We start from the raw sequence: 144,179 nt of genomic DNA, 5'->3' as shown, positions 1-144,179 counted from the left end.
AGTAATTCATGAAAGAGAAAACTGAAGATTAGTAAGATAAAGTAACTTTGATTTTGAAACCTAGTTTTTGTTGGCTCTAAAACAAAAGCTTTTCACATTGTACATAATATGGTTTATGTAGAGAAGAAGGTAATGCTTCCATGCCCAACACATCTCTAATTCCAAAGACTAAAATCTGTAACTGACATTACATTTCTGGCAGAAAATGTTGTACCTGACTTCTTATGAATGCTTGCAATTAAAATGCTTGTGAGCCTGAGCTATTACACAGTATCACCTTAAGGTTAGAGATTCAATGTACATGAAAAACAGATGGATTTTATGTCTGAACTTGGATTCCATCATCAAGATATCCTTTTAGATAGATAAAAATATTCCAGTCAAATAAATTTGATTTACAAACCACTGTGGAACCAAATATTTTAAAACAGGTATATTCAACCTTTGCCTTATGTTCAGTTAATGTAAAATTCTAAATTGGAGATAGTTGGCCTAATTTTCCTGGCAACAAAGATTAATAATAGCTAATATAAGAAAAAAAAATAAAGAAAGAAAGAAAGATGTTAATTTAAGAGATGGTGTGGCAAGAACATGGAAGGAATTGGAATTGGAAGGGTTGAATATGATAAATGTGCATTGCACTCAGATATGGAAATCTCAGAAAAAAAAGAGATATGTTTCTTGTGCTGTTTTTGGCTTTTGTTCTTCTGTTTGTTTGTTTTTGGTTTATTCTATTTTATCACTATTTAGATGCCTGTTTATTTTCTAATGAGAAACAGAGTGTACTTTTAGATAGAAGGAGAACAAGGGAGGATCATGTAGGAATTGGGGGGAGAGAAATCATAATTAGGATATATTGTATGAAATAAAATTTATTTCTAATAAAAGGAAAAAAGAGAAATAAATGGTTTTAAATTAAGTGAAGAAAAAAATGGTGCATGTAAAATTATATGCATTTTCCATCAGAAAATAAAAATTGCAAATAATAAGCATAATTATCACATTAATTTATAGTATAAATGGAACACTAGCTTTTTGAAAATATATTTTATATAATAAAAATATGATAGGACATACTTTCTATCAAACTTGATTTCTCACAATTTTAAAATAAATTAAACTTATGAAAAATAAAATTTCAAGTGTGACTTTCATGATGAATAAAGCTTAATAATACTGAACAATGCTCTTCATTTTTACTCCTGTTTAATTTTGAATCTTGTTTCTTTTTCATGTGAAATGAAAAAGTTGAATGTCTAAATTACCATCTGAAAGGCTCAGAAACCATATGATTAGGGTTGTAGCATCCTTTAGCATTTCCTTTTTTAGCAGAGAATTTTGCATATGGCCTGAGGAAAAAATAGAGGACTCCTCCATCTTTTTATGTGAAAGAGAGGCAAGGCACAAAATAATTTCGGAAACTTTGGCAGAATATATTCATTATGATGTGAGGAGCTCAAATTTCTAATTGGAAGTCACTTACTGATTAGTGGTGTGAGTTTGAATATGAATTTCTTTACTTTGGGAGGTGTGGTGAATTCCTTGAACTGTCAAATGAACAGCTAAAACACATGCTTCCTCCGTTCTCTCAATAATGCATTCCCAAGACTAAAATGAAAGATCCCAGCTTCTTAAGCTCAGACTTTTTGCTTTAGAATTCCAGAGCTTTCAGCTAGCAGAGTAGTGTTTTTATGCTGCACAGATATAAGAATGAAGCCTGGGAAAGGATCCATCTGTGGAGACTGTTTAAAGATATTAAGGCCGTGAGCACATAAAAGAACCAAGCTTGTCCAGAAAAAAAAAAAAAGGCAGCAGCGATTTACACTATATGGTGCAGAATTCTGGTAGAATAATCAGCTTCTTTGTTTCTGGTATCTAATAAAGAGGAGGCGACTGAGAATTTAAGTAAATAAAGCTGAAATCAGGTGAATGCCTGACCAGAGGCAGAGGGAGATTAACAGCCCCTTTCCATTGATATTTAATTTACTGAGATACTCTTTAGTTTTAGTAACTTTCTTATGCTGTTTGACAGCTTGGCTCAGTCTACAGGGAACCAAAGCAGTTCTGAAAATAACCCTCACGTATGCCACAGCATCTCATCAAGGTTTTGCCAACATGTTTTGAGTGACGTGGGAAAAGATACAGCCCCTGGGCACGCCGTGAGCCTGAAGATAAAAACACCCTTGACTTCAAAGTTCAAGCTGTGTGCATGACTCAGCCTGTTCCTGTCACAGTTTGCCAACAAGTCAACTATTTTATCACATGCATTTCTTTGCATTTTGCTTTATGAAGATATTTAAGCTAAAAAAAAAAAAAAAAAATGGAGCCCTTTCTAAGGATAAAATCTAACATTGAAGTAGCTGCCAATACCCGAAATGTGAATGTTGAAAGAAAACATTGGTCTTTATTCCTCCCACACATGGTCTTAGGCTCAACTGCCTCCGAAGAAAATGGAAATAGCATGGTGCTGGGAGAAAAGAAAGCAGAGTCAATGGCTTCTTTCATATTTACAAAAATATTTTATATTGCCTATACCATATATTTCTCCCTTGAAAGTGATGTTGATCTACCAGAATATCTTTTATAACTCATAAGCTGATAAATTTGCTCCCACCTCAATTCAATCCTGAGACTACTCTCTCCAGGAAAATTCATTCATTGTACTCACGAAACATCAAATTTAGGAAAAGGAACCTATCAGAGCTTAGAAGGCTTGCTGTTCTCGGAGGCTGTCAAGGTGATTCCTTGCCAACTTGGACCTGCCTGCTGTGGAAGTCTCCAATCTTTGCCAAATGTTGTGCTTATTTTGTGACAAAGACGAAACACACAGTTTGTTTTAAAGGAGGCCATCCAGTTTAATTTATTCCTGTCTCAGTTCTTTGAATATTTGTCTCTGTGACTTGAAAGCATTGTAAATAAACAGGTCCTCACATGTCCCCTTGTCAAATTTAAAATTTGATGGATCACAAAGGGAGTTCATTAGTTTTTAATAAAAAAAGATTATTGTGAAACATAATATTGTGTAGATATAGTTATTGTATGGTCATCTTGATTTTTCTCCTGATCTTGCACTCACTACATTCCCATGGAATTTAGAGCAAGGCTGTTACACATGAAAACTTAGTTTTGACATATTTTGAGATTTAGACAAATCTGCTTATGTAAAAAAATACTTATAGAATGGTAAATTTGTTAGTAATAATGACAGCCTATATGTTATACACCTGCATAGGATTTGTAATTCAAAATAGTAAGTAAATTAGATATGCATTCCAATGGCTAATTATGAACTACATTTTCTAGAGGAATTTTAATCTGGCAACATGGCTGCTCTGAGAAGGGACAGATCCAAAGACCTTGTAGGTCTGTATAATCCAGATGTAATGATATATCTTTAATCACACTGACTTAGTCCACACCTTTAATCCAAGGCAATGAAAGTAAAGTTAGCTTGTAGAAGGAAGTCACCATGTTGAAATGACATCTAATTAAGGGGCAGACAAAGTGATGAATCAGAGAAAGATTTGACAGAATGAGTTAGAGATAGGCCATACCATACTCTCACGAGAACAGACAGGATACAGTGGGGTTGAGAGAGTAGAACTGAATACAGTAGAGAGACAGAGAGAATACAGAAGACAGTACATCAGAGTATAGGAGAGAGTTCAGTACAGAAGACAGTACAATAAATTTGAGTTCAGTACAGTAGAATACAATAGAAGCAGTTAAGTGCAGTTCAGTTGGATGAAGCTGAGTTCAATTGAGTTTATGTAATTGGGTACAGTTCAGTTCATTAAATTCAGAGGCAGAGCAATTCAGGAGAAGCTGAGAGGACAGATTGAATCAAATTGGTTAGCATGGAGAGAAGTTTGAGCCAGAATAGCTGAGTTGAACCAGCCGGTCAGAGTTCAGAAAGACCTAGAAAAGAGCCAATTATTCAGCAGTAAGTCACCAAGATAACAATTACATCTGGCATATAAAAGTAATTTTTACAATATCTAATAGGTTATATATATATATATATATATATATATATATATATATATATATTCATTATATAAAAACACATTTTCTTAAGTAATTAATTACATCAACAACAAATTCCTTCTTTAAACATTTGGCATATTATGGACTAGTGTTTACTAGTGTCAAAACTAAGTTTTCATGTGTAACAGCCTTGCTTTAGCAAACTAAAAGCCCCTAGTGCCTAACTTAACACAGCACAAAGATTTGGGAATTAACAAATACATTTATTGGTGTTACATCGGCTTTACTATTAAATGTAGATGTCAACAATGCTGTAGTAAAAGCAAGCTTCAGAGCTTTGATTATATATGCTTAATCTTTATACAATATAGAAAGTGCTTTGAATAATCTTAGTCATTATATATTTAGGAACAAATTCTTACTGCTAATATGTATTATACAAAGATAGTTTATGTAGGTATTTAAAGAAGCAGTCAACTATATCATTATATAATTTCTTTTGTAGATATTCACACTTTCTGGTAGAAATTTAGAAGTATTTTGTGAGATGATTAATTATTTAACCTCAGTGCATATATCGTTCAATTACAAATACAATTATATCAGGATGTACAAATACTCACAGAAAAAGTAAAAGATTTTTGTTTCCTGTTTTTTAAAACTCCCAGTGATTGGACTTATTTATAATATGAACAGTTTTAGTATCCCAAATATTTAAATCTATCAATGAGTGAATCTAGTGCCCTCTGATTGAGATATCACAGAAACACAAAAGCAGCATGTGGGACCTTTGAGTAACTGAATTGCATAGATGTATTTGCTGCATCAAAACTTCCCACTGTCACTGGAAAAAAAAACAAAAACAACAACAACAACAAAAAACTACTGTCTCTGTTTAATTCATTTGGTTCAGTTACAGTCTCAAGTTAATTGCCTGTAGCTAGTCCTCTAGGTATGGGGTGAGGTCCCTGAGATTTCTCCTAGCTAGTTTGGAATGTCAAGTATTGTAGTTAGTCATGTCTTGTTTACTTAACCATGTTGCTGAAATTTTATATGAGGTTTTCCTGTCATTTCTAGGAGACACAATCTCACAACAGCTTTCCTGGTCCTCCAGCTCTTACCAACTCTCCCCCCATCCCCTACCAAACATACACACACACAAACACACACACACACACACACACACACACACACACACTTCTGACAGGATGCCTGTGCTTTATGTGTAAGAGTTGTGTTGTAGAGTGTATAAGCTGTGCTTGGGCACACAATGTTCAGTTGCTCTCTGTATTCTGAGTGGTTGGGGCTTCCTGTAGTGGCCTCCTTCTGTTGCAGACAGAAGATGTGTTGGTGAGAATTGAGATGTATTAAGAGACCAAAGAATAAAAAGTTAGTTTTTTAAGTTATTGGTTTAAAGTATAAAGTACAAGCCTGAACAAAGGCCAGACAGGTGTAGACATGTCCAGCCACCTGCTGGGAGGAACCAGCTTTACTACATTCTTTCCTGCCCACTAGAGATACAGTTGCTAGGAAACTGACCCAGGTTGCCTCCCTCCCCTAGGACAGCCAAATAAGGAAAGCCAGACAGTTAATGTTTTTAGGGCTTTCCTACAGCCAATCAGTTTAAAATGCCACATCCCCTTTTGTGTTTCAACCAATAGACACTTGCAAGGCAAGAATTTGCCTGCTTTGGGCACCCTGGGAGGGACTGGGAACTTTAAATCACCCACCTACCCTGAACTCAGTGCTCTCTACTCTCAATTGCTATGCCAGTGAGGGTGTGAGCCCAAGCTCTAGCTTGTAGTAAAAAGATCCTCATGTGTTTTGCAGAGGATTCGGACTCCTGGTAGTTTTCTGGAGTCTCATGAATCAAGCACAACAGTATGTTTATCTGTTTTGTATTTAGAATGCAGTTAGGAATTATACTAGTTTAGCAAAGTGACACTAGCAGGCCCTACTCTAAGATCCAGGGAGTCAGAGTGCTATTGACTAGGTTTACAGTACTGAGCATAATTCAGAAAGTCTATTTGCTTTCCTTTAAAAATAATTCTTGCAGAGCTCCAAGATGGCAGCAACCAGCGGGCACCATTTCTGAAGGGCAGAAGATCTGAAACTCCAAAACTGAGGAGTGGATGGGCAACTGAAGCCAGAGCATCAACTTTGAGGCTTCCCAGGGTAGAGGGGACAGCCTGTGAGCTGGGACAGATTGGATCCAGGTCCCCTGTGGATATCTCCAAGGGTCTGAGAGTGGTGAACTATTCACCCTCTGCCCTTTCAGCTAGACCTTCCCTTGCTCCACTTGCCCCATTGGCACAGCAGGAGCAGAGAGTGCATGACCCCAGGTATGGAGTGCCTCCTTACTCTAAGAGCCAAACAGGAGACTCAAATCTGAGAGTAGAAAACTGTCTGCTCTCTGAGATTAACACATATGCCTGTGAGTGAGTTTGTTGGCCTTCTGTTCTTCCCACACACTCTTAAAACAATCCTGTACAATAACAGATCTTCTCAAGCTGTACTATATAGCAATAAAAACTGCATGGTATTGGCATAGGAGCAGAAAGGTGGATTGTTGGAACCGAATAGAAGACACAGAAATAAACCCACACACCTATGAATATTTGATTTTTGACAAAGAAGTCAAAATCATTCAACGGAAAAAAGACAGCATCTTCAAAAATTGTGCTGGTCCAACTGGATGTCCACATTCATAAAAATGAAAATAGATCCATATTTATCACCTTGCACAAAACTAAAGTCCAAGTGGATCGAAGACCTCAACATAAAACCAGACACACTAAATCGGTTAGAAGAAAAAGTGGGGAAGACCCTAGAACTCATAGGCACAGGAGACAACTTCCTGAACAGAACATCAACAGTACAGGCTCTAAGAGCAACAATCAATAAATTGGACCTCATGAAACTGAAAAGCTTCTATAAAATAAAGGACGCTGTCATCAGAACAAAACTACAACCTACAGACTGGGAAAGGATCTTCACCAACCTTATGTCTGACAGAGGATTAATATCCAGAATATATAAAGAACTCAAGAAATTAAACAGCAACAAATAAAGTTATCCAATTAAAAAAATAGAGCACAGAGCTAAAAAGAAAATTCTCAATAGAGGAATACTGAATGACAGAGAAATACTTAAAGAAATGCTCAACATCTTTAGTCATCAGGGAAATGCAAATCAAAATGACCTTACACCCATCAGAATAGCCAAGATCAAAAACTCAAGTGACAACACATGCTGCAGAAGATGTGGAGAAAGGAGAACCCTCCTCTTTTGCTGGCGGGAATGTAAAGGTGTACAACCACTTTGGAAATGAATCTGGTGCAGAAATCAATCTGGATACAAAAATTGTGGTACATTTACACAGTAGAATACTACTCAAGTATTAAAAACAAGGAAATCATGAAATTTGCAGGCAAATGTGGGAACTAGAAAAATCATCTTGAGTGAGGTAACCCAGAAGCATAAAGACACACATGGTATATACTCACTCATAAGTAGATATTAGCCATATAACATTGGATAAACATCCTAAAATCTATATTCCTAAAGAAGCTAAACAACAAAGAAGACAATAGGGAAGATGCTCAATCCTCATTCTGAAGGACTAATACAATAGACACTGGAAGCAGGAGAAGATAGGGAACAAGACAGGAACCTACCACAGACGCCCTCTGAAAGACTGTACTGATCAACACATTGAAATAGAGGCTGGCTCATAGCCAAACTTTGTGCAGAGTGCACAAAGTTTTTTGTTTTTTCAATTAAATTTTTATTTTTATATTAATTACAGTTTATTCGCTTTGTATCCCAGCTGTAGCCCTCTCCCTCATTCCCTCCCAGTCCCACCCTCCCTTCCTCATCTCCTCCCATTCCCCTCTCCAAGTACACTGATACAGGAGGTCCTTCTCCCCTCCCATCTGACCCTAGCTTATCAAGTCTCATTGTCCTCCTCTGTGGCCTGGCAAGGCTGCTCCCCTCTCAGGGGGAGGCTGTCAAAGAGCCAGCCACTGAGTTCATGTCAGAGAAAGTCCTTGTTCCCCTTACTAGGTAACCCACTTGGATGCTGAGCTGTCATGGGCTACATCTGAGCAGGGGTTCTAGGTTATCTCCCTGCATGGTCCTTGGTTGGAGAATCAGTCTCAGAAGAAACCCCTGTGCACAGATATTTTTGTTCTGTTGCTCTCCTTGTGGAGCTCCTGTTATGAAAGAAGAAGGAAATAAGAATACCTGGAGGGGACAAGAGCTCCAAAGCAGACCAACAGAGTCAAAAAAGAAACTTCGCCCTGGGGGCCCTGCAGAGATTGATATCCCAACAAGGGCAATGCATGAAGAGGTCCTAAAATCCCAGCTCATATGTAGCCCATAGACTCAGTCTCCAAGTGGGATACCTAGTCAGGGGAACAGGGGCTTTCTCTGGCATGAACTCAGTGACAGGCTCTCTGATCACCTCTCCCTAGGGGTTGCTGCCTTGTCAGGCTACAGAGGAAGACAATGCAGCCAGTCCTGATAAGACCTGATAGGCTAGGGTCAGATGGAAGGAGAGGAGGACCTCCACTATCATTGGACTTGGAGAGGGGCATAGGAGGAGATGAGGGAGAGAGGGAGGAAGGGAGTGTGGGATTGGGAGGCAGTGCGGGTGGGATACTGCTGGGATACAAAGTGAATAAATTGTAATAAATAAAAAATTATGTTAAAAAGAAATCGGCATAGTAAAAATAGAAGTAATAATGTTGCTATTCCTTGAAGAGTTAGACACCAAAAAAAAAAGGTTTTATTTACTTCTTCAAATAGGATCAGAGTCTCACTCTTCTTAAATAACATATAATCCATTATTAAAAAGACACAAAGCTCATTTATATTTTATTTACTTTTCAGTCTTAGAGTATGTAATTATAGAAAATCATTCCCAAATTGTAATATTATGGAGGATTATTGAAATTAAATTTATTGATTATTATGACATATTACTATTCGTTAAGTACAGTTTGTAAGTTTCAGAGAGATAGGAATCAATCACAATTTTCCATACTCATCCTTTTCCACGGTGATTTCTTTCTTTTTTTTTTTTTTGATGGCTATGATCCACTATTGTCATCAGAAAAAAATAAATAAAAGATATATTTTATAGGCCTAATAATATGGAAAAAATAACTGCATTAAAACTTGAAGTCAGACTTTGTGACTTCTTATAGAGTTTTTTGTTTATTTGTTTTTTGTTTTTTTCATAACAAACAACACAACATTTCAAGGCCCTAATTCAGGTATGGAAATTATTGGAGGTGCTTTCTCTCCTAAGGCTGTCCATATGTTGGGGTCGGCTTAGATCCAGTGCTGCCTAGAATTTGGGGAACTAACTAATGAGGCCTGGTATTTCTTCCTGCTGACAATTCTATATGCCATTATAAATCTTTCAAGTGAGGCAATTTTGGAAACAGATTTTGGACAATTAAACTTTAAATTTGTTACGGAAGCAGACAGGAGGAATGGTTATTACCATGACTTTCAAATGCAAAACCTTCTCTGATACTGGATGTTGTTACTTTATGTACTTATTAAATATGAGGCTTTTTGCTTTGAATGATCTCAAGCAGAAATGTAGGGGTGCATGAATTATAGTCTAAGTGGGAAGAAGACAAGAACAGATTGTCTTTAATATCAGGCAGGGGTGCTATCTTGGACTGTCTGTGAAGCCTGAGGCGCTTTGACGCTCTTTCTGGCTCACACACCTAAAAATACCACACAAACCCCTGTGCCGTTGCTACTTCAGCTACCTGCCAGCCAGAGGCAACTGATCTGTTTCCTGATTTTTATCAGTATGAGTAGCATTTTCAAAGACCTACCCACAATGCTTTTATTGAAAAAAAAAAGTAAACAATAATTTAAAAAAGAATCATTTTCCTCAATCACACAAGAAACTAAAATGAAGGCATACTCTTTACAAGGATGTAAAAAATAAAAGCATAATATTGACTATACAAATAATAACAAAACTAAAATTATTTTTTATTCTTGAAATAATCACAAACCCCTAAGTTAGTAAAAAAAACCTTATATATTTTGAGGAAATCAGTAATAATTTAGCAGACTATCCAACTAAGTCTGCAGGTTAAACATTAAAAGCATAAACTCTAAGTTCCTTTCATGTGTTTACTCACGCCATACCTAAGTTCAGATGCTCTGCACCTACATAACAAGGTAGACATAGCTGACTGTGTCTCTAACCCAGAGCTGCGAGAGGGAGCCAAGCCTATTCTGGAAGGGCACTAGCCAGTATTTGAGCTGAAATAGTGAGCTACTTGAAAGTTAACATTATAAAGTAGGGCTATAACATGCACCAGGGTTGAAAATTATTGATACCGTAACATACCTTAGGGCTGGTAAAGAAAATTATATTATCATGGGGTTATTACATTTTAAAATGGAAAACATCAAATTAACCTTTTATTCTAAAAAAAGAAATAGTACAGAGACATCTCTTATCTCCCACAGCAAGTTTTCTCCTACTTTGCCTTATTGTACATTTGTCAAAACTAATTATGCACTGTTTACAGATTGTTATCAACAACTGTATACTTAATTTGATTTTGCTGTTGCTGTTGTTGTTTTCCATTAAACATCTGTTTTCTGTTCCAGGAACCTATCTGTGACATCAAATCACATTTACTTATAATGTCCTCTTAGCTTCCTCTGAACTCACAAGTTCTCTTTTAAATGACCTTGAAACTTTTGAGGGATAGTGGGTTGGCATTTTGCAGAAAGTCCTTTAGCTTTGATTAGATTGGACTGATGTTTTGGATCTGGAAGGAAAGAACACAAAGGTTAGAGTGCATTTTCATCAAAGGGTGTTAGAGACCTCTCCAAAGTGATGTTATCAGCTCACCTTAGTAAGATGAGTAACACCTTCCCCACCTTGCTGATGGAATGCTCACTGTGTTCCTTCTGGACCACCCCCTCCATTTTTTTTTTTCATAGTATATCTTTTAGAAGAAATTGAAGACATGTTGCTCATATTGTTTCAAAGGTAACAAGCTAAGTTGCACCTTCGTGATTTTAGAATCTTTATTATGTGTTATATACTCTTCTTCTCATTTATTGATTTTTCAATAAGTTATATTTTGTATTCATATTTTGACATGTCCCAGTATGATATCATTACTGGTTTATATAATGGTCACTCTCACACCCCCTTAAACATTTTCCTGTGGTTCATTTTGTTGTAGTTGCTGCCTTGTTTTGTTTTTGAGAACATCCTCACTTTCAGGCTCTACAGAGTGCTCAAGATCATCTCATTTATGTCCACCCTTCTCTCTGCTGTTAGTCATTTCCCCAAGGAAGCTGGTTCCCTTTAATAGAGACTAGTATTCGACACCAAATTCTAGGCTCTGGGTATATTCATTGCTTCTTCCTTTTCAATACTTAACTCTTGACAGTTTAGAGCCTGGAAGTGCATGTGTGCATTAACAAATGGAAACACATTTATCTATAATTGCTTTTCCAAATATCCACCTGCATCTAGTAAAATAACCAGAGGTTAATTTGCAGGTTCTGATGTCAGTCCAGCACTGGCTGCTTCATTCTGGCCTTTCCTTTTTGCCTACCTCTTACTTTCCTCTACTTAGCTGACAAAGTAGCTCACATTATTGACCACTGATTTATTTGTTCAGCCCTAGTGTAATGGTAGGGCTGGTCAGGAATATAAACCCGTACTCAGAGGAAAACAAGTTTATCAATTAGAAGCCAGTGCTTATCAACATTCACTTCAGTTTTTTTAGTCTCACAATTTCTCCTCAGTCCTAAAATGACTTAGCTTAACACCTCATGGCTTCTGTGAAGTTCTAATTCCATTTATAGCACAGTTATATTATTTTGTCTCTCTCTGAAAACTTTCCACAAAGCATTGTGATTTATTTTTGTGTTCCATAAAAAGTGAAGGACAAAGACTATACTTTCTATGACTATCATTATGGGAAGAATCCTTAGAAATTTAAGAGTAAAAGATTTAATAAAATGGTATGCTAATATATGTTCGATTACTAAGAGAAGTCAGAAAAAGATCAGGGAAGAATCAAGCAGAAAGTCATTAGCAAAATAACAGGTTTGAACCCAATGATATCTCTCATTACAGTATGATTGTGGATGACACTCATTGTTATGTCACTTTCTTATCATGAAGCCTTCAGTTCAATTTCCAAAACTGAAAAAAAAAAAAAAAAAAAGCGAAGCAACATAGACTTCCAAGTAGAAGTCAAGGGGTATATTGAGTAGAGATTCAAGTAGTAAAAATGGAAAGCTGCTGTGTTATTTGACTGTCCCACAACTTGAAATCCAGATCAAAGAAGGGTGCAAGGGAGAAAGCATGTTTGTAAGGGTGGGAGGTGATAATTACAAGCATAATTTTAATCTGGAAAAGGCAATTCTAAAAATGTATTTCTTAACAAACTTTAAAACTCATACAAAAATGCTGACCAAATAAAAAAATGAAGAATATAAAAGTCTAGAAGAATACTTTAAGATTTTACATAGTAGTTAATAAAAATGGTTGCAAAATATGAGAAAGGAAATACCCAGAAGTTACCTAAAGCAAACCACAAGTATGAGGCTGTAAGAAAACATGTGGGATGATCATCTGTGAAAAGAAGGTGCCAGAGCTGAGAAAGGACAGACGTGAAGCCCAGCAAGCAGCTATGGAGAAAATATTTCCTGTCAGAGCTGTTCACATCAGCCTGAGTCAGCGGGGCTTTTCTTCAGGAATCTCTTAGTTACTAAATATGCACTTCCCCAGGAACGGTATGACCTCGCAGGAATTGAATCTGCAGCCAGCGTGGAATCTGAAGATGATGACTTCTAAATGTTCTATGATACTTGCCTTTGGCAGTCAAGCAGCCGCTTTTTCTATGAAAGGGTGACTCGTTATCTCTTCGCTAGATCTACCACTGAGCTGAATGGATCATTGTGGAGTGTCCCAACCATTTGTTGCAGAAACATACTCTTCCATGGGAATGTGAGAAGTATAAAACAAGAGGATGAGTTTAGAACAACTATATCAGCAATTACAGGCAATGTATTGAATATATTAATTAAAGCAAATGCTAATATATTTCAAAATGTGGAAATTTTATCAAATATACTTACTGATAATAATCGAATTAAATACAAATAAAATAAAATGTTTCTAATATTTTTCCAAATAATAGAAAATTAAATGAACCTTTTATAAATAAGCAGTAACTCAAAGAAAAGTATATGATGGAAATTAGAATGTACCTAATGAACACATATCAAGAAGACAGTATCAAAATTTGTGGAAATCGTATGCCTTACTTTTAGCTAAAAACAAAAGGATTAACATTAATATATACTTACAACTAAGAAATTACTTTTAAAAATGAAAATCTGTGCGGAACTGAAATGAGATAGATACATGTCTCACTGAAATACATCCTACATTCTTGCCTACATTTAAGGACTGTAGTTCCATGCTTGCCATATAAACGTGACACCTGAGTTCCAGAACACTTCATTCATAAAGAAGCTGAGCGGAAATGTTGGCTTTTATGTGCTTAAAGGCTGATTTGAAAGAGGCAGAGGATCCTCAGGGCAGCTTAACTTATTAAACCAGCTTTTGGTATCCTCTGGGTTTGATTGGGAGACCCTACCTCAATGAATAAAGAGTAAGAGCAATGAAAAATGGTTCTGGACATATACTTCAGGCCTTTGCATACGGCCATATATGAAAGAATCTCTGTGAGCATTTAAATACACATCTACATACCTGCCATCTGTGGGACAACAAAAGCTAACAGCATTAGGCTGGAGGTTTTGAGAACCTCTTAGGTCAGCCACTCAAAATAGAGAGATATCATGTCTGATATAGTTGTTTTTGTTGTTGTTGTTATTGTTGTCAAGTGGTCTTTCACTCTTAGAGGGAAAACCACCATCTCAGATTGGAATAATGAACAATTCCTTAAATTTATATATGTAGTATATATTTGTATAGTTATATACTTATATACTGAATTATATACATTAGAGGTTGTTTATAGAAATAGTTAACAGTATAATTACTTGTGGTTTTTTTCAGGCATGCATATTTGTTGTTTTATCTAACAACCACTTTCTCCAATTTTGACATTCCTCCCACTCCCTAAGGCCGCCTCGCCTGTTCCCCATTTCTTTGATATGATTATGTGTATCATGCTATTTCTCTCTTTACTCTTCCGTTTTCCCCAACCCATGTCTTCTGACGACAGTTTCATTTCATTTACAGGTTTTGTAGTTACTACAAATGTACTACAAATGTTACTACAGATGTATTCACATCTGAAGATTTGGAGCTAGGAGTATCCAATGAGAGAGAACATGTGATGTTTGGGGGCTAGATTACCTCAATATCTTTTCTAGTCCCAAATTTTTACCTACAGAGCTCATGATTTCATTTTTAACTACTGAATAATATTTCATAACATAGGTTGTAGGATGTTTACTTTGTTTCCATTTCCTAGTTATGAATAGAGCAGCAACGATTATGCCTGAGGAGGCATGTGTTGAGTATGATGTCAAGTCCTTTGGGCATATGACATGGTGTGGTATAGTGAGATCTTATGATATATTTAATTTTAGCTTTTTGAGAATCCTCCACGTTGATTTTCATAGCGGCTGCACCAGTTTGCAATCCCACCAACAGTGAATGAGGGTTCCCTTTCCCCACATCCTTGCCAGCATTTCTTCTCAGTTCTTCTATTCATCATTGCCATTCTGACTGAGGGAGGATAAAAGCTCAGACTTGGTTTTATTGGTATTTTCCTAATGCTAGGAATGATAGATATTTTCTTCATTTTTAAGATATTTCTTATCCATAATTTTTCACTCTCTTTTCCTCCTGGGAACTCTCTTTCTCCCTCTCCCCCCACACCTCCTCTCTCTTTCCTCTTTCAATTTTCTGACTTTTTGTTTTTTTGAGTTCTTTGGATATTCTGGCTATTAAACTTTTGTCAAATGTATGGCTGACAAAGATTATTTTCCATTCTATGGGCTTCCTCTTCACTGGATTGATTGCTTCTTTTGCTGTGGAAAGCTTTTAATTTATACAAAGTCCAACTGGTAAGCAGTTGGACTTAATTTTTGAGCATATGGAGTCATAGTCAGGAAGTTCCTTCTTCACCTGTATCATGTAAGGTACTGATGTGGCCAGGTTTAATTTGTTGGTCCACTTTCTTGTCAAGGTTTAAGACTTTGCTCTATATTATACGTTATAGTCTTTAATTAAACATGTACTTTAGAAGTATTTTCTCTTTTGGTTGTGTTTTGACTTGACATTACTATTAGCGTAACTTCTTTTTTCACCTTTATGAAATCCAACCTAACATGTATTCCTTTCACGATTATACTACTTATACTGTGGTCATAAAGCTACTGCAGTCAGTACTCAAGGTTGCCTGTGTTTTATCCTATATTAGTCTCCAGTATTTTTATTTTTAATTCTACATTAAAGTCTGCAGTCAATTTTAAGGTAGTTTTTCAAAGGATGAAATATCTTGATCTAGAATATTTTTGTATGTATTAAGAAGTGTACCTTTGCTCTGCTCTTTGGTCTTTATTCTGTTGTCAAATCCAGCTGCCTCAATTCATGTTTTCATATTCTTCCACTGGTCTGTCTCCTTTCCACCCAGTTCTGCATTGAGTTAATTATTGTAGCTTTATGGTAATGTAATACCAATCTTCCCACTTTGATCTCTTTGACTATTATGTTGATCGGTCTTGAGCCTTTTGCTTCTCCATATGAACTTTAAAAACTAATTAGTGGTCTCAATAAAGTGATGAGTTTCAATATTGTCCAGGATTGTATTGAATAGTTAGGTCAATTTTTGGGAGAACTAACATCTAAGCAGTAATGAGTCTTACTGTTTGTTAATATGGGTTATGTTTGAGTGCTTTATTTATAATTTTGTAATTTTGCCTGTATAGAACACATCACAGCTCTTTAAAACTTTATATTTTAATGCAGAATTAGAAACTTTCTCATATGAGTTTGCAATTATCAACTGCTTCTATAGCAAATTAAATTAATTTCTTTTGAATAAACTTAAAGGTGAAACCAGAGGTAAAAATTCTATTTCAGGTCATCATAATTTATTTGCTTTATTCCTACAAGAAGTTAGACCAATGAGTAATTGATTAATACAGTACATAATTAATATTTCTAATATGCTGTACTATGAAGACTGGCTTTATTTTAAGAAATATTCTGTATTGCATATATTGGTAAACAATTATGCCTTTGTTTGAATTAATATTTGTTAGTGATCCCTAATAATATCACTGTTAGTATGCTTGTTAGTATATATGTTTCTTTTTGTAAATTATCAGTTTGCATGAATCAAAATTATTTATTTTTCACTGTCAAAGGAATCACATATTTCTAATCAGATGTGTTCATACAACAACTCCCATAAGAAACATTATTAAGATTTGTGGATGAAACATATCAAGTACAGCTATGCTGTTGAAGGTCAGTAGAGCTAATATTGACATGAAATTTCCAGGCTTCTTAGATCATGATGTCCTTATGGGTACTTGAAAATACAACGTATACACTGTTTACAAAAGCAATGAAATATGCTCTGAAAACTCACCTTAGGGAAAGGAAATAGGGGGAGAAAAGGGGGGTGTGACCAGGAGGAGATGATGGAGAGGGCTACAGTGGTGATACAAAGTGAAGAAATGGAAATAAATAAATAAATAAATAAATAAATAAATAAATAAATAAATGTTGGACTCTTAGCTGGTAGAGTCCTGCTCTGTAAAAGAAAAAAAGAAAAAGAACAAAAAGAAAACTCAACTTATGAGATTCCTTCTTTATTGAGAAGTGTCCATCTATCTATCTGCATTAACATAAAATCACATTGTAATGAACTTCAACATGTACTTTTATTATACGTATGTAGTGTTCACTAGTCAAATACAGTGATCATCCCCATCCTTCTGATACTCAGTTCCATTTCTACTAATCACAATTCAAATTTAGGCTTGACTTAATTTAATTTCCACATATGGGGAGAAATAAAGAGAATGGAAGAAAGAGGAAGAAAGAAAAAATATGAAGTATTCATTCTATTCTATTCTATTCTATTCTATTCTATTCTATTCTATTCTATTCTATTCTATTCTATTCTATTCTACTCTATTCTATTCCCTTATTTTATTATTTCAACTAACAAAATGTCATCAATACCTATCTATTTTTCTGCAAACAGTTGGATCTCATTCTTCATTACAGGCATATTACCACCTTGTGAGTATATCCGGCATGGTTTCATAAGCCATTCATTTGTTTATAAGGACCTTGACCCATTCTATTTTGACTACTATCACAATCAACCTATTTTGCAAGTACCTCTTTGGAAGCTTAAGTTTCTTCAGATATATACCCAGAAGTGGTGATAGCCTTGGGGAATCACTTTAAGACATTGGTCATGGCAATGGTTTTCTAGATAGGAAAGTCAAAACATGAAATAAAATCAAAACTTGACAAATAGGATTATATCAAGCTAAAAACTCTGCAGAGAAAAGAAAACAGCCAGCACAACACAGTGAACAGCCAATATACAGAATGATACACAACGGGATAAAAATTGATTTGGTAACTATTATTATTTGGTAACTATTATTCACCTATTAAAGTGACAATGTCTAGACTAAAATGGGAAATTAAAAACCGAACAATAACTTCATTTCTTTACGGATAGCCATGATCTGTTTGGTTTGCTCAACCACGTTTGTAGCAGCTTTATTTGTAATAGCCAGAAGCTGGAAACAACCCAGATGCCCCTCAACTGAAGAATGGATGCAGAAACTGTGGTACATCTATACAATGGAGTATTACTCAGCAATGAAAAATAAGGAGATCATGAAATTTGCAGGTAAATGGTGGGACCTGGAAAGGATCATCCTGAGTGAGTTGTCCCAGAAGCAAAAAGACACGCATGGTATATACTCACTCATATAAACATACAACATAGAATAAACCCACTAAAATCTGTACATCTAAACAAACTAAGCAAAAGAGAGGACCCTAACTAAAATGTTCAATCCCCGTCCTGAAAGGCAAAGAGGATGGACATCAGAAGAAAAAGAAAATAGGAAACAACCTCGGAACCTGCTACAGAGGGCCTCTGAAAGTCAGAAGAAAACAGGAAACAACCTTGGAACCTGCCACAGAGGGGCTCTGAAAGCCTCTGCAGTATAGACTGTCAAAGCAGATGCTGAGCCTGATGGCCAACTGATGGGCAGAGTGAATGGAATTTTATGTAAGAAGTGGGAAATAGTAAGAGCTGGAGGGGACGGGAACTCCACAAGCAGAGCAACAGAACAAGATAATTTGAACACAGGGAACTTCCCAGAGACTCATACTCCAAACAAGGACTATTCGTGGAGATAACCTAGAACCCCTGCACAGATGTAGCCCATGGCAGTTCAGTGTCCAAGTGGGTTACATAGTAATGGAAAGAGGGACTGCCTCTGACATAATCTGATTGGCCTGCTCTTTGATCACATCCTTCTGAGGGGGGAGCAGCCTTACCAGGCCACAGTAGAGGACAATGCAGCCACTTTTTTTTAAAATTTTTTATTGATTACACTTTATTCATTTTGTATCCCCCATAAGCCCCTCCCTCCTCCCATCCCGATCCCACCCTCCCTCCCCTTTCTGCATGCATGCCACTCCCCAAGTCCACTGATAGGGGAGGTTCTCCTCTGCTTTCTGATCTTAGTCTATCAGTTCTCATCAAAAGTGGCTGCATTGTCCTCTACTGTGGCCTGATAAGGCTGCTCCCCCCTCAGGGGGAAGTGATCAACGAGCAGGCTTTGATGAGAACTGGGTCTACATGAAAATAATAATAATAATAAAAGACCCAGTTTCAAGACCTGTACTTCTCATCCAAAATTTCTCTGCATTATTACTTTCATGGAAATGAAAACCCAAGTGACAATCAGAGGTCATTTTATTATAGGTAGAATGGTTATCGTTTAATCCCCAAATATCACCACCACAAAAACAAAACAAAAGAAAACAATAACAAAAAAGGAAATCAAAACAAAAATAGTGATTTGATTAGGATGAGAGAATAATGATAAACTTTTTTTTCTTTTTTATTAATTACACTTTATTCACTTTGTATCCCCCCTATGGTTCTCTCCCTCCTCCTGTCTCAATCCCTCCCTTCCTCCACCCTCTGCATGCATGCCCCTCCCCAAGTCCAATGATAGGGGAGGACTTCTTTTCCTTCCTTCTGATCCTAGTCAATTAGGTGTCATCAGGAAGTACTGTTGGTGAGAACAGAAATACAGATAGGTAAAACAATATAGAAATTCCTCAAAATCAGAGATAAAAAAAAAGAAAGAAAGAAAGAAAGAAAGAAAGAAAGAAAGAAAGAAAGAAAGAAAGAAAGAAAGAAACTTCTGTTTTTAAACTACAAAGTAGAAAGCCAAAGACTGTGAGTTGGACTGGTCACGTATCTATAGATCTATGTTCTGCCAATCATCTTGACTATAGAATTAGCACAACTCTTCAGGCTTTATGAGGAGAATATCTAAATTAACTTCAGACTTCAATGCATCGTTTTCTGTCACTCATTTTATTATACCACTATTATCCCATTTCTCAAATTCAACAAAAAACAGCTATAAAAGGTTTTTTTCTTTCATAAGAGAAATGTTGGGTTATTTTTTAGCAGATTTAGTCACTAAAGAGAAAACAATCATTTCTTGTTTGGCAAAAACTTTCATGAGTTCTCCATGAACTGTAGTGACCCCCACCGTCAAAAATCATGAGAAAAAAGTGTCTCAGTGTACCTTGCAATCCCAGACCAAACAATGCTGAAAAAATTTTCAGTTTGTCAGCATCACAGGCATCGGGCTCCTTAATCACTATCCTTAATGTTTTAAAAAGTATTTTATTTCGAGAAAGCATATTGCTCACTAGGAGCCCCCACTAGGAGAACAAGCTAACATCAAACTCATAACCATATGGATGACTTTCCATCTTGAGTTCTGGGATTACAGGCATGGCCACCAGGACCAGGCTAAAGAATGGGTTACTTAATCTTGATTTTATATTTACTATGAAAGACTCATGTGGGTCTGGATCCAAATCACATGGAAGCAAAGCAGCTTTAGTTTCTTGCTTACATCTCTGTGGACACTTCCAACATATGTCTACAGTACTAATTAAGAAGACAGGTTCAGAAGGAAGGAGAAGAGGACCTCCCCTATCAGTGGACTTGGGGAGGGGCATGCATGAGGAAGGGGGAGGGAGGGTAGGATCGGGAGGGGAGGGGGAGGGGCTTATGGGGGAATGCAAAATGAATAAAGTGAATTAATAGTAAAAAAATAAAAAAATTAAAATTAAAAAAAGAAGACAGGTTCACCTTTTGAAATGTCAACTAAGAACAAAACATGGGGAATTAAAAAGCACATAAACAATATCTAATTTCCTTGCATTTCTCGTTATATTTGATGATTCAGTGCAGTACTTATTTGCCATAGATCACACAAAGATTGAAGAATAGTGAAGAAGGAAGCCTTGATGACCAAACTTCTACACGAAACTACTTTGCAACTTGTTCTGGGAATGGCACTCTTTTGTTTTGTTTTGTTTTTATGTAAAGAACCTGATGGAAAAATGATGCCATTGCAACTATACTGGATATCTATTTTTTTGGGTTTATGGAGTTAAAATAAAGCAAGTATTGGAGTTCCAGTATCTGTAAATGATATATAAGTGAGTTCTTCATACCACACATTTTAAATGACAAATAAACATGCCAATGCATTTTTATATATTTGACCCTGTGTGGAGTTGAAATAAAAGCACATTACCTGAGGACACTGAGTAATGTACAACATTTTCTCTCACAATGCATTATGATGGATATAAATATCCATTCATCAACACACTGCAATCTCAGGTGATAACAATGTCACGGGACATTGTCTCCTCACCCATGTTCTCCAGCAGGATGTGTTCATTAAGAACATATACAATCACACCTTTCAAAAGAAGTATACATACAATGGAAAGCAAGGCTCAGAGTTCTTAGATACAAAAATCACTGTTCAGTAAAAGAATTCATAGAGCAACACGTTTTTTTCATTTATTCTCTCACTTCAGTTAGGGTTAAAGATCAAGACTGAAACTTATTTCTGTGGCATTTGAAAAGACTATCCAGAAGAGCCCATAGGATACCCCTCTTTAAAAAGCTAAGCATGCCTCAGAGGGGAGGTTCCTGTCAATGAAATAAAGTGCTAGAGGTTACTTGTACCCTCTTCTCATTTAGGTGATCAAACAGTTCATTGGCATATTGCATAAAACAGTTTTTCATCTTTTGCCTAAGATTTCTTCAAGTAGAACTGTCTACAGAATCTACATGCTGCAACTTTAAATTTCAGAATTGACCATTACAGCGAAATTAGCAGAAAGTTTCAACCAAAATATGAAGTAGAATATTTTGCAGTTTGCTTTGCCATCTCCTTATTGTTGATTTGAATTTATGCAATTAAGGAAAGTTGTTTAAAATATGACTGCATGTAATTTTTAGTCATTTTTCATTTTATATTTGTTCATCATTTCATTCTCAGCAACTTGAAAGTGGGAGGAAATTTTTAGCATACATTACAAACTTTTTCACAATTTACTTACATAAGAAATCAATAAAAATACTAATTACATCCTTATATACATAGATCACACATACACAACTATTTCCTTTGTAGATGTATATTTTAAGAATGAACCAGTCTAATCTTACCAGATCTAAGGGTAAAAATCTGTTTTTTTACATTTATTTATTTGTTATATATACAGTGTTCTGCCTGCATATATGCCTGCATAGCAGAAAATGACATCAGATTTCATTTTAGATGGTTATGAGTCATCAAGTGGTTGCTGTGAATTGATCTCAGGATGTCTAAATTTAGTTGTATATTTATAAATTTTACTATTGTATATATATTAATGGCTTATGCTAAACAAGTAGAGAAGAATGCAGGCATTATTTTCTATGTACCTCTAAAGAAAAAAAAATCCTTAAACATGAAGTGATTGAAAGAGTATATATGCTCACATACACACAAACACACACATATTCATACCTTTGCAGACATCAGGAATGAACAGAAATAACTGTGTCTACACTTGTAAATTAGATTTGGCCAGTATATTTTGAGTGACTTCCTTATGCCAGATATTTTAGAAGGCAGACATTAGAACACATGGTTCCTCTGGTTACTTTCAGTCTAGTTCAAAATCTACCTTGGATACGGTGTTAGCACACCTTTGACATTAAGTTACCCGTCTTACCCTTCTATAGCTATTTTTATCTTAAATATATTCTTAGATAAAATTCTTTGTAACTCTACTTTGTACAATACTTTTCAAAAATATAAAACAGAAAAAAAATCTTTTGTAAGATTTTCATTTCTAGTCTCCCTAGAGACAGGAATGGGATTTTGTTTTTGGCACAGCATTGTAGAAATGAAGCTATCTTCTCATGCTCAACAGGACTGAGAGGCTAAAAAAATTGCTGAAAAAAGTGGGTGACCAGGAAGACAGAGATGTCTAGCCATTTACTACAGATGCCTATATTGGGCCATTGTGCAGCAATTAGGGCAAGAAGATTTGTTTTCTTAGTTTTAGAATTTTCCTGGGAGAAATCAATTATTTCTTAGTTTAAGATTTTTCCTTGGAAGTGAATAATAAGGCACACAAAAATAAGAACTAAAGAAGCAGAAAAGCAACAAACCAAGTAATCCACTTAAAAAATGGGGAACAGAGCTAAACAGAGAATTCTCGAAAGAGGAACATCGAATGGCAGAGAAACACTTAAAGAAATGCTCAACCTCATTAGCCATTAGGGAAATGCAAATCAAAACGACCCTGAGATTTCACCTTACATCCATCAGAATGGCCAAGATGAAAAACTCAAGTGATAGCACATGCTGGAGAGGTTGTGGAGAAAAGGGAACCCTCCTCCATTGCTGGTGGGAATGTAAACTGGTTCAACCACTTTGGAAGTCAATCTGGCGCTTTCTCAGACAACTAGGAGTAGTGCTACCTCAAGACCCAGCTATACCACTCCTAGGTATATACCCAAAATTTGCTCAAGTACACAACAAGGACATTTGTTCAACCATGTTCGTAGCAGCTTTATTTGTAATAGCCAGAACTTGGAAACAACCCAGATGTCCATCAACGGAGGAATGGATACAGAAATTGTGGTATTTTTACACAATGGAATACTACTCAGCAATCAAAAAGGAGGAAATCATGAAATTTGCAGGCAAGTGGTGGGATCTAGAAAAGATCATTCTGAGTGAAGTATCCCAGAAGGAGAAAGACAAACTTGGTATATACTCGCTTATATAGACCTACAAGATATGATAAACATAATGAAATCTACACACCTAAAGAAGATAATCAAGAAAGTGGACACAGGTGAAGGTGATTAATCCTCATTTAGAAAGACAAATGGGATGTGCATTGAACTTATGACAGGAGTCTACCACAAAAGGCATCTGAAAGACTCTACCTAGCAGTGTTTCAAAGCAGACACTAAGACTCATAACCAAATCCTCAGCAGAGTGCAGGGAATCATATGAAAGAAGGGAAGTTAGTATGATGTGGAAAGGATAGGAGCTCTACAAGGACCAAATATATCTGGGCACAGGGTCTTGTCTGAGACTGACACTCAACCAAGGACCATCTATGGATATAACCTAGAACTTCTGCTCGGATGTGGCCCATGGTAGCTCAGTAACCAAGTAGTTTTCCAAAGTAAGGGGAACACGGACTATTTCTAACAGGATTTCAAGGGCAGGCTGTTTGACCCACCCCCGGGGAGGAGCAGTCTGTTAGGCCACAGAGGAGGACTTTGCAGCCAGCCCTGAAGATACCTGATAAAACAGGGTCAGATGAAAGGGGAGGAGGTCCTCCCCTATCAGTGGATTTGGAAAGGGGCAGGGAGGAGACCAGGGAGGGAGTGTGGGGTTGGGGAGGGAATGAGGGAGCGGGATACAGCTGGGACACAGAGTTAACAAAATGTAACTAAAAAGAAAAAAAGAAAAAAATAAAAAAAAATAAGCACATGCAACTTTTGTAAATAAATTATCATTATCAGAATATCAATAATTCAATATTCTGGGTGTAGTGACTAAAATGTTATCTTTAAAGTAACCCAAATCGAAGGACATTTGTAAAGAATAAAGTTTATGTCTGTATCATTTGCCTGAATCAATAATGGTGTCAGGAAATACATAATAATAACTTCACAGGTGATTCCTATACCCTGAAGACTTTTTAAAAACAAAGCAAAACAAAAACCCTGAGAATTCACTCAACACATATCATACATGTGTCTGCAGGTTCTACAGAACATTCTGCAGCAATGTTCATCACTGTTCGCTTGCCAATCAAGAAAAATACTCATCTCACAGCATGTCTTATGCATGGACAACTTAAATGATAAACTGCAATTACATGTTTACTTAATAAATTCCAGGCCTAAATTGTGTCACACGTGACTATATACTTGGAGACAAATATGCAGAGTTAAACATGGTAAACATGCATGGCTTCATTCAGAGGGAAGTGGTTGAGACATACATGTCTACTTTCTAGACATGTATGTGCCATGTTAGGCCCTAATAAGGACTGTTACAAGTCCCTGCAGAATGGGATCTCTGTGCTATCATTAGTTCATGTGGTCACAGTGCCTGCTGAGTCTGCAGAAGATTGCAGCCCGAAGCCTGACTTTCATAGCTCTGGTAATGATCAGTGGGGTGCACAAGTATCTTCAAGTCACATAATTGTGGTGATCTTAGTGTGCTCAGTTCTGGTGGACTGTTGCCCATACCACTAAATCAGCATTTGCAGTCCCGCGCACATGTGGCACAGTTGGAGGTCAGTGGGGGCCCAGGACTTTGTTAGCTCGGGGGCCAAGTCACTCTTAACCTCCATAAAAGGCATCCCTTTAAAGAACAGGGTAAAGGTCACTGCAGCTCATGCCAAGTGTAAAAACGAGAAGTACAGACAGGAAACACTGTTCAGATGTTAAGGGCTGTAGGCCTGTTTTATGTCTGCTCTGAGCCCGCTGCAGCTACAGGAGACCAAAGACCTGCTCCCCATCTCCATTTATACCAGGTCAGCAGCCAAATGGGCCCAGACATTAAAAGCGGGAGAAATCCAGGGGCTAACCAGAAATTGCCTGTCTCCAAAGGAGGGCGTGAGTTACAGTGATAGGACACTGTGAGATTGGAATGGTGACCGTGATGTGTTGCGGCGGGTTGTAGATTGAGTGTTCAACATTATGAATGTATGACGCCGAAGCAGGCTGGGGCATGACTGCATAACTGCTTACCCCCCGGTCACTCGTAAAATTGAGATGTGCCTCTCCCGAGAGAACCCGGGAGCAAAAATTGTAAATAAAATAAATGTTCAGTGTGTCAGAATTAATGAGCATGTATTAGGATCATATATAACTTGAGGAAATAAGAAAACAGCACAACTGAGATTTCCCTGAGTAAGAGGGAGAAGTATGGGAAGTTATTTTTATTATCTAATTGCTAGAGAGTCCCCAATTTTCCTGTCAGAATTTATAAAAGAAAAATATGCACAGGTTCTAAACTGCGTGAGGTCTGTGTGGGAACTGTGTGAAGGCACTCAGTGAGGAGGGAAATCATACATTTCATACACGAAAAAGTACAGTTTCAGAAAAAGCTGAACCAGTAACCATATTTACAGATTTGTTTTTCTGATAATTTTTCATTGTCAAATTCAAAATTGATCGATTTGGTTAGTAAACAACATTATGATTTCTGCGGTTTGAAGACCCAGTCTTGCTTCAAGTCCAAGGCAGTAGTCATCTCTCTTCTCAAACTCTACTCTGTTTCTAGTGGGTGGATTTTTTTTCTAAAGATTTTATTTACGTATGCATGTGTGTGTTTGTATGTGGGTGCACGTGTGACTACAGGGTTCCGAGGAAAGCATAGAATCCTCCACACTTGAATTTACAGGTGGTTGTGAGCTGCCTAAAGGGCTTCTGGGAACCAAACTCAGGCTCTCTACAAGGAACCTCTCCTTTCATTTTGTCTGTTGACCGTCCTCCCTCCCATTTATCCCCCTTTCTTCCCTCTGTTCTTTCTCCCTTTCCTTCTACTAATCCCTCTTTTTTAAAAAAAAATCCTTTTCCCCTCTATTTTCTATATCTCTTTCTCTTTTTCTCCCACTCCCACTCAAAACTGTGAAGTTTTTGCTGTTTCTGCCATCCCATAATAAGCGCTAAGAATTGTGGGTGGGATATTTGGAAGATTAAAACTGAAGATGTCATATCGTTCTAAAAATTGTGGCGATTCCATTCTAGATTGACATGAATGAAGAAAACTCACTTTTAGCCATCAACAGGCCTCAGAGCTGAGAGGCAAGGATGTGAATCACGTACGCTTCCGAAAGCAGTGTGCCTCCGTGTGCAGCCACACCCTGAAGTTGTGAGTTCAGATACATATTTATTAAGAAATTATTCTCTGGCTCACAGGCTTATGAAATATGTATGCATTTGTGAAGAAATGGTGGCTGTGTCGTTTTATAGCAAGAGATCTCTAAATCAGGTCAAAAAGTAAGTAATATCCAGCCCAGAGTGGGTTATAGTAAACAGTCCATTTTGCAAAATTGGAAATGGTAAATCATTTCTTTCCCATCCCTCTAAACATCTACCACCCTTACCATACCCATTATGCTGGACCTAAAATTTCACCTAGTGTCATTATTGAGATTTATACCACATATTATCATGTAAAGGTCTGATTCTTGGACCTAACATGAAACACATTTTTTATAATTGTCATATAATATAGATATTCTATTACACAAAATGACATATAGTACTCTCCCTATATATAAAACAAAATCATGTGTATTGAACCATGTACTTACAGTACATTGAGCATGTCTGAGTATATACCTAAATGTACAGAACCTAGTGATCTACTTATATCTTCACATGTTAAAGCATGCTGTTTTGTTAACAGAGACATTAAAACATTTTGTCTAGCTGTTCTATTTTTAAAATAAGGAAAATTTTCGGGTAGAAATAAATGAGCTGTTTGATGCAAGGCTATCTGGATGATGTAGCTACATGTACATGTTAGCATACACATTTCTTATTTCTTTGGTCACGTATTCTTTCTGCCATGTGAGTAAAAATCAAACTTTCCTTGCAACAGTTTCCTTTGTCAAAACATTAAGTTGTGGACTGACTTGTAAAGTTCTGAGTCAACTGGTACAATCTGAACAATTATTGTGAACAAGCTTAGCTCCTCCATAAGTTTCACTTATCATTCTATTTTTATGGCTGGGATCTTAAATGGCTTCCGCAAGCCAAAGTTCTGCATAACAGGTTTCTGGTGTTGGTGCTCCTTTAGCAGATAAGGAGCTTTTGAAAGGTGGGATCAGCTGGCTGAAGTCAACAATGAAGAGCACAATTTAAAGGGTTCCAGCCTAGGCACTGATTTCAAATAATTTCGTAACCTTTTTTATTCTACTGTGATTCGAACAATATTTAGCTCTTGACAACAAGCCTTCCTTGTCATTATGAACTAGAAATTCCAAAGCCTAAGAAACCATGAGTAAAAATAAATGTTTGCTTCTCTTTAGTTGTTTCTGACATATTTATTGTGGTCATAATGGCATAAGAATATCTTAATGCAAATTCATTGACTTATTTTTAGTCAATCAAAATTTATTTTCAAGATCAACTGAAAATGTTGAAATTATATAAGCTATCACTCAGTCAACTATTAATTATTCTTTGGCAATCATTAAACGAATCATGTGAGAAATGATGGGACCTTTGCATCACTATGGAAACAGTAACTTCAGCTGTGACAATCCTTGTGTTAAGTAATAAATGTATACCCATTTCTCCAGGGTGTAAAGTCAAGAAAGTATCTTCTAAAACCCATATCAGGGACCACAAATTACAGGAATACATTCCTGCTCACATCAAAACTATGAAAAAATTCTGATATTGAGTGATGATAAAGAAGCAAGACCAGTATATTGCTGTTGATAGAAGCTGGAAAGCAAATTTCAGACAGGAGTTATTTCGGAGCAAATCATATGAAAACTGAAAGTAAAGTTGAGCTGAGCATCAATATATCAATTTTTTTTTCTGTAGAAGAAATATGCATTAAGAAACTTGGAGAATAATTACATATAATATAGTATGTTTATATATATATATTATATAAATAAATCATACTATTTTATTATAATATATATATATAAACATTTGTACAATTGAATATTTTATACATGAAAAATGGCATACCATCATTGTTCCTACCACAGGAAATACCAGAATAATTTTACTGCCAGAAATACAAATCAATATAGAGGGCCATTGGGTATCTCAGAGGATCGTGTTTTCTGGACAAGCTTGGTGGCTTTAGTCTGACACCTGAAACATACACACAAACAGAAGAAAACAAACCATTCCAGAAAATTGTCCTCAGACCATTATACATTCACAGTGGCACACACACCTACACATGCACCATCTACGCACACATGATTATCGTAAGAAACATATTAAGATATGTTAGAGCTGTGAAATTTATAAAGGTGTTATCCATCATTCTGAATGTCTAGTTCAAGGGAAGAGTAGATGATTTCTTTACTGAGTTTAAGCAAAGTAAATAAGTAGCCTGAAACCATTTTTGCCTGTGAAATTTTGAAACTTATTAAAAAAATAAACAGAAATGGCTAAAGCTCTTTTATTATAGGTTTGGTGCTCTGTGTTGTAAAATATCTATTATTAGTTCTACCATGATTATATTTAACATGTCCATTTTTAAATGACCTATGATAATTTTTAGATAATAAGGATGACAGGAATTCCACCAGTATGTTGATAAGTGAGTATCTGAAGAGGAAGATTGACAGAGTAAAATGTCATTGAACAGCCTATTGCTTACGAGCTTTGAGTTGTCATGGTTGTATGGCCATTCCCATCACTCTGACCTGTATTTACAATAAGTTGAGAAATGATAGACAGTTTCCTTGCCCTTTGGAGAATCTTAATTTTGAGCAACCTTCATTGTTCTATTTACAACCTTCTGCTGTTGACAGAAGAATATTTCATGCTTTGTATTTCAGGCTCTTTAACCTATTGGTAATTCCCTTTGAACTTAAAGCTTCAATAACCAATCATGCTGACACATTAGTACATTTAGCGTATTATTTATTCCGTAGAAGATTCTTCCTGTGTGCAGCAGCAGGGTAGAGAGGATGTTTTCAGCTTTGGTCTTAGAATATTATGATCTTTATCTTATTTGTTGCTCTTTTATAACTCAGTATCTTCTGCCACATAATTTGGATTTTAAAGATGTACACATATACAAATTACTATATAAAAATGTCAAAGATTATAACATTGGCATGGTTCTGATAAATCTAAATTCTCTAAAAAGTAATATTCTTGCCAACCAAATTTTGATCACATTTTTTATAGCTACTCATCAAAATACTGATGTAATTTTTGTCTTCTTTTCTACATAACCATTTTTAAGGTGAGGTATCATCACTTCCTTAGCATTTGATAAATTAAGTAAGACAAACCATATGCAAAATGTCATGCAGTGGCTTTTTACAGCCTCTTGTCTTAGAAGGATAAGATTTAACCCAACTTTAGTTCTATAGTTACTGAGATGAAAAAGTCATAATCTGTGTCTACAAAAAGGCTTTACGCTTACAGAGAAGAAAAAAAAAACATTAATTACAAACTAACAAATGCTGTTTTATCATGTATCTATACATATAATAATAACAACAAACAAGAAACAATTACAGACAGAGATGATCTATTTGATGCAATATTCAAATTACTACCATGTTGGTCTACATTATTGAGACTATGTTTTACTTTAGACACTATGTATTAAACTTTTAAAATTGCTACTTGATTTTTTTCTAAGTATTTTATAATACTGAATATAAAATAAATAAATAAATCATTTTGATAAGTGATCAAATACCTGACAGGAATGAATGTTCTTACTAAAAGTACATTTTTGCATTTAGACAAATGTTAATCTAGCAACATGGCTTTTCTGGCAAGATATCACATCTAAAGACCTTCTAGGTCTATGTGATCCAGCTGAAATGTAGACATGCTCTGGATTACTGTATGATCTGGCTATAACACAGACACACTCTTAGTCTACACCTTTAATGCCAAACAATAAAGGTAAGGCTGATTTTTAGAAAGCAGCCAGGTTATACCTATTTGAGGGGCAGACAAAGTGATGAATTTAGAGAAAGATTTGATATAATGAATCAAAATTCGATACACCAAACTCAAAGGAAAAAAAGAGAGGCTACTCGAGAGCAGCAGCACATGGAGAGAAAAGTGAGTTTTTTACTGAGAAGATTTTTTACCTGGATATTTTTACAGAGAGTTGTTGCAGAGAGAACAACCTAGACACAGATGAAGACAGAATGACCTAGAGAATGATAAGAAACCTGAAGACTGAAACAAATTGCCAGAATTAGTTTGAAGCAAGGCAGAGTAACTTAGTCAGAAGCTAAGAAAAGACAGTTTGAATCAGTCAGCTTGAAGAGGAGTTTGGGCCAGAACAGCTGAATTGAACCAGCCAGCCAGAGTTCAGAAAAAGCTAGTAAGGACAGGTAGTGGTGCTTATCTCATTCCCACATCTGAGTTAAAAAAAATTACATTTGAATAAGAACATTCAGGGCATAATTTATATGGTATTTTTTCATATCAATTAGAAAAATATTTCACTTCTCATTTTCCAAACTTCTAGACCCATTGCATATTTTTTCTATCCTTATTTTCTTCTACTCTAAATATTATTTAAATTTTGTGTATGTAACTGGGCATTGGTGAACTTGAAAGCCAGTCATAGTCTGTCATGTAAATGCTTGTTGGCCTCGTACAAAGGCAAGTTTCCTCAGCCTGTTAAGTCTATGTCACTAGAGGATATTGCTTAAGTTGCCCGTGTGTAGGTATAGATTGTGTACACTTTTTTTTCCCAAAAAGTTTCAAGTTCATAACTTTCTATGTCTCTTATGCTGATGTCATGCGCATGGAACCCTGAACCATGATGTGAACCACAGCCTTCAGACATAGTACAAAGCCAGTTAGTGTGAATCCGATGCAACTTAAACAATTATTATTATTATTATTATTATTATTATTACTGAAGACAAGGACCATACACAGTATAGCTAATAAAATTATCTGAAATATATTATTGCCTTAGGGTCAGCACTGTTATATTGCCTGAATGGAAACATTGTTGTGTGGTAGTTGTACTGTGTATGAGCAAAAAGAAAAGCATTAGTAACCTTTCATTTATTTGATGTCATAATTTTTTGTCATTACCCTTTAAATCATAGAAAAGAAAAAGTATTCAAAAAATACATATTGGACAAGACAAGGCTGCCCACTCTCTCCATATCTCTTCAACATAGTTCTGGAAGTCCTTGCTAGAGCAATAAGACAGTTGAAGGAGATCAAGGGGATACAAATTGCAAAGAAAGAAGTCAAATTATCACTATTTGCAGTTGATATGATAGTATACATGAGTGACCCCCAAAACTCTACCAGGGAACTCCTACAGCTGATAAACACCTTCAGCAAAGTGGCCGGATACAAAATTAACTCAAAAAAAATCAGTAGCCCTCCTGTATACAAAAGACAAAAGGGCTGAGAAAGAAATTAGAGAAACAACACCATTCACAATAGCCAAAAATGACATAAAGTACCTTGGTGTAACCCTAACCAAGCAAGTCAAAGACTTGTATGAAAAAAATTTCAAGTCTCTGAAGAAAGAATTAGAGGAAGATATGAGAAGATGGAAAGATCTCCCATGCTCATGGCTTGGCAGGATTAACAGCAAAAATTGTCATCTTACCAAAAGGGCCGAGAATAAAATTAGGGAAACAACACCCTTCACAGTAGCCACAAATGACATAAGGTACTTTGGAGTAATTCTAACCAAGGAAGTCAAAGACTTGTATGAAAAAAATTTCAAGTCTCTGAAGAAAGAATTAGAAGAAGATATGAGAAGATGGAAAGATCTCCCATGCTCATGGCTTGGCAGGATTAACATAGTAAAAATGGGCATCTTACCAAAAACAATCTACAGATTCAATGCAATTATCATCAAATTACCAACACAATTCTTTACAGACCTGGAAAGAAAAATTCTCAACTTCATATGGAATAACAAGAAACCCAGAATTGTAAAACAATCCTCTACAATAAAAAATCTTCTGGAGGTATCTCCATCCCTGAATTAAGTTGTACTATAGAGCAACAGTAATAAAAACTGCGTGGTACTGGCATAGAAACAGAATGGTGGATCAATGGAACTGAACAGAGGACTCAGAAATAAACCCACACACTTATGGACACCTGATCTTTGACAAAGACACCAAAACCATGCAATGGAAAAAAGATAACATCTTCAACAAATGGTGCTGGTCCAACTGGATGTCTACATGTAGAAAAATGAAAATAGATCCACACTTATCACCCTGCACAAAACTGAAGTCCAAGTGGATCAAAGACCTCAACATAAAACCAGACACATTAAATCGGCTAGAAAAAAAAGTGGGGAATACCCTAGAACTCATTGGTACAGGAGACAACTTCCTGAACAGAACACCAACAGCACAGGCTCTAAGAGCAACAATCAATAAATGGGACCTCATGAAATTGAAAAGCTTCTGTAAAGCAAAGGACACCATCATCAAAACAAAGCGACTGCCTACAGATTGGGAAAGAATCATCACCAACCCTTTATCTGACAGAGGACTCATATCCTATATATAAAGAACTAAACAAGCTGAAAAGCAACAAACCAAATAATCCACTTAAAAATGGGTAACAGAGCTAAAGAGAGAATTCTCTGCAGAGGAATATCGAATGGCAGAGAAGCACTTAAAGAAATGCTCAACCTCATTAGCCATTAGGGAAATGCAAATCAAAAGGACCCTGAGATATCACCTTACACCCATCAGAATGGCCAAGATGAAAAACTCAAGGGACAACACATGCTGGAGAGGTTGTGGAGAAAGGGGAACCCTTCTCCACTGCTGGTGGGAATGTAAACTGGTACAACCACTCTGGAAATCAATCTGGCGCTTTCTCAGACAACTAGGAATAGCGCTTCCTCAAGATCCAGCCATACCACTCCTAGGCATATACCCAAAAGAGGCGCAAGTACACAAAAAGGACATTTGCTCAACCATGTTTGTAGCAGCTTTATTTGTAATAGCCAGAATTTGGAAACAACCCAGATGCCCCTCAACTGAAGAATGGATGAAGAAACTGTGGTACATCTATACAATGGAGTATTATTCAGCAATGAAAAATAAGGAAATCATGCAATTTGCAGGTAAATGGTGGGACCTGGAAAGGATCATCCTGAGTGAGTTGTCCCAGAAGCAAAAAGACACGCATGGTATATACTCACTAATATAAACATACAATATAGAATAAACCCACTAAAATCTGTACATCTAAACAAACTAAGCAAAAGAGAGGACCCTAACTAAAATGTTCAATCCCCATCCTGAAAGGCAAAGAGGATGGACATCAGAAGAAAAAGAAAACAGGAAACAACCTCGGAACCTGCTACAGAGGGCCTCTGAAAGCCAGAAGAAAACAGGAAACAACCTTGAAACCTGCCACAGAGGGGCTCTGAAAGCTTCTGCAGTATAGACTGTCAAAGCAGATGCTGAGCCTGATGGCCAACTAATGGGCAGAGTGAATGGAATTTTATGTAAGAAGTGGGAAATAGTAAGAGCTGGAGGGGACAGGAACTCCACAAGGAGAGCAGCAGAACAAGATAATTTGAACACAAGGAACTTCCCAGAGACTCATACTCCAACCAAGGACTATTCGTGGAGATGACCTGGAACCCCTGCACAGGTGTAGCCCATGGCAGTTCAGTGTCCAAGTGGGTTACATAGTAATGGGAAGAGGGACTGCCTCTGACATAATCTGGCTGGCCTGCTCTTTGATCACCTCCCCCTGAGGGGGGAGCAGCCTTACCAAGCCAAGGAAGAGGACAATGCAGCCACTTTTGATGAGAACTGATAGACTAAGAGAGCCTCCTCTATCAGTGGACTTGGGGAGTGGCATGCATGCAGAAAGGGGAGGGAGAGTGGGGTCAGAAGGGGAGGAAGGAGGGGCTTATGGGGCATACAAAATGAATGAATTGTAATTAATAAAAAATTAAAAAAAAATTTCTAGCATGCTTTGTGGAATGGCTCCTAAGACACCACTCCTAACTGTAAAGCCGTTGGCAATTGATGGTTGTTGGAGGAGATAGACAATATTTTTGTGCACTGTGGTCACTAGCATGTAGCTTGTGCTTCACTGTACTGTATAAAAAAAATAGATATTTAACTATAACAATACTTAACATAAAGTCATTACTTAATGTAGGACTGGTTATTTTGGAACATACGTATTATGTATGTATGCATACATATTACTGATAATTTTATTGAGAAATTTGATATACTTTAAAACTTGTTTTGTGAAATTTATTTTCTCTACCATGTTCATTTTGTAGATAAAAATAAAGGAGAAAGGCAAGACCCCCTTCCCTTCCTTCACTGCTCCCGATAAATCTGAATTTATATAATATAGCTTTATCTTCATTAGCTCATTCTGTTTTATTTCATCAACCACCTGGTGCCAATAACTCTGGGGGAGTTGAACCCCACATGCTGGACTTCCTGGGGCCCCTCCCTTCATCTCATAGTCCTCTGCTGATCATCTTCAAACTTGAGAGAAGCTGAGTACCCAGCCTGGAGAGTAGGCAACCTGGTGACCAACTGCTTCTCTCCACCCACCTCCCTCTCTGCCTGTTGCAAGTTTGGATTCAGCCTCTCAGATTTGCTGGGCCCAGAGCCCAAGACTGATGCTGTGATGCTGCCCCAGGACTTGAGCCCACAAGAGCCACTGACACCACAGGAACCAAATGGAAAGGTTGTCTGGATAATGGTATCCTGTTTCCTCAAGAGCTGCGTCCAGAACTTAGGTGCTCCCTCCTAACTCTCACAGAGAGCATCTTCTGGATCTTCAGCCCTAGCCTCAGATGGCCTCACAGATCCTGGACAGCAAACCTGCTCTTGGGATTTGACCACATTCCAGCTTTTTGCCTAACACCCCAAATTAATGGCCCCAATGTCAGCCAGAAGTAGCCAGAAAAGATTCTTCTCCTATTAGCCATTTATAATCAACAAAAGTCTGGAATGTTAAGGTCTCTACTGGCTTTAGAGTGTGGCTGCCATATCCTGCCCTCCACCTAGGGGCAGGGCTTCTCTCCTAGAGGCCTTCACTATATAACCAGACATCTTGATTCTGTCTTCCCTGTTTCCACCCTTTCTTCCCCTCTGCCCCCTTCTTTTCCTCTGTCTCCCTTACCCTCCTCCCCACTTGTGTGCTCCTTTTCCCTCACCCTCCCTTGCTGCTTCCAATAAACCTGCATGTATATGATAAAATTATACAACTCAATGTCAGGCTCTATGACCTCCCCACCTCTCAAGGCGGGAACAGTCCTGCTAGGCAACAGAGGAGGACTTTGCAGCCAGTCCTGAAGATACCTGATAAAACAGGATCAGATGAAATGGGAGGAGGTCTTCCCCAATCAGTGGGCTTGGAAAGGGGCAGGGAGGAGATGAGGGAGGGAGGAAGGGTTTGGGAGGGAATGAGGGAGCAGGATACAGCTGGAATACAGAGTTAATAAAATGTAACTAATAAAAATAAATAAATAAATAAATAAATAAATAAATAAAAATGAAAATATACAGTAAAACAATGTTTTTCCTCTAAAATCACTCAGAAAAATGTGTGGTGGAAAAGAGAATAAAAACTGGATCCTTCGAATTTTGGTTCAATTCTTTTTATTACTGGTTTTAACATACATTAGCCATTGTGTAGTTGCAGATGATCCTAGTCAGTAAATATTCATTCATAAATGATTTTTCTAATTTCAGCATTAAGTCACTTCTAGCATATCACTTATTTTCTTTTACTTATTTTCTAAGACAGGAGTATAAATCATCCCATATAAACCATGCGTGCCCATACATTATTAAAGGCTTTCTTTCCAGTTTGCACAGCCTCTAGTTGAGGAAACTTGACTTCCCTGAACATAAGAAAATGTCCCACAAGGACAAAGGCTTCCTGGAAATCAAGTGACTTTTATACAAGTTTGATGAGCTAAGTGTACATTAATCAGAAACATCTGAATTAAATTTCCCTAGAAATATACATAAAACAAGGAGGAACCATGGTGGTTTGCGGATTAAGTCTCAGTTTCTATTCCACTCAAAACTTCTGGCCTCAAATCTCCCAATGTTTTTCATTCTTACTTGGGAGTTCATAAAAAATGTTTACTACACCACAGAATAAAACTGGATCCATCAGCAACCCAGTATAACTATTAGGTAGACAGTAACATAACATGACCTAACCCTTCCTGAACATATAAAGAATTATGGATAGAAATTTGAAAAGAAGATTATTATGTGAAGAATGTTAACTCTTAGTTATTTGGGGACAGAAAACAACCATCTTCTAAGAGACTTTTAGCAGTTATTTTCTTAATCTCCTTTGATCACTTTTATTATATGGATTCCAGAATTGACTCTCTGGGATTTAAAAATAAGCACAATTTGTTATATTTTATGGTCTGCCTTGATACACAAGATAAACTTCTTTCTTCCCTTAGTTGTTCAAAACAAACATTTAACCTAGCTTTATATTAGAAACTAGCTTTATCATTTGAAACTTAATGTTGTTTGAATCAACAAAAGTTATTCAGAAGTGAAAAATTAACATTTTTCTATAAAATATAATGAAGTTTTACAGAAACAATGAAAGAAATGAAAGGTTCCAGTAAAGATACATTTCATTTGGAAAGAATATTGTACGTGATGTTTGCCTACTCATGAGAAATATTATTTTGCGTACTTCTCCTGTTCTGTCATCATTTTGATATAACACAACATACATTCCATATGTAATTTATGATGATCTGAAATTAAACATTTACTGAAAAATTTACCAGGACAGAAGATTTTAACATAATCTGATAAACATTTGCCCTAGTTCATTTCTAATAACTCTATTGGCAATAGAACTTCATTGCCAAGGGATTTTGGTATCAAAATCTGCCTGACCAAGTCTCTGTTAAATTTTATAATGGCAGAACCTCATCTCTATATAACTGAATATTACCTGATTATGCAATTCACTTCTATGATTTCTAGTGGTGTAAAAACATAACTATATTCTGAATGTGTGTATTTCTGTATTTGCCTGCACATGCTGAAAAATTCCCAAATCTATATGAACACTGGAATATTCAAATAAAAAGAAAATCACAAATGTGAAGGGAAGGTTATCCAGCCCTTCCTGAATAAATACACAAAGGCTTCTTAGTGAGTATCATAAACTGAGCAAGGTGAGATTTTTTTGTTGGCTTTCCTTGACAAAACAAAATCTCATAAGAAAAGTCAGAGGTGGTCTGAGGGGTTTCTAGCTGTTTCTGATAGAGCTCCAAACATTCCAGCTTATGAGCAACAGGCACCTCCTGTGTGGGGTCAGAACAGGAGAAAGTATGGCTAGAATGCCCTAGCTAAGCAATGTAATTAAAAAATGTATATCTGTGCCATTCTCCATTTTTACAGAACTACATCTGCCAGATTTTCCATTTGTCCTACATAAAGATCTTGCTTCCCTCTCAGCACATACCTTGAGCCTCTCTCTGAATGACATCTGTTAAATAAGATACTCTTTAACAAAGGAACAATGGCCCCACGAGCTTAAGACAGAGATCTGTTCTTTATTATGTTTACAACCCAAAATATGTACTTGAAAAATCACTCCGGCAAGTTCATCAGACAGTGTTTGTCAGTAATCCTGCTTTTCTTCTGTGTTCCTTATTACAAGACAGACAGCTCCTATGGGAGTGTAAACAAAAGGAAAACAACAGGTTTGCATTTGGCCTTTATAAGATGAAAACGCTAGTAAAGAAATTTTGGTCAGTCCCAATTTCTCAAAAACACAGTTTCTGAACTTGCACTTAGAATTTTTTCTAGGTTGATTGAGTGGTTTGTTTGTTTGTTTGTTTGTTTGTTTGTTGTTTTCTTTGATAAAAAGAAGTCTAAGTAACAAGGAGGGCTCAAGTGGAGACACATTGATCTCTCTGGGAAGAATGAATTAGAATTGGTTTTGTAAGTGAACTGGGAGCAGTGTGGGTGTCTTTGACACTTTTCCCTGCTTCTGGGACCCCTTCTTCCTTTCTACTGGGTTGCCTCATCCAGCTTTGATATGAGGATATGAGGGTATCTCTTATTTTAACTTGTTATGAGGTGTTTGTTGTTCAGTTGACATTCTTTGAAGGCCTGCTTCTACTTTTATTTATTTATTTTTTAAAACAGAGTTAGAGTGAATCTGAGGGAGAGGGAGGAAAAAGGGAGGACAGTGAAAAGTGGAAGGAGAAAAGAGCAGTTGGAAATAATGTCTGAGAGAAGAATAAAGAAAACAATAACAACAATAACAAAACCAACCAACCAACCAACCAACCAAAAAACCACCACCACCATCACCACCAACAAAATAACTGTAAGTCAGCAGAGCCTTAGGGGAAGGAAATGTGGGAAGGAAAACACAGGTTTTCTGGGCAAAACAGATCAGAAAACCATTATTAACCTACTCTGGCTAAAAGAAATATCCTAAACTTCAGTTTTGAACATTTTCGACAAACGGTGAGCAACAAAATCTCTAAAAAGAACCATTTCAGAAAGAGAATTAGGAAAAAAAGTTTGAATCAAAGTTTCCCTATCTGACTCTCTCTCTCTCTGTGTGTGCATGGGTGTGCGTGTGGGGGTGTGTGTGAGTGAGATTCCCGTATGTGCAGGTGCAGGTGAGATCAGGATGGTGGGACCAGGGGATCCTTGAACACAACTCTGCATTCTCTTCCATGTCTTTTACATGTCCTTCACACAATGTGGTTTTTCTAGTTTCCTTTTCAGTTTTGACAGAACGCAACTCTTGGACAGGTTATTTTAAGACTCTATCAGTCATCTGCTTTTTAATTTGGCTTCTTCTTGATCTAATACAAACTTTCATGTTTTTTTTTGACATCTTCACCATAATCAGCTATTCTTTCTATTGCCAAGGTCACCAGGCTTCCTCACCATCCACAGTCCATTCTGCCATGATGCTTGTTGTAAAAGTTGGAATGCTTTAAAAAAAAAATTACTGTATTAATAAACAATTTGATTAAAGTTCAGACTCTGTATCTGCTTCCGTGTGGTTTTCCCACAATAAAACCTAGTTACACGAAACATAAAGTAACAAACAAACAAAACCCACATAACACAGCTGAATTAAACACAGAAAAATATGGGAACACACATGTGCTCATAGTTTAAAGGTAAGTATGTGATGAGTGCACCCATTCTCCTTTCGTGTGATAAACCTCTATCCCTTCAGAGGTAACAGTCTTTCACCAATTCACTGTCCCATCAGCAATCTTTGGGTTAATTTTCTGGGCTAAGTGTCTTATTGATTGTCATGTGTGTTCTTTAATTATATATTGTGTAGTTATTCAATGAACTGACAAATTTAATATGTTTACAATTTTGCTACAATCTCTACATCATTCTTATGTATTTTTCTATCATTTTATTTTAAAAATGTCCTTGAATGATCAAGAATTTGACTGTGTTATGTTCCTAACATCATTTTTGCTTTAAGCGTTGTGGAAATTACTGTGATTCGTTCTTATAATATGGTGAGTTATAGGAGTGTTTGGGTCTGAGTATAGACAAATGTGTTTTTCTTTGTCGTCACCCTTCTGGTCTCATAAATGTGAGCACCTCTTGATTAAAGCTGCTACCTCAGATGGCTACTGGCTGTGTATGTTGTTTGATGTTACCTGAAATCTCTAAGCAAATGTCCCTGAGCATCTTTTGTTTGTGTGATAGTTATTATAATTTTCCATAACATCTGTGTGATAGAAAGATCAGAAAGATTTAGCTTTTACTTCTGGCTGCAGAATCTTTTTATAAAGGAGTATCAAGGTTATGAAATCACATATATACGTAGATAACAAAAAACTATCACAGGAGATATATGTTTTGGAAAAAAACTACCTGAGTTTATAGAGAATTTTGATGCATTGATATACTTTTCACGTAAAACTATCTATGAGAATAGGTTTTTGGTATTCTGTTTACTTTTCAAGACATTCCAGATTGTAGTGATGAGTGCTTACTTGATGATGGAGGAATACATGCTCTTGGTATCATTGGTACTGAAGGATAGAGGAGGAAGAAACCTTTTCAATAGAATGAAATTGTGAAGCTTAGAACAGTATGTCTTCTGACTAGATCATGCAATACGGAGGAGGTGCCTGCAGGCTGCTGTGCTGAGAAATGTTGTTAGTACCAAGTTAAGAGCACTTTCTGCCAAAGCTCCCTTCTCTAGTTTCCTGACACGTTAAGTATCTATTTCTTTATTTTGTTTGATTAGACAGGGAATTGTGTGAGTTTTTTTCTCACACATCTACTAACATCTTATATCTATGCGATGAGAAAGATGATTCCACCCAAGTCTAGGTTAGAGAACTGATGAGGTTATGGGAGTTACATGAATATGGGTGATATAAAAGCATTTGCAACTCTAAAGAGTTCATTCCAACATGGTTGACACCTCACAAAAGCTGCATCTCTGGAAACTTTTGTACAAATTGAGAGTAGTCATACTGGTCAACAAGTGCCCTCTCCTCAATTAAAATTGCTACTTTAACCTTTTGAAAGGATCTTATGAATGTTGTAACTTTCAGGAGCTTCTCAGGTTTCCTAAGATTTATTTCCCAATCCTTCTATGTCTTCTTCCGGAGCCTTAAACTCCCTCTTCTTTCTCCAGGAGTGGGTATTTCAACTTGAAAGAAACAGCTTTATATATAATACAGTCTCTTTCTGTAGACCAGGTTGGACCAGGACTCACTACGCAGCATAAGATAGTCTTGTTCTGGTAGCAGTCTTCTCTCAGCCTCCTAAGTGTTTAGTTTACAGGTGTCTTTGATATTTCTTAACTTCTCACTTACTTACTGCTACCACTTTCTTTCTCTGTTTCAGAAAATGGTATTGGCCTGTTTCCACTTTCTTAAAAATACAAAATGCCTTTCTCCTAAACCTATTCATCTAACTGACATATTCTAAAGATGAACTCAGATATTGCATTTTCAGTGAAATGCTCACTGATCTCAGCTGGAGATGATCTCTCCAAAGACAAGGTTCCTGTGGCTTGATAAATTATTCAATGTACTTATATTCAATTAAGCTGGGTTCAAATAAATACATATTGTGTAAATGTTGAAACAAATATTAGTTCTTTAGAGAAAAACAGAATGTCTTTGCGTGCCTATTAATTTTCTTTTTAAAAGTAGACTAGTTTCACATCTGTCCTTACATTTATACATATTTACCCCTTCCAGTTCTCCAAAGTTTGCAACTTTCACAGAAGTCTATAAACTATTTGAAATTATCCCCTTGAGGAAAAGTTTTTACATGACAATTACATTTAGTCTATTAATTATGACAGAACGTGATTTTAGTCATAGTGAAAAAAAGTTTCAGAAACTTTAAAAAGTTACATATTTATATTCTTAAATACAAGTTGGAAACTTTCATAAGTATTTAATCTATGAACAACTCTATAATTTGTTCTTTAGGAAGAAAAATGAATAAATAATATTTTCCAAAGGCTAAAGATCAAATATGTATTCCAAAAGTGCACTGACTACAATGTAGAAAGAGAAACCATCACTAAGGATAAATATTTGTATTTGTTTCTGTACTTTGTTAAATGACAGGGAATGGGAATAGAAAAGAAAAGATGTATTTTATTAATATATTTCTAAAATGTAGGTGAAATTCATTACAAAGCTGAAAGTAAACAGAAGGAGATGGCCAGGAAGAAATAATAAGAACACTTTACTTCTTGAGCAACTGGGTGGAAAGTGGTTCAATTTATTTATTTCAAGTTGATAAAATAAAATAAAAAAGATCTGGAAGCGAAAAGAACATGAACAATGAAAAAATATTTGAGGTTCAAGTACAGGTGAAACCAATTACAAACCAACATGGTGAAATCTAGAGCATGTTAGGAATATAAAACAGAAAATCTGATGAGATACTGGAGATACAGAAGCAGCAAACACCATTGTAAATATATCATAGGTTTCCAGAAGAATCACCAAATAATACAGTGGCTTTGCCTCTGGGAGTGTCATGACGTTTGAATTAGGTGATGAAGTCACACATTGGCAAAGTCAGTTTTAATTTTTCTTTGTATAATATTTGCAGAGACAGAAGGAACAGCTTGTTTAATAAAATGACACTGCAATGTCTATAAGGCACTGCACTCAGCAGGGCTAAAGAGAGTGCAAACCAGGATGTTCTAAACGTGGCTCACTTATCCCAATGATGTTAGAACAGAGCAACTTAGGTCAAAGTCAGTTGATGGAGCCAACAAAACAAAAAGAGCACAAAACCAACCAAACAGGCCTGAACATAACTAAACAAAAGCCTGTTAACTGAATGTGACAAGAAACATTTCATTTTGGTGAAGATGAAAGAGAAAAAAGACTTTCCCTGAAAAGAGTGCACTCACATACATGTTCATATTCCTGCTTGTGCAATACATTTTACCCAGCCTGTTTCTAGACATGATGTAATGAAATCCCTATCTTCCTGCTGGCTACCTTTCTAAACCATCGTTCAACACTTACTTCCCAAGCAATCACTCTCATCAAACTGCTCAGTAACTGTGCTTGTAGCCCCATTAAATAGGCACACTAGTTAGAAGTAGCTTTTATACAATTATTTGCAGCCTAAATAATATCTGACAATTATGAGAATGATCATTATGTTAAACAGTATACTCCTGATCATTTAGTGTAATGAGTATTTGGCTGATTTTCAAACTTTCTTCATTTGCCATTTTTCTAGTCATTGTCTGAGTTATGGCATATTAGAATTATCTATCAGCATGTTTAGTTTGCAAAAAAAAAAAAAAAGGGGTTTTCCAGATATAAGCTATTATGCTGTCATATTTCAGAGATGGAAAAATCTGTAGCTTTCCATTTTTATGCTTATGTCTAAATTAAAAAAAATGTTTACAATGTCAAAATATATGTCATTGGCATCATTGTTTTAAAAAAACAGGCAGTTATATCAAAAGTTTTATTTTAAATTTTGTTAAGGGAGGTAATTTCCGACTGATAAGTGGAAATTAACTTGTATTTATTAACTTGTACCTCTTAGAGCTTATGAAGAATAGATTCTAATGATCCTAGAAACCCCCCAGCTACAGGACACACATACTCATATTTGTGGAACAGAAAGTCATAATATGTTTCTGGTTGTCATTTTGCTTTGGCCTACATAGATTGTGAAGCTTCAACTCTTCTAGTAAGTTTTAAAGTTTAATAAAACAGTCAGTGTTAAAAAAAATGAAAGCACACATTATCAAAGATTGATGGTTTTGATTTATGAGTCACTGGTAAACCCAGAAAGCCTCAGCAATCACACTGTGTCTCATTAGGTGGAAACATGGATTAAATCAATACACAGTAAAAATGCAATGGGGAGAGACACATTCACTCACTCTATGAAACTCAGAGTTAAAATGATCAAGTTAATTTTTTTATGCTTATCAATATCAACTGAATTTCTTATTTTTGCTTTTCTATCTGAATTTACCTTAAAACCAGCACAACAACGTTGAGCACCAAGCAACTTAAAAACAAATATGTATGTTTCAAGTACTTCTATTTACTAGTATTTATGTTTTATTGAGACAAAAAGCCAAGTGTAGAGAGAAGCTGCTTCCTAATTTATAAGTATGTTCAATTAAATTACAAAACCTTTCAGTAATACAATGACCTGTTTCTCATTATTAGGGATTTTATTCGTTGTTCCCATAGGTTTGGACAGTATGCTTAGCTTGGTAGTAAAAAGTGTTCTCTCTTTTTCCTACCAGCGATCTTCAAATGATTAACTAATAACAGCCTTGCAATGATTTCCAGATGTTGCTTGCAGCAGAAGGGTTGTCTACTTATCCTCCAAGGGGATGGTGTGGGACCTGAGGTTCTCCTGCATGTGTGAAATACATATCACAGGAGAAAACATTTCCCACCCAGATTCTAAAATTCTAAGCAAGATTATGGATTCTAATACAATATTATGGATTGATTTAGGAAATTTGTTTTTGTTTGTTTGATTTTTTGAATTAACTGATGTAATCTTAATTTTTCAATTTGCAAAAAAAAAAAGTGGAGATGTTAAATATCTGGACAAATTGAAAAAAGAAAGAAAAAAGAAAGAAAAGAAAATGATGCTGAATATTTTTTCCCTAAAGGTTGTCCTTATTTTGAATTTAAAGCCACCAAGAATTAGGAAAAAAAAAAAAAACTGAAGGAAAAGTTAAAAGATGCAGGATCAAATTCTGAAAGTGAATATAACCTGCATAGTATCTTCCAGCTGTAAACGATGACCACTGTCATTACTCAGGTGCTTTTTTTCCTTATATACTTATTCATATATTTACTTGAGTTAATAATATATCATCCTAAAGGAGCTTTAGAAACGTATGGCTTAAGACTCTTCCGGAGACTGGAGCAATGTGATGGCTGCATAGGATCTTCTGGAGATCTTTTTCTATAGTTATTGCTGAACCAAATTATCACATATGAAACTATTAGCAGCAGAACTGTGAAAGTCTCGTAAGTGACAATAGGCTTGTTTTAAATATAAAAAAACAAAAAGATAGTGTGAAGAAGAAAGAAGGGGAGAGTGGCCTGGGATACTCTCTTTTAGTTCTTTTTTTTTTTTTATCAGTTACATTTTATTAACTCTGTATCCCACCCGTGTCCCGATCCCTCATTCCCTCCCAGTCCCTCCCTCCCTCATCTCCACCGTACCCCTTGCCAAGTCCACTGATAGGGGGGACCTCCTCCCCATTCATCTGATCCTGTTTTATCAGGTATCTTCAGGACTGGCTGCAAAGCTCTCCTCTGTGGCCTAACAGAACTGCTCCTCCCTTGGGGGGTGGGGAGGCCAAAGAGCCAGTCATTGAGTTCCTGTTAGAAATAGTCCTTGTTCCCCTCACTATGGGAAACCAATTGGTTACTGAGCTACCACAGGCTACATCTGAGCAGAGGTTCTAGGTTATATTCATACATGGTCCTTGGTTGCATGTCAGTCTCAGAAAAGACCCTGTTCCCAGATATATTTGGTCCTTGTGGAGCTCCTATCCTTTCCTCATCAGACTAACTCCCCTTCTTTCTTATGATTCCCTGTACTCTGCCAAAGGTTTGGTCATGAGTCTTTGCTTTGAAAACAATGCTAGTTAGAGTCTTTCAAATGCGCTCAGTAGACTCCTGTCATATGTTCAATGCGCATCCCATCTGTCTTTCAAAACAAGGATTGATAATCTTACCCCATGTCTGCTTTCTTGATTATCTTTTTTAGGTGTATAGATTTCATTATGTTTATCATATCTTATAGGTCTATATAAGTGAGTATATACTGTGTTTGTCTTTCTCCTTCTGGGATATTTCACTCAGGATGATCTTTTCTAGATCCCACCATTTGCCTGCAAATTTCATGATTTCCTCCTTTTTGATTGCTGATTAGTATTCCATTGTGTAAAAATACCACAATTTCTGTACCCATTCCTCCATTGATGGACATCTGGGTTGTTTCCAGGTTCTGGCTATTAGAAATAAAGCTGCTATAAACATGGTTGAGCAACGTTAAGATGCCTCCTGTTTGTGGGAGGGATCAAGAATTAAGTGTAGACATTAGACTTGTATTCCAATACCTCAAGACCCCAATCTGCAAACTAAGCCCCCAGAAGTAGGTTAAACAGACAAAGAGATGGCCTCCACCATCAAATCTCTTTCAATCTCAAATGGCAAAGCTGAACCAAGTCTCCACACTTTGAAGAGCAGGGTGTGGAAGCTACCATAGGTTTTTGTCTTATAGTGCAGCACAACTGCAATGGTGTAACCAAGCAATCAGTAGAGACTGGAGGTCTTACATATAGGCTAGCATTCACAGGCAGCATTCTTGTTCAGCTCCAGTATTAATAAGGCAGAGAGATGAGCATCTGCGGAACAGACAAGTTTAAACCCTCTCCGTTTCATCTTGGCAGTCTATCCAGACAGCACTTTTCCCCTTTACTAAGGCCATAGAGTCCCCAGAAGCTGAGAAACTCAGTTATAATTAATTTTCTTCCAGCTCGGCAGCCAACACACCGTCTCAACTGTGCTAGAGTCTCAGGAAGCACAGCAATCATCTAGCCAAAGATAAGGCTTTCTCTGTGCACTCTAATCGGACAAACTTGCATTTTGCCTACGTCACCATTAGTTACACAGGTAAATGAATACGCTTGTAACTGTGAGACCAGGTTATAAGTCAATTTAGCAATGTTCTTTTTGAAAATTTATTTAATTTTATTTTATGTAAATTACTATGAAGGTGTTGGAGCTGGAGTTATATAGTTGTGAGGCTGCAATGTAGGTATGTGTATCAAATCGAGGTCCTTTGGAAGAGCAGACAATGCTTAACCACTGGGCCATCTCTCCAGCCCCTTTAATGGCCAGTGTTGTACCTTTTCTAACAGTACCAACTTCAGGTTGCTGCATAATATGTTAAACACTATTTACTAGGACTAAGATTGTGTCCTGAGCTTAATACTTTACCTTAGAAATTAGTATTGTGTTGGTATAAGGAGATCCTTACATTTCCCAAGAATTACATGAAGATGAACCCCCTGAAACAGCTCAAGAGGCAGAGGAGGTCTTTTATACTATAATTCCAGTTAGCATCATTTCTGGCTATTTGCAGTTTTTTTTCCTTAGTTTTTGAAATTTTTTTTTCTTGCAATATATTCTGTTCCTCATGCAACACCTCAAAGATCCTTCCCTCCTCCCTTCCCATCTGAATCCATACCCTTTCTGCCTCTTGTTAGAAAAACAGATATCTAGAGAATACTAATAAAATAAATAAATAAAAAATCAGACAGATAGATATAGTACCAAACAAACAAACTAAAGAATAAAAGCCAAAGAAAAAAATCACAAAAAGTACATTTGACACAAAGGCACACATATTCACAGACACAGGAATCCCATAAAAACACGAAACCACAAGCCATAATATGTATGCAAACTACATGTAAAGCAAAAAAGAAAGAAAGAAAGAAAGAAAGAAAGAAAGAAAGAAAGAAAGAAAGAAAGAAAGAAAGACATTAACAAAACATGAGAGAAAGAAACTCCCAAAGGTGTCATTGAGTTCATTGAATGCTGTAAGGGGCCTAGGGCCTGACCCTAAGGAGGAGACTGTTGGAGAGGAATGTTTGTGAGGTGTAATCAATAGGAGACAGCGTCTGGGTTAGGCAAGGAGGCTCATATATTATTTGGTTACTTCCACAGGCTTCCTGCCACCGTTGGACTAGTTCATCTGACTGGCAGAACACCATTGTAGATGGAAGGCATTGTAGCTGGGTTGGTGTTCGCTTTTCTTCTTTAATAGCATATGGAATATTTTTCAGTACCATGCATGAACACTAACCCGCAGAGGTGGAGGCTCTCAATAGGTACCAGCCTGACCTCTCCATGTTCAGTGAGTTGTGTATTTTCTTCAACAATAGGGCTCTACTTTAAGTTTGTGGAGAGCAACCAATAGCCTCGACAATAGCATAGGTTACTTGGTGGTTCTCATGGGTTCCTTTTCGCCAATGACTCGGTTAGAAGTAACCTATTCTAAGGACTGGAAACTTCATTTAGTGACAAGATGTTCAAAAGTGCCTCTTTCTCTCCCATTATTTGGTGATTTCATTTAGAGCACCTTTATGTGTACGTATGCTTTGTATATAATATGTATACATTATAGAGAAAGATTCATATGTACATAAGATGTAGAAGATTCACATATACAATATGCATATGTTATATAGAAAGATTCACCTGTTTTAGGTTTCCATATGGCCCCTAAAATGGCCCTTAGTTTTAGCTCTTCTTCCCCATATTTCCTCCTTTACCCAGCTATTCTTTTCTCCTCCCTGTTTAGTCATTCCATTCTGGCCCCTTCCCCAGCCCTGTCCATCTGTAACTATGTATTCTAAGTGAGCCTCCTAGGGACATCAATCCTGCTCCCCTGGTCCCTTATTCTATAAGTTGTGTTTTTATCAGTTGTGGCTTGATGGTCACTGACTTAACATCTAATATCTACATATAAGTAAATACATAGTATATTTGTCCTTCTGGGTCTAAGTTACTTCATTTAGGATGCTTTTTATTTTTCTAGTTACATCCATTTAGTAGAGAATTTTATGATTTCATTTTTACTACTAGCTGAGTTATACTCAATTGTGAAACTGTATCATATTCTCTCTATCCATTTATCTACTGACATACATATAGGTTGTTTTCAATTTCCGGCTGTTGTGAATGAACAGCAGTGCATCAATGAACACAGTTGAGCAAGTGCCTCTGTTGTAGGATGAAGTGTCCTCTGACTATATGACCAATACAGGTAGAACTGGATCTGGAGGTGGATCAATTCCCAGATTTCTGAGGAATGACTACCCTGATTTTTATATCTTATGTACTTTCAGCATCGATGGATGAGATGGATGTTCCAAGCAAATTCACATCCTCACCAGCACAAGCTGTCATTTGTTTTATTGATCTAAGCCATTCTGACTGGTGTAAGATGAAATCTCAAAGTGGTTTTGATTTGCATTTCACTGGTAACTAAGGATGTTGGACATTTATTTTAGTGGCTCTCAGTCTTTTTTTGTTTGTTTCTTCTTTTGAGAATTATCAGTTTAGATGTGTAACCCATTTTAGTTGGGTTAATTGTTTTATTGATGTCTTGGTTTTGAGTTATTTGTATACTTTAGTAGTTAGCCCTCTATTGGATTTATGATTGCTAAAAATATTTTCCCATTCTGTAGCCTTCTTCTTTGTCTGAAGGATGGTGTCCTTTGCCATGAAGAAGATTTTCAGATTCACGAGGCCCCATTTGTTGATTGTTGTTCTTAGAGCCTGTACTGACAGTGTTCCGAAGGTGTTGTCAATGATGACAGCACTATTTCACTGTATGTCTTTTATCAGATTCAGTGTATCTGGCCTTAGGTTGAGGTCTTTGATACACTGAAAGATGGGATTGCATGGTTAGAAGAATAGATCTATTTGCATTATTTTACAAGCAGTCATCCAGTTTGACCAGGATCGTTTATTGAGGATGCTATTTTTTTTTTTCCAATCTATATTCTGGCTTCTTTGAAAAGTTGTGGACTGATGTCTCAGTCTTTAATTAGATTCCAACAATCAACATTGCCTGATATTTTTGTTTATTTGTTTGGTTGGTTGGTTGATTTTTGCCAATACTATGCTGTGTAAAACATTATGAGATTAGTAATGCTGGTATCTCCAGCACTTCTCGTGTTATTCAGGATTGTTTTGGCTGTCCTATTTTTTTTTCATTGTTCGTTTGTACGTTTGTTTGTTTCCACATAAGCTGAAATTTGTTTTTTTTCAAGTTTGTAAAGAATTATGTTGAAATTTTGATGGCTATTGCATTGAATCTGTAGATTGCTTTGGTAGATGGCCATTTTTACTACATTAATCCTACAAATCTATGAGCATGGAAAATTGTTTCATCGTTCAATATTATATTTAGGTTTTGCTTCAGTATATTACAGTACATTTTTATTATAAAAATCTTTCACTCTTGTTGAGATCACAGCAATATACTCTATGTTTTGTGAGGCTGTTGTTAATGGTATTATTTCCTTGATTTCATCCTCATTCTCTATGTCTATAGGTAGTTTACTGATTTTTGTGTATTATTTTTTATCCTTCTACCTTGCAGAAAGTGTTTTTCAAGTACATAAGTTTCCTGGTAACAGTTTTACAGTTACATATGTATATAATTATATAAACTGCCAATGAAGATACTTTTACTTCTCTTCATATTTGTAGTCCTTTGATATCTTGGAGTTGTCTTATTGTTTTGGTTAAGTATATATTGTTAAATATATATTGAATTGATATGGAACAAGTGTACATCTTTGTCTTCCTCCTGATTTTAGTGGAAATACTTTGTTTCTCTCAATATAGGTTGATGTTGGCTATGTCTTTCTGCAAATTGCCTTTCTTGTGTTGATATATGTCCCTTGTATTCCTAAACTCTCCAGGACTTTTATCATGATTTTGTCAAAGTACACGTCTGCATCTAATGAAATGATCATGTGGGTTCTTTCAGTTCTGTTTTTATGGTAAATTACATAGATTGATTTACATATGTTAGACAAACCCTGCATCATTTCGATAAAACCAACTTGATCATAGTGGATGATTTTTTTTTTCTTTGATGTGTGCTTGGATTTGGCTTGCCAGGTTTTTTTTGTTTGTTTGTTTTGTTTTGTTTTTAATTTTGTATCTATGATCATAAGGTAAATTGCTCTGTATTTCTCTTTCTTTGCAAGTCTTTATGTGGTTTGATATTGTGACTGTGGCTCCATGAAAAGTATTGGGCAATACTCCTTCTGTTTTTACTTTTTGGGAAAAATTTGAGAAGTATTGGCTTTAATTTTTCATTGAAAGTCTTGTAAAATTCTGCACTAAAACTGTGAACTTTTGGGGGGATGGCTGGGAGAATTTAAATGCCTAATTTATTTCATTAGGGGCTATATATCTGTTTAAATTGCTTATCGTATCTTGATTTAACTTTGGTAAGTGACATATTTGTGAAAATTATCAATGTCTTTTAGATTTTTCCAATTTGACAGTGTATAGATCTACTTATTATTTATCGCAATTTATTTACTTTGTATCCTGGCTGTGGCCCCCTCCTCAGCTCCTTCCAATTCCACCCTCCCTCCCTTTTCTATGTTCCTCCCCTAGTCCACTGATAGGAGAACCTTCTCCTCTTCTATTTGACCCTAGCCCATCAAGTTTCTTTAGGACTGGCTGCATTGTCCTCCTCTGTGGCCTGGTGATCTGAGAGCCAGCCACTGAGTTCATGCCAGAGAAAGCCCCTGTTTTCCTTACTGGGGAAACCACTTTGAGACTGAGTCTATAGGCTATATCTTAGCAAGGGTTTTAGGTCTTCTCCATGCATGGTCTTTGGTTGGGGTAGTCTTTGGATTTATTCAGTGTCTGTTCATATGTTCCCACTTTCTTCTCTAATTTTGTTAATTTGGAACTTTTCTCTTAACCTTTTAGTTAATTTGGCTAAAGGTCTGTCAATCTTATTGATTTCTCAAAGAACCAACTTTTATTTCATCGATTCTTTGTATTGATTTTTTTGTATTCTTGCTTCTATTTTATTGATTTAACCTCAGCATTTGATAATGTCTTGCCATCTATTCCTCTTGCACATTTATCTTTTTGTTCTAGAGCTTTCAGAAGGGGAGTTAAATTGTTAGTATGATATTTCACTATACTTTTTAATGTAGGAACTTAATGCAATGAACTTGTCTTTTATTATGTTCCATAAATTTGAGTATATTGTGTTTTGATGTTCATTCTATTTTTTAAAGTTTTAAATTTCTTCTTCATTAAGTTTTCACTCAGTAGTGAGCTGTTTAGTTTCCATGATTTTGTAAGCTTTCTGTTGATTCTGTTGTTCATATCCAGCTTTAATCCATGGAGGTCAGTTAAGATACAGGGTGTTATTTCAAATTTCTTGTTTAGCCTTGCTTGGTTTTGAGTATATTGTCAAATTTGTAGAAAGTTTTGTGAGATATAGAGAAAAAGATACATCCTTTTGTGTTTGGGAAAAATGTTCTGTAAATATCCATTTGGTCTGTTTGGTATATGACATCAACTCTAGCATTTCTTTGCTTAGTTTTTGTCTGGATGAGCTCTTGTAATGGAGGTGATGTTTATCTTTGATGTTAACTTGTTCTTTTTTTATTTGTAGCAGAAAGATGCATCCTGTTTTTAATTCTCTTCAGTTAATACACATCTTTTTTAATTTTAATATTTATTTATTCATTTTACATCACCATGCCTCCTTTCCTCCCAGTCCCCATCCTCCATCTCTGTTTCCCCTATCCTGCCTTCTTTACTCCTCAAAAAAGGGGAGACCCGTACCCATCCCCGTATATCAAGTTGCATCAAGTCTAATCATATCCCCTTTCCCTATGGCCTGGCGAGATAGACCCAACAGGGAAAAATGATAACAAAACAAAACAAACAAACAAACAAACAAAACAAAACAAAAAAAACAGGCAACAGAGTCCATGTCAATGTCAGCTCCCATTTTCCTTACTAGGTCACCACAGATTGGAAAGGAAGAATATTGCTATTTGCAGATGATAGGATACTATAAGTAAGTGACCCCAAAATTCCTATGAGAGAACACCTGTAGCTGATAAACACCTTTGGCAAAGTGGTTGGATACAAAGTTAACTAAAAAGAAAAAAAAAAATCAGTCACCCTCCTGTATACAAAGGACAAATGGGATGAGAAAGAAATTAAGGAAACATTACCTTTCACAATAGCTATAAATAATGCAAGGTATCTTCATGGAATTCTAACCAAGCAAGTGAGAACATTTCCTTTTTTATTGAGGAATTTAGACCATTGATGTTGAGAGTTATCAATGAGCAGTGTTTGTTGATTCCCATTTTTTGTTGTGGTTGTATTGGTATCCCCACTTTTGATTTGCTAGTCTGACATTCTTTATTCCTTGTAGGTTTTTTTTGTAAACTTTCTTATATAATCTTCAGGTTGAAATATTTCTTAAAGTGCCTCTATAAAGCTGGATTTGTAAATGCATACTGCTCAAGTATTGACATTCCTGGCCCTGCTTCTTCACCCATAATGGGTGAATCCTGAGAATGGGAGCAAGGCGGAAATGGCTTGGAGATAGAGACCTCAGGCTCCGGTGAGTATGTAAGAAACAGACTTCTCAGAATACAGCTTCAGTGAGACAGCTCATTTAATTGGGATTAAAAAAGGCTATTTAGGAAGTTCCCTGTGTTCAAATTTTCTTGTTCTGTTGCTCTCCTTGTGGAGTTCCTGTCCTCTCCAGCTCTTGTTATTTCCCACTTCTTACATAAAATTCCATTCACTCTCCCCGCCAGTTGGCCATCAGGCTCAGCATCTGTTTTGATAGTCTGCAGTGCAGAGACTTTCAGATGCCCTCTGTGGCAGGTTCCTAGGTTGTTTCCTGTTTTCTTCTTCTGGCTTTCAGAAGCCCTCTGTAGCAGGTTCCTAGGTTGTTTCCTGTTTTCTTCTTCTTCTGATGTCCATCCTCTTTGTCTTCCCAAAGACTCATACTCCAACCAAGGACTATTCATGGAGATAACCTAGAACCCCTGCACAGATGTAGCCCATGGCAGTTTAGTGTCCAAGTGGCTTACATAGTTATGGGAAGAGGGACTGCCTCTGACATAAACTGATTGGCCTGCTCTTTGATCACCTCCCCCTGAGGGGGGAGCAGCCTTACCAGGCCACAGAAGAAGACAATGCAGCCATTCCTGATGTGATCTGATAGACTAAGATCAGAAGGAAGGAGAGGAGGACCTCCCCTATCAGTGGACGTGGGGAGGTGCATGCATGCAGAAAGGGGAGGTAGGGTGGGATCGGAAGGGGAGGAGGGAGAAGCTTATGGGGGGATACAAAATGAATAAAGTGTAATTAATAATAATAATAAAGTAAAAAAAGGCTATTTAAACATTTGAGGGGGGTATACATCATTGGCTGAGTCCAGGGTGCTGAGGATGCCTCATTTCCATAAGTAGAAATTCCAGGTATGGCTAGACCTTAGCTTATAAGAGAAAAGAAATTTAACTTGGCTGTCAGGCTAAGTGACCTCCTCAGTAGGGAAAAGGTGGGAGGACAGGGCTACATGTACTAGAGCATGAAGGACCAGGGCAGGGTTGGAGGGGTCCTACTTCTGCCAATCTGAGGATGAACTTTCTGGGGTTTAGACATGCCTTGTTTTGCCTAGTTTGTGAGACCCCAAATGACCACCAGGAATCGACTCCACTGCAAATACATGAGGGTTTGTTTTATACAGGTCCAAACACAGGTTGCATACTTCCTGTCGAAGCAGGAGAGGATTGCGGCCCACGGTCTAGGGGAACAAGTTTTTAAAGAGAGAAAAAAAAACAAACAAACAACAACAACAAAACACCAGCAGGGACTTACATGCTTTGGCATTACATGATTTGGTAAGGCAAATTGACTTTTGAAATGATTGGTCTACTGTAGGTGCCAAGACCATAAGTGGTTCTGGCATGGCCATCTGGGTTGGTTTCCTAGCAACTGTTTCTCTGGTGGGCAGGGAAAGAACGCAGTAAGGCTGGCTTTTCCCTCCCACAGGAGTTTGCACAGGTGTTTACCTAGCTAGCCTTCATTCAGGCTTGTGCTTTAAACTTTAAACCAATACCCCAAATTCTTTGGTCTCTCAGCCTCAACCCTATTCTTGCTCCAAGTCACCCCCAACAAACACACCATCCCTGGTCTGACAAAATATCATCTATTATGATTAAAATATTGCTGGGTGTAGTAGTCTCTGGAGTTGCTTAGAGTTTGATGATTTGGTCTTTTCCTCTTGTAGCTTTTAAAATCATCTCTTTATTCTATACATTTAGTGGTCTCTTTAGTAATACCAAAGAGAAATTTTGTATTTTAGACTAATTGGTGTTCTATATGCTACTTGCACCTTGATGTCTACCTCTTTCTTTAGGTTAATATTTTTTTTTATTATTTTGTTGAAAATATTTTCTGTACCTTTGACCTGTGTTTCTTTTCCTTCCTTTAATTCTATTATTCTTTTTTTTTTCTTTTTAGTTACATTTTGTTAACTCTGTGTCCCAGCTGTATCCCGCTCCCTCATTCCCTCCCCAACCCCACACTCCCTCCCTGGTCTCCTCCCTGCCCCTTTCCAAGTCCCCTGAAAGGGGAGGACCTCCTCCCCTTTCATCTGACCCTGTTTTATCAGGTATCTTCAGGGCTGGCTGCAAAGTCCTCCTCTGTGGCCTAACAGACTGCTCCTCCCCTGGGGGGGGTGTCAAACAGCCTGCCCTTGAGATCCTGTTAGAAATAGTCCATGTACCCCTTACTTTGGAAAACTACTTGGTTACTGAGCTACCATGGGCCACATCCGAGCAGAAGTTCTAGGTTATATCCATAGATGGTCCTTGGTTGAGTGTCAGTCTCAGAAAAGACCCTGTGCCCAGATATATTTGGTCCTTGTAGAGCTCCTATCCTTTCCATATCATACTAACTTCCCTTCTTTCATATGATTCCCTGCACTCTGCCGAGGGTTTGGTTATGAGTCTTAGTGTCTGCTTTGAAACACTGCTAGGTAGAGTCTTTCAGATGCCTTTTGTGGTAGACTCCTGTCATACATTCAATGCACATCTCATTTGTCTTTCTAAATGAGGATTAATCCCCTTCGCCTGTGTCCACTTTCTTGATTATCTTCTTTAGGTGTGTAGATTTCATTATGTTTATCATATCTTGTAGGTCTATATAAGCGAGTATATACCAAGTTTGTCTTTCTCCTTCTGGGATACTTCACTCAGAATGATCTTTTCTAGATCCTACCACTTGCCTGCAAATTTCATGATTTCCTCCTTTTTGATTGCTGAGTAGTATTCCATTATGTAAAAATACCACAATTTCTGTATCCATTCCTCCGTTGATGGACATCTGGGTTGTTTCCAAGTTCTGGCTATTACAAATAAAGATGCTACAAACATGGTTGAACAAATGTCCTTGTTGTTTACTTGAGCAAATTTTGGATATATACCTAGGAGTGGTATAGCTGGGTCTTGAGGTAGCACTACTCCTAGTTGTCTGAGAAAGCGCCAGATTGACTTCCAGAGTGGTTGAACCAGTTTACATTCCCACCAGCAATGGAGGAGGGTTCCCTTTTCTCCACAACCTCTCCAGCATGTGCTATCACTTGAGTTTTTCATCTTGGCCATTCTGATGGGTGTAAGGTGAAATCTCAGGGTCATTTTGATTTGCATTTCCCTAATGGCTAATGAGGTTGAGCATTTCTTTAAGTTTTCTCTGCCATTTGATGTTCCTCTTTCGAGAATTCTCTGTTTAGCTCTGTTCCCCATTTTTTAAGTGGATTACGTGGTTTGTTGCTTTTCTGCTTCTTTAGTTTTTTATATATACTTGATATTAGCCCTCTGTCAGATAAAGGGTTGGTGAAGATTTTTTCCCAATCTGTAGGCTGTCTATTTGTTTTGATGACAGTGTCTTTTGCTTTACAGAAGCTTTTCAGTTTCATGAGGTCCCATTTATTGATTGTTGCTCTTAGAGCCTGTGCTGTTGGTGTTCTGTTCAGGAAGTTGTCTCCTGTGCCAATGAGTTCTAGGCTGTTTCCCACTCTTTTTTCCAACTGATTTAGAGTATCTGGTTTTATGTTGAGGTCCTTGATCCACTTGGACTTTAGTTTTGTGCAGGGTGATAAATATGGATCTATTTTCATTTTTCTGCATGTAGACATCCAGTTGGTCCAGCACCATTTGTTGAAGATGCTGTCTTTTTTCCATTGAATGGATTTGGCTTCTTTGTCAAATATTGAGTATTCATATGTGTGTGGGTTTATTTCTGGGTCTTCTATGCGATTCCATTGATCCTCCTTTCTGTTTCTATGCCAATACCATGCAGTTTTTATTACTGTTGCCCTGTAGTACAGCTTGAGATCGGGAATGGAGATACCTCCAGATGATCTGTTGTTGTACAGGATCGTTTTGGAGATTCTGGGTTTTTTGTTTCTCCATATGAAGCTGAGAATCTTTTTTTCAAGGTCTGTAAAGAATTGAGTTGGTATTTTGATGGGAATTGCATTGAATCTGTAGATTGCTTTTGGCAGGATGGCCATTTTCACAATGTTAATCCTACCAATCCATGAGCACGGGAGATCTTTCCATCTTCTGAGATCTTCTTCAATTTCTTTCTTCAAAGACTTGAAGTTTTTCTCAAATAGGTCTTTCACTTGCTTGGTTAGAGTCACACCAAGGTACTTTATGTTGTTAGTGGCTATTGTGAAGGGTGTTGTTTCCCTAATTTCTTTCTCAGCCTTTTTGTCTTTGGTATACAAGAGGGCCTCTGATTTTTTTGAGTTGATTTTGTATCCTGCCACTTTGCTGAAGGTGTTTATCAGCTGAAGAAGTTCTCTGGTTGAATCTTTGGGGTCGCTCATGTATACTATCATATCATCTGCAAATAGTGACACTTTGACCTCTTCCTTTCCGATTTGTATCCCCTTGATCTCCTTTAGTTGTCTTATTGCTCTGGCTAGGACTTCAAGTACAATGTTAAAGAGATATGGAGAGAGTGGGCAGCCTTGTCTTGTCCCTGATTTCAGTGGGATTGATTTAAGTTTCTCTCCATTGAGTTTGATGTTGGCTATAGGCTTGCTGTATATTGCCTTTACTATCTTTAGGTATGTGCCTTGTATCCCCGATCTCTCCAAGACTTTAAACATAAATGGGTGTTGGACTTTGTCAAATGCTTTTTCAGCATCTAAGGAGATGATCATGTGGTTTTTCTCCTTCATTTTGTTTATGTGGTGGATTACATTGATGGATTTCCGTATGTTGAACCACCCTTGCATTCCTGGGATGAAGCCTACTTGGTCATGGTGGATGATATCTTTGATGTGTTCTTGGATTCGGTTTGCAAGTATTTTATTGAGTATTTTTGCATCAATTTTCATAAGAGAGATAGGTCTGAAGTTCTCTTTTTTTGTTGGATCTTTGTGTGGTTTAGGTATCAAAGTGACTGTGGCTTCATAGAATGAGTTTGGTAGTGTTCCTTCTGTTTCTATTTTATGGAATAGTTTGAGGAGAATTGGTGTTAGTACTTCTTTGAAGGTCTTGTAGAATTCTGCGCTGAAGCCATCTGGTCCAGGGCTTTTTTTGGAGGGGAGACTGTTAATGACTGCTTCAATTTCCTTGGGAGATATAGGACTATTCAGTCTTTCTACCTGATCTTGACTTAATTTTGGTAGATGGAATCTGTCAAGAAAGTTATCCATTTCATTTAGATTTTCAAATTTTGTGCCATATAGGCTTTTGTAGTATGACCTAATAATCATTTGGATTTCCTCAGTGTCTGTAGTAATGTCCCCATTTTCCTTTCTGATTTTGCTGATTTGTATGATTTCTCTCTGCTTTTTAGTTAGTTTGGCTAAGGGTTTGTCTATCTTGTTGATTTTCTCAAAGAACCAGCTTTTTGTTTCATTGATTCTTTGGATAATTTTATTTGTTTCTAATTGATTGATTTCTGCCCTTACTTTGACTATTTCCAGCCTTCTGCTCCTCTTGGGTGTATCTGCTTCTTTTTTTTCTAGGTTTTTCAGTTGGGCCATTAAGTTGTTTGTATGTGATGTTACGGATTTCTTCTTGTAGGCACTTAGTGCTATAAATTTTCCTCTGAGCACTGCTTTCAATGTGTCCCATAAATTTGGGTATGTTGTGCCTTCATTTTCATTGAATTCTAGAAAGTCTTTAATTTCTTTCTTTATTTCTTCCTTGACCCAGCTGTCATTGAGTAGTAAGTTGTTCAGTTTCCATGTGCGTGTCGGCTTTTTGTTGTTTCTGCTGTTGTTGATGTCCAGCTTTAGTCCAAGGTGGTCAGATAGTATACAAGGGATTATTTCAATCCTTTTGTATCTGTTGAGGCTTGCTTTGTGACCAACTATATGGTCTATTTTGGAGAAGGTTCCATGTGGTGCTGAAAAGAAGGTGTACTCTTTTGAGTTTGGGTGAAAAGATCTGTAGACATCTATTAGGTCCATTTGATTTAGGGATTCTGTGAGTGCTTTTATTTCCCTATTTGGTGTCTGTCTGGTTGATCTGTCCCTTTATGAGAGTGGGGTGTTGAAGTCTCCCACTATTAAGGTATTAGGATCAATGTATGATTTAAGCTTTAATATTGTTTCATTTACGAATTTAGGTGCTCTTGTATTTGGGGCATAGATATTCAAAATTGTGATGTCCTCTTGTTGGATTTTTCCTTTGATGAGAATATAGTGGCCCTCCTTATCTTTTTTGATTAACTTGGGTTGAAAGTCTATTTTATTAGATATTAGGATGGCTACTCCAGCTTGTTTTCTGGAACCATTTGCTTGAAAAACATTTTTCCAGCCCTTTACTCTGAGGTAGTGTTTATCTTTGTTGCATAGGTGTGTTTCTTGGATGCAACAGAATGTTGGGTCCTGTTTCCGTAACCATTCTGTTAGCCTGTGTCTTTTTATTGGTGAGTTGAGTCCATTAATATTGATAGATAATATTGACCAATGCATGTTAGTTCCTTTTGTAATGGAGTCGATGATCTTACCTTGTTTCATTGCTTGTTTTCTTTTCCTTTTTGTTGGGATATTATCTGTATGCCCTGTTTTCTTGGGTGAATTCGTTTTCGTTGGATTGGAGTTTTCCTTCTAGTATCTTCTGTAGGGTTGGTTTGCTGTATAGATATTGCGTAAATTTAGTTTTGTCATGGAATATTTTGTTTTCTCCATCTATGTTGATTGAAAGCTTTGCAGGGTATAGTAGTCTCGGTTGACATTTGTGATCTCTTAGAGTCTCCATGATGCTTGCCCAGGCCCTTCTGGCTTTCATAGTTTCTGATGAGAAGTCTGGTGTGATTCTGATAGGTCTACCTTCATATGTTACTTGGTCTTTTTCCCTTGCTGCTTTTAATATCTTTTCTTTGTTCTGTAGATTTAGTGTTTTGACTATGATGTGACGTGATGTGTTTCTTTTCTGGTCTAGTCTATTTGGTGTTCTGTAGGCCTCTTGTATATTTATGGACATCTCTTTCTTTAAGTTGGGAAAATTTTCTTCTATGATTTTCTTGAAAATATTTTCTGGACCTTGGAGCCTGGAGTCTTCTTTTTCATCAATTCCTATTATTCTTAGATTTTGTCTTTTCATAGCATCCTTGATTTCTTGGATATTTTGTGATTGGAATTTTTCTGATTTTACTTTTTCTTTGAGAGAAGTATCAATTTCTGCAAGTGTGTCTTCAGCTCCAGAGATTCTCTCTTCCATCTCTTGTATTCTGTTGGTGATGCTTACTTTTGTGGTTCCTGATCTTTTCTCCAAGTTCTCCAGCTCAAGAGTTTTCTCATTTTGTGTTTTCTTTATTGATTCTAATTCTGTTTTCATGTCTTGCACCATTTCTTTTATGTGTTTGAATTTGGATTCCTGTCTCTCTACGATGGACTTTATTTCTTTGTTCATTTCCTTTTTGTATGCCACTAATTTTTTCTCTACTTGTGCCTCTATTTGTTTGGCTATGTTTGCCTGTGTTTCTTTAAGGGTTTTGTCTATTTCTTCTTTCTTTACCTCCAATTGACTGGCCAACCCTTTGAAAGATTTGTTCATTTCCTCCTTATGAGCCTGAAATAATTGAGCAAGCATGGCTTTAAGGTCATTTTCCTGTGCTTCTGATGAATTGGAGTATCCATCGATTTTGGGGTTTGCTGGTGAAGTCATGATGTCCTGATTTATGTTGGAAGTGTTCTTTCGCCTACCCCTGGCCATTGGCTTATCTGAGACCTTCCCTGTTTGTTTTTGGATTCTGCCGATCAGACTGGTACTGTCTCTCTCTCGAGTCTGGAGAATTCTTCAGGAAGTTGAGAGAGGTCCCGTGTCCTTAGCGTATGCTGAGGACTAGCTGTACCTGTGGGAGGAAAGTACGCAGGCGCAAACAGAGGCAAATGCAAGCGTGCGTGCGTGCGTGCGTGTGTATATGTGTGTGTGTGTAAGTTGGTGTGGGCGTGTGTCTCGAGGGACAGAGTGATGGCTAATGTTGAACCCTTGAGTGTGTGGGAGGGGCTCTGCAATGTATATGTCACAGGCGCTAGTGATGATAGCAGCGCAATTTCTGGCATTAACTGCCTTAACTCCTCAATTAGACCCACAGAGCAGGAACTTCAATGTTCCAAATGCCCCTCTGTTTCCCAAAGTGGGTATATGGGTGGGAGGGGGTTCGATGCCTGGCTTCTGTTTTAGAAGAACCCAGGATCAGTGGAGCTGCAGATTCTCAAGGGTGCACTCACTTACAGGCAGGACACTTGGCAGAGATTGGCGTATCTGGGCTCTCTGTTCTCTGGTTTGGCCCTGCTTCTTTGATGTGCTCCGCCAGTTCCGTGCTGCTGTCACTGCCAGGTTATGAGGTCTTGCTGCAGCTGGAGATTTCAGGGTGGTCACCTCAGTGGGAATCGGGGTAACCAGCCTTTCTGTTCACTGGTTTGGCCCCGGTTAGTCTTAAACTGGAGGGCTGATGTGCCCCGCCAGCTCAGTGCTGCTCCGCCGCCAGGTTAGAAAGTCCCGCTGTAACTGGAGACTGGGTTGCTAGTCCAGATGCTTTTGGGAAGTCCTGGGGTCTCTTCACTGTGCTCTCCAAGCTTCGGAGGCCCAGCGCCTGGTGTGTCTAGCTTGTATGGCGTTTCTGTCTGGTTTTGGTGAGTATATAGCGTATTCTCTGTCACTGTGGGATTGGGCAGGCCGTACCGTCAGTGATGGCGCTCCTGCGGAGCTAGTATGGCGTCTAGCAGACTCGGGCCCTGGGAGGATGGTGCAGCCGCCGCGCGAATCTGGGGCTCCAAGACACAGTACTGCTGGCCTTTGCCGATAAAGGGCTTGGGGCTCTGCCTCAGTGGCTGCAGGCCCCAGGCAGTTAGGTCTGAGCTGAGAAAGGCAAGTCCGCTGTGCCGAGGAGGAGGGAGGTCTGGGGGAGGGGAGTGCCGAGAGATCAAAGGATCGTTTCTCACCTTCCCCAAACAAGTCCCTGGGTGACCCGAGGCCAAGGTTTTCACCTCCTGCGATGTTCCCTGTTGTTTAGAAAGTCTCTCCGTTGTTTCCCTGGCTTCAGAAGTTCTTCCACTCATCAACTCAGAACTTTATCTCTTCCACAGCTCGGAAACTGTGTGTGCTAGTCACCATCTTGGCTCCGCCCCCTCAATCCTATTATTCTTGAATTTGTTTCTTTAATATTTTCTTGGGTGTTTCATGCACTGATTATTTTTTTTAGAAAAACATTTCCTTTTACTGAGTATCCATTTCTTCTATCTTGTCTTTAGTGCCCGAGGTTCTCTCTTCCATTTCTTGTATTCTTTTGGTGCTGCTTGCTTCTGAGTTTCTGTTCAAATTCCTAAATTTTTGGTTCACGTTTTCCCTTAGTTTGTGTTCTCTTCAGTGAATTTGTTTCCATTTTAATGTCTTGAACTTTTTTCATTGTTTCATTTCAGGATTTGTTTGTATTTTCACAGAGCTTATTAATGGGCTAATTCATATCTTATTGAAGGCTCTTCAGCATATTCATATTTTGAAATCTTGTTTTTCTTCTCCAGTTATATTGCATTTCTCTTGGATATCTGTAGTGGGAGTGCTTTCTTATAGTGGAGACATGTTGTCCTGGCTGTTCTTATATGTTTTAGTGTGTGTGTGTGTGTGTGTGTGTGTGTGTGTGTGTTTCTGTCATTTAAGTATCTTGGTTTGGGGTGATAGCAATTCTACTTGATTTGTTCTCTTTATCTTTATTTGATGACTTCTGTAGTCATTGGATTCTGTTCTCTTCATTTGTTGTTAAGAGAGTTGCCTGGTAGGAAATCTTTTGTTTCTTACCAGGTGTGGCCACTATGGAAGAATGTGTTTCTATTTATTAAAAGCTAACACTAAACAATAAGATGAGCTAAAAGTGGGGAAGGAGGAGCTTATAGGAGAAAGGAATGCTGTGTGTTTTACTGTAATCAGAGTAGAAACCTGGGAATAAGGTTAAGGAAGGAGACCACAACAGGCTTGCTACAAAAGCTCATAATAAGCCTTTGGGTTTGGAATTAGAGAAAAAGTGGAAGAGTAAAGATCATCTACCTGATTCCCTAATGGACATGGCTAGCAGATTTTTTTTTTTTCTAGGGAGTGCCTGCCATTGTCTTGTTCTAGGAGTACAGCTAAATCGAATGCTTACAGTACTATGGGCCTCGGTCCTACCCTAGTATTGAAATGATCTTGTTGGACTACGACAGCTATGCTATGTGACTGCCATGGTGGCTTTCATAGCTCAGGTGCAATGAAGAAACTTGGATCTTCTTTATCATTGATAATCCATGGCCATCCAGAATCCTCCACTTACTACTGGCCAGTAACTGTGACCATATATTATGGAAGCTTACTCTGGCCTGGGAAAAGATATGTAGGGATGAGCTTCTCCTGACATTTTCTTGTTTTATCTGGAAGAATACAGCAATAGAATACCTGGCACAAATTTAGTGCATTTCCCTGTGACACAGAAACTGTGACAACAAACAACAGCATATTCCTGGCAAGTCCAGGCTCTGGTGCTGTCTAGAGTATAAATCATTGATTGAATACAGCCTCAGAGATAAAAGTCAGCCTGCTTAGAGTTTTCCAGAAAAGCAGATTTAAATAAAACCAAAGTATGACATGAAACAAATACTTTTTCTTTTAAGGATACATGATAATGCATGTGATTATTATGAGCTTTTGTCAGGTTTGTGGGGAGGGCACACTGACAAATGGATGACTTGGGCAGAAAAGGAGAAGGATATATGAGCTGGAATGAGCTTCTGCTAATGACAGCCAGAAGAAGAAGATGAGTAGTGAACTAGAGTGTGTGAGATGGTGAAAAAATGTTTCTTGTGGTCAGTTATTCTTAAAGTTCAGGGGTTCATAAGGCAAGTAAGGCAACAAGGATGGAGAAACTCACGCTACTTTACTTTAGTTTGTGAGATCATTGTCTAACCAAAACATGGAAACTTCACAAAATGGGTAACAGCCTGCAGTAAAACCATGACATGTAGAGCTCAATAAAGAGGAAGAGAGCCAGGCGAAGGAGAAGAAAGGAAAAAGAGAGGATAAGGGAAGTTGGTAAATATAATCCAAGAACATCATGTAATAAAACCTATTCAATTCTTACAATTAGTATTTGGCATTTTAGTTAGGTTTCTGTTGCTTTGGCAAAATATTGTGAGCAAAAGAATCTTAGGGCAGCAACAGTTTTAAGGGCATTCAGTTTACAGTTTATTGTTAAGAGAAGTCAAACAGGTACTCGAGACAGGAATTTGAAACAGAAACCAGTGTGGAATACTGCTTCCTATCCTGTTACCCAGGATTGCTCAGTTTGTAATATTCCAGGTCAGGAGAATGAGGAATGAAATTATCACAGTATCTCTAAAAAAGAAAGAAAATAAAATTATCCATGTAAACTGGGAATACATTAGTTATAAAAGGTACATTTTAAACACGAAGAAAGAGTAAGAATTCTCATACAGAAACAAAAACTGACAGAAAATACATACACCAGACCTTTCATGAAAACAAATGCTAAAATTAACTCTTTGAAGGGGAAGGGACATCAGCAAATGAGTAGCAAAAACATGGGAGATGTAAAACTTTGTTGTAATGGTAATTATAAAAAGCAATTATGTAACTCATCAAAATTTGATCATGCGTTGGTGTATGTATTAAAAAAAAAAACTCAGAAAGACAATGTAGGGAGTTGTAAAATGAAATACCAGAAGTTCAAAAGGTGGGGAGGAATAAATACAATTGGGGAAGATTTTATGAGTATAATTTTTCTTGTTCTTTAGTTCCTTTGTTTGTTCCTTTCCTCGTTTCCCCAATCCTGTTAAACTGGCTGTGGTTTGCTATAATAAAAAGTTACATGGAGTCCACAAAGCAAAAATCTATAATAAATAAACCAAAAGAATGGGTAACAAATTAAAATACATTATTTCTTAGCTATAAAGAAAAAACTATGATAGAAGGAAAATAGATGGAATACAAAGAAACAAACAAACAAAGAAAAAGAAAGTGCCTGTAGTAAAAAATTAAGTTTTAATAATTAATCTGTTTGCAGGTAGATTAAATTATTTAATCAAAAAGCATGATCGGGACACGGCTGGGATACAGAGTTAATAAAATGTAACTGATAAGAAAAAAATAAAATTAAAAAAAATAAATAAATAAAAACAAACAAACAAAAAAATAAAGCATGCTAGAGTGGCTGAATGCATTTTAAAAGTATCTGATCATGTTGTTTACAAAAAATGTAGCTAATTTCACTTTTCAAGGCACACATAGTAGAACTACTGGATACAGAAAGATATTTTTTTCAGTTTTTATTTTTTATATGAATTACAGTTTTCACTTTGTATCCCAGCTGTAGCGCCCTCTCTCATTCCCTCCCAATCCATCCTCCTCTCCCTCCATCATCTCCACCCATGCTCCTCTCCAAGTCCACTGATAGAGGAGGTCCTCCTCCCCTTCCATCTGACCTTAGCTTATCAGGTCTCATCAGGACTGGCTGCATGGTTTTCCTCAATGGCATGGTAAGGTTGTGCCCCCCACTCAGGGGGAGGTGATCAAAGAGCCAACCACTGAGTTCATGCCAGAGACTGTTCCTGTTCCCAATCCTAGGGAATCCACTTGGAGACTGAGCTTCCATGGGCTACATCTGTGCAAGTGTTCTAGGGGTTCCAGGTTATCTCCATGCATGGTCCTTGGTTGGAGTATCAGTTTCAGAAAAGACCACTGGGCCCAGATTTCTTGATTCAATTGCTCTTCTTATGGAGCTCCTATCCCCTCCAGGTATTTCTATCCCCCTCTTCTTTCATAAGATACCCTGCACTCTGCCCAAAGTTTGGCTATGAGTCTCAGCATCTGTTTTGATACCCTATTGGGTAGAGACTTTCAGAGGCCCTCTGTGTTAAGCTCCCGTCTTGTTCCTTGTTTTAGCCCTCTTCTGATGTCTATTCCATTTGCCTTTCTAAGTGAGGATTGATTATCTTACCCAGGGTCCTTCTTCTTGCTTAGCTGCTTGTACAGATTTTAGTATGTCTATCCTATATTGTATGTCTAATATCCACTTATGTTTCTTAGCATTGAAATCCAACAGACTTCAAAAGTAGTCCTACTAATATTAGATAAGATACAGTTTAATCAAAATCAGTAACAGAGAAACATCACATCTGAATTTGAGGTCAGCCTGGCTCTGCCTACGTGTGACTGCCAAGTTCTGCAAGTAGATGGATGCACCACTATGCCAGGCTTTAAAATATTTAACATATAAATAAAAATTGAAACCACATTTAATCTCCGTACAGACTGCATATAGAAAACAAATTCTTAACAAGAAAAACTTTGGAATCTATAGAAATATATAAAAATTAACCAAGTTTTATTTGAACAGTCAGTGAACTGGCACAGTGGGACCACACAGAGACAGAACCGACTGAGGAGCAAGCATGGGCTGGACCTACACCCTCCCCGCAACAAATCTCGCTGATGGGAAGCTTGGTCGACCTATGGGAGTAGGGGCTGCCTATGAGTCTGTGGCTTGCCTTTTGATCCCTTTTCCTAGCTGGGATGTCTTGTCAGGCCCCAGTGGAAAAGGATGTTCTGAGCCCTATTGCAACTCTAGGTGCCAGTGGGGAAGTTCGTACCCCTTCGGGGCCTCCTCTTCTCTGAGAGGAAGGAGAGGAAGAATGGAGGGAAGGGATACATAAGGGTGGGGCTGGAAGGATATAGGAGGGGGCTGGGATCAGGATGTAAATGGATTAAATAAAGTAATTTTTAAAAGAATAAATGAAAGAAATTAAAAATCTTTCTAAATCAATGAACCTGGGAGCACACTATGTCAAAACCTATGGGATTCCTGTTTGAGGAAATCTTATACCAGTGCCAAGTTTGAGAGATTTCAAATCAACAGTCTACCATTGCTTCTAAAATAAATATGAAAACAAGGAGAAAATAAAACCCAAATTAGGAGAAGGAAGAAAATAATAAATACTCAGAGTTGACAAACATAACATAAAAACAAAATACAATAAAGAACAAGTAAACAATAAACTGATTCTTCAAGACAATAAAGAAATTAACAAACTGTTGTTTTCACTCAAGAATGTAGGGATAAGACTTACAGTTGAGCTAAGAGAAGTACTACAAGTGACAACAGAGAGATATATTGAACACTGATATGAACAACAGCCAATATGTCAATAAACTTTAATTTAGAAGAAATGGAAAATTTTCTATTTAAATTTATTACAAAACTTAATCACAAACCAAAAGAACACCTGTACAGAAAACCATCACCAATGATGTTGAATCAGTAGTAAACTACTTCCAACAAAGAAAACCCTGAGACCACATAGTTTTACTGTAAGTTCTTAAAAACTACAAAAAAGAAGTAATCTCAGTTCTCCTTCTGATAGTACATTATAGAGATGAAGATGGATATCTTCCAAATATATTCTTCTAAGTTAGCATTACTCCATTATCAAAAATAGATAAGACCTTGATAAATAAAACTGACAGGCCAATATCCTTATTGTACACACACACAGCAGTCTTCAGTAAAAGATTATCCATTCACCTCCAATCAATTGTGAGCCATGCCAAAGATGTGAATAAGTTTTAATAACAGTAATAAATGTAATGTACCATATCAGCAGAATGAAGAAAATAAAGATCTATTGCAATGGATTGAGTAAATATACTCAATAAAATGCAATGTTCCTTTCATGACAAAAATTTTAAACAAATTAAGCATACAGGGAATACATTTTTTATAGAATAAGTTCCATTTATAAAAGCTCATACACTCTGAGGACAAAAAATGAAAGCTTTCTCTTTAAAATGTAAAACAAGGAAAAAATGTCCAAGTTTACTGCTTGTATCAAATATAGCTATAGAAATCTTTTTTTTTTCTGGCTTCTTCCACACTTTTCTTTAATTTTTATTAACTAGAGTTTATTCACTTTGTATCCCAGCTGTAGACCCCTCCCTCTCAACCTCACCCTCCCTCCTTCATCTCCTCCTGTGCCCTTCTCCAAGGCCACTGATAGAGGAGGTCATCCTCCCTTTACCTCTTAGTCACTTCCAAAAAAAAAAAAAAAAAGAAGAAGCAATAGAGGTGACTGGAAACTGGAAACAATGTAAAATTCACCAGAGTTTGCAGATTACATGGTTGTATAAATAAGAACCTTAAATACTGCTTTCAAACTATTAAGATTTATAAATAAATTAAACAAAATGGTAAGCTTAAAAATCACCATAATATTTAATCTTCATCGTCACATTGACTAAAGTAGAATTGCTCTTGAAGTATGTGGGTGTGGTGTATCCAGAACCCAGAAATATTTAGCTGGTCAAGGAAGACACACCCCAGATGTGGTTGGTGCCACTCCATGGACTAGGATTCTGGAGTTATTAAACAGTATGCTGAGCACAACCATTCTTCTCTTTCAGCTACATGGCTATGACTTCAGTATGACCATATGCTTCACATCATATGGCTATGCCTTCCACTGTGATGGTGAGCCAAAACATGATCATCTCATTAGATGCTGTTAAAAGCCTTTGGCCAAATCCAGCAACCCTTTATGATAAAAAGTCATGGAGAGATAATGGATACAAGACACATAACTAAAAACAATAAAGGCACTATACAGACAGCCATTAGCCAACATCAAGTTAAATGGAGAGAACTTTAAGGCAATTCCATTAAAATCAGGGACAATACAAAGCTGTACACTCACTCCATATCTAGTCAACATAGTTCTTGAAGTTCTAGCTAAAGAAATAAGACAACTGACATTCATCATGCATCATTTGCATCATTGATATGCAAACAAAACAACTCTGAGATTCCATCTTATACCCATCAGAATGCCTAAGATCAAAAACTCAAGCAACAGCACATGGTGTGGAGGACATGGAGCAAGGCAAACAATCTTCCATTGCTGGTGGGAGTGTAAACTTGAATAACCACTTTGGCAATCAATCTGGAAGAATCTCAGAAAAATGGGAATAGTTCTACCTCAAGACCCAGCTATACCACTCCTGGGCGTATACCCAAAAGATGTTTTACAATACCACAAGGACACTTGCTCAACTATGTTCATAACAGCTTTATTTATAATATCCAGAAACTGGAATCAGCCTAGATTTCCTTCCATCAAAGAACAGAAAAGGAAAATATGGTACATACACACAGTGAAATATTACTCAGCTATTAAAAACAATGACATGAATTTTCCAGGCAAGTGGATAGAACTTGAAAAGATCATTCTGAGGTAGGCAAACCAGATTCGGAAAGATGGAGCAGTCATTGAGGAAATGGCCAACCAATGACAGCCCCAGCTTGAGACCTATGTCATGAAAAAGAGCCCATTCCTAACATTATTAATGCTCTTCTGCTATACTTCCACACAGACACCTAGCATAACTGTCATATTAGAGGTTTCACCCAGCTGAAACTGATGGAAACAGATGCAGAGACCCACAACCAAATATTAATTGGAGCTTCGGGGATTCTATGGAAGGAGAGGGACAGGGAAACAGGGGGACAGAGGAACAAAGGATTGAAGGAGCCAGAGAGGTCAGGAACATCACAAGAAAACATACAAAATCAACTAACCTGGGCCCATAGGGGCCCACAGAGACTGAACCACCAGACAGAGAACATACTTGAGAAGGACCTAGGCCCTCTGCACATTTGTTTCAGTAATTCAGTTCAGTCTTCATATGGGACTTCTAACAGCAGGAGTGGAAGCTGTATTCGACTCTGTTGCCTGCCTTGAGATCCGTTTTCCTATCTCAGCTGCCTTACCTGGCCTCAATAGGAGAAGATGTGCTTTGTCCTACTGCCATTTGTTATACCAAAGTGGGTTGCTATCCATGAGAACTCTCCTTTTTTCTGAGCCTTTTCTGAGAAGAAAAGGAGGAATGGAGGATGGAGGAGCGGTGAGGTGAGAGGGACTGAGACGAGTAGAGGGAGGGAAAACTGAGATCAGGATGTAAAATAATTAATTAAGAAAAAAAATGGCCAATTGCCTTATACACACATTTTTCAAAAGAAGACATACAAAAGGGATATGAAAAAGGTTCTACACAAAGAATCATTGTAGAATCAAAGCACTATAACATTGTCTTCCTTCATAAGACAAATGTTCAAAATATAGTGATGACAAGATAAGGGAACCCCTCACACTTGATTTAGCATATAAATTTACATAAAAATAATTATGGTAATTGCTATAAAGATGTCTCAAAAATTTAAAGATTTTAATCTGATGCATTAATCCACTACCCCATCTAAATACAAAATTATTAAATTAAGTTAAACTAAATGTGTGAGAAATAGCTTCACTCTCATGTTTGTTGCAAAACAATTCAAGTAGCCAAGAAATGGGAAAAGACTTTGTGTCCAATACCTGACAATAGATAACCAAAATATGCTAGAAATATGCAATAGAATGCCATTCATCCATGACAATAATGAAAGCCTAGCATTTATGACAATATGAAGAGGGCAAGAAATCAACAATTTTAGTGAAGCAAGCCAGACACAGAAAGGCAAATCCCACATTATTTTACTCAATGTAGAATATTAAATTGCTGATCTCAAAAATGCTGAGAATGGAGTGGCAATTAATAGCTTCTGAGAAAAAGCAGGGAGGTGAAAAGGACAAGAAATTGGAGTAGTGTGGTGATATGACCACAGATAACAATCATCAATTTTACACTTTTACAAACCTACAAGAATGGGTTTTGAAAGTTTTCAGCACAAATAAGAGAAATGTTTGAGGAAAAGAATGTGTTCAACTCTACTTAAACATGTCACAGATACATGTATCAAACACTATATGATAATTCATTAATATGTAAAACTTCTATGTTTTGTGTATGATTTGAACTCCTATAAGTTATTTGTCAGTTTACTAAAATCATAAAAAATGAATATTACATTGTTTATCATGGTTACTTTTAGTAAGCAATCTGGTTCAAACCTAATACAAGCTCACAAACTACTTGTAATTCTTACCACAGCTTGAACAACCTTTGAATCTAATGATCTCTCTCTTTTTGATCCTAGAGTATTGGCTTTCAAAAACTTGATAGTCTTGTGATTATTATTAGTAACAGAATTTGGGAATAAAAAAAATCACACAGTTGAATAAGCACATTTACCTTAGGATGCTTAGCAAGGAAGATACAAAATAAGTGGCTTGAAATCAAAGCTGTTTGTTGGCCTTTCAAAACATACAAGCTCACTAAAGATTGCTTTTTTACTGCATAACATTAAGGAGCTGGATAGACTGAAAGACAATAAGGGGATGTTAAGTAACTGGATTCTGAGTTTATGCTGTCTCCATCTCCCCTTATGGACTGTGTCAAGCACCCAAGGTCAGAGACAGAGCATCCAGTGCTCAAACATCAGGCAAAGTGACAGTTAATAACCTAAGATGAGATCCATCTCTACATTGCTTTCTACAACTGGGCAAAAACATCAGGTGCTGAACAACACTTCGTACCCTTCAAGATTATGTTTATGATAACCTTTCTTGCTATAAAAATGACAACATAGAATGATTTCCTACACATTGGAGAAATGTATTATATACAAAATATATGGCACAAATTAATTTGTGGTTGCAATATCGTATTTATTGTACGTGTTCACACAGATCTTCTATTGGTTAAAATTGTGCCTATGCACAGTAGTTACATGTCTGAAATGTAGCTATTAAGTCTAATGACTGCTTGCTAGCCCTTGGCAACTTGCCACAAATTGGAGTCACCTGGTAAGAGGGAACCTCAGCTTAGGAATGGCTTCTATTGGATTGGCCTGGGATCTTGTCTGTGGGATGTATTCTTGACAAATTATTGATACCTTAGTTCACTTATGTGTATATAGAAGATGGAAATAGTACTGAAGAGAATTCAAATTGCAAGAGACAATAGCTGACATTAATCTCAGTGCAGAGATGATGATGACAAATATGTTTGTGAAAATCACTTGAAGTTATAGCCCTGTGGTTTTCTTTTTAGCTCTTTATCAAATCTTTAAAATATTCATTCAGATGTTATTAAAATATTGACATTATTCCAAAACATGTTTACAGTGTCATGATTGTTGTCCAAAAAGTCCAGCCTGGAACATATCCAAATATTCAAAACTGTAATTAACATAGACAGAATCAGAATAAGAAACTAACAAATTATTTGTGTAATCAATATTTCCCACCAATCTATATATTTTTTTTATTAATTACACTTTATTCATTTTGTATCCCCCCATAAGTCCCTCCCTCCTCCCCTCCCGATCTCACCCTACCTCCCCTTTCTGCATGCATGCCACTCCCCAAGTCCACTGATAGGGGAGGTTCTCCTCTTCTTTCTGATCTTAGTCTATCAGTTCTCATCAAAAGTGGCTGCATTGTCCTCTACTGTGGCCTGGTAAGGTTGCTCCCCCCTCAGGGGGAAGTGAACAACGAGCAGGCCAATCAGATTATGTCAGAGGCAGTCCCTCTTCCCATTACTATGTAACCCACTTGGACACTGAACTGCCGTGGGCTACACCTGTGCAGGGGTTCCAGGTCATCTCCACAAATAGTCCTTGGTTGGAGTATGATTTTCTGGGAAGTTCCCTGTGTTCAAATTATCTTGTTCTGTTGCTTTCCTTGTGGAGTTCCCGTCATCCTCCAGCTCTTACTATTTCCTACTTCTTACATAAAATTCCATTCACTCTATATTAATTACATAAATATTTCTTTCTACTAAACATAGCTCATAGTGATGTTGTATCAGCTTTTAAGTATACCTTCAGTTTTAGAATTCACATTGACCTTTACTTTTCTTAGAAGTTACTTCTAAGAAAGTAACTTCTAAGAAAAGTTTGCAGCTTACATACTTTGCTTGTTTTGGTGACCTTGTCAATTTAATTTGAATACTGTTTAACTAGCTTCTGTGTCTATGTGCATATGTGTCTCTGTATAAATCTACTTGAATTGCTTATAGGTTAATCTTGGCTTTATAATTTCAATTCTTGACATATCATTTCTGAATTAGTTACTGTCATTTTGCCTGACCTTTTCAATCTGATTGTTGCCCTTCCTACAAACACAGTAACATGAATTCAGCACTAGACAGAATGCAGTCTTATTGCAATGGTAAATACTGATGGGCTGATGATCATTTTTCACTTTGAAATAAGTATACCAAGGACATTTTCACTCTAACCTTGGGGTCTGTTTCTATTTATTATGTGTATGGGGCTGACAGATACAGCTTAAAATAAAAGCATTAAAAGCACAGAAAAAAAGAATAGAGATTTCTTAATATTCATCAGAGAACCATCTTTTAATGGTACATGGTGATTAATACAAAGATTTAAAAGTAGTCAGCATGCAGAGAATAAGAATCTTTGAAGTGCCCAGCCCTGAATGTACGATCTACATGATACTGTTTTCTTTTAGACTCACGGATCATCATGGAATAGAGGGTAGAGAAATTATAGAGTCAAAGACCATAGATGAAGACAATGAAAACATGTTTTCCAGATGTAGCATGACAGTTTAACATATGAACTCTCAAAGAATGTGACAGCATGCAGAAGACCTGTACAAGATCAAGCCAGACAAAATCCAGAATGAAGAACCAAGATGGTCACAAAGTCCCACATAGAGCTGAGCGACTATTGACAACTGATGGCAGTTAGAATAGTTATTTTTTTCAAGGACACAGCTCCAGAGAGACAACCCTTCTTTCAGTAGATGATCCTACACTCATTAACATACAATCAGTGCTGAGTGCACTCACTAGAAGAAAAACCAAAACCAAAACCAAAACCAAACAAAATAAACAAAAAGCAATTGAAATTGGGAGGTAACTCTATTGGAGGAAGAACTGGACCTGCGAGAATGGGGAATAGACTTTGTCAAAACACATTGCATGTATGTATTGAAATTCAAACAATAAACTAAATAGAGAATGTGTTTCTGAAATAAATATAAAATCAATGAATGGCCTGATTTGCCATCAGTATTACAGGTGCCATTCCGGTGGCTGGTACTCTGAATGTGAAAATAGAGCCGAAAAATTCTTAATCTCTGTCTCTGTCACTCTCTTTCCTCCCCACCTCTTTACCTTTTTTTCTTTCCCCTCTCCATCACTGTTCTTGGACTGGGATGTATGACTCTTTTCCTTGGACATTAAGACTTGAGTACCTGTGTCTGAGTCTACGACTTACAGAACTAATGTGTTGAATTTCTCAGAGCTATAGCATATTATATATCTCACAATTATTTTTATTAATTTTCATTACATCACTAAAGGGCCACTTAATATACTTAAAGGTCCTAAGTCCCAATTATTCCTTATAGGGGATTATGATTGTTTAAACAGAGGACCTGTGTTTTTTATTTAAGCAGAAAAGTGACTTTATTACTAAAAAGCATTTACATATTTGATTACACATTTGATTTTAAAAGTTGATGAAAATTGTTTGAAAGACCCTCAAGAATTATTATTTCATGATTATGAAATAAAATACTATTTTTGAAATATCTTATAATTTTATAAAAGTAAAAATGAGATTGGAGTTGTTCAAATAACAATGAGGAGCTTTGGTGAGATGCCATTCATCAACTAGAGTGCTAGTTGAAATGAGAATACTCTTCTGACAAATGCTTTGATACTCTTTTAAGATGCTTTGTTCTAGAATATAGTAGATATGAGCCAAAGTTTTCGAAAAAGAGTATGATTAAAAGAATAAGAAATTCCTCCTTGCAACAGATAGAGAGCATTACAGAACACACATACACACAGCCAATCAAAATGCAGAGTTGTGGAGCCCAATCTTAAGGGATATAGCTATAAAACACTTCTGCACCTAGTGCTCAGAGAACAATGTAGAAGAAGATGCAGACACATTATAAGTGCTAGAACATTGGTTTTAAGTTGAGGTCTTTGATCCGCTTGGAGTTAAGTTTTGTGCCAGGTGATATGGATCTATTTGCATTCTTCTACATGCAGACATTCATTTTGACCAGCACCATTTGAAGATGTTTTTCTTTTTTTCCATTGTATAATTTTGGCTTCTTTGTAAAAATAAATCAAGTGTTCAAAGGTATGTGGTTTTATTTCTGTTTTTTTTTTTAACTCTATTCCGTTGATCAACCTATTTGTATTTATGCCAACACCATGCTGTTTTTATTACTATTGCTCTGTACAGCTTGAAATCAGGGATGGTGATACCTTTAGAAGTTCTTTTATTGTACATTATTGTTTTAGCAATTCTCTTTTGCTTTTTGTTTGTTTGTTTGTTTGTTGATTTCATATAAAGTTGAGAATTGCTCTTTCAATGTCTGTAAAGAATTATGTTGCAATTTTGATGATAATTGCATTTATCAAAAATCTCAACATAAAACTGGATACACTAAATCTAACAGAAGATAAAATAGGAAATAGCATTGAAGGTATTGGTAGAGGAGACAACTTCTGAACAGATCACCAGCAGCTCAGGCACTAAGATCAATTAATAAAAATTAATACAATAGACCCCATGAAACTGAAAAGCTGTTGTAAAGCAAAGGATACTGTCAATAGGACAAAACTGCAGCTTACAGAATGGGAAAATATCTTCACCAATCCTGTATTTGACAGAAGGCCCAAGAGAGGTTGCTTGAATTTTACTTAAAAGGAAAAATAAATTAGACATCTGAAGTAGATGGATAGAGGGAATGGGGTGGGAGAGGGGTTGGGAAAGGGAATGGGGGTGGGAGCCAGGTGTGGGGAGAGCACGGGTTTGGGAGGAGGGGAGAGAAAGACTGGGAAAGAAAATGGAAATCAGTGGTTGGAAATCACTGGAACAGGGAAGGTTCCCACAGTCTATGGGTGTACCCTAGCTAAGACTTCTAGCAGCAGGAATATAGAGCCTGAAGTGGCCACCTTCTGTAAGCAGGTGGGACTTCCATTGATTGGAGGGGGGCACCAATCCCTCCATAAAACCTTCATCCCAAAATTTGCCCTGCCTATACAAAGTGTAGGGATAAAGATGGACCAGAGATTGAGGGAATGGTCAACCAATGACTGGCCAAACTTGAGACTCACTCCTTGTGAGAAAGCTAGCCCCTGACATTATTCACTATTAATGATTCTCTGATATGCTTGCATACAAGAGCCTAGCATAATTTCTTCTGAGAGGCTTTATCCAGTAGCTGATGGAAACAGATGCATAGACCCACAGCCAAACTATAGGCTGAGTTCTGGGAGTCTGGAAGGACTGAGGGATCTGGAGGGTTCAAGCTCACCAATAGAAAAACCTATAACCTGAGCCCATGGTGGCTCACAGAGACTAAACTACCAGCCAATGAGCATGCAGGGGCTGGACCTCAGAGCCTTTGTATATGGAGCACATATGCAGCTTGTTCTCTCTGTGGAGCCCCTCCCTAACCGTTGTAGCCAGGAGGCTGTCTTTGACTTTGTTGCCTGCCTTTGGATCTCGTTCTTATAGCTGGGCTGCCTTGTCTGGACTCTGGGAGAGGATGCACTTAGTTCTGCTGCCACTTGATGTGCCAAGGTAAATTGGTACCCATGGAGGACCTTCACTGAGCAGAAGGGGAATTGGGGATGGGAAGAGACGTTGTGAGGGTGGGACTGGGAGGAGAGGGAGATGAAGGGGACTGTGATAAAGCTGTAAAGTGATCAAATAAATTAATTAATGAGAAGAAAGGACTAGAATATCTGACTTTTCTGTGAAATTGTGTCTTCTAGTAATATCAGGAGCTATATCAATAAATTCTCACCAACATAATTTCCCAAACACAAGCTCAACAAGGATGACACCAATGAATATGCCAAACTGGGTGGAGAAAAGCCCAGGAGAGCTGTAAGCAAAACTCACATTGAACTGTAGGCAACTAAAGAAATCTGTAAAAGGGAAAAGTTAGCCTTCTGCAAAGAAAAGCATATCAAATGGTTGTTCAGTGCCAAATGGTCAGCTTTGAAAACATACACAAGTAGCATTATAAACAATGACTACGTTATATTTCTGAATACATATATATGCATATATATATATTCACATATGCTTTCAATAATAATTAGTGTAAAAAATTGCATAAATTTTTAAGGAGAGTGGAAGGAGATATGAGGAGTGTTAGAGTGATTAAAAAGTAGGGATAAAAGTTATAAGTAAATTATAATATCAAAGATAAAAATAAATACAAAATAATAGATGTAAATGGGACTTTTAGTAATTTTATTTCATATTTCATGGGTTGAAATAGGAAAATATATTACTAAAAAATTTATGCCTCCACCCACCAATCACAAGTTCATTTCTTTGGCCACACTAAGACTATTATTATTTATAATATGTCTAGGCACCCTGGCTTATATTAAGCCTGTGCTTACTTTCAATATAATTAAAATTCTTGTAATCATACATATGAATAGATCAAGAAGTAAGTAATTTTGGATAAAATGATACAGATAGAACAACAGTTAAAGTCTTTATAAATATATATATATATATATATATATATATATATTTAACAGAAGCATGCATGCAGGTATGTGTTTATACAAACTCAATGCAATAGGATATGAACATCAGTTCTTCATTAGTATGGACTAGTGACTACTATATGTTTTCTTTTTTCATTTTCTCATTAATAGTTATTGGAGTTATTAATACTTATGTTGGAGTGTGAGTATGTAGCTTTTTTTTGATGTATAAGGAATAACATTTAGTTTATAAAGAGTACCCGAGTAAGGGGAACAGGGACTATTTCTGACATGAACTCAATGGCTGGCTCTTTGACCTCCCCCTTCCCCTGCCACCCGAAGGAAGAGCAACCCTGCTAGGCCACAGAGGAGGACTTTACAACCAGGCCTGAAGATACCTGATAAGGTAGGGTCAGACGAAAGGGGAGGAGACTTCCCTTATCAGTGGACTTGGAAAGGGGCAGGGAGTAGATGAAGGAGGGAGGGTGGGATTGGGAGGAAATGTGGGAGGGGGATATGGCTGGGATACAAAGTAAATAACCTGTGATTAATATAAAAAATAAAAATTTAATTTAAAAAAGAGTAGACAGAAAAGATTGGATACAAAATCAAAATGGAATTCTAGATTGTCTTCTATCAGTAAAAGTGAAAGATGAAGCATAAGACTACAGTATAAACATCGGCTAGATCATTCCTTTCAGCACTGAGAGATTATGATTTTATTCAGTTTTTAGATACTCTCACCAATTCTATAATGTTATTGAAAATGATGTTCACATTTGTAAGACTTACCTAGAGTCTTTCCAATATTTTTTTATTTTTATTTTTAGGCATAGAATATTGCATTATTAGAACTGTCTACAAATCTCATTTGGAAGACAGCAGTATCCTCATCAGTATTGCCAGAAGCTACAGAATTGTAAACCACATCCCAGTGCCATGTTACGGGGCACCTCCTTACGAGTTGTTGGCCAGAAAGTCAGCAGAGGATCTCAGACCATGGGTGATATTGCCAATGCTCTTGGTTTCCCGTGAGGACCAGAGGGTAAGATCTTATCACTTAAGGTACCAAATGCTTTGGATAGAAGACACAGAGAAATTAGATTTGTACGGAGCTGGACCCTTGCTGGCTAGGGTTCAGGGTGTCACCAAAAGGTACTAGCTCATCTGTGAGACAACAGCGACAACAACAATAATTACTAATGACCTTTCTCATGCCCAGACCCTGGAGAAAAAAATCGCAACATCCCAAACAAGTGTCTACTGGTACAATATTGGCATGGTTGTTACGTGAGTAACCAGTAACTTTCTGACTGGATTTGAGGCCAACTCTATCCATATGGGCAAACAAGCTCAGTACTATAAACCTGTTCTCAATTACTGCTCCCCTCAAAAAATTATTGTTGATATATTGTTTTGTCAAATGGAATGTACCCAAACAGGCTTCCAAATATTCTTCTCCATCCCCCTGGGACAGAGAAGTTTCTTTTTGCCAAGGGTGTTGATTAATGCAAAGACTCATAGTTGACTAAAGTGCTGAGAATAATGATTTTAAAATGCTCAGACGCAAAAGAAACATCCTCCAGTGTTCAGGAAACATCGTCGAAGGAGAGGCAGTAAGATTTTTTTTTTTTTCGGATTTCTTTTTTTTTTTTTTTTTTTTATTAATTACACTTTACCATGTTTGTCTTTCTCCTTCTGGGATACTTCACTCAGAATGATCTTTTCTAGATCCCACCACTTGCCTGCAAATTTCATGATTTCCTCCTTTTTGATTGCTGAGTAGTATTCCATTGTGTAAAAATACCACAATTTCTGTATCCGTTCCTCTGTTGATGGACATCTGGGTTGTTTCCAAGTTCTGGCTATTACAAATAAAGCTGCTATGAACATGGTTGAACAAATGTCCTTGTTGTGTACTTGAGCAAATTTTGGGTATATACCTAGGAGTGGTATAGCTGGGTCTTGAGGTAGCACTACTCCTAGTTGTCTGAGAAAGCGCCAGATTGACTTCCAAAGTGGTTGAATCAGTTTACATTCCCACCAGCAATGGAGGAGGGTTCCCTTTTCTCCACAACCTCTCCAGCATGTGTTGTCACTTGAGTTTATACTCACTTATATAGACCTACAAGATATGATAAACATAATGAAATCTACACACCTAAAGAAGATAATCAAGAAAGTGGACACAGGCGAAGGGGATTAATCCTCATTTAGAAAGACAAATGAGATGTGCATTGAATGTATGACAGGAGTCTACCACAAAAGGCATCTGAAAGACTCTACCTAGCAGTGTTTCAAAGCAGACACTAAGACTCATAACCAAACCCTCGGCAGAGTGCAGGGAATCATATGAAAGAAGGGAAGTTAGTATGATATGGAAAGGATAGGAGCTCTACAAGGACCAAATATATCTGGGCACAGGGTCTTTTCTGAGACTGACACTCAACCAAGGACCATTTATGGATATAACCTAGAACTTCTGCTCGGATGTGGCCCGTGGTAGCTCAGTAACCAAGTAGTTTTCTGAAGTAAGGGGAACACGGACTATTTCTAACAGGATCTCAAGGGCAGGCTGTTTGACCCCCCCCCCCCCAGGGGAGGAGCAGTCTGTTAGGCCACAGAGGAGGACTTTGCAGCCAGCCCTGAAGATACCTGATAAAACAGGGTCAAATGAAAGGGGAGGAGGTCCTCCCCTATCAGTGGACTTGGAAAGGGGCAGGGAGGAGACCAGGGAGGGAGTGTGGGGTTGGGGAGGGAATGAGGGAGCGGGATACAGCTGGGACACAGAGTTAACAAAATGTAACTAAAAAGAAAAATAAAATTAAAAAAAAATTAATTACACTTTATTCATTTTGTATCCCCCCATAAGCCCCTCCTTCCTCCCCTCCCAATCCCACCCTCCCTCCCCTTTCTGCATGCATGCCACTCCCCAAGTCCACTGATAGGGGAGGTTCTCCTCTTCTTTCTGATCTTAGTCTATCAGTTCTCATCAAAATTGGCTGCATTGTCCTCTACTGTGGCCTGGTAAGGCTGCTCTCCCCTCAGGGGGAGGTGATCAAAGAGCAGGCCAATCAGTTTATGTCAGAGGCAGTCCCTCTTTCCATTACTATGGAACCCACTTGGAAACTGAACTGCCATGGGCTACACCTGTGCAGGGGTTCCAGGTCATCTCCACAAATAGTCCTTGGTTGGAGTATGATTTTCTGGGAAGTTCCCTGTGTTCAAATTATCTTGTTCTGTTGCTCTCCTTGTGGAGTTCCTGTCCTCTCCAGCTCTTACTATTTCCCACTTCTTACATAAAATTCCATTCACTCTGCCCATCAGTTGGCCATCAGGCTCAGCATCTGCTTTGACAGTCTATACTGCAGAGGCTTTCAGAGGCCCTCTGTGGCAGGTTTCAAGGTTGTTTCCTGTTTTCTTCTGGCTTTCAGGGGCCCTCTGTGGCAGGTTCCGAGGTTGTTTCCTGTTTTATTTTTCTTCTGATGTCCATCCTCTTTGCCTTTCAGGACGGGGATTGAACATTTTAGTTAGGGTCCTCTCTTTTGCTTAGTTCGTTTAGATGTACAGATTTTAGTGGGTTTATTCTATGTTGTATGTTTATATGAGTGAGTATATACCATGCGTGTCTTTTTGCTTCTGGGACAACTCACTCAGGATGATCCTTTCCAGGTCCCACCATTTACCTGCAAATTGCATGATTTCCTTATTTTTCATTGCTGAGTAATACTCCATTGTATAGATGTACCACAGATTCTGCATCCATTCTTTAGTTGAAGGGCATCTGGGCTGTTTCCAGCTTCTGGCTATTACAAATAAAGCAGCTACAAACATGGTTGAGCAAATGTCCTTTTTGTGTACTTGCGCCTCTTTGGGGTATATGCCTAGGAGTGGTATATTTTAAGAGCCAGGGGATACCAAGGATCTTGACAAAATGCTGTGTTCTAGATATGATATGAATCTTACATAATGTAAAGCAGGTGAAGTTAACTAAATAAGTTCTGGATTGCCTGTGCGTATTAAAAGGGAAATAAGTTAAGAAGAAATAAATCAATGAGTTGGAGAGGATAAGGAAGAGTGTTGAGAAATAAATATAATAACTATACATTATATGCATGGATGTAATTCTCTAAAAATAATTGAAAATGGGACAAAAGTAGGCAATGTCAGTACAAAACTAAAAGAAGCAAGGTTTCTTGAAAACAAAAATTAACCAATTTTAATTTAAGTGAGCTAGAAATATATGTACAAATTTTTATATTTCTAGGAATTTTTTAATATAATCAATAAATAGTAAGCTATTATAAAGCACTTTAATCAAAGAAACATGAACAAATATTATGGATATTGTATATTTAACTTAGTAATATAAACATAAATGCTTATGCTCACTAATAACTAGATTTACTTAGATATCATGGATAATTGGAATTACCTAGTAAGGAAAAGACAGTTAAAGTATTAAATATATGAGAAGTAAGTAGTTTTTCTAGTTTAGAATTTCTCAGAACTGATTCTTCATTAGATTCATTTAGGGAAAAAATTTTTGAAACAGACTGACTCCTGTTAATCAAACAGTAAATCGTTTTATTTCTTTCTTTCTTTTTCTTTCTTTCTTTTCTTTTTTCTTTCTTTTTTTTTTGAGACAAAATCTTTTTATGTACCCTGAATGTCCTGGAACTTGCTTTGTAGAACAGGCTGGCCTCACAGTTGCAGTGCTTCGCCTATATCAGAATCTTTAAAAGCTACTAAGGCTACTCTGCCACAAAATCACATTAAAAAACTACTGGACATCATTTTCTTGAACATCACAAGATGCACATGACACTTCCTTTCAACATGTGAATATTATGGAGTTCACATATTACTCTCAGCACTTTTAATCAGAACTACAAATTAAATATTGTTAAGTAATACAAAAATATGTATCATTGGTTCAGGTTGGAAAATTCTCATTCGAGAGATCCAGATCATAGAGAACATACTTTGGACTTCTGATTTCTAAGGTGGAGTAATTAAGCCAGGCCATCAATCTTAATCAGTATTTGGATTGATATGAAACAATTCTAAATTTTGAAAATATCTGAGGGAGTAGAGGGAAGGGAGAAATGTTGCAATTAAATTATAATGTAAAAGGTAAAAATATCTTCACTTTAAAGCACTTATCAAGATGTCTAATAGTCGTGATGTCATGGTCTTATGTCATTTTTCTAGGTAGTGTATTTCTAACACATTCTTCTTGCTAGTGTATCTCTCACACAAGAAAGAAACAAGCACACTGATAGAAAATCCATTGTTAACAGTTGCTAGCCATATTAAACCTCTACAGCCATTGACTAGTATCAGATCCTCCCCTGCCTGGAAGAAGGACAGCAGTAGGAGCAAGGCTGGAGCTGATTTATATGGACCCGACCCTGTCTTCCCTGAAGAAAAGAACACTTATCTCAGAAAGATGGAAAAAAAAAAAAACAAAACAGACTTTGTGCAATCAACTTTTTATCATATTTATTCCCACTGTGTCAGTTTCTAGGGACAAAGAGAATCAGTTCCATATGGTCTATTTTTATTCCTGATTGTTAACTAAAAAAAAATTCAAATATTTGGAAATTTTTTCATTATGAGCCATCTTTGAAAACAATCCAGAATATTACTCTATTTTTATTAAGGACAAAACATGTTTTCAAAATATACAACTTATTCAAGATAAGTATTCGGTTATTTTAGGGCTATAATGACTCTATTAATCAGTTTTTATCTACTGAACAAAAACTTCCATATGATTTGAACAGAGATACAACTGCTATTTTCTTTAAACTGGTTAAGGAAGTCTCAGGCCAATATTTTTATCATGAGTAATCTTTCCAAACTACATGAAGTATTACTCTACTTTATCTATATTTACATAAAAAGGGAAAACATTCCTTTCCAAATATTTAAAACAGTCAAGATATATATCTGAAACATCAATGACTGTATTAGTCAATTTCTATTCAGTGTACAAAAATTTTCATGTGATTTCAGTGAAACTACAAACTCCATTTGCTTGAGAATTTTAGAGGAATAGTCAAGGCTATGTTTTTATTAAAAGCCATTTTATTTCTCAAAACAATGTGAAGTATTACTGTAACTTATGTATATTTATATGAAAAGAAAAACATGTTCTTTTTAAATATACAAATATTCAAGGTAAATAGATAAATACGTAGAGATTCTAGAGATATAATGACTTTATTTGTAAAATTTTACCTTATTTGTATGAAAACTTCCATCTAATTTCTGTGCAGATGTAATCCCTGTATACTGTAGGCTATTTAAGAATGGTTAAAACAAGTGATTATTTTTAAATTTAGACTTTACTGAGTTAGAAAGAATTTCCTGTAATTGTGGATAGTAAGCACTATAATACAACTATTTTAAATAATCAATACTTATGATGAACCCAGAAATAGAACATTGTATTTAAGATTAAAATCTTCTGAGATTCATTACAGTAAATGACATCAGATTTTTAACAAGTAGCAACAGTTAACCTATACATCTGGGTTACAGAGTCTTGGTACACCTTGTGATATAATAAATGATACAATGATGACCCTAATGATAAGAAGACAGAATTTTTATAATTCTTCTAATTAAAAAGACACATGTGCTTAAAATACAAGAGTCAAATAACAACAAATGAAAACAAAATACATAAGACAGTTATACTGAAACTGAACACACTGGGATGTCTTATTGTTTGAGTCTATGAAATACAGATGCTATGAGCTACAGCTCAAATCAATGCAAAAGTTCTCAGGAAAAGAAAAGAAGCATATAATTACAAATACACCTTTTATTTCTCATTGCTCAAATTATACTTTTTGCAATTTATACTACTATTGGAGAATACAATATTATTTAAAAGAGAGTAGTGTCACAAGACAAACCTATTTTGGTAGAGGGCCATTATTGTTAAGATTCTGTCACTCATTAAACAACAAGAAATTAAACAACAAAGAACTAAACATTAGTTTAGAACTAAACATTAGTTCTTTGTTAACTTGGTTCTTTGCTAACTTAGTTCTTTGTTACTTGGTTTGCAGCAAACCAAGTAATCCAATTAAAAAATGGGGAACAGAGATAAACAGAGAATTCTCGACAGAGGAATATCGAATGGCAGAGAAACACCTAAAGAAATCTCAACCTCATTAGCCATCAGGGAAATGCCAATCAAAACGACCCTGAGATTTCACCTTTCACCCATCAGAATGGCCAAGATCAAAAACTCAAGTGACAACACATGCTGGAGAGGTTGTGGAGAAAAGGGAACCCTCCTCCATTGCTGGTGGGAATATAAACTGGTACAACCACTCTGGAAATCTATCTGGCACTTTCTAAGACAATTAGGAATAGTGCTTCCTCAAGATCCAGCTATACCACTGCTAGGTATATACCCAAACTTTGCTCAAGTACACAAAAGGGATATTTGCTCAACCATGTTTATAGCAGCTTTATTTGTAATAGCCAGAACCTGGAAACCACCCAGATGTTCATCAACGGAGGAATGGATACAGAAATTGTGGTATTTTTACACAATGGAATATTACTCAGGAATCAAAAAGGAGGAAATCATGAAATTTGCAGGCAAATGGTTGGATCTAGAATAGATCATTCTGAGTGAAATATCCCAGAAGGAGAAAGACAAACACAGTATGTACTCACTTATATAGACCTATAAGATATGACAAACATAATGAAATCTGTACACCTAAAAAAGATAATCAAGAGAGCGGACATGGGGTAAGATTATCAATCCTCGTTTAGAAAGACAGATGGGATGTGCATTGAACGTATGACAGGAGTCTACTGAGCACATCTGAAAGACTCTAACTAGCAGTGTTTTCAAAGCAGATGCAAAGACTCATGACCAAACCTTTGGCAGAGTACAGAGAATCATATGAAAGAAGGGGAGTTAGTATAATGGGGAAAGGATAGGAGCTCCACAAGGACCAAATATATCTGGGCACAGGGTCTTTTCTGAGACTGACATTCAACCAAGGTCCATGTATGGATATAACCTAGAACCTCTGCTCAGATGTAGCCTGTGGTAGCTCAGTAACCAATTGGTTTCCCATAGTGAGGGGAACAAGGACTATTTCTAACAGAAACTCAATGACTGGCTCTTTGACCTCCCCACCCCCCCCCCAAGGGAGGAGCAGTCCTGTTAGGCCACAGAGGAGGGTTTTGCAGCCAGTCCTGAAGATACCTGATAAAACAGGATCAGATGAATGGGGAGGAGGTTCTCCCCTATCAGTGCACTTGGAAAGGGGCACGGTGGAGATGAGGGAGGGAGGATGAGATTGGGATGGAATGAGGGATCGGGACAAGGCTGGGATACAGAGTTAATAAAATGTAACTGATAAGAAAAAAAAATTAAATAAAAAAATACAAATACACCTTTTATTTCTCATTGCTCAAATTATACTTTTTTGCAATTTATACTAGTATTGGAGAATACAATATTATTTAAAAGAGAGTAGTGTCACAAGACAAACCTATTTTGGTAGAGGGCCATTATTGTTAAAATTCTGTCACTCATTAAACAACAAGAAATTTTCAAATTACCTTTAGGATCACCAGGTAGAAAAGTGTTGGGGAGGAGGACCTCCCCTATCAGTGGACTTGGAAAGGGGCAGGGAGGAGATGAGGGAGGGAGGGTGGGATTGGGAGGGAATGCGGGAGCGGGATACAGCTGGGATACGAAGTTAATAAACTGTAGCTCATTTAAAAAAAATAAAAATTTAATAAAAGAAAAAAAGAAGTCTTCTCTGAAGGATCAGAACTCTCAGGATTAAATCATACTAATTCTCTACTTTAAATACAAGTTATACACTTTGAGCATCATGTGGAAAAAGTGATATCAATCTCTCCTTGTCTTAATTCAGAAATCACTATGGATGGTGGCTCTCTAGTGATTAGGAACTCTTCAGAAAGCAATGAGAATGTATGTTTGTTGGCAGAGATTATTGTCATAAACACTTGTGAAAAAGTTCTTTATGTCTGGTTTGGCCTTTTACCTCAAATATTTTTAATTCTCTTGTGACTGAAACATGTATGCATGATCATCTTGTTAATGAATTGTCCGGTGAAACAGTAGATTTGTTATAAGATTTTCCAGCTATGACTATGTGTTTTTGCTTATTTTTAAAGTTGGAACTGTGGAGCTGCAACATGGCTTGCACAAGTGTGTAGGCCTTGGGTTCAGACCCCTGCGTCCAAGTAGAAATCCAGACATAGCCTGCATGTAAGCCAGAGCTCAGAATGCTGGTAGAGAAGAATTTCGAGATATTGCTGGCTGGTAAATCAGGTCAATCCTTAAGACTTGCTCTCGAAATGTAAGGTAGACTGTTATAAAGGAACAAACTATATGCCAACCTCTGACCTCTACATTCATGGACATACTAAACATACACAGCAACAATAATGAAATCATACTAGGCTGACCTTCTATTTATCCCAGCATCTCCAAGAACTTGGTGTCCTTGTGCTTCATAGATAGTAAATATTTAAGGTGTCTTAAGGATAAATATTTATGTGTAATATTTAGAATACATTCAAAGGAAAGAAATATTATTATAAACCAGAGAATAAACAGAAAATTAGGGAAATACATATTTAGCCGTTTTGCTTGTAGCTTTAACCTAATTTTAGTGGCCTTTGAAATTTGAAAGCTCAGAGTCACCACAGAACTTTCATAGATTTTATTAATCTGTTTGTTTGAAAAAATGAACATGTACATTTATATAATACTTCATATAATAACTTATATAATACTTAATATTTTTAGGAGTTACTCTGAGAGTCTGAACCTCTACCAGTACAACTCCATGTCTGGATTAATGTGATTCAGATGAATCTTTTTTAAAAAAATATTTTTATTATGATTATTTATTACAATTTATTCATTTTGTATCCTGGCTGTAGTCCCCTCCCTCATTGCCTCCTAGTTTCATCCTTCCTTCCTCTTCCCCCTCCTATGTCCCTTCCCTAGTCCACTGATAGGGGAGGAACTCCTACCCTACTATCTGACCTTAGCCTATCAGATCTTATCAGGACTGTCTGGATCCTCTTTCTCAGTGGCCTAGTATGGCCACCTTGCCAAGGAGAGGTGATCAAAGAGCAGACAACTATATTTATACCAGTGACTATCTCTGCTTTCCTTACTAGGAAACCCACATGGAGACTTACCTGCCCATGGGGTACATCTGAGCAGGGGGTCTAGGTCCTCTTCATGAATGGTCCTTTGTTGATTCATCAGTCTCTGCAAGACTCCCTGAAAAAAACAAAATAAAACAAAACAAAGAGCTTAGATGAATCTTCATGATTTGTCTGATGGAATTTAAAAATGGCTGAATATGAATGCACATCCTAGCATCATAGTTCATAGATCTAAACACATTATCAATTTGTAACTGACTATGAACCAAAGTCATTGATGTTTTATTAGTTACACATATAACTAATATACATACAAAGCACAAACATTGATGTTTATGTATTATTAGTTACTTATGTATCTATATTTGGCAAAAATCCTAAATTATATTCACAAAGCTAATGTTTTTAGTAAAAAAATACATCAATCATTTAAAAGTTACTCTTTCAAACACTTTAGGTAGTATAAATAAAATTCACTTCCATGGAGACAGTTCTTTTTCATACTGTGTGGACACCCTAGATAACTTAATAAAATATTGGTAAATGTTAGAGTGAAGGCTCTAGAAAAGCCTGGTGCTAAACTGAGATCTGCATATAATTTCATATTTTATAAATATATTTTTAATGTTCAGAAAAGCATACAGCCATAGAATACTTTCAATTATTTAATCTAAAACTGAAGTACATAAAAGATGTTTCAAGTCTAACATCTTTTCTGTTATACTTTATGAAGAATTCCACAATAGTCAATGCATTACTTTTTATGCCAAACAACTTTATTAAAATGTAATAAAATTTTCTTATGCATAATTCTAATTTTTTTGTCCACAAATGAGCACTTAAGTTGCTTTTAGGTCCTGGTTATTATGCAAATATTATAAAATTTATTTCAATTTCTTTAGATACTAAGAGTGGGAATGTTGAGCCACATGGCAATACCATTTTTACCTCTTTAGGACTCTATAACAACAGATTTTTAACATCGTCATACGTACAAATAAACTGAAGAGTTGTTGGATATGTCAGTTAGCTACTATTTCTACAGTGCATACCTTTATCAAAATATCATGCTGTACTTACTAATACACAGCTATTGTTTGTCAATTAAACTGAAATGATATGAGCAAAATAGTAAAATGTGGCTTTTCATTTTGAGTTATCAACCTGTTTAATACATAGTACTATCAGCTTTCATGCTGCATAGCTAAGATAGCTTTTCTTCAAAAAAAAATGATGAAGCAGCAGCTGGAGATGTTCAGCTTCCTTGGGGAAACCAAGGTGAATATGTGTATATCTTTACTTAGAATGAGTGAGTGCATGCTAGCCATCAAGTAACACCTTCTTCTCAAATCTGTTTTGACATACTGTATTTCACATTTTAGGCATGTGGGAATATAAGTGTTCTTCTTGTGTGTGTGTGTGTGCGTGTGTTATGGCAGTGTCAGGAATGGGGTGAGTAATGACACAGTAAATTGAAGTCATCTGCTTATTTTCCACACACTTGCTTACGGCAAGCAGATGCTTAGGAATTTCTCCCATGTTCTTCTGCTTGTGACCTTGACCCTCTGAGTTCCACCCTTCAAAGGCAAATGTAGACACTCTTGAGAAAAGAACTGTATGACTAATTTATCTTTGTTATGATGTTTTATAAATAGCAGTATATTTTTGTAGCATGTTATCAGTAACTATGGTCATGTGCATTTGTTAATACATGCTATACATTGTTCAAATCTAGATTAATGAAAACAAAACAATAGTTCACTATTGAATAGGCTCAAAGTAACACCAAAATATGAAAAAGTTTGTACACAGTTCATTGAAATTTTAATTATTAGGGTCAGAAAGGATGTGGCTCATCAGAAAAAGGCACCTTCCACCACGCCTGACAATGTGAATTTGATTTCTGGTTTCCACATGGAAGAAGGAGAGAAATGTCTTCCACAAGTTGTTTTATGACCTCCACACATGTACCTTGATATGCCACCATCCCCAAAGTTAAATGTAATTAAAAATAATTGAAATATGAAAAGCTATGCTGTGAATATATCAGAAAGCCTGTTGCTATCTAATCTAGTTATTATGAGCCAAAGGGAATGCATCGACTCCTCCAAGTATTTGACACTTATTTTTTAATGTTCCTAAACTTATGTTTCATATATTTTCAGATTGTACCAAATTTAAATAAGTAAATAGCTATGTGTTTATATCAACATGTCTTACACCCTATGAAAGTGCCAAAATAATTTTTCTGTTTAGAGAGGGAAGTTTAGTACATCAGTATAAGTAGCATCACTAAACTGTAAGTTAAGGCATGTTTTCTGTGTCTATTCTCACTGCTAAATAGCTGTGTGGTGAGCTTGAGTAAGTCATTTGATCTTTCTGACCTTCATTTTCTCCCAAATCATAAATGAGATTTTGGTCATTCTTAAGGTCACTTATAATGAAAATCTTCTATTAGCCATTTCACCTCAGTATAGAACTATAAATATTTATATGTTGGTCATGGGGAATGAAATAAGAGGTTATGCTGCCCAATTTTCATGACAATATTTGAAGTAGCTTTTTTGCTTGCTTATAGAAGCATTGAAAGGGTACTGACAGATTGCCTGGCTCTTTCTGGATGAATTTATGCCATCAGTTCTTGACATTTTGTCTTTAGTAGATTTGTTACAAGGAGACTTGACAGTTGAACAAAAAGTATGGGCTTTCTTGGTATTTGAATATATACTGGAAACAGAAATACACAATCTCTCTATCACCTTGCAGGGCTTCCACCTTATATATATATTGTCATTTTTCATCTTCATTCCCTTTAAGTAGCTAGGATCACATAACATACAAATAAAATGCAATCATATTTCTCCTTTCCCCCCCTCATTGCTCCATACTCTCCCATGTACCTTTCAAATTCACGGCCTCTTTTTTCATTAATTGTTGTTTTATTTATGTATGCACATGTGTATATGCTTAAATTCATAGACACAACCTGCATAATGTTACTTGTATGAATGCTTCTCAAGACGTCAGAGTGACAGGACTTTACGAAACTGTCAAAAGCTCCTTGGAATGGTTCTTTGGAATTGTCTATCCATGTTGATTTCAAGCAAGAACTCAGATTTATCAAAGGCATGGGAGACTCGTATCTAACCAAGCATTTAAATTTTTCATATGCACTTTCATATACTTTTAGAAAAAGTATATGAAAATAACAAGAACAAAACATGTGAGTGTCCTATAGCAGCTTTTTAACCTTGTCAGCTTTGTCTTTCAAAGAGCTGAAAAAGTCAGGACTTAGTCTTTTCTCAATAGCTATTAATTTACCAGGAAACAGAGCATCCTGATGAAAATATCAAAACATGTAGAACAGCCATACTCAAAAACGTGACATGCCTCCTATACATTTCCCTGACATGGTCTGCTCTCCAACTGTTCAAGTAGGTGTGGCACTGTGAATGCCATTAGTACATGACAGGACATGCCTGTCTACCATGCCATTTGTATCTACTCTGACTGAATTGTATTATAATCATTTCTGAGACAACCTCCATCAGAGGGAACTTTTCTTGTTATTTTACTTTTCAGCAACTTTGAGCACTTGTGTGCCTTTAATCAGTCACTGATCAGTGGATTCACGTTTTCAGAGCTATGTACATAAATATCTTATAATTAGATATATCACAGGGGAGTGATTTATTTAAACTCTAAGACAAGCTTCATTTTTAAGTTTTCATTTACTTGGCAAATATTGGAGGCTGTTTAACAGAAAGGAAAAGTAATAAAAAATTTATGAGCAAAAATCTATCTCTTACTGAAATTGCTCATTTTAGAATCAGCTCACTAATAAAAGAAGGAGACAGGAAATATCTCATTGTTTTACATCCCATGAATTGTCATTTTCAAATGACACTGATAAGAAGTTCTTCCTGTAATAAACTATTGATCTCACCCATCATAAAGGCATGAGGAACATGACATGCTAACAAAGAACATTGGAGTGCCTATTTTTCCTTAATAATTTAAATACATCAATTATATTTGTTTCTAGGCAAGGAAAAAAGAGATACCATCTCATATCATTTTCTCATGCTCTTCATGCACACATTTTGTTCAGTGAATTGTAGAAAGGGTAAGTAAAATTAAAAAATAGAAATAGGGTAGAAATAAGTTAAGTATATTAGAATCATTTATAAATAGGGTAAGTATATTAAAATCATTTATAAAAACTTTCTACGTAGCTCAGTAACCAAGTAGTTTTCCAAAGTAAGGGGAACACGGACTATTTCTAACAGGATCTCAAGGGCAGGCTGTTTGAACCCCAACCCCCAGGGGAGGAGAAGTCTGTTAGGCCACAGAGGAGAACTTTGCAGCCAGCCCTGAAGATACCTGATAAAACAGGGTCAAATGAAAGGGGAGGAGGTCCTCCCCTATCAGTGGACTTGGAAAGGGGCAGGGAGGAGACCAGGGAGGGGTTGGAGAGGGAATGAGGGAGCGGGATACAGCTGGGACACAGAGTTAACAAAATGTAACTAAAAAGAAAAATAAAATTAAAAAAAAATCTTTATATCGAAAAAAAAACTTTCTACACCAACTTTCAACAAATAATTTAAAATTAATTTCTAATTTAAAACTTATCTTTAAAAAGAATCAGAGTAGGTAAGGGTTCCTAGTCTTTTCATTCAGAAACAGGAAATATTATAAGAAAAAGTATTTATTTTCCACTGTCAGGCAATCTGCCTTGTCTGCTCATTAATCTAAAATCCTTTTCACTTATCAATCTGTGTTTCTAAAAGGCCCCATCTTTAAATTTTCTTGTATCTTGTTTTCCTAGTAACTTTATTTTAAAAAAATTAATTACATTTAAGTTTTTTATATTAGTTATAATTTATTTACTTTATATCCCAGCTGTAGCCCTCTCCCTCATTCCCTCTTAATCCTACCCTCCCTCTGTCATCTCCTCCCTGCCCCTCTCTAAATCCACTAATAGGAGACCTTGTTAGATTTCTACAGTACTGGCTTCAATATTCTCTGTGGCCCAGCTCCTCGTCAGGGGGGTGGGGGAGGTAGATGTCAAAGAGCCAGCCATTGAGTTCATGTCAGAGACAGTCCCTGTTCCCCCTTAATAGGGTGCCTACTTGGATACTGAGCTGCCATGGGCTACATCTGAGTAGGGGTTGGTTCTAGGTTATATCCATGCATGGTCCATGGTTGGAGAAACAGTCTCTGAAAAGACCTCTGTTCCCAGATATATTTGGTCCTTGTGGAGCTCCTGTCTTCTCCAGGTCTTACTATCTCCCCCTTTTTACATGATTCCCTGCACTCTGCCCAAGGTTTGGTTATTACTCAGTGATAAACAAACCAAAAACAAAACAATCAAGCACTCAGAAAAGAAAAAGAGAGAGAAATACTGTAGCCAGCAACACATAAATTCAATTATATTTTTAGAGAGTTTTTTCAATGCATAATGCTTTTCTAGGTTTTTTTCCCTTAAAGATTTTCTGTCTATACACTATAATTTTTGGTGTTTTGTGTCTTTATGGGATTTTTATGCATGCAAACATGTACAGGCTTGTGTGTATGTGCGCATGTGTGCTTAAGGAGCTATTTTTCAAAATAAACGTCTCCCTTCTTCAATGACTCTAGCTTGTGTCAAGTTTACAAACCAACCATATACTAATAAATACAAAATATAACAGACATAAAAAGATTCTCTGAAGTTGTCATATTAATTAATGTGTAAATGTTTCATAAGAAAGCTGAAGGCACAGAACAAGGAGCTAAATTTTGATGAAGAAGAAAAGAATCAGAGTAGGTTTAAATATGAAAGTCAATAGACTATTGAGGAATTACCTGTCTCAAGTTAGTGGGAAACATTATTAGTCTGGGCAGAAAGGACAGTAATCCCAGGGTTTTGTGGGCTCAGAAAATACGTACTATCTGCAGAACAAAGGAGTTCAGGGTAGGTAGAAGAGAGGCAGTTTGAACAGGAGTTAGTGAACATCAGTAGCTGTGAATTTTCTTTTACAGTTGTGCATCTTAAGAGCAAAGACATGCAATCGAGTTCATGACAGAAGCAGCCCCTTATTAGATATGGCCTTACTGGGCCACAGAGGAAAAGGATCCAGGAACTCATGATGAGTCATGATGAATCATGATAAGATATGGGCAGATTTCAGAGGAGAACTGCCCCTTTCAGTGGACTAGGGGAAGGGAATATGGAAGAAAAGGGAAAGAGAGTGAGAATGGGAGGAGTTGAGGGAGGGGACCTCAATCAGGATATATAATGAATAAATTGTAAAAATAAATAAATAAATAAATAAATAAATAAATAAATAAATAAATAGGAACAAAGACATGAAACTATATGGCCCAAATCATAGTAATGGTTTTGATTTTTCACTGTGTGCAGAATGAGTATAAAGTGGAATAGCCAGAGGGTTTTTGGGTAAACTGAGACAGTGTCTGTTACCCTTGTTCTTCAAAGAAACAGAGATTAGGTTTGTAGGAAAGCAATGTTACAGAAACTCAAGAGCCATTCTATGATCATCCCGATCTACCTTAGTGAGGAAGATAAGGAGACGATGAAGGAAGAGGAGTGAGAAAGTCTCACCCTGCTGATCCAGAAGACTGATGGAACACTTGAGTTAGTGTCTCTCTGGAAAGGCCTCAACGTCCTGGGACCAAGCCTTTATTACTTATTAACCTATTTACATAGTAGCGCATGAAACAATGAAGTCAAGCTTTACCACACCCATTAAGTAACAGAAGGCTAATTTAAATGTATGGAAGTTCTAAACTGAAACACTGAATAAATAAATACATACAAATACATTTCTCTTTGGCAAGCATATTGATTGGTCTTGATGGCCAACTTTATAATATTTAACATCACCTAAGCGATACGTCTCTGGGCACATCTATAAGCTCATGTCTAGGGAATATTAACTAAGAAGACCCACCTTCAAAGTGGGGAGCACCTTTAAAATGGGGAACACTGTCCAGCAGGGGTAAAAAGGCACAAAGTGAACCTTGATGCTTTCTTTTCTCTCACAGTAAATGGTAAGTAGCACTACCCTTGTAGAGCAGTGTCTGCCTTTCCAAGAGCAGCTCATCATCAGCCGCTCTCCAAAGACCCTCCAAGCAGTCAGTGCTGGATCAAGAGTGCTGATGCACCCAGCTTCCTGGACTCTTTCTCAGCATCCAGACCGTCACGGTTGAACTCCCCAGTCCCTATCATTCAAGCCAGCCTACATCTCCCATTTATAATATGCACACTACCCAACAACAAAAGGAGACTCTAGCTGTAATAATATACCCACAGTGTCATAAGAGAGTGCCCTCTTTCCCTCACATGAGGAAATGTTTCATTCTGGGCAAAACTGCTCACCTCAGACTTCCATAAGTTTTAATAGAATAAACACTGTTCATTCTGTTATCCATCTATGGGGACTGCTGAATGGTAGAGAAAATATAAAGAGAGGTCATTCCTAGAAAAAGCAAACAAATCATCATTTCTCTTCCTAACATGTCCTTATTTGTTTATACACTATTAAGGAGAGTAGTATTTTCTTATTTTCTTGCTTATAAAATGTGAAACTTTGAAATTACACTTTTTTTTTTTCCTTAGCCCTCCTCTTCAGAGTTGATTAAGATTTTTTTATTGGGCACTATTTTTTTTTTCTGGTTGGATTTTCTGTAAGAATTTTATTGCCCCATAATTAAGCAGCAATTTTCTTTCATCTGCATAACATCATGGTTTTCTGTCTGGTATGTTTTCCCTTTCAAATATCACAAACACTGTGTTTATCAATTAATTTTTATTAGTTCTTTGAGAATTTCAGACAAAATGTTTTGGTCATATTCATGTTCCTCCTCCAGTCTTTGCAGATCCACCCTTTTCTTCCCTTCCCTTCCCACACAATTTTGTGTCCCATCAAGGCCCATTTGTGCTATCTCAATATTCTTAGATGTGTGGTCTTCAACAAATACACTTCCTTTTTCTACTTCTTCCCCCATCACCAATTAATTTTCTTAATGCACAAGTCCAGCCCATGCTGTTTCTTTGCTCACAGCTTGTAGAACTGCCAGTACTTGAGTTTAAGCCCCTCTTCATATCACACTTCAAATGACCTCTTCTGTCCCTGAAGTTCTCACAAATTCCAAGCTAGACATTCTCATTCTAAATTTAAAAAGCGCAAGACTAACACTGTTATAGTTAATTGCATTCCCCCATCATTCTCTTCAGTTCCATTCCTTGCAATAGTACACAATGGACTCCATCTCTCTAAATGCCCACATTATCAATACCAAAATCAAATATTACTCCACAAAAGGTCCTTCTAAAGGAGAAGTTCCTTTCCCTCTTTCTGCATTCTGTTTTTATCATTAATATTTTCACAAAAGATATATTTTTATTCATATACGGATCTACCTTGAATTCCAATGGTTAATACCCTGTTAAATTGAAACACAAATATAAACTATAACATCATAAGTAAAAAGTGCACTAAATTCACCTTACCAAGTGAACACCCTTCCTTAGCAAGATGGCATGATTAGGACTGGCTGCTTCCTCTCCTAGTGAGAGAGTAGTCTGGTATGAAGGTTCTACTGCCCAGTACTTTGTTATTCTATATACTGCAAGTCTGGGAAAGGTCAAAATTCAAACTCATATTTTTCTGAATGTTTAACAATTCTGTACCACTCTAAAGTAAAAAAAAAAAAAAAAAAAATTCCGAATCTTGTACCATATGTAGTCATTTGTGAATTTAGTAGGTTTGTAAATGTCTATTAAAATCTGCAATAAAGCATTTGTATCTATTCCAATCATGTTCCCTTTCTCTGCTGAATACTTAGTGACAAACACAGGATTGTGGTTGCACATCAGCCAGGGCAGCAAGGTAAATAAACACTGCAAGTGTTTGGCTTTTAATCACCATAAAGGTTTACACAGGCGTTGCTGAAGAAATTCAATGATTTGTTAAGAATCTTCATAGGTATATCCATGTCTTCTATTTAAGAAAAATGAATAAAAGCACAGTAACAGTTTATATTTTACATTTTATGTAAAAGGAAATAATTATAGGGACTAGCTACTCAAAGAGATGTATAGTAGTGCCATTTCTATTTCTTTTCCTATTCATACTTAGGGCTTTTACAATTTCAACTCTCCTTTTTTGTTATTTAGAGAAAAGATAGTAGGACAAACTCCACTCAGGTTCTTAGTTGCTATCCAGCTTAAGATCATTTCATTTGAATATACTTAGAATTCCATGTAGCAAGCACATTAAGAGGATTACATCTTCCCTCAAAGCAAGTTCTTAGTCCTTAAGGCAAAACCAATAATCAACCACTATGGTATTTAAGCATACTATGTTTAAAGCCTTTTTAGAAGGTCCATTTAAAAATTTCAAAGATTTATTTTTTATAATGAAATCATATATTCCATTTTATGTCACTTGGGATTTGAAGCATTAAGAATATCGCAGAATAACAGACAAAAAAATTTAAAAGAAAACTGCAAAGCACATTGGGAAAGTTATATCATTGACCCTCTATATAAAGTACCTGTTACTCTTTTCAGACAAGTAACTCATTGAAACCAGCTTAACAGTTGCTAGTAATAACAGCAGTAGTTTCTGAATATTATTCTATAGCATGATGTCTGGCTTAGGGAAACAGATACCAGAGTACACAAAGTGAGAGTTTCAAAGTTTATTTTATGAAGCAAGCATGGACCTCTGTATTACAATTAGTTTCAGAATACTTACTTTTTTTTATATCTTTTTAAAGTGGGCATTAAATAGTGTCTTGAGTCTGTAAAATCTGGCTATTGATGGTAAGGGAATGAAGAAAGGCCAGACACTGTACAATGAAGATGGAATCAGTTGGGATTTTCTAATCAGTACAGCCAAAACCTTCAACCCTGGTGTATTTATTAAGACAGCACAGGAGATGGGATCAGGTAATCTTAGTAGACAATCTCTGTAGGTGAGAAGTGTTATGCTGTTAACATCCAGACAAAGGAAGTTGCAGTTTCTAGTCTTTGTACATACTAATCAGTCATTCATAAACACACATATTCAGCTCTCAAGGAAGGTTTTGCCACCCTTCTTGAGATTGTCCCATGTGGGTAATGGTTTTGCCAATTTACCATGGGCCAGTTGGTTTCAGAGTCTTTGACAGGTTGTGTTCACGTTAAAATACTCAATCGCACAGGACTTTGCTCACTCAAGGTTTCCTCTACTCCCTATAAAATATGCAGTAAGAACTCATTCTGGAAACTAATGGTGTAGATTGAGTTCAGTCAGCAGCACAAAACAGATGGAAAGCCATAAACAAAAGACCTAGAGTGCCAAATGTTTACCTCCAAAACAGGTGAAATATTTTGAGGAAAATATACATTTTATTTAAGATGAAAACATGGATAAATGCTCTATGAAAACATGGATAAATATTTTATTTTATTATATGCTTGTTATTTTCAGTCATTCTTTAAGTATGAATTTTGATAACACTTTGACCTTGAGTTTGAAATGCCTAAGCTTGTATATTTGTCCATTTAAAAAAGTATGTCCATGAATGGTCCTTGGTTGGAATATCAGTCTCAGAAAGGACCCCTGGGCCCAGATTTTTTTGTTCTGTTGCTCTCTTTGTGGAGCTCCTGTCCTGTCCAGGTCTTTCTATCTTCCCCTTCTTTCATAAGATTCCCTGCACACTGCCAAAATTCCTCACTTCAGTCTCCAAGTAGGTTCCCTAGTAAGGGGAACAGGGACTGTCTCTGACATGAACTCAATGGCTGGCTCTTTGGTCACTTCTCTCTAGGGCAGGGGTGGAGGGCGTGGGTGGGGAGCCTTACCAGGCCAGAGAGGAAGACAATGCAGCCAGTCCTGATGAGATCTCATAGGCTAGGTTCAGATGGACGTGGAGGAGGACCTCCCCTATCAGTGGACTTGGGGAGGGGCATAGGCATAGAAGAAGGAGGAAGGGCAGGATTGGTAGGGGATAGAGGAGGGGACAGCAGCTGGAAAAAAAGTGAATAAACTATAATAAATTAAAAATAACTTTAAAAATCATAACTGGAAAGCCTCATACAACTTCATAAACATTCATGTGAACTGTGTTGCCTTCTCAAAGTATTTTTTTTTAATGAGAGAGTCCTTATTAACTTGCTTTTATTCCTTCTGTCTTAGTTACTTTACTATTGCTGTGACAAGATACCATGATCAGGCAATTTACAGAAGAAAAAATTATTACATTCTAGAAGGTGAGAGTCCATGACCATCTTGTATAGTAGAGGGCAAGAAAACAGGCACATATTGAAATAGTAGCTTATCTTGATACATAAGCATAAGGCAGAAAGAACCAACTGAGAATGGTGAGGGCTGTTTTTTTTTTTGTTTGTTTGTTTGTTTTGTTTTTTGCTTCACAATTTATTCATTATAAATCCCAGTTGAGGCTCCCTCCCTCAGCTCCCCCAGTCCTACTCTCCCCCTCTCTTCTCCTCATCCCCTTCCCCTAGTCCACTGAAGGGCAGAGTTCTCCGCTATTGCCATCTGCCCATAGCTTGTTAAGTCTCATCAGGACTGCGTAGATCCTCTTCCTTCGTGGCCTGGCAAAGCTGCATCATCACAGGCGAGTGATCAGAGAGCAGTCAACTGAGTTCACAATAGAGGTAGCCCCTGATCCCCTCACTCAGAGATGCACATGGAGACTGAGCTGCCAATTGGCCACATCTGTGCAGGGAGTTTGGTCCTCTACATGCATGATCATCTGTTGGTGCATCAGTCTCTGCAGGACTCCCTGGGTTCAGATCTTTTAGTTCTGTTTGTCTCCTTGTGGGGTTCCTGTCCCCTCCATGTCCTTCTAATCCCACCCTCTCTTCCTCCATAAGACTGACTGTTTGGCCTGCCCAAAGTTTGGCCCTAGTCTCTGCATCTGCTTCAATCCCCTGTTGGTAGAATGGATACAGAAATTGTGGTACATCTATACTCAGCTATTAAAGACAAGAAAATCATGAAATTTGCAAGCAAATGGATGTAACTAGAAGAGATCATCCTGAGTGAGTTAACCCAGAAACAGAAAGACAGGCATAGGGCTGTTTTGAAGCCTCAGTCACACTCCCTGTGACACATGCTCAAAGAAGGACTTACCTCCTAATCCTTCCCAGACAGTTTCACCAACTGAGGACTAAGCATTAAAATGTATGAGCCTATGAGGGGCATTCTCATTCAAACTACCCCAGCATGTTAGACAAGAACTCATATAAATCTCAGTTCCCGAGATCCTTTAAAATAGTGAAATGATGTATCATAGAATATGCCGGAAGTCAAAAAAGTAATCTTGGCGTGGCTTTGAGACTTTAAATCTTGTCCCCTGTGAAATACTTCCTCTAGAAAGGTAATGTCGCCTACACTTTATGAAACAGCACTACCAAGTGAGGACCAAACATTCAAATGCCAGCCCTATGGGGATCATTCTCACTCACTCATTCCTTTGAACAACTACAATAAGGAATTCCTTTGAATGATTTTCAAGATACAAGTAATGTCAAATATGAAGGCAGAAATAAGCCTGGCACCACCAAGACAAAACATCAAATAAAACTGTAGGCAGAGCTTAAAAACATGAGAGCATGTAGAAGGAGTAAAAGTTAAAGAGAAGTGACATGTGCAGTCTATAGGTCAAAGAAAGGAAGTGGGATCGTGGTGTTACCTCAAGGGGGAGTGTATATGAGAGAGAGGGGAAGTGGCAAGAAGGCTGAAGGAGTGGACAGAGGAGAAACTGGGGTCAGGATATATTATATGGAGAAAAATCTATTTTTTCCAAGTTTTTATTTTTTATATTAATTACAGTTTATTCACTTTGTATCCCAGCTCTATCCTGCTCCCTCATTCTCTCCCAATGTCCAACCACACCTCTTCATCTCCTCCCTGGCCCTCTCTAAGTCCACTGATAAGGGAGATCCTCCTCCCTTTCCATCTGACCCTAGTTTATCAGGTCTCATCAAGGCTGACTGCAATGTCCGCCTCTGTGGCCCAGGTCTTCCCTGAGGGAGAGGGTGTCAAAGAGCCAGCCACTGAGTTCATGTCAAAGACAGTCCCTGTTCCCCTTATTAGGGTTCCCACTTGGAAACAGCTGCCCTGGGCTACATCTGAGGAGGAGTGCTGGGTTATATCCATATATGGTCCGTGGTTGGAGAATCAGTCTCAGAAAAGACCCCTGTGCCCAGGTATATTTGGTCCTTGTGCAGCTCCTGTCCTCTCCAGATCTTACTAAATCCCCCTTCTTTCATATGATTCATTGAACTCTGCCCAATGTTTGGTTATGAGTCTCATCATCTGCTTTGATACACTGCTCAGTAGAGTCTTTCAGAGGCCCTCTATGGTAGGCTCCTGTCCTGTTTCTTGTTTTCTCCTACTTCCAATGTTGTCTGTCTTTCTTTCTACTTATTTATTTATTTATTTATTTATTTATTTATTTATTTATTTATTTATTATGTTTTTATTTTATTTTTTATTATTAATTACACTTTACTCACTTTGTATCCCTCCCCTTGGTTCCCTCCCTCCTCCCATGCCAATACCTCCCTTCCTCCACTCTCTGAATGCATGCCCCTCCCCAAGTGCACTGATAGGGGAGGACTTCTTTTCCTTCCTTCTGATCCTAGACAGTTAGGTCTCATCAGGAGTGGCTGCCTTGTCCTCTTCTGTGGCATGGTAATGCTGCTTCCCCTTCAGGGGGAGGTAATTAAAGAGCAGGCCAATCAGTTCATGTCAGAGACAGTCCCTGTTCCTATCACAATGGAACCCACTTGGATACTGAACTGCCATGAGCTACATCTGTGCAGGGGTCTTAGGTTATCTCCATGCATAGTCCTTGGTTGTAGTATCAGTCTCAGGAAAGACCCCTGTGCTCAGATTTTTTGGTTCTGTTGCTCTCCTTGTGGAGTTCCTGTCCTCTCCAGATCTTACTGTTTCCCACTCCTTTCCTAAGATTCCCTGCACTCTGCCCAAAGGTTGCCGATAAGTCTTAGTATCTACATTGATAGTCTGCAGGGCAGAGCTTTTCAGAGGTCCTCTGTGTCTGGCTCCTGACTTGTTCCCTCTTTTCTCCTTCTTCTGATGTCCAGCCTCTTCGCCTTTCTGGATAGGAATCGAGCATTTTAGCAAGAGTCCTCCCTCTTGATTAGTTTCTTTAGGTGTACAGATTTTAGTAGGTTTATCCTATATTATATGTCTATATGAGCACCCTGCACAAAACTAAAGTCCAAGGGGATCAAAGACCTCAACATAAAACTAGACACACTTAACCGCTTAGAAGAAAAAGTGGGGAATACCCTTAAACTCATTGGCACAGGAGACAACTTCCTGAACAGAACACCAACAGCACAGGCTCTAAGAACAACAATTAATAAATGGGACCTTATGAAACTGAAAAGCTTCTGTAAAGCAAAGGATACTGTCCTCAGAACAAAACAACAGTCTAAAGATTGGGAAAAGATCTTCATCAACCCTACATCTGACAGAGGGCTAATATCTAGTATATATAAAGAACTAAAGAAGTTAAACAGCAAAAAATCAAGTAATCCAATTAAAAAATGGGGAACAGAGGTAAACAGAGAATTCTCTGCAGAGGAATATCGAATGGCAGAGAAACACTTAAAGAAATGCTCAACCTCATTAGCAATCAGGAAAATGCAAATCAAAACAACCCTAAGATTTCACCTTATACCCATCAGAATGATTAAGATCAAAAACTCAAGAGACAACACATGCTGGAGAGGTTGAGGAGAAAGGGGAACCTTCCTCCACTGCTGGTGGGAATGTAAGCTTGTACAACCACTCTGGAAAGCAATCTGGTGCTTTCTCAGACAACAAGGAATAGTGCTTCCTCAAGATCCAGCTATACCACTCCTAGGTATATATCCAAAAGATTCTCAAGTACACAATACGGACATTTGCTCAACCATGTTTGTAGCAGCCTTATTTGTAATAGCCAGAAGCTGGAAACAGCCCAAATGCCCCTCAGTGGAGGAATGGGAACAGAAATTGTGGTATATCTACACAATGGAATATTACTCAGCAATAAAAACAATGAAATCATGAAATTTGCAGGTAAATGGTGGGATCTGGAAAAGATCATCCTGAGTGAGCTAACCCAGCAGCAGAGGGATGCACACGGTATATACTCACTCATATAGGCATTTGTCTTTCTAAGTGAGGATTGATCATCTTACCCCGGGTCCTCCTTGTTTAGCTTCTTTAGGTGTACAGATTTAAGTATGTTTATCCTATCTTATAGGTCTAGTATCCATTGGCACAGGAGACAACTACCTGAACAGAACACCAGCAGCATAGGCTCTAAGAGCAACAATCGATAAATAGGACCTCATGAAAGAAACTAAGAAGCTTCTGTAAAGCAAAGGACACTGTTGTCAGAACAAAATGACAGCCTACAGACTGGGAAAGGATCTTCACCAACTCTTTATTTGACAGAGGGCTAATATCCAGTATATATAAAGAACTCAAGAAGTTAAAAAGCAACAAATCAAGCAATTCAATTAAAAAATGGGGTACAGAGCTAAACAGAGAATTCTCAATAGAGGAATGTCAAATGACATTTTCAGCTTCTTTAGTTCTTTATATATACTGGATATTAGCCCTCTATCAGATAAAGGGTTGGTGAAGATTCTTTCCCAATCTGTAGTCAGTCATTTTGTTTTGATGAGGGTGTCCTTTGCTTTACAGAAGCTTTTCAGTTTCATGAGGTTACATTTATTGATTGTTGCTCTTAAAGCCTGTGCTGTTGGTGTTCTATTCAGGAAGTTGTCTCCTGTACCAATGAGTTCTAGGCTCTTCCCCATTTTTTCTTCTAACTGATTTAGAGTGTCTGGTTTTATGTTGAGGTCTTTGATCCACTTGGACTTTAGTTTTGTGAATACACTTTATATCTTAAAGCTATAAAATATCTGTGAATAATAATCAATTTAAAATGAGCAAGTTTACAATTCTGCTATTAAAATACTATGTTTTATTTTATACAGCAGTCCTTAGATTATTTGTATTATTTAAAAATTAAAACTACAAGTTTTATATATTCTTAGATGTACTTGAACTTATTCTTGCATATTTTTGAATAAAAAAGATAAGAAAAATGAGAAACTTCTCATGTAAATCTAATTGCAAAAATTATAGAATGAAGAGGACCAGATCCAATGACAAAATGTTTCTCATTTTATTGTTCTTTGTCCAGGAGTTGAAAAGATAGGAGAATGTCCTTATTAGATTTCAATGATTAAATGAGAAATTAGAAGGGGGGTTGAAAGAGACAATAATTAATTTGGTTCAGTTAGGGCTTACAGACTTAGACAATTGCCTTTATGAGACATAATTTAATTGGTAATAATTTTTAACTTTAGTAGTCTACAGAATAAATGAATACCTTAATCACATATAAATTAAAATCAGATAATAAATGAAAGAAGGAAAAATATTGGGGACATATATATACCAGTTATATATTGTAACACATAATTAGTGATTTCCTTGACTGAGCTTCAAGTTCATTGTGTGTTACACAGTAAAGAGTCTGTTTTCCTAAAATTTTATTTCTAAGAACTGCAGTGCTAATTATATTTTGTCTGAGTCGTAGAAATAATGGTTAAGAACTATTTCCCTATACATTATTCACGAGGACAGAGATTTTCATTATTTGGAAATTTCAAAGTGAAAATTCCATAGTTATAAAACAAGTAACGACAACTTATCTGATAGCTGTCACTGCAAAAAATGAGTCTTCAATCGTAGCGTAATGTACATACATCAATTTCACAAAAAGATGATGATACAGCTGTAAGATGACAAGGGAATTCATCATGGAAGGTTGAGTAGATCTTTCTTTGAGAGGCTTACTTACATATTGCAAGAAAGGAAGTGTCATTTACTGCTTAACCTCTCTGGGAGCTTTTTGTGAACTGATGAATAAATATATTCATGCCTATAATTGAAAGTGACCCTCACTGAGGAAGTCTAGAGCAGTGCATGGATATTATTCACTATGGATTCAAGTGGATTTAAATGTCTTGCATTTAAAACAGTTGATTCTTTCTTATCTGATCCTTTATATAATTGCAATATGATTACAATTGTGCTAATTACTGTAAAAGTGCCTATATTAAACAGCACCTATATGAAGAGATAAAAGATATTTAAAAAGTATAACTACATCACTTACTATAGTAAGCACCACAGAAACACATTCATTCAAAGAAGAGCAAAACACAAAGAAAATATGTTTGCTTCTAAAGCAAAACCAGTCCTCTTGCCTTAAAGTTTGCTGTTGTGTGTTCTGCTTCCAAGTTAAGATGCTTGACAACTCTGAATAGATGAATGGTGACTAGAAAGAAGGGGCTAAAAAAGCTCAGAATTAAAATTACCTCAGACTATTCTGTATGCCTTAAATAAAATCAGTTACAATATGAGAAACTAAATCCGTGTGGACGTGTTGGGTTGCATTAGTTTTTCTCCCTCATTTGCTTTCTGAGCAGGTTGTGAAACTGTGGTAGGAATTATTACATAAATGACACAGGGTCAATGACATAATATCAAGATGTAGAACTGTGTTCAATGATTATGTACTTTCAGTTTAAGTATAGAAGATCAGAAGCCATATAAGAACATACTCCAAACAGGGACAATTATTCACAGAGGGAAAACTACTAGCTATTATGGTAAGTTTTCACATATGAATTGCAAAAGCAATCATTTAATTTTAACCAGCATCAAGTTCATTCACTTTCAAACTTTAAAAAATTGCAAAGTTCTTTTATTATTATTATAATTTATTACAAGTTATTAATTCATATCCTGGCTGTGGCCCCATCCTTCTTCTACTTCCATTCCCACCCTCCTTCCTTCTTATTCCCCTATGCCCCTTCCTTAGTCCATGGATAGGGGAGGCCCTCCTCTTCTTCCATCTGACTCTAGCCTATCAGGCCTCATCAGGACTGGTTGCACTGTCTTCCTCTGTGGCCCAGCAAGGCTGCCCCCCATCAGTAAAGTTCTTCTATCAGTGATTTACTTGACATACTTTGAAAGAATGTTCTAGATAACCATTTTGTTTTAGTTATTAAAACTTTTGTGTGAGCACCAATACTCATCTCTCTTACTTTTTCCCATGCTTGAGCCACTCTGTATATGGTGGAGTCACGATTCTGTGGTGCTGTAGTTTACAAAGTTCTTTGTCATAAACCAAATAAGTTTGGTATGTTTCCTATGATCTGTTTTGATCCAAAATAGAAGCAACTTAAAAGTTCTAGGTTTCAAGGCAGGCAGCATTTGCATTCTCTAAGTTCTAACAGCCTGCTGAATACTCCCCAAAAAAGCTGGTTATGTGTGCACATTTGTATCTACAGGTGTGTGAACGTGCATGCTGAGGCCAGAGGTAAGCCACAGGTGTCTTTCTGCAGCTACAGTCTACCACATTTTCTGAGACAGGGCATCTTTCTGAACGTGGATGTCACTGCTAGGCTACACTGAGTGGCCAGCAATCTCCAAGAATTTGTCAGTTCCTGCCTCCCAATCACAGAGATTATAAGCATATACCAATATGCTCACATATACGTGCTAAGGCTTAGACTCAGGTCTCATCATTTTCATGGAAAACATGAACTGAACTATCTCTCCAGTCTAAATGCCTCATATATACGACATACATTAAATATAGTAGTATAAAGAATGCTAATGCTGATGTCATTTTTAAGGTTTAAAACCAATTCACATTTTTATGTGAATACTAAGAGACTATTAGGAGTTCCCCTCTAGGTTACTCTTCAAGGAATCAGGTGTCTGGATTCTCAGAAATTGGTCCTTAAGGGGAGATCTGTCAGTGGAATGAGAACATGGTAAGAGAATTATATGAATTTTATGCCTTCCTCTTCTGAGTAGGTGCCAAGACAGTCACATAAAACACTGCTAGACAGCTTTGGGGATACTAACTTTGAGGAGAATGAACTCAAAGACAAAGAGTGGAGAGATTTGCATTAAGACATCAAACAAAGCAAACATTTGCAGTATCTGCAGTTCTACGTTTTGCAGGTTTTTCACACTGTTTAATGTGATATGAATCCCAAGGTAACTGGAAACATTATTTTCTTCACTCCATGAGAAGATAAGAATATGCTTGCAAATCATACTGTATTTGAAATACCTACAATTTTTGTTGTGTGCTCTAAAAGCAGTCATTAATATATATAAAATCATACACATTTTCATCAGCCTGTGAATGTATCTCATCATCACAAGCTGTGGTTATACACATGAGTTATTATTCAAGGCAGAGGTACAAACCAATATTTGAAAAGTTTTATCTAACACAAAAATATCATACATAATTTTAAAAAGCCACTGAATGATAAAGGTACTCAACACTATTTATTTCTATTTTATCTTATTTTATAAAACATTAATCTTTTATAATATAATATAGTAATATTTTTGTTACATCCATTTGAGGCATGGTGATCTGCAGCTGTAATCTCAATTGGGAAGCAAAGGTGGAGAGTTATAAACTTGATGCTAGCCTGAGCTTATCAGTGAGAATTTCTCACATTCAAAGACTCATAAAAAGCCAAAGAAAAGAGTAAGTGACTGCTGTGTGCTCGGTGCTAACCTACTCTAAGACCCAATGACACTACATTAAGGGTAGAATGAACAAGAGCCAGAGAATAGTGAAGAGAAGTGTGAACTACTGCCTTATAGATGCAGTACGGTTGTCTTAATTATGGGCAAACAACAGGTATATCTGCCTACACAAGACCTGGATGCACACACAAAACAAATACATAGGGACTAGGAGTATAACTAATTGAAAGAAAGGAGTTAGCAAGAGATGGAGGAAGATAAGTGGGTCATGGGAGGAGAATATACTCACAAGATGTTCTCTACATACACGAAATTGTCAAAAATAAATATTTCTCTCTCTTCTTTTATAAGCTTTAAGTTTTTGGAACAAATGAATGGGCTTTATGTGACTACCATTATTTTTATTTTTTAATTAATTATTTTTTTATTTATTACAGTTTATTCACTTTGTATCCCAGCTATAGCCCCCTCCCTCATCACCTCCCAATCCTACGCCTCTTCATCTCCTCCCATGAAAATATTTTTTTAAATGATTTAGTCTTTAGATTCTGGAATTACCAATGAAAATGATCTCATTGCCTTACAAATTTCCATTGCCACATTTGTACAGGCTTTTAAACCCCATACAAGTCACAATGAGACCCACTGATCTCAGTCTCTTTAGAGTTTTGTCTTTTTAAAATGTCATGCAATTATAATCATGCAACATTTAAGAGTTGTGCCTACCACTGTAATTTATAATTCATCTATATTTTCTCCTGGATGAATAGGTCATTCATTTTATGACTGTATAGTATTTTATTGTAGTACCATGTATTTATATAGACCCTACCTATTCACTTATTAATCTATATATTTATCTATTATGCATTATTTACTGAACTAAAATTACATGTGTATTTTCATCAGTACTATATATTATATATAATACACTTATTTTATTAGTATCATTATAAAGTTTATTTAACTGTATACATTTATTAAATATGTGCTGATTACTTCCAGTTTAGAACTATTTTTTTAATTTTATTTTTTTTAATTAATTACACTTTATTCATTTTGTATCCCCCCATAAGCCCCTCCCTCCTCCCCTCCCAATCCCACCATCCCTCCCCTTTCTGCATGCATGCCACTCCCCAAGTCCACTGATAGGGGAGGTTCTCCTCTCCTTTCTATCAGCTCTCATCAGAAGTGGCTGCACTGTCATCTTCTGTGGCCTGGTAAGGCTGCTCCCCCCTCAGGGGGAGGTGATCAAAGAGCAGGCCAATCAGATGATGTCAGAGACAGTCCCTCTTCCCATTACTATGTAGCCCACTTAGACACTAAACAGCCATGGGCTACATCTGTGCAGGGGTTCTAGGTTATCTCCATGCCTGGTACTTGGTTGAAATATGAATCTCTGGAAAGACCCCTGTGTTCAAATTTTCTGGTTCTGTTGCTCTCCCTGTGGAGTTCCTGTCCTCTCCAGATCTTACTCTTTTCTACTTCTTACATAAGATTCCATGCACTCTGCCCAACAGTTGGCCATAAGTCTCAGCGTCTGCTTTGATAGTCTGCAGGGCAGAGCCTTTCAGAGGCCCTCTGTGACAGGTTTCTAGGTTGTTCAGTTTGGAACTATTATAAATATATTTTATATAACTTTAATATTCTTATTTGTGGTGTTTGTACATGTGAAAGAGAATTTTCAAATGAGATGGTACGTATCTAGTCATTTCCTTGCTGCCATGCATGGAAATGAAATGTCAAGCCTGTATAAAATTGTCTCAGTGAGTGTACCATTCTGCATTTTCTCCAAAAATATAGGAGATTCCCTGTTGCTTAGCTCTCTTACTGTAGATTTGTGATCTCTTTGGCAATTATTGCTAAGATTTTAAATGTATGCATAGGTAGAGAGACTATCATCTTATGGTATTTTAATTTGTTCTTTTTCCTAATCAGAAAAGCTGGTTCATTTGTATGCTTATATGCTTATATGCTGTGCAGTGGGTGTTTCCTTCTGGAAGTTTACCTACTTTAAACACTTACTTCCTTGTTTTTGAGTTTCAAGGACTCCCTCTTTACTTAACATCAAAATACTTTCTCAGATTTTGTTTTCCCTTGTGGGTAGTTATTTTTTTTTTCATTCTTTTACCAATAGTTTGTCTCAACATAAGTTTTAAATTGTAAATAGGGCCTAATGTCTATTTTTAATTTCATGGATAATCCTTCAATGCTGTATATAGAAACTCTTCCCAACTCCCAGAGCTATTTAGATCATCTCATAAGATGAGATGCTAGATAGCCTTTTTGTTTAAATGCTAGATAGCCTTTACATCTGAAATCACGCAGTAGTTTTTGTTTAATGTGTAAGGTCTTCTTAGATTTCTTTGGAGGATGAACTGTAACTAGCATATGATAGAACATAGTTACGAACTCGTTGATTAGCAACTCATGGAGCTTCCAAACAGTAACTGAGAAGAAAAGAAATTAACAAACTCTACCATTATTGAGCCCCAGTTACGAGATCCTTGCAAAGTTCTTTCCATAGCGAGGCATAGCCAGGATATGTTAGAAAATGAAATCTCTAAATTTGCACATGTGAACTTTACATCATTTCCTTCAACTAATAAACCTTCTTATAAGTCAAAAGAAAATAAAAATAAAGCAACTAGGCTTAAACATAAATGTATATGTTTTGAATACCTTTTACAGTATCTGTCAAACTGTATAAAATATACAAAAGTATTAACAGTGAATCCAAAAGGGCACATAGATCAGTGGCATGATTAAAGATACTACAATGGGAACAGTAGAAAAACTGCTTTTACAGGAATTGAGAGAAGTTAATTTCCCTACAAAAGCAAACTAACATTGACAAAATTAAGAGCCGAAGAGGTGCTCAGTATTTAAGAGCACTCACTGCACAATCATGAGGACCAGAGTTTGAATACCAGCACCTGAGCAACTGACCAGATACACTAAAAATACACCGGAGGGATCTGACATGGTTTACTGTCTTCTGAATTCATAGACACGTATACCCTCATGCACGCCCTGGAGTATGGCTGAAATACCCAGTGTCACCAGTTTTCCCTCCCCCAGAAGCCACAGATAGCTCCACATCATGGTGTGTTGATATTAAAAACATATGGTTTCAATGCTGTCATAGCTTCCTAGTGTTTTCCATACTATTTTTATTATTATTTAAAATGTTTTATGAGAGTATTTCAATTGACTCTACATGGGATTTCTTAATGTATATATGTGTGGGCATCTTATATATATGGTTATGTATATATGGTTGTCATACTCATTATAGCAAATGTTCAGATACAGAAAATAATCTTTCTTATTAATTTTATTATTTCATTTTTTATTTTTTATATTAATCACAGGTTATTTATTTTGTATCCCAGTCATAGCCACCTCTCTCATTCCCTCCCAATCCCACCCTCCCTCTGTCATCTTCTCTTTGCCCCTTTCCAAGTCCACTAACAGGAGAGGACCTCCTCCCCCTCCATCTGATCCTAGCTTATCAAGTCTCCTCAGGACTGGCTGCAATGACCTCTTCTGTGGCCTAGCCAGGCTGCTCTTCCCTTGTGGGAGGGGAGTGGAAGAGCTCGCCATTGAGTTTATGTCAGAAATAGTCCCTGTTCCCTTATTAGAGAACCCATTTGGACACTGAGCTACCATGAGCTATATCTGAGCAGGGGTTCTAGGTTATATCCATACATGGTTCTTGGTTGGAGAAACAGTCTCATGAAAGACCCCTGTGCCCTGGTATATTTGGTCCTTGTGGTGCTCCTGTACTCTCCAGGTCTTACTAACTCCCCCTTCTTTCATATGATTCTATGAACTCTGCTGATGGTTTGGTTATGAGTCTTAATATCTGCTTTGATACACTGCTAGGTAAAGTCTTTCAGAGGCGCTCTGTGGTAGGCTCCTGTCATGTTACTTGTTTTCTCCTACATCCAATGTCCATCCCATTTGTCTTTCTAAGTGAGGATTGGTCATCTTACCCCGAGTCCTCTTTCTTGTTTATCTTCTTTAGGTGTATAGATTTCAGTATATTTATCCTATCCTATAGGTCTATATAAGTGAGTATATACCATGTGTGTATTTCTGTTTTTCGGGATACCTCACTCAGGATGATCATTTCTAGGTCCGACCATTTGCCTTCAAATTTCATGATTTCCTCATTTTTAATTGCTGAGTAGTATTCCATTGTGTAAAAGTACCACAATTTCTGTATCCATTCGTCAACTGAAGGGCATCTGGGTTGTTTCCAGGTTCTGGCTATTACGAATAAAGCTGCTATAAACATGGTTGAGCAAATGTCCTTATTATGTACTTGAACATCTTTTGTATATATAACTAGGACTGGTGTTGCTGGATCTTGAAGAATCACTATTCCTATTTGTCTGAGAAAGTGTCAGATTGATTTCCAAAGTGGTTGTACAAGTTTGCATTCCCACCAGCAATGGAGGAGGATTCCCCTTTCTTCACATCCTCTCCAGCATGTGTTGTCACTTGAGTTTTTGATCTTAGCCATTTTGATTGGTGTAAGGTGAAATCTCAGGGTCGTTTTGATTTGTATCTCTCTAATGGCTAAGGACGTTGAGCAACTCTAAGTGTTTTTTGGTCATTTGATATTCCTCTGCAGAGAATTCTCTGTTTAGCTCTGTACCCCATTTTTTAATTGGATTGCTTGATTTCTTGCTTTTTAACTTCTTTAGTTCTTTATATATACTGGATATTAGCTCTCTGTCAGATAAAGGGTTGGTGAAGATCCTTTCCCAGTCTGTAGGCTGTCGTTTTGTTTTGATGACACCGTCTTTTACTTTACAGAAGCTTTTCAGTTTCGTGAGGTCCCATTTATTTATTGTTGATCTTAGAGCCTGTGCTGTTGGTGTTCTGTTCAGGAAGTAGTGAAAACAATCTTTAAAAAGGAAAATCCACAAATTTGGAGGCACTGGTGAGAAAAACTGGTGGCTTTATCTTATTCAAGTTCATTTAGACAATAGGACATTAGCAGTGAATTGGTGTGAATGCTTATTGAAAATGCAAGGACAAAAATGAGCTTGATGAAAAGCCACTAGTCAATATAAAAATTACAACAGCACAGAGAGGAAGATGAGGTCTAGGCTCCAGGGTCAGCTAATTCTAGCTTAGTTGGTATTTGTTCAGATAGTTTTTGCACATTTTGACAATAGAAAACTCAAGATTACATTGGAGTTATCTTTTGGGACACCTATTAGATCAGTAAAATGTGTTTTCAAGTATGCTAAAGTACAATATTTCTCAGAAAATGTGACTGCTCATTTATAAATTTACAGGCTTTCTAAGCAGAAAGGACAGCAGATGCAGTGGGAAGGAAGTGCCCTGTGTATTCAGAGAGTCATAAGCAATTCTCTTCAGCAATGTTTAGTATTTAAGTGACAGCATATTTAAAAAATGACTTTATAATGCTTTACAAATGCACACTCTTGTGGAGACATATCTTAATCTGTATATCACCAGATGTAATAATGCCCCAGCCCGTGGGGCTTCAACAGGGTTCCTAAAGTAGGAGAATGAAAGGAATGGGGGGGCGGTAGGGACAAGAGACACAGGAATGAAAGCCACGTCTCTTTGTCTGATCAAGGCTTCCATTTATTAAAAATTTTTACCCAACTTATATAGGGAGAAGGCAGGAAAGGGGGAAGGTAATTAGCTGCTGCAGGAGACAGGAAGAGTGCTTTCATGGGTTAACTATTGTACCTGCAAGATACCATAAGGATGTTCTCTTAAGATATCTTATGGATGCTCTAACAAAGGATGTCCTCACAATCTATCACCTATGATTTAGAGTCTAGATAACTCTTTCACTACATAGCTTTGGGTCTCCACTAAATGACCTTTGCTCTCTACTTGGCTTTGGCTTTAGTAACTACCTTTGTCTCCACTAGATAGCTTTGACTTTGGCTTCCGTAGATAGCCTTGGCTCACTAATTGACTTTGGCTTCTGTAGATACCTTTGTCTTCACTAGATAGCTTTGGCTTTGGCTTCCATAGATAGCTTTGGCTCCCGGCATAATAACACTTTAAAATATAACTAAATGATTCTTTTAAGAAAGAAATAATATTAATTTTAAATATCTCTCTGTACCTCAACTGCTTATGTTTTAGAAACTTCTGGAATGGTTCTATTCAGATTTGCTTCTACCCCTTCATTTTGACACCAATCACTTGCCATATAGAGACAGAAATGCTGCTAAACAAAATGTGAAAACAAATCCAACCTAGGTAACATATAAACTATGTCAACCATACAAATGCTATTTCTGAGATGATAACCCGCTGTAATTACAGTATGTTCTGCATCATTGTCTGCTATCCATGTATTTCATTCAACCAAGTTGAATCTTCAACCAAGTTCATGCTCTTATTGAGATGGGTTCTGTTTTATAGCAAAATGGTATATATATATATATATATATATATATATATATATATATATATATATATATATATATATCAAGATTAAACAAACAAAAACAATCAGTCTCAGTTTTATGCTACAGTTAGTTAGTAGGCCTAAACAGTTTGGGCTCATCTCTTTCTTAACTCCATGTTCACTGACTTGACTGACAATTTGAAATTAATGGTAGAAAAATACCCTTACCTTGGGATTCAACACACTGATTTATCTTCTCTTAAAAGAACATTAAAAACATGTTGCAAAATGTCCTGTGAACATCTTTATGATTCTCTTTCAATACTAACAGAAAAATGATTCTAGCATTTACATGTCAACTAGATATATCTTGTAAAAAATATATATTAATACAGAATAAGGATCACTTATTTTTATAGGAAGATGATACATTTTATAAGTGTTTATCACTGTAGACACTGACACCATTCTTCCAGCATGAAATCCTCAAATAATGTAAGATTTTATGTCTCCTCCAAATAACAGAATCCAAGACACCCATCTGTGTCGTGTATTCTTAACTTTTGAAATAGTAAAGTTAGATAATCGCAAGAACCATCCTGAGATTCAGAGTCAAATAAGCTCTGTGTGAAAGGGGATGGGTTCCTGTGAATCTCCACACTTTGTCTTATTTTGTGTATTAAGCTGTCAGAGACTATCTAAATCACTTCCTTTTCTGTCAGTCTGTCTTTGGACAACATCCTTTGAGACACAACAGCATTCAGCAGCGAGCCCATCCCCAAAGTCTCAAAATGATATGTAAATCCTGCAATTCACCATGCCCTGTGTAGTAGGGGTTTAATTCTTCCTCCTAGGCCTCAATCTGCTGAAACATTACTCCGATATACAGTACAAAAGCAGTAACAAAGATGTTCATATCAGCCCATTGTGAGATGGTGGCAGGCAGAGAAATCAATGACGGCAAGAGGACAATAGCTGGAGTTTAAACAGGCTGCTGAAATTTGCTAAGAAGCAGACAAAGGGCCCATGCTGAAAGGGAGCTGCTGTGGTATTCCGCGGGCCCCATTATGTGGCTGAAACAATCCTCACTCACAGAGTGGATTTGCATCTGTAATAGAGTTCAGACTCTGTTTGTGAAAGGCTTTCGCTAGGCCTGACCCCGTGTCTCAGGAGCACATTGATACCCAGCGCCTCGCCTATGGCTTGTCCCACACTACAGAGAGCAGTATCATGGGAAAATGCACTAACTTAAAAGAATGCCAAGGAAGGCAAGAGGAAGGGGGAAAAAAATTAAAGGCTTGAGGCAGTTTTGGTGGTACTTAGCAGTGAAAATTACTTTGGCAAATAATAGAACCTACTGCTGGTAATTACTGCTAACAAGCTTCGCCCAGCCCAAATGTGACACTTGGGTTGATGTGAGAAAAGCTGATATAGGACAAGCTTATTAAGCCTGAATGAAAGGGACCTTTTCCCTATGAAAATACAGCAACTTGGGGGCTTTGCAAATCATGTAATCTAGTGTTACCAATTATTCACTAAAACAGAAAAATGGTACTGCAATATTTAAAATCCGCCTTACATTTTATTCAGCTCGGTTCTCTAATCCCAAGCAACTGTAATCATGGGCATCTTTGGTTTCCTAAACATGCACTCCTGGTGCCAAACAAAATATTGTGGGGACTTAGTCTCCTCTATGCTAAGTAAGGGTCATGGGGAGATTTTTCTTACTTGATAGCCAACAGATAACTTTCAAACATTTTCTTCCTGTGGAAGACTTTCATTCAGCCAGCAAATATTTATTATGTCAAAGCCACAGGCTTGCTCAGGTTGTCTATTTTAAGGCTTATTCGTGAAAACTAATTTCAAATTAAATGTCCTGTGGCTTGACATAATAATAACTCTTTCATCAATTTCTCACTTTCTGGAGTATCATGCCAAGGTGACCATATGCAGTTTGAGTTTAGGCTGACAACTCTTAGCAGTGGGACCAGCCTTGGAGTTTGGCTGACATAGCATGTGCCGCTCCATTATTTACGATGAAAGACACACTGTACTTTGAAGGTAAACTTACAGTTCCTGAGTTAGAACAGATAGAAAAAAATAAAAGAAGTCTCAAAAATATACCTCATGTATTCCTATATGTGCTGCATACAGAAAGGATACTGTTCTTCCCAACATAACACAATATGTTAAACAATAAGCAATAGTTAAAACAAAAATTTTTCATGTCTGCAGCAATAATTCCATGGAAAACAAATGCTTATTTTCCCTTTTTTGAATAAAATTCTATTACAGTTATCTGACAGACTCATAATCTTTAAACATCCTCATAGTTTTAAATTTTATAACAGAAACTAAGATACAAATAATACTTCCACCATCTTGTAAGTTACAAGTATTTTAAACAAAGAAACATTTAAATCAGTGAAACAGAAAACATGAACTACTTTCGGCCTAATAGTGCAACAATGTTTTTTTTTTCTTTTTCTTTTTATTAATTACAGTTTACTCACTTTGTATCCCCCCTGTAGCTCCCTCCTTCCTCCCCTCCCAATTCCACCCTCCCTCCCTCTTCTCCATTCATGTCCCTCCCGAAGTCCACTGATGGGGAAGGTCCTCCTCCCCTTCCTTCTGATCCTAGTCTATCAGGTCTCATCAGGACTGGCTGCATTGTCTTCCTCTGTGGCCTGGTAAGGCTGCTCTTTTACACACTGATTTTCAGAAAAAAATAAGGTAAAAAATACATTTAATTTTTTTTCTTATTAGACAAGTATTTATTTATTTATTTTTATTTTTGAGAATCTCATTTCATTCAACGTTTATTTTATTTTTTATTCTTTATTAATTACACTTTATTCACTTTATATTCCCCCTGTGGTTCCCTCTCTCCTTCCATCCCAATCCCTCCCTTCCTTCACCCTCTGCGTACATGCCCCTCCCCAAGTCCACTGATAGGGGAGGTCTTCTTTTCCTTTCTTCTTATCCTAGTCAATTAGGTCTTATCAGGAGTACTGTATTGTCTTCTGTGGCCTGGTAATGTTGCTTCCCCCTCATGGGGAAGTAATTAAAGAGCAGGCCAATCAGTTCATGTCAGAGGCAGTCCCTGTTCCTATTACAATGGAACCCACTTGGATACTGAACTGCCATGGGCTACATCTGTGCAGGGGTCTTTGGTTATCTCCATGCATGGTCCTTGGTTGGAGTATCAATCTCAGGAAAGACCCCTGTGCTCAGATTTTTTGGTTCTGTTGCTCTCCTTGTGGAGTTCCTGTCCTCTCCAGATCTTACTGTTTCCCACTTCTTTCATAAGATTCCCTGCACTCTGCCCAAAGGTTGCCCATAAGTCTCAGCATCTGCATTGATAGTCTGCAGTGCAGAGCCTTTTAGAGGTCCTCTGTGTCAGGCTCCTGACTTGTTCCCTCTTTTCACCTTCTTCTGATGTCCATCTTCTTTGCCTTTCTGGATAGGAATCGAGCATTTTAGCAAGAGTCCTCCCTCTTGATTAGTTTCTTTAGATTTTAGTAGGTTTATCCTATATTATATGTCTATATGAGTGAGTATATACCATGTGCTTCTTTCTGCTTCTGGAATAGCTCACTCCGAATGACCTTTTCCATATCCCACCATACATTTAAAATTTTGATCAAGGTAGTAAAGCCAAGCACATACTTTCTTATTGGTTCACTTTGAAATATACTTGTTTAGCTTTAAAACTGTTACTTTATGAGTACAGGATTTTAAATGTACAATGCAATTTGTACAGGAAAATGTTTACTGATCATGTTTAAAGAATTAGGACTGCAAAGCAATATAACCATTTAGTCTACAATCAGGGCAAAGAAAGTAGTTTGAAAACTCCATTCATAGTCCACAGAGAATATTTCCTTTTTTCCCTGAATTGAAACTGCATATTGTATGAGTTAAATAGCCTAGATATTAAAGTTGTGCATTTTAAAATTAAAAGTAACTCTGAAAAATTTAAAAATAATCTTTCATCACTTACTATTTGTACTATTTTTTTTCCTTTTTTATTATTATCATTATTACAGTTTATTCAATTTGTATCCTGGCTGTTGCCCCTCCCTTGTCTTCTCCCAATCCCACCCTCCCTCCCTCTTCTCCCTCTATGACCCTCCCTTAGTCCACTGATAGGGGAGGTCCTTCTCCCCTTCTATATGACCTTAGCTTATCAGGTTCTCATCAGGACTGGCTGCATCATCTTCCTCTGTGGCCTGACAAGGCTGCCTCCCCGAGAGGGAAGTGATCAAAGAACCTAGCACCAAGTTCATATCAGAGAGAGTCCCCGCTCCCGTGGACCCTACTTGGAAACTGAGTCTATGGGCTACATCTGTTCAGGGGTTCTAGGTCCACTCCATTCATTTTCCTTGGTTGGGGTATCATTCTCTTCAGGACACAACACATGTTGGAGAGGATGTGGAGAAAGGGGAACCCTCCTCCATTGCTGGTAGGAGTGTAAACTTGTACAACCACTTTGGAAATCAATCTGACACTTTCTCAGAAAATTAGGAAGAGTGCTAACACAATATCCAGCTATTCCACTACTAAGGCATATATCCAACATATGCTCAAGTACACAACAAGGATATTTGCTCAACCATGTTCATAGCAGCTCTATTCATAATAGCCAGAATCTGGAGACAGCCCAGATGTCCCTCAACTGAGGAATGGATACAGAAATTGTGGTACTTTTACACAATGGAACACTACTCAGCTATTAAAAACAAGGAAATCATGAAATTTGCAGGCAAATGGTGGGAACTAGAAAAGATTGTCTAAAATGAGGTAACCCAGAAGTAGAAAGATACACATGGTATATACTCACTCATAAGTGGATATAAGCCACATAATATAGAATAAACATATTAAAATCTATATTCCTAAAGAAGCTAATCAACAAGGAAGACCCTAGGGAAGATGTTCAATCCTCATTCAGAAGGACAAACGTGATAGAAGAAGGAGAAGACAGTGAACAAGACAGGAGCCTACTACAGAGGGCCTCTGAAAGACTCTACTGATTGAGGTATCGAAGCAAGAGGCTGAGACACATAGCCAAACTTTTGGCAGAGTTCATGGAATCTTATGAAAGAAGGGGTAGCTAGAAAGACCTGGAGAGGACAGGAGGTCCAAAATGAGACTTTTACTTTCTTTAAGATGTTTGTATAGTCTATGATTTCTTATGACACTATAAAATGTACTTTAAATTATTCTATATATTGTTTAGTCATTGGCCGTTGCCATAATGCCACTGTATAATTTTGATCAAATAATTCTTTATTTTCTTAAATGTGGTAAAAACAGAATTAATTTATAAGATTGTTCCTCACTAAGTGAGAGCACATATAAGTCAAAAATTTCAATGGAAATAATACCATTTAAAAAAAAATTAAGTATGTGCACTTACAACCAATGTATTCAGTTGTTCAAACACTACAAGATGATAAAAATTAATCTTAATACACTGTAGTAAGGAATCCTAGCTGGCCAAGCAATCCCTGCAAAGAAACCTAACAGACTATTAAGCCAAATAGATGAATAAATTTAATTTTTCACATTTTATATTTTACATAGAAATGTATATATATATTATGATATTTTTAAACCTTAGACAAAATGTTTGCAAACAGAGCAGAAATGTGCAACAATTTTCTTTAGTGGAAAAAATGGTATAATTATATCATGTGACTTCTGTATTAATGTGAACAACAGGTGCTCCTGGTACTGTGATGAAAGCATAAATGTGCCTTTGTGGCATTTCAGAGGAAAAATTTTAAAAAAAACAATGCAAAGAAAGGGAAAGAAGAAATGAAAGAGACAGACAGAAGTCACATTAATAAAGGGGCAGAAGTAAGTAAAGGCTGGTGGATGTGAGAGCAAGTGTGGCTGAGAGGTGTAGAGGGAGGGGTGAATGGAAAACCAAACACGGTAAAATACGCTGCCTCACCAACTGTGCATCTTATTTCATGATAGAATCCTATTATAATCCTATGCAGTCTAATGTATACAGAAAGCCCATTGTAATTTTAGTGATCTTTTCCAGCTTTGCTGAAGTATAATTGCCAAGTAAAAATGTAAGCATTTAAGGTATTCAATTTGATTTTTTTTATGTTCAAATACATTATAAAACATTATCAAAATGAAAATCATTTAATAGATTAACACTCCTTGCTCGACATATTTATGTATATATATATATGTATATATGTGTATATATATATATATATATATATATATATATATATATATATATATATTCTGTGTGTTATTACCTAACTGCTTTTAAAAGCATTTTAATATCTCAAGGGGAAAACTTTTGTTGATGATAGACTTTGCAAGAGTAAGCTTTTCAGTCCTCTGATAATACATTTATATGAAGAAAAATCATATAGACTTAGTGATAGAATATAACAACTGCTTTTAAATGTATAAACAGATGTGATATCTTATCATATTTCTTAAGCCATGTCCTATTATATTGAATTGCATGACAAAAAATTGAGAAATACCATTCTATGAAGCAGAATGTGGTGTGGACACTAAAATTAAATACTTATTCTGAAAGCTGTTTCTATGTATATATATATATATATATATATATATATATATATATATATATATATAAACATATATATATATATAGATGTGTGTGTATGTATGTATATATATGGTATGTGTTTTATGTCACTTACACAAGCAATTACATTATGTTATATAATATATTACATATACTTTGAAAACTATATGATCAATCAATGAGATTGATCAGTGAGAATAAATTCATGCTGAAGTCTTTAGTAGCAGACTCTCAAAAAGAATTTTAATTATTTAATTCTATTTAAATCTACACAGAGTGTGTGTTGCCCAATTTTGAAAGCAGTGCTCCCTTAGAGCTCTTCTTCCCATTCTTCTCTTGACTACAGTCATAAATTGCTGTCAACTCTCCATCTTGTTTTCTTTTGGTCGGTTACTGTTATTGCACTTTTTTTTTTTTTTTTAGCACTGATGTAGCCTCTAAATGTCCTTTCCCACGGTGGACTCCCACTGTCAACTTAAGGGACACTTAGTCTAAATTCATGCTCAATACCCTGCCAATCTCCTTACTGCCTTTGGAAATATGGGCAATCCTAATGAAAGCTGTTTGAAATAAAAAACAAACTCAGTTTCAAACTTAGTCTAGACATTGCCTAGACATAGTAATATCTTTGCAAAAGAGGGTGCTGTTCTATGACCTGTACCATGATTATGTCCCACATCTGACCATCCTGTCAACCAATTTTCCTTCTTCTCTACTCACCAAATTAGAAAAGAAAAGAAAAAAAAAGACTTCTGACGTAATCTAACATTTTGTGGCATTATCACCCCTTATTCAAACAAGCCTGATCTTTTAAAATACATGAATCATTAATTCTGAAGAATACCTAATTGATTTCTTTAATAGAGTAACACTAAATTACTAATGAATGAATTGGATCCACACAGAGATAAAGAATTTCTGAATTAATAAATGCAACAGAAACGTGCTTATAAATGTACTGTTTAGGCACTTATAAATGTATTGTTTTATTATATTAAAGATACTGAGTCCCCCCCAGATAAAAAATGAGTATGTTTTATCATTTATTACAGTTTAATCACTTTGTATCCCAGCTGTGGTCTCTTCCATCTCCTCCAATCCCACCCTCTCTCCCTCTTTTCCCCCTATGTCCCTCCCTTAAGTCCACGAATAGAGGAGGTCTTCCTCCCCTTCTTTTTGACCCTAGCCTATCAAGTTCTCATCAGGACTGATTAAACTGTCTTCCTTTGTGGCCTAAAAATAAGTATGTTTTAAAAGAAGTTTGCTATGTGCTAACAGAAGATGTTTTCAACTTTCTTTCATGTGCTTTTGACTTCAGAATAGCATTTCTAATCTGATACATTAGGGCTATGACATCTTCCACAATAATAAAACAGACTGAACAACATGCAGTAAAGAGTAGTCTTTATATTAAAACTAAATTGATGACATTATGGGAACCGCAAACTATGAGAAGGACTAATTTGCCTCAAGCTTTCCAGAGGAAAGCTACTCCAGTCATGTGGAAACTGAAGTATATTTTTAATGGCTTCTTTCATATGACTTCTTATTTCTGGGACTCCCACGATAAGCTACCATTTTAAAGCTTTTAAAAATGAGTTCTTCCTTAAGAATGGGAAGGAAGAACTCAAGATTTCGCATCAAAAAAGATGGTCAAAATTAGTATGAAACTGGAATTTTTACTTTCCATATTTAATTAATTTCTGGGATGTTTTATAATGAAGCTCAAGGGTTGTATTTTATATTTTCCCACCCTGCACCACCCATTCAGAAAAGAATATTATTTCAATGACTCATTTTATTTGTTATACAGTCTAAGTTACAACATGTATTAAATCTCCCTTAACTATAAATATACTAAATATAACTTAATAAGGCTGAGTAACTTGTTTACAAGAGAAGAATTATCTGAAAACAGTGTCAATTTGCCTATATAGGTCCTTTATTTTAAAGTTTTCTTTTACTAGTCAGTAAGTATAACAGTACCTTAAAAGTTCATTTCAATGCTTAACCATCCAAATTTACTGCAGAATATTATCTATACATCTTTTTTAAAATTTTTTTATTAATTACACTTTATTCATTTTGTGTCCCCCCATAAGCCCCTCCCTCCTCCCCTCCCGATCCCACCCTCCCTCCCCTTTCTGCATGCATGCCACTCCCCAAGTCCACTGATAGGGGAGGTTCTCCTCTCCTTTCTGATCTTAGTCTATCAGTTCTCATCAAAAGTGGCTGCATTGTCCTCTACTGTGGCCTGATAAGGCTGCTCCCCCCTCAGGGGGAAGTGATCAATGAGCAGGCCAATCAGATTATGTCAGAGGCAGTCCCTCTTCCCATTACTATGTAACCCACTTGGACACTGAACTGCCATGGGCTACACCTGTGCAGGGGTTCCAGGTCATCTCCACGAATAGTCCTTGGTTGGAGTATGAGCCTCTGGGAAGTTCCCTGTGTTCAAATTATCTTGTTCTGTTGCTCTCCTTGTGGAGTTCCCATCCCCTCCAGCTCTTACTATTATCTATACATCTTTATTGTCTTGAATACTGCATCTGATGTTAGAACCAATGCAATGTATGGTTCTTCTAATTTATTAAAATTTATAGTATGTTATTTTTTCAAAATAGCAAAGTCAGTGAAAAAATAACTAATAACTGAGAGAACTCACATTCCCCATCTACAGCAGCAAGAAACAGGAGAGGCATTTAACAGCTATTTAGTATCATTTGATGGTTAGTGATCTTCTGACGAGTATCAAGGATATGGAAAAATAGGCCAACTGTATGTTTAGCCTGTACAACTTAGATATCTTTTTGTGTGGTCCTTACAAATATCTGTCTCATGATATACAAAGATTTTAGCTGCAAGTTAGGCTATTTCTATGCAAGTGGTTTGAATTTGAACACCAGTGTTAGTGTTCAAATGCTCAGAGCATTCACCAGTTTTTAATATTTATCTTTCGTGAACTATAAGAGAATAACACATTCCTCTTAGCTTTCTAAGCATTTGAGATATCTAACAGTCTCCACTATGTCATTCCCAAATAGTGCAACATTGCAATCAAGCCTATGCTAGTGAAAATTTTAAGTCCTCTTGGCCCCATTAATATTTTGGTCTCTTTTATTGAGGCTGTCTCCTCTGTTCTCACATAACAATACAAAAAAAAAAGTGTGTTTAGTTTTTGCTGTAGCAAAAATAAAAGGTGAGATATGTTTCTGAACTTGAATTTTTCAGATCATAATAACATTTTTCTCTCCTTGGTGTTTCTTTCATTTTACCAACTGGGTGACTTGTTGAAGGGAATAAAGAAAGAAGGCTCCATACAGGGGAAGCCACCGATATCATTGGCAAGCGAAGCTCACGACAAATGAGATATTGTACGGGCAAACACAAAATGAGCTTTCACGCAGGGCTCTGTCAGTGTCATTCAGCTTTGCCTGAATGGATAACCCTGTCATGATTTATCTTCCATTCATCAAGGCAATGCCTCGCATCTTTTCAGTTGTGATGGATAAAACCTTACTAAATTGACTACTGCCTGCTGAGCATTGTGGAGCCTGAGAACTGAACAGGAAGGGGGATACAACCATATTTCATTCATCTAGTAAGTCAGCCATGCTCAGTAGAACTAAGGACTCAGAATTACAAAGATCCTGTTTCAAATGGCTCACAGATCTGGACCACAGAGTGGTCAAGAATCTATGTAGTTTTGTGGACTTGAGAACAAAGTGGAAATGCAGGTTGGTAGGAGCTGACTAATGGGCAAATTGGAAATAGGGAACAATTGGTTAGGAAAGAATCCTATTCCTACTGATATTGTTCTAGAAAATAAATACTTATCCCATTGGTTTTAAATATATCTATTTCTTCACAAAATAGTTATATCAAATACATGTCAAGATTCTAACATACAACAGTAAAATTAGTTGACCAGTCTGTCTGCATCTAGAAGATTATCCAAATACCAGGTAGAAACAAAGTATCCTACATAAAATATATTAAAGAATCCTTAGGTCTTTGGAAATTTAACAACATGATCAATCAACTTACAAGTCTAATTAATTTATTCATATAGAATTCAATTTAGTTACATTAAAAATAAGAACAAATACGACACTTATTTCTTTAAAAAGAAAATTCATAAAATCTGTAAATGTCTCTTAAGAATTAGTTAAACATCAAGTATAACGAAATGACGTGTAAGTTTTGTGTTTATGGAAAACACAAGTTGAGGGTGTGAAGCTAAGAACATATCCAACCTTATAGAAAGGGACACTATGCAAAAGAAAGGAATGTATGTAAGGGGGGGGAGCACATGGAAACTGAGAACTATTCTTGTTGGCATGTTGTTAGATTTTTCTGGCTGAAATATTCTTTTAGTTACATTTGCTTTGAATTTTCACTTATGAAATAGAATGCACTTTGTGGAGAGAGCAAACTACATAAAAATAACCCCCTACAACACCTTAAAGCATAGAGAACATTTAAAACTTTTTCAAATGTAGAAAGGATGTCTATACCCTAGCATATGTGCTCATGTAAACACGTACACAGACGAACCACCACCACCATCACCACTGTAATATTACATGGCTGAAGTAAATAAATTAAATTAATTAGTTTCTGTGATTCATTTCTCACAGTTTGGTGACAAAATTTTCAAGGCTTATTTCTTCTGGTATAGAATGAACTGTTAATTATGTAAAAAAAAAAACAAGTGAGCTACAAAACCTTGTGTCCTATTTTGAAATAATAAAATAATTTGGGTAGGAAAACATTAACAACATGATTTAAGGGTTAGGAATTATCATGATTCTCTCTATCCCATTATTAATAGAGATAATGGATTAGTTATATTTCATCACAAGAACATCATATGTCATTATAGTTAAAATGATGTAATTATGAAAACAATATTAGTGAATATGTAGAAAATAATTTAGTTATATTAGTCCTTGTGGTGATTGTTTTTGAAAGAAGAACTATTGATACCCAATATAACCTTCAAAATACACTAAAACTTATGAGTGGGTTTTATTCTGTGTGTTCTTATAAAAATATTTTCAGAACTCTTTTCCTTTAAAATATTTTTGTGGAGGTGTTTTGCCTTCTTGTTTGTCTGTATATCACATTTGGCCAGAAGTAGGGACCAAAATCTCTGTAACTGGAGTCAGGGATAACTTTGGGAATACTAGTAATCAAACCCAGTGAGCTAGTGCTCTTAACTGATGTGCCGTCTCTTCTTTGCAGAACATCTCAATGCTCCAATTTTTTTCTAGGAAATTGGATGCACTAATGGATTATCTCTATATCTTTATCTGTCTATAACCATCATCTATCTATCTATCAATCATCTATCAATCTATCATCTATCTCTATAATTTATTGATCTATCATCTTTTGATCTATCATCTTCAGCTATCATCTCCCTCTTATTTTTTGAAATATGTATGTACACATTCATACATATATTACAACGTATGTGAAAATCATTATTATCACCAACATTTGAAATGACCTAGTATTTCAATAAGCTTATTTATTTGCTGGTGAGTCTTTTCTTTAAAATAGCCACAGAGATGTTTACTTTAGGAATAAATTATTTGTTGGCCTTGGACATTAAATAATCAGAAAGATTGAATACACAATGCCTGTAAGTTACCAAAGCTAATAGTTTCCAAGTATAAATTCTTATTTGATTTTCTTATCCATTCTTATCTGAATTTTTATAAGCTAAAATTTAAAGATATACTTTCATTCTTCTGCTATTAATATCCAGATTTTAAATAACCACAAGATTCTGCTGCTATCCTTTCTCCAATGATTATTTTTTATATCTTCTAGGGTCTTCCTCAGTTTTTTCCTTCAGTGTCTTACTGTGTTCATTGTAGAGGTATTTCATTTACTTGGTTAATTCTTAGTTTTTATTTCTTTCTTTTGTGTGTGTGTGTGTGTGTGTGTGTGTGTGTGTGTGTGTGTGTGCCTCTATTGTGAATGGGATTGATGCTCTAATTTTTCAGGAAGTTGTATTTTCTCATTGGAACATAGGAAACCTACTGATTTTTGTTTATCAAGTTTGTATCCTACTACTTGCCCAAAGTATTTTTATCTCTTCTAAGGATTACTTGCAGTAGTCTTTAAAGTCTCCTCGCCATAAATAATCTCATGTGTTAATAGAGATGCTTTGACTTATTTTCATAATTGTTCCCCTCATTCCCACTCATACTATTGCTCCAGTTAAGGCTATTCTAATTATATTAAATAGGAGGTGGAGAAGGTGAACCTCCATGTTTTGTTCCTAATCTTAGAGGAAATTGAGTTTTTATACATTGGGTATGATGTTGGCTATTTGTTTGACAAATGCAGATTTCATAATGACAGTGGCTCACAAGCATGATCAAGTCACTAGCCTTAACATTACTGCCATTTTTCTTTGTTTTATGTAGCATATTCTCCTCCTAAGCTACACTGAATAAAGAAAAGGGGATTGGTATCATTTCTGGCCTCTATAAACAATTTTCATTATCTTATGATAAAATGCCTAAAACAATATTTTTAAAAAGAGAAAAGACATGAACCATGCCTAGCATCTTAAGCACAATACACATATTCATTAACTACACTACACGTATCTATCAAGTAAATGACTGGTTAGAGAAAAGTAAACATTTAAGATGATTTTTGTTATTTTTTAAAGACCTGCTTAGTAACACTTTGGTTTTTAGTCCAAATTAATTTTTAAAAGTAATACAGATTCCTGTCTCCAAAGATTCACAGAGAACAATTTAAAGCTTCCAAATCTACCTAAGTGGGTTTTTTTTTGTAAAGTAATTTATGTTGAAAGAAATAAAAATTCTATTTGTGTCAATAATTAGCATATTGTTTATTAAATTATACTAAGTAGCTTTGGTTTTCATAATTATTGAAATAAAATTATGGTAAATGACTGTTTCTTGAGTGCCATTCAGTCTTCAAGGAGGTTTAATATATATTTACAGTTAACAAAAGTCCCTTGCATATGTTACAACCACAAAATCAAGAGCTAATGATCAGGCGCTACAGATTAAAAAGTACTAAAAATCTCACTAGGGTTTAGTATAGATTAGATTTGTCTTCAGGTACTATGGTTTACTCTTTTCATCTATAATTAATTTTTCTACAAAACAATAGTATTTTTCCTTTAGTGTGAAAAATAAAATAAGCATTGAGAAAAGTTCTTGTCTTTGACCAAGTCTTCAAATAAAAAAAAAAAAAAAAGTGACAACAGAGGCTACAAAGTGGACGGTGGAAAGACAGGACTTCTTGCACTGTCACAGAACTTCAGCTTGAATCTCAGTTACGTGACCAGCCACGCATGTGAACAAAAGAGGCATTCTCAGAGGAGAGGATGGATTTCTGATGGAAATCACACAGGGGGAAATAAGTAGAAATAAAGCAAGAAGGTTGCTGTAAGGGCCTTGTGGGTTTTACTAAATGGATTGATGCCCCACACTCTTTGCAGCAATTCTTTTCTTCTTAATCTTTATCCTTTCTATTCATACTGCATTAGTCCCAACCCTAGAATCTCTTATAAGAGAAAGTTTTGTATATTTTTGATGTCTATGAGAAAGCAGAGTCCCTGGGGAGGCTTTACTTATGAATACACATTGGAGGCATTTTCTGGAAGGCAAAAAGAGTTTTAAGGGGAAGAAGTACTTGTATGGTTAATTATTTGGCCTGAAGTTCTGTGGACACATGCTGGATGCTTTTCTGATACATTATAGTATTTTGTTACCTTGTTTTGTTGTTGTTTTTGTTTGGTCTTTTTGTTATTTTGTCTTTTTTTTTTTTCCAGAGCTGAGGACAGAACCCAGGGCCTTGCACTTGCCAGGCAAGCAAGCGCTCTACCACTGAGCTAAATCCCCCACCCCAATATAGTATTTTGTATTTCCACAGAAATCACTAGTCCTGCCCTCCATCCCGTTACAGGAAATAACATTTCAATGAAATATTGTGAGCTTGCATGGGGCCAGGTTGTTCTTACTGAAGGAATTGGGGAAATCTGCTACCAGCAAATAATAATAATAGTAATAATAATAATAATAATAATAATAATAAATAAAATCAAAACAATAAAAAGATACAAAACCATTACATGAAAATAGAAGCACAAGAACTTATTTGGTTCAAATTTTTATATACAAGTTAAAAGAGAGAACTGTGAGAAAGTAAAATAACGTCTACTCAGGAAGAGGAATATTTGTATACTGGATAACATAGTTGATGTTTATTTTGCTTAAACTTGGAGAACATCATCAACTCTGAAATACAGTCAATTACTATTATATATAAAATAATACTATCTATATACAGTCTCAGTCAACAAATAGATTCAGTATTGAGTTACTGGTTTTATTTATTTGTATCATGAACTAAATGAAAGTGTAAAGCGTAGTTCGGTACTTAAATGTAATATTCTGGTTAAGGGTAGCACTTCTTTGAAGTTCCTCTCAAATTCAAAAGGAATACATTGCCCAACAGTATGATCCCCAAAACTTAAAGAAACACGTTGGAAATGTGATATATTTGAGAAAGAACAATTAAAATGCATTGTATACAACAACTAGTCTAAATTTATTTATACTAGCTCTATTAGAGGAATATAGAATGTCATTGTTTAATTTAAAATGTATCATTTCTTATGCTGAGGTCGAGGAAGTCAGTGAAGGATATATAAAGAGAAAACGAAACGAAACAATTTTGCTATTGAATGCATATATCTACCGAAAACACAGAATTCTCTGTGCTTGTATGTTTTGCTTCATGAGGCATTCAATATATATCACTTACTTGCCACTTTTTGATATATTGTTACATATATGTTTGTGTGCCTGTTATGTATTATATACTTTTATGTGTACACAAGTATACATATATATACATGTGTGTGCATCAAGTTTTGTAACCAAGGGAAATTATTAAGCCAAGAGTTTTTTAAGTAAAGTTTTTATATCTTATTATTTGGTTTCATGAGCATTTTATAATTCAGAGATTTTATTGGCTTTAGACACTGGCTTTTAAAATGACTTGTATTTAATCAATGGTCATCCTTTCACAATGTGATCAAACACAGTTTCACAATGTTATTGATCTCCTGGTTTACAGGTATCCATATCTTTAGAAATTCTTCTGATTGTTTATATTTTCATTGAAAATATAAACAATTTATATTTATTTATATATATAGATTCTTCTCATATAAAATATATTCTGACCAGTTTTCCTCCTTCCACTTTACCAGTTTCCCTCCATCTCCCTTTTCTCTCAAATCTGCTCATCCTTCTTTCTCTTTCTGAAATTATCAGACTTCCAAGAAACAACAACTAACAAGACAAAACAAGATACAATAAGTCAAGCCTAAAACTCCCAATGCTGGACAAGGTATGCTCTTGGCACTCTTTTCCTGGTATTGGGTTGCCTTGTCCAGCCTCAATAATTATTCTGCTTATAATCACACAGGCATTCATTGCATTAAAAAATGTCTAGAATAAGAGGAGAACACAAAACTAGCTAACAGTGAGAATTCTCTGTTGACCTGATACAGTATAGGGAAATGAGTTTCCGTACTATGGAGAACAATGTCCTTGATAGTAAGAATCATGAAGATACGAATGTTGATTAAGTTTTGTTTATCATTATTTTTGCCTTTATTATTTATTACAAGTGAAAAACAAACTATTTTAATACGTTTGTGGGTCTTAATTATTTATGAATATATATGCTATTTTTTTAGTCTGCATCAAACAGAAAAATTCTTGTTAGTTAATTCTTTCAAGGAAAGCAGATTAATTAAAGGCAAGGTTCAGATAGCAGAGGAGGAGGACTTCCCATATAAGTGTACTAGGGGAGGGCCATGGTGGGGAAGAAGGAAGGGGGTGGGACCTGGAGAAGATGAGGGAGGGGGCCAGCATACTAAGTGAATAAAGTGGAATAAATAATAATAATAATAATAATAATAAACAAAAATGTTCAAATCAACAAAATGTAATGGGTTTTATAAGTAATTAGATTTGATTTTCAGAGTTAGAATATATTAACAGCAATAGCTTGTTTCCAAGAGCAGATAAATGTTCTAAGTTATTTTTAGCATATTCCCTATAAGGTTCAAAAGACAGCATTTTCTATCATCAATCATTTTCTTTGCTAATAATGAGCCATTTCCAACCATAAAATATAGATCAGATTTGCTGCCCTTTAACTGAAAGTTTCTGGGTCTCCTCCTGCTTTGATTACAGTACTGCCATGCCTAAAGGAGAGGTATTTGAAGCAGAAGAAGAAAAAGAAAGAAAGAAAAAAAAAAACTCCAAGGATCCATTAATCATGAATCATTATGTTTTGTCAGTTGGCAAAGGAATACTTTGCTCATTTATCCTTTGAATGAAATTAGTTCTGGCTCAGACCTTGTAGAAGGAAATTCTAAATTGTCTTGGCATCTTCTTATAGCAGTTTGTGTATTTGCCATAAAATGGCAGATGGGGTTTATTAATGGCAGCTGAGTCTAGTTTGCAAGGGTTTTCTCCTCCTCTTTTTATATTTGATCATTTTAATTTCAGACCAATGATAAGACTCATACATTGTTGCTGTGTATTTATCTGTAGATATATGTTTTAATCTTATTTATGAGGGAGAAAAATAGAGAAATCTGGCAGTGTTTATAATACCAAACACTGTCAAGTTCTCTCTGTTTTGAGAGACAGGGCCATGATTCCTTAAACTAAAAAATTTTGAAGAATCTAATAAAAATAAATTGGTTCAATAATATATGCAAATGATACTTACAAACAGATACTTGGTAGATTAATATTAAAAATAAGTCACGAAGTAGATGATTTAACAGGCACCTGCAGAAGCTTGGAAGAATAAATCCCTTTCATGAAAAATTTCTTCCTTAGTTTTGCTGTCCTAATTTAGTCATCTTAACTATGGAAAACTAGAAAAAAAAATAGTGTTAAACATTTGATTCTAATCATGTACTGAAACAATAAAAAAGGATTATGTATAGTGATCAACAGAAGACTTACTACTTATTGAACCCCATTACAGTGTGATTGAAGTTTAAACAGACATACATTCTTTCGACCTCAATGCATATCTGACAACTTTACGTACTGTGAAATATGAAATCTGAGAAATACTTTTTTCAAGTACTTAGCTTTCACAGAATGGACATTACTATTGTAGAAAACTAATATTTAAAAGCTAGGGTCAGATGGAAGGGGAGGAAGACTTCCCCTATCAGTGGACTTAGATAGGGGAAAGGAGATGATGAGACAGGGAGGGTGGGGTTGGGAGGGAATGAGGGAGGGGGCTACAGCTGGGATAAAAAGTAAATAAACTGTAATTAATATAAAAAACAAAAATTTAATAAAAAGTGTTTATAATTTTTAAAGAGCTACAGATTTTGGAGTTGTTTTTTTAGAGTAATCACAAAAGATGCTAGGCTTGACATTTTGTTAATAAAATATTTACTTTGAATGTCCATACATTAGATAAGAAAGAACTGGTGAAACTTGTATTTCTGCAATTTAAAACATATCACATAGTCTTGGTAAGTGATAGCAAAGGATTATAATGCATTATGACTCATACATTGTACACCTGGAAAAATAAAAACAAAGGAAAAAGGAAACAACAAAATAGCTTATTTTATTTACTTTTGTATTTTTTTTGTTTGTTTGTTGTTTGTTTGATACCAGGTCTGATTGGCTCGAAACTCTGTGTTTGGGCTTGTCTCAAATTCACACTCTTCCAGTCTCTACTTGCCTTGTGCTGGTAATATAAACATATACCGCCATGCTGGGATATCAGTGAAATAACTCCAAATCAAGTAGAAATTTTGGCAAAATAAATATGCAGTTGCAAAGGCAACAGACCAAAATGTGTTTATAGGCTGCCAAGATGTTTCAACTGAAAAATAGTAGCTACTAAAGACTGATGACATAAGTTTCATCCACAGAACCCCTGGTGGAAGGAGAAATATGGCCGCTGAAACCCTCCCTCTGACGTCCACAGGCATACGTATATGAGCTTTCAGACACTGATATGGAAACATCTTCCTCCCCCCCCACACACACTCACCCACATGTAAATTCTTACAGGAAAGGATAAATTACTAAACTATTATCCTAATTGCTTCTGAAATAGTAATTATATGGTAGGATTCAGCACAGTAACTTTTCAACATTGCTTTGAGTATCTTCTTTATCTATTAAAGACTTCATCATCTTCATATAACACATTTTTTACAATAAAGGAAATAGCTAAGCTCAGATTTGGTAGTTATGAATTATAAAAGGTAATATAAATATGATTTAATGTCTTAAAATAAGTAAAAAGCTACAAATTTATTCAAGTTATTTTAAGCACCAGTTCCTTCCAATCATGACATTGAAAAAGCCAATTAACAGTTTAAGCCAACATCAAATGGGTTTTAATCTGTCACATTTCTTTTTGAACATACTAATGTCAGGTTGAGAACTGAATTATACATAGTAGCACCAATTACTTATTTTATGAAAATAACATTAACTTTTTTGTAATGTCAAGAGACATGTGATGGTTTATAGCCATGATGGATATGGCTTCTACATGTGAGAAGGTCTTCTTAAATCCCTTGTAATAACTGTACAAAAATATACCACAATGCTTCTCTTTCAGTAGTTACCAGTACTTGCATTCCTCCTGAATCAACATACATGTGGGGAAGAGTCTTGTGGTAATTTACATTTTATCATTGCTTAAGTAGATAATGTCAGGATCTAGCCACTGGCGGGCTTCACATTTCAACTGTGCTGAAATGTGCCTCTCCATTTACATATGAAAGGATAATAAAATCTTCAGGAATCTGATTACCTGCAACTGAATGATATTACTCTTAAGATGAAATATTGGATGGAAATCCAAAGTCGTTTCAAGAACTGGAGCTATAAGTAGATGATGTCACATTAGCACGTTGCTGATAAAGTCCCATGAGGACTGAGTTTGTCCTCTTTCTCTGTTTCATGTTAAGGCAGTCCCATAAGGGGAAAGTGATCAAAAAGCAGGCAACAGAGTCTGTGTCAGAGACAGTTCCTGTTCCCTTTAGTAGTGGACCACATGAAAGCCTGAGCTGCTCAGCAGCTACATATGTGTAGAAGATGTAGGTCCAGTCCATGCATGGTCCTGGGTTGCTGCTTCAGACTTGACAGACCCTTCTGGGCCCTGGTTAGTTGGCTCTCTTGGTCTTCTTGTGAAGCTCTTGTCACCTCTAGGTCTTTTTGTCCTTCCTCCCACTTTTCTACTAGACTCCTTATTCTTTACCCAGTGTGTGGCTGGGTCTCAGCATCTGTTTTGAAGCTGCTGTTGTTGTCGGAGCCTCTAAGAGGGCAACTCCGATAGGCTCCTGTCTTCAAGCATAGCAGAGTATCCTTAATACTGTCAGGGATTGGCTCTCTTCCATTGGGTCAATCTTGGGTTGAGCCAGGCATTGTTTGGACATTCTCTCAATCTCTGCCCTCTATCTTTGTCCCTGAGGTCTTGTAGGCAGTGTAAGTTTGGAATGAAATTTTTATAGGTGTGCTGGTGTTCTCTTTCCTTTACCAGGAGTCATGTTTAGTTAGAAAATGTCTTCTTCAGTCTCCATGGAAGATAAGGCTATTCTAAAATCTATCAGATGTCTTTTGTTGATTGTGGTAGCAGGTTAGATATACTGCTGTAACAATCATAAAGCTAATAATAAACCTTATGAAACCATACTTTTAAACTAACAGTAACACCACACCCTCAAAGAAAGTTAGCTTTCCATCTCCTAGCACCAGATGAATCTCAAAAGATCATCAGAATGATGTAGGCCATTGTGCCTGCCCCTCATCTGAATGATGACTGTTGTAGCACTAAACTGTTTGTGGTTTGGAGAACTTATATCGCTGCCATCAACAACACTGTAGATCAGCTATATAGAGGAAACTGCTAAATATGAATTGGAATGCAACTGTCTTTCTCCCACTCTCCTTACCTCGCTTACATTCTTTCTTTCTCTCCCTTTCCCTTTTTATTACATTTGAATCTTTATTTTGTTTTCATTTATTGTAAGCTTTATGGTTCTGAGAAAATTACTTCTTTTATGACTATACCTCTTACTATGCCTCACACAATGCAAGACATGAAGAGAGGAATCACATTCTAAGCAGCATATTTTTTATTTAAATCAAGAAGAAATGTGATATATAGTGTGCATATATATATATATATATATATTAGAAAAGTCAAATTATGATTAGAATAGTACTTAGTTTGGGGAAACATTCTGTGAGTATTGGTCAGACTTGCTTTTTAGTAACCCATAAGGCATTTATTACAGCAACCTTTGTAGAAACATTGATTTATATGTAAAGACTATTTGGATTTTATTTCTTTCATGAATAAAATGTATTAATGCATACTTTACACGTGTTTAAATAAATAGCTTCTCATCCCTGAAATAGCAATTAACTCTAGTCACAAGATGTAAGTCCTTATTGAGTACCAAAACAACAACAATATTGATGGAGTCACTACATTTTTGTGCATTCATCTTTAACCTGAATTATTGTTAATACCTGTCTAGATTTAAAATTTCTAAAAATATATATGAACTTACACACACACATATATATGTATATATATATATATATATGTATATTTACACTTAAGCTATATGTGTATCTTAAGACTTAATATTAGGAATAGATTCTCTCCTATATTATATAAAAAATATTCAATCAGCCCCCACAACCCTTTTATTTAAGTGTATTAAGACCTTGTAACAGATTTCTCCCCTACAGGGGTATGAGATTATAAATTTATTATATTATATTTAACTTATTATAAATTTATTATATTTATTTTATTATATTTATTATATTATAATGAATTATAAATTCATTATATTATTAACTTGCTATGGCAGAAATAGAAAATAAATATTTGGTCTTTAGTAAAGTACAAAAAAAAAAGGACAATGTTTCCTGCCCCATCTTCCACAGTATATAGCTATTTAAGCAAAATTTAGCCAATATAGAACTAAACTTACATTAACACTTAGGATGCTCTTTGGAAGAAGTTAAGACATGGGGCATGTTCAGGTTGAGTCTCAGATGTATGGTCCTTGCCCAGCATGTGTGCTTGAGTGAGGTTCTAGTTTCAGTTAGCATCACTGGAGACAGAGGCAGAAAGGGAGAAAGACCTGGAGGGGACAGGAATTTCACAAGGAGAACAACAGAGCCAAAATACCTGGGACTAGGGGGAAGTGCAGAGACCGATACTCCAACCAAAGACCTTGCATGGAGAGGACCTAGAATCTGCTGTTTCCAAGTAGGTTCGCTAGTAAGGGGGGCAGGGGCTGTCTCTGATATGAATTCAATGGCTTGCTCTTTGATCACCTCCCTCCAGAGGGACATACCTTTTCCAGGCCACAGAGGAAGATGATGCAGCCAGCCTTGATGAGACCTGATAGACTAAGGCCAGATAGTAGGGAAGAAGGGGCTCCTCTATCAGGTCACTAGGGAAAGGGCATATGGGGAGAAGAGGGAGGGTGGGTGGAACTGGGAGGAGATGAAGGAGGGCACTGAAATGGGGATACAAAGTGAATAAATTATAATAAATAAGTAAGTATGTAAATAAGTAAATTAATAAATTAATAAAAGTTTTTAAATTCCCCTTTTATCATGTTTAAGCTATTTTTTTTTATTATTAATGAAATAAATAACAGTTCTTTGAGTAAAGAGAGAGACAGACACACACACACACACAGACAGAGAGTAATGGGCATAATCTTAGATGAAAAAGAATGCCAAATTTTACTGTATGTGATTAAATGATTTTGACTTTCCATATGTAAATGTTTTCATTTCCTCAAATGATGGGATGAGATGAGAGCAGTGCCCAAGATTTAAGAATACATGACTTGGGCTGGAGAGATGGCTCAGCCATTAAAGGCTAGGCTCACAACCAAAAATATAAGAATACATGTCTTGGGCTGAGCCCAGAGCATTTCTATCTGTGTTTGACAGATAAGCTTAGGCCTGGAAGCTTCTAGCTTTCAAACAATCTAATCTTCTCTAAGTCTGGACTTTAAAAGGCTTTAGCTTCTAGCATCCAGCTTTTAACCTAGGCCTATAATGTTTTCAGCCTCTGACTGCTGAATAAGCTCACCCATTCCAGTTCTTTCTGGACTCTGGCTGGCTGGTTCAACTCAGCTGTTCTGGCTCAAAACTCCTTTCTAACTGACTGATTTAAACTGGCTTGTCTCTGCTTCTGACTGAATTGCTCTACTTGAAAAACTGCCTTTGAGCAGATGCTGAGCCTGATGGCCAACTGATGGGCAGAGTGAATGGAATTTTATGTAAGAAGTGTGAAATAGTAAGAGCTGGAGGGGATGGGAACTCCACAAGCAGAGCAACAGAACAAGATAATTTGAACACAGGGAACTTCCCAGAGACTCATACTCCAACCAAGGACTATTCGTGGAGATAACCTAAAACTCCTGCACAGATGTAGCCCATGGCAGTTCAGTGTCCAAGTGGGTTACATAGTAATGGGAAGAGGGACTGCCTCTGACATAATCTGATTGGCCTGCTCGTTGATCACTTCCCCCTGAGGGGGGAGCAGCCTTATCAGGCCACAGTAGAGGACAATGCAGCCACTTTTGATGAGAACTGATAGACTAAGATCAGAAAGGAGAGGAGAACCTCCCCTATCAGTGGACTTGGGAAGTGGCATGCATGCAGAAAGGGGAGGGAGGGTGGGATCGGGAGAGGAGGAGGGAGGGGCTTATGGGGGGATACACAATGAATAAAGTGTAATTAATTAAAAAAATTTAAAATTAAAACTAAAAAAAAAAAAAGAAAAAGAAAAACTGCCTTTGAACTCCTTGAACTGAACTGTGTAAACTCAACTGAACTCAACTGAACTTCACTAAACTGTACTTCTGTGCACTTGAACTCTACTGCACTGTCTTCACAAACTCTCTTACCCTCTCTCTCTGCTGCTCTTCGGTAGCTTCTCTTTCCTCTCTTATCTCTTGAGAATTGGGTGTATGCTATCTCTAACTAAAGAGATTAAAGGGTGTAATGTCTATATTCCAGCCAGAAGGATGAAAAATGTGAACTAAGACAGTGCCTGTACTCAAGCTGGCTCACACAGTCCTTGGTCTTTAGATGTGATTCCCTCACCAGCACAGCCTTGTTAAGGGATTAAAATTCCTCTACAGTCATGTTTTTATGTAACTGTTAATAACCCACATGTTTATTGTCTATTATTCATTCATTGATTTTATATGTAAATTTCTGTTACTTCTGTTGTTATGTATAAGTGTAAGACTTCTAAATATTGACTATAGATTGCTTTTATGTTTTTCTGCTAATGTCTCCTCTGTGTGACAGAAAGGCCCAGGAATAAGCTTTAAGAATTAGAATATAAAAGTTTTCAGTTGAAACAATAGTATATTCATAATGGTAAGAAAAAAACTATGTATTTTACATCTGCATTGAGTATTATCAAAATTACTTTTAGAAAGAGAAAATTAATAGCAGTATTTCTTGGTGTCTTTCTTTTTTAATATTAAATAATATTTCCATATTTCTTTAGTAAAAAGGTAGTATAATATAAGGAAATATTATGTAAATTGATATAGTACTTAATGTGCATTTATATTTCCTGGGGCTCCATTTTTTAAATTGAACAATTTCCTTGTGGCTAATTAGATGAAGCACATAGGCATCTTGTATTACATCGTAGCTGCTGCCTTCCAATTTAATTATGTTAGCGTAGTGAAGTGTTTTATAGATTTACTGGGTATTATTATAAATGTCATTTGAATCTGATGTTGGACATTAAAATGTCAGTTATTTGCTTTTAGGTTAATAAACATTTTTACAAGAACAAGAGTGGTGATATGCAATCCTATGTATAAACCAACTTTGATATGCCCATCATGTAATCCTAGAAATTACTCCATAAACCATCTACTTAATTCATTTCTCCTGGCAAAGTTGTCCTGAAAGGTCTTTCTTGCAGTATTGTTTTAGTGAGCAAGATGTCCTGGCCCCCTACCATTGTCTAGAGTAGATAATTTAAGAATCATAGAGGACTAAGAGTGATTTCCTTCATCTATACTTTGCCAGATGAGATAAAATCATTTGTCTGATAGGACAGCTGTTAGAGAAGATAGCAGAGTGGCTGGGCTATCTTTTGAGGCTGATAGCACACAGAGTGGCATCAGATAGGAGCTGAACATCATTATATAAAATTGGAGTCCACACCCCAGGGACCTCTCACTTGATCAGGCACACAGTTATGCCTCCCTTCAACATTTATTTTCAGGATAGAACAGAATGCTCCAGTCGTCCAAGTAATTGCATATTGCTTGTGTGTTTGATAAGTGCATAAGTGTGACAACAAACTATCATATGTAAACATGAGAAAGGTAAAGAAATACTCTGATTCCAGGGGGAGGACAGCTCTAAGCACTTGAGCAAAGTCATGGTCTCCTTCAGCTGTGTTTACTCGAAGCATCCATGGTTGTAAAAGATGTCACTTTTAGCTGGAGGGAGAGAGTACAGACCATGGCCTGCAGGACAAACTGGGAAGAAGAAAAAGGCAGCTACTTTAGAAAGGGAACATGGTGAGTACAATAATCAATATTCATTATGTGGAGTAGTTAATATTATGGAGATTGTGGTACTTTAGCCAGTTTTTGATATGTTAAGCAGAACATGTTAAAACCTCAGCCTCTCTATTCCTCACCTGAGCAGCTGATAACAGGACTCCATTCTTCCTTTCTAAGTGATGTCACGGTATTATGTAACAAGAAAAGCTTTCTCATATATGAAAAGTAATCAAAGCTCATCCCTAGTCACCATAAAACCCAAAGGGCAGGATTCCTTCTCGGTCCTCTGCAGGAAGTTTGTACTAATGTGGGAAGTCTGTTTAGGGCTCCCAAGAAGGTCACATAATGTAGGCAACACATGCTTTTAGTATGTGTTGTATGTAACTTTATCATATTTTACATTAAAACAGTTTTGCCAAGGTTCCATTCTAATCTACATGGAACCAAGCACTTAAAATTTGTAATAAATAGAAGCAGGTAGCCATTTTCAACAATCACTTATGATTGTCAAAATTATGAACTTATAGAAATAACCTTCCAAAGTAAAATCATTGTCACCAAATGATTTGGTAACATTATTGCACAGTAGACGTAATGATCAGCATTAATAGTATGTAATGAAGATATTTTTATAGCATTTGACAAAAACCTTTTATATCTACCTTATAAAGTTTGGAGAGGTAAAGGGTTATTTCTAAGTTTTATAATGTTAATATCAGAATTCATCAGGAACTCAGTAACTTAACCCAGCAGAAATTTAGTCACATGTTATGGAAGCTGGATCTCTAGAATTAGTATAAGCAGGTTCTCCTACTCCCCACTGAAGCTCTAACAAACATCTTACCTCACTGTCGCTTTGCTTTTTGTGTTTGTGGTCATTCCTGGGCTCACAGCTACATCCTTTTCTCAGTTCTCTTTCACATCACCCTCTCTTTTGCATGCCTCTGGCAACTTCTGTTTCTTCTTTCACTGCATAGCTCTTGTAAGGTAACTTGGCACTTTAATAACACAAAGAGAAAAGCCAAGGAAACACCACCAATACCCTCAACTTAATATTTTTACATATAAGATAATAGTCTCTATTGTCATGCAAGGTGACATTATGGAGATCAGGATGTGGACATCTCTGTAAAGAGGCTAGTGCTTATCTCTAACATCTTAGCTAATAGACTCATGAGGTCTTCTATTCTGCAAAGAGAAAGAATATCCAGGCCTCTTATTTTATCAATTAGAAGAATTCAGTTTATATGAGCATGGAATATAAATGTCCACTTAATACAGGTAAACCTTCGTAACTAGGAGATTTACCTGACCTTTTTACTTCCTTTTGTGCACTCTTGATCATTGCTGTATAACATCTACTACCCTGGGTACTAGGCCTGTATCTCCACACACTGAGTTGTCTTAAACTTTTTCCTTAGCTCACCCTATATTTCTGTCCAGGATTTCATATCTATAGTCTTATAAAACTGCATGCTCTGTAAAATGTCAATTAGCCAATCAAGTTTAATTACACTATAAATGAGCTAAGAAAATAAATTATAAGATACCCATTTAGTCTAGTACCAACATAATTTTTCTTACCCACTGTTAAATATTTGATCAAAGAATAAATTATATATGACAATTTTCATTTCATATCTGTACTACAACTTTCAGACCCTTTATGCAAATATTATACGGCTTTGACTTCCATCATGACGACTTAATGCACTGTATTATTGAGTTTCCCTCATGTTTGTTCTGAGGCTAACTCCTGGGATCATCTTTATGTTGTACTAGATTCTTGGGTGACCTCAACTTTAAATGCAGATTTTCACTGTCTGTCAGAAACCACAGCCTTTCTTTATAGGACTCTGATGTGGTTCTTTTATTTTGAGAAACCATAATTCTCCTCAATTATAGCTGCATCATATCCCCCATGTTCTTGTCCTGCCTTCCGTGTCTTCCCAGAATGAATGAGAGAAATGAGGAACATGGTTACATTTCTTATGAAGAACAAAACTGAACTATATTCATCTCTTGGAATAAGGGTTCCAATTTCAAGTTGTCAAACAGAAAGTTTCAGCAGAGATACTAGAAATCCATGGCTCATCTTCTCAGAAGAACTAGCGAGTAGAAGTTGTTGCTCACCAATGCTTCCACCACGTTGAAGTTAGTTCTTATTGACCTTTTTGTGTGACCACTCTCTGAAGCATGGGCTTTTACAGCGACCTGCACAGTGTGTAGCACAAAGAAGCACATCGTCTTCACCACCACTGGTTATTAGTCAGATGGCATGAGATCAATTTGTCTTATGCCAGTCTCTTGATGACCAGAGATAATCATTGACACTGATTCTCAGTTTACCAGAGATCATTGGATTCAAGAGTAGAACCACTTCTTTTCACAAATAAACATCCATTGTTTTGTTTATATATGACATATAGTTTTATGTTATTTCCTTCATCTTACAACACCCATTACTTACTGGTTTTATGTACCATAATAGTATGAAAAAGATATGATTACTGTTTTCCACGAATCCACTTTTTTCGGCCTAGGGCAGATCACTCAAGCTATTACATTAATTCTATGGGAATCATTATATTATTGATGTTCAGCCATTAGATCCTAGAAATACATGTTTGGGATGAGAAAATTTTTGTCAGAAACTTACATTTTGTCATAATTATTTTCCCTTATTAACATATTTTAGTAAATGTTTATGTAATTAATGTTTTGATCATATTTTAACTTCCCCAGCTCCTGTGAGATCCTAATCTACCACACAATTTCATGTTCTTTCTCTCTGTAAAGAGAAAAAATTAAATAAAAACTAAAAAGTACACAGATTTAGAAAAGAGAAACATGGAGTCCACTTTGTGATAGCTAGCTATTCCTGAGCATGACCACTCTCAGAGAGTGTGGTTGATATATCCAGTGTGTCCGTCCATTGATGAAACATTATTTTCTCTTCTTCAGAAGCTATCAATTGCAAACACTATGTGTGTTTTTGTGCCTTTTCTTTTGTTCTTTCTCTTGCTAGTTTGCTTAGTTTTTGTTTTGTTTTATTATGCCTCAAATTTCGGTTTATTTTCTATGGAGAGACAGAAAGAGTGTTGGATTTTGTCTGGCTTGAACTTGTGCATACCTTGTGCATGTTGTTTTTCTGTGAGTTCATAAAGACAGCATATATTTATATCTTTGAACATGGAGAAATCAAGCTGTTGCACAACTAGAATCTTCACCCATACTTACTAGTATTTATAATGCTGGAAGTCACTACGCAAATTATCAAAGAAAAATGTGATTATCAATCTCATCCGGCTGCAAACCCTGCAATAGTAACTTGCTGCAAGATATAACCACTGGTGCAAATAATGGCACAAATGCTATGGACATAACCAACCACTTTTTAAAATTGGATTTAAGGCTTTCTCCATGAGATCAAAGACAAACCTGATACTGTAAATGAGGTCAAGAACCTGATACTAAATAGACTTTAGGGAAATACCTACAATTGTTTTACTTGGTTAACATAACAATAAAATGACATATTGTTGCATCCATTGATTAATTCATTGCTCAGCCCTCATCAGAAAAGCTTCTTCTAAAAGTATACAGTATTTAACACAGAGACAAATAGCTGAAAAATGTTCCGTGTGGGAGACTCTGAAACCACAAGGAAGAGGAGGCTGAGAGACTGTAAGAGTCAAGAGTGGCAGACCATTCCAAGAAAACAGTGTTTTTGACACACAACAGGCACGATAATCTAAATTTTAATGAAATATTCATTGTGGAGATAAGAGTCCACTTTTTGTGTGTAAAAAGGAAGCAGAGGATATATTAAGGCAAAAATATGATATGCTAAAGGATGATACGTGTATAAGGAGTATACACACCATTTACTTTCCAAAAAAATGTTATTTATGCTCTATAACTGAACTAGGCACTAACTTGTAAGTGAAATAATCTCTCGCATCATAAAGAATGTTATAAAGTGTGCAAGAGATGCAATGCAGCCTCCTTAAATATCTGTCAAAGTCGGGATGAAGAACAGATCCTGGAGCCAATGAAGTTATGAAAATGTAAGCATTTGGAATTCCCTCCTTGATTACCACAGCCGGACAGTAAAATGCTCTAGATGTGTGCTTTAGCTCCTCTGAACCGTGCTGGCAAGAGTAATAAAGTAACTTGGGTTATATTTAGACTCTTCAGAGTCTTTCCAAAACAGATCCCTGTTAATGTAGTATACAGAAAGAATTTCTGTAATATTTTGTAGTAGACACGTCTGGTTTAGGAATGAGAAAACTCTAAATATAGCATTCACCTCAGGATTAGAATCAAGTCTTTATATTCACATGACTCAACCAGCCACAGGTGAGAATTATTCATAAACCCTACACTTGTACTTAAACCTTTCCTGTTCATTTTTTTCCTTAAGCCATACGGGATGACAATAATCATATATAATTATATTCTTTTAAATATTATGAGCAAAGTAGACATGATTTAAAGTCAAGTTATACATATGAAGTACACAAGCAACCTGAAGTAACCAGTTGAATAGTGGTTTTCTTATGCTAAAAAGTAACAGAATATAGGATGAGCATACATGTATAATCACAGGGCTTTATGCTGTGTGTGAATCCGAAATCATTTTTCTCTCTAACCATGTCTCCTAAATCTTACAAAATAAGTATAGGCATGAATTCTCAAAATTTCTTTATTACTGATATCTATATGTAATATCACAGTGCTATAAAAGCTATTTAAGTGGACATCTGCACTATTGTCATTAAAAATATTCCCTCAATGGTCATGTGATATAAATAATGATTGTAGACATGATTCACATAAGAAACAATACCTAGATTTCAGTATGTTTATCCTATCTTATAGGTCTATATAAGTGAGTGTATACCATGTGTGTCTTTCTCTTTCTGGGGTACCTCGCTCAGAGTGATCTTTTCTAGATCCCACCATTTGCCTGCAAATTTCATGATTTCCTTGTTTTTAATTGCTGAGTAGTATTCCATTGTGTAAAAATACCAGAGTGAATGGAATTTTATGTAAGAAGTGGGAAATAGTAAGAGCTGGAGAGGACAGGAACTCCACAAGGAGAGCAACAGAAAAGAAAATTTGAACACAGGGAACTTCCCAGAGACTCATACTCCAACCAAGGACTATTCAT

This window comes from Psammomys obesus, unplaced genomic scaffold, assembly GCF_907164565.1.
Source record: "Psammomys obesus unplaced genomic scaffold, mPsaObe1.curated_primary_1811, whole genome shotgun sequence".
NCBI classification, from domain to species: Eukaryota; Metazoa; Chordata; class Mammalia; order Rodentia; family Muridae; genus Psammomys; species Psammomys obesus.
This window is presented reverse-complemented; position numbering follows the sequence as displayed.